We start from the raw sequence: 144,179 nt of genomic DNA, 5'->3' as shown, positions 1-144,179 counted from the left end.
AGCCAACACCTACCTTGGCTGCCTTTTCTTCCAGTTCTCTGCTGCCAGTGACTGGAACAAACTGCAAAAATCACTGAAGCTGGAGACTTTCCTCACTGACTATTAACATCAGCTATCTGAGCAGCTAACCAATCGCTGCAGCTGTACATAGTCCAGCTGTAAATACCCCACCCAATCTACCTACTTCATCCCCCCGTATCTGCTCATCTATCTCATCTATCACTCCAGTGTTAATCTGCTAAATTGTAATTACTTCACAACTATGGCCTATTTATTGCCTTACCCCCTCACGCCATTTGCACACACTGTATATAGACTTTATTTTTTTTCTATTGTGTTATTGACTGTACGCATGTTTTTTCCATGTGTAACTCTGTGTTGTTGTTTGTGTCGCACTGCTTTGCTTTATCTTGGCCAGGTCGCAGTTGTAAATGAGAACTTGTTCTCAACTAGTTTACCTGGTTGAATAAAGGTGATATAAAAAAAATGTCCCTCCTACCATTTCATTCACTCTTCCAACTGTCCATCAACTCCTGGCTGAACCCTATGTCATAGCCACTAAGAACGCATATGCCTGGAATTGTTACAACGTAACGCAGCAGAACAGAGTGGTTTTGTTGCTGTAGCACATTCAGATATCGATTTATATGAGATGAAAGGAGAGTTTCTAATGAGTTCAGGAAGCCAAGCCAGAGCTCTGTGAGACATTCACAGCGATGGGGGCAGATGTTTTGATCAAGAGAGACCTTTTGAAAATATGCACATTTTCTCTAACACTAAATATACAAATATGTATTTGACAGTTATAAGGAAGGTGAAATCTTATAGTCATTTTATAATTTGATTATACTACATTTAGAAAGCACATAAGTCATTTCCAGCCTTATTCATACTGTTCTGCTGAATAGGAAATACATCATTTAAGATATTTCATATTTTTATATTTGTAACATATTCATACTGTGTACTTGAGATTGTCCCCAAAAATGACTACACCTCAGAAATGTGTAACTATTCTTACCAGAAAGGTGAGATTTGAACCTTTCTTGGAGTATGCAGTGTTACCAGTTATTGTTTATGGCCCTCTCATGATAAATAATAACTTTGGGGGATTATGTAGATTACATATTCAATTATATTTAGTTACATTTAAGAGTTAACATTAATCAAATGCCGTTGTCCAATGATGTGTGCTGTGTCTTTTCTTCACTGTGATTTAAAAAAAATACTAAATATGCTTAACAACAACATAGACTAAAGTAGAGCGAGAGCAGATGGTTGGGTCCATCCAGGTTTATGAGTAAGTCAGCTCTTTTTTGAACTTTGTGCTCATAGGTGTCGATGCTACACTGCAGAGCGGGACCTTTTCCTACGAGTCACCTCACCATGGGAATATAACCACTGAGATATTAATGGCTGCCCTTGTGGAGCAGGCCACCTCAGCATAATGCCCACCAGGCATCGCAAATGCCACACCCTTCAAAGTCTCACTCTTTAATGGCCACCTACAGTAGGCAACATTGTAGCTTCATAGACACAACCTCCAACGGCACTGCCTTTTTACATATTCTTGTGTGAGTTTAAAAACAGCTTCTAATGTTATGGCTTCAGTGAATATGAAACTGGGAAGTTCTATTCACACTTAAAAAAGTCACTGCAAGTTGCCTTCTCCGAACAAGACAAACTCAATGTCTGTGTCAGCTATAGACACACGAATATGCATCTCCATTAATATCCTACAGGGTTGGGGAAATTACATTTCACCGAGACAGTCAATTCAGAAAGTAAACCAAGAAGAAATGCGTAATTGTAATTACAGTGTACTTCCTGAATTGACTGGAATTAAAATGGTATTGACCCCAACCTAGCCCGAAGGCTGGCAGATGGCGATATTGAGTTGTTTTATCTTACCGGCCAAAAGGAGTCCATGCAGCCGGTTATACACTCGTATCGCCCAGTGGACCGGTTCGTACATAAAACATTCTCCACTCAGGCTGCCAAGGCATCAATTTCCTCCTTGACTCGATTTAATAGTGAGAAGGCACAAAAAAAATGGGAAAATATGAATATTTTTTTTATGAAACACCATTTTCCACCACCATTCCAGTGACTAAATGCTAGTCCAGGACGTTTTTGCATATCACATTCAGCCAATCAGGATGCAGCAGTCGGTTGTTTACCCTTTGTCTGAATGCTGTACACAATGTCCAGAAGTAGCATTATTCACTGTTTCCTAAAGAAACCATTAAATCACGTTAAGGAAGAAATCAACACCTTCGTAGCCTGAATGGAGACTGTGCGAACCGGTCCACGGGGAGACAAGTCTATAGCCGACTGCATGGTTTCCCTTTGGACGGTATAATGAAATGACTCAATATCGCCATCTGCCAGCCTTTGGACTAACCCCAACCCTGATATCCTAGTATTGACAAGTCACAAATATTTCTTATTTGGTTGCATAGGTCACCAAGTGAACATCTTACTCTGAAGAGTAGAAGTAAATATATATATATATATAAAAAACAGACTGAAGTGCAAACATTGTTACGAAACACATACTAGAAAATAGTAAAATAGTAAAACAATTCCCTATTCGGACACACTCACAGAGCAGAGAGAGTGTGAAAGACAAGACAACATCTTGTGTCATCTATCTTCCTTAAATACGAAAACTGCGACAAAGTGGATGGAGAAATTATGATAAATGATAAGATATTTACCTGTAATTATCTTTTTTCACCTCACTCTGTTTTATTCTCACAAGGGTTGGCTTAAATAGAAACAAATTAAATGACATGTTTTCATTGAAATAAAGTTCATTGAAGGCCATGTTATGATGAAACGATAATGGACATCTGATAGGTCAATATCAATAACTCTTTCAAGGAGACAAATCACCAAAGGGGTCTTTTTTGCAAATGTTGTATCTCATTTACATGTTTAAGAAACCCCATCTAGAAATCACAGTCTGCTCTAGTGCCTGTTTATAAACACAGGGGCATCATTTATTTTACTGCCTCATTTGAATATGATGAATGCCGCAGCCGTTTACGTTTTCAAAACAACCAAATGATTGCGACTCTGAAGACTTGGATACAATGAATGACTCTATTCATTGTCTCAGTTTTAGTTTTCAGTGAAGGTTACATTTAAGTAACTGGGGATTTACATACATTATTATTTCTTTATTGATCCCATCCACACAGTCAAATGGAACTATATGCAATAATAAGTATTGGAATTTGGGGATTCAAACTATGTAGTTAATTTATGGTCTAACACAAAAAGAATGTCACTGTCATTGTGTGGTCATTTGGAGATATGGATCCGCTCTGGGGTGACAATGGACTTTGTGAGACGTGTTTCGCTATGAGCTGTCCCCAGGACAGGGGAGATGGCTGGAAGACGAGTGAGAGGTGTTTCGCTATGAGCTGTCCCCAGGACAGGGGAGATGGCTGGAAGACGAGTGAGAGGTGTTTCGCTATGAGCTGTCCCCAGGACAGGGGAGATGGCTGGAAGACGAGTGAGAGGTGTTTCGCTATGAGCTGTCCTCAGGACAGGGGAGATGGCTGGAAGACGAGTGAGAGGTGTTTCGCTATGAGCTGTCCACAGGACAGGGGAGATGGCTGGAAGACGAGTGAGAGGTGTTTCGCTATGAGCTGTCCCCAGGACAGGGGAGATGGCTGGAAGACGAGTGAGAGGTGTTTCGCTATGAGCTGTCCCCAGGACAGGGGAGATGGCTGGAAGACGAGTGAGAGGTGTTTCGCTATGAGCTGTCCCCAGGACAGGGGAGATGGCTGGAAGACGAGTGAGAGGTGTTTCGCTATGAGCTGTCCCCAGGACAGGGGAGATGGCTGGAAGACGAGTGAGAGGTGTTTCGCTATGAGCTGTTCCCAGGACAGGGGAGATGGCTGGAAGACGAGTGAGAGGTGTTTCGCTATGAGCTGTCCACAGGACAGGGGAGATGTCTGGAAGACGAGTGAGAGGTGTTTCGCTATGAGCTGTCCCCAGGACAGGGGAGATGGCTGGAAGACGAGTGAGAGGTGCTATCTGACACAACCAACGTTCCCTTCAATGCAACCAGAGACATGATAGCATTAGCTAATAATGTGCACAGCCCATTCAATTTCAACACAGACAGACACCCACATAAACAGGCAGGCCAGCCTCACACACTAACTAGATAATAATAAACACAACCATTTATAACCATGCATTTCCAGAGCAAACGATTCAAGAATGAAGCCTATAAACCATGGATCTAAATCCAATTCCATACAGTGAGTTCTGTTTGACACCATTGCAGAGTGGAGCGAGTGATCAAAACGTGTGCGTCACAGACGTTGGGCACTGTGCTATTCAATACTGAAGAGAACTACTGCAGCAACAGGTACGGCAGTGTGAATGGACACTAAACACTCCTTGGGTTTTATCACACGGAGGCAGGCTCGCCAACACCCCATGACTAAATAGAGATGAGCAGAGCAAAGGGTAAAAAGATGACACTGTCCAAAAAACATTTGCAGAGACGATATTGAACACTGTTGTCGAGGTTACTATTTATCTCATGCCAGCCAAGTTGGCACGCACATCTGGTGCCGGGTACTTAGTGCAATTATTTATGATTTCCTCCAAGATTTAAAAGCTCTTCGCCCGGCCTTGTAATGCAGTAACTGATTGCGCTGCTAATGTAATTAAGGAGAGATTATGATGTCCACGTGGCACACCAGATGGTGGCATTCACAGCGATGGGGGAAGGCACAACTGGCACACCACTGCACGAGGGCAGTGAGGCGCAGTCAGTCGGAGCAGGCCAGACTCCCCACCAGACGGGAGTAAGAGTCTGAGTGTGTGTGTGTGTATGTTTTGTGTGTGTGTGGTGTAGGGAGATGAAGTATAAGGTGATGGTGAATCATAAGTGAGGCACCCAGTATGTCCCCTAAGGGTTTTGTTGAGTTTGACAACTTTGCAATGGGATGAGAACACAGCCAGTGTGGATTGAGTTGGTCAAGAGATATCATGACAATGATATTAGAGTTGATCTAATCCCCAATGGAAACATCATCTGAAAAATGTACTCACAGTGAAAGTCTTCTGTCAGACCTCAACATGTAACCAAACAAAATACTACTCGGCCTCCAAAACATGTAATTGGTGAATTTCATTCATCTTCTATTGTACCTCTGAATAGCTACTGTGAACAACCACATTACTGATGAGACATGTTAGTGTACTGGTAAGAGGTATACTTTCATTTTATGCATTTTAGTGCCAAGAAAACAGATGGCGCCAAAAGAGATTTAAGCGCATTTGGCAAAGGCAATGGAGGAGAATGAAAGCATGGGAGATTTGTTATTCAGGGCAACACAGGGATAGCCCACACAAACCTTTACACTATCAGAAAAGCAAGGATATTATACAATACAGCAAACAGTTAAGTGCAATTCCGGATTCTTTGGGGGCACTAAGGGTGGTCTTCTTTAAACATATTATTATAAGCTATTCAAGAGACATGGGGGTTCTTTATGGACAGACTAAAGATGGGGAAATGTAATTATATTTGATATGAGACCTGCAGATTTCAACACATCAGTCAGTAATGGGTTCAAACGGGTGATGAGGGCATTGGGGCACTGTAGATTTCCCAGGTCAAAATAGGGATATTATTACCCTCCATGGTAACAAAGGAATCTCCATCTTTAAAGTCCCCAGACTAGTGCCACCAAATTAGAAAACACAGCAGATGACCTTTACACACAAGGAGGAAAAGCAGTGAAACTATGAGGGCGGTTTAACAAAGGACATACTTTTGGCTTTGCCATTTTTTTTCACTGACCAATTACAGTTCACAGAGTAGTACTTCATAACCATTTAGCGATTTAGCTGATTTAGAGAGATAGCTATCAATAGTGGTGATATCTTAATGCGAAGGCATTGTTGATCACTCAATCCCAGCTACTGCCAAAATGGGGACCAAGAGGGACAGTTTGATTTGGCAATGAAATTATATTTAGCATGGACCAGCGGAATAGTAGTGCCTTAAATAAAGATCATGAACAAAGGGGCCTGGGTTTAACCCCCGCCTCATGCCATCTGTAAGGCTCTGCATACTTTCTATTTGTGCACTGCTCCCCCACAGAATCAGCCATAGCCATTATTCATCTTATCCCACAATCCTCAGCGTGTGACATGGCGCACACCAAAAACACAGTAACAGCTGATGGCTTTCACAGTTAGCTTGTGTTGCTGATATCTTCAGACTTTCGCACTGAGCATTTCATCACCTTTCCCATAACTAGACCATCACTTTAACAGGTGCACCTCTCTCCCTTAGACTGCAAATGCATGTTTTCTCTAATACCTGAGATTTTATTTGAGAAAATTAGTCTGGCTGCAAAATCTAGCTGAAATGAGAATGCCTGTTTCTTGGGGGTTGTCGAAGCTTCCTGGTGTGAGATTGGTTGGGAAAAGCTGACAGAACAATGCTGGCATAAAGCTGTACATAACGTATAAGGACAGGGATATGTGTGTGATCATTGGTGTGATCTAGCTAGCACAATCATTTAGAATTCTCTGTCAGCTTCCCGTATTTGGGACATAGAGAGAGGAGGACAAAAGGGTTTACTTGTCTGGGAGCTGAACCGGTGTATGTTGTCTGACATGTGTATCTTGGGGCTTTTTAGTGCTGGTGTTCTGCCAACCTGACACAGTCATGCTCAGTCTCAACGACGACTGCCATTACTCTCTCAGTGACGCACTCTGCTCCTGTGAGCTATTGGCATTGACTCATTGTCAGTTTGTCATGAATAATGATGAGCATAAGAGGTCTCATTACCTTACTATGTTCATTAAATCTTGTTTAGTTCCTGTGTGCTTGATCTCATTGTGCGTTATTAACTCAAATAGGATGTTCGGTCTGTAACAGATGCTTTTACCGTATTTCTTGCTCACAACCACATTGCTCTCTGTACAGTTCTTAACTTAACTTGTTCCTAGAAATGACAGGCCTGAATCAATCAGTGTTATGGCCCTGTGTGCACGCCATTACAATATGCTGATAGATGTATTCTTATACCACTCAATTGGCTGCAACACAATTTGTTCCATCTCACTGTGTTCCAGTATGGCTGTTTCAACTTCTATCGTTAAGGTTTCATCGTAGAAAGTGCTTGGGTGGGATTACAGCCTGTTTATTTCTATGCTTGACTTGGCTGAATGGTTTTCATCATATGAATGGTGAAACGGGATCAATGTGGCCATAAGAATAAATTAAAACCTGTTAACTCTGCCCAAAGCACAAATACAGTACATGACAGGAAGACACTAGAGACCACTGGAGAAGCAGGAAATCATTAGGCCTAAACCTTGACAAGAAAATATTAACATAGAGCACACCCCCAATTATGTGCAGGCCCTATTTGATGTAATTATTATCCACAACACGATGGGAATGGGGAACAGAATCTCTGAATTTTGACTTAAGGTAGGCCTACAACAATTCTAGGATTCTTACCTGCTTACATGCTGTTTCGACAAGCTTTTCTACTTAGATAGTTAAAAATTCTGGAATATGTTATTCCATCATCATCAGATGAATGCCTGAAATGGGTATTCCCAAGGTCCTTCCAAAAGCATGGGACAAGATTATGTGTGGTAAGGTTAGATCGACCTATAGAGACAGGCCAAGCCTATAAACTACAACAGGGATGGGCAACTTTGATGGAGGTGGGGCCACAAAAAAAACTGAACTCATCATGAGGGCCTGCAATTGCTTGCGGGTCTACGTTACAGAGTTCATTTCGTTCAATTCTACACATTTTTCCATGAGGCGTAGAGAAAATGTTGCAGTTTTAAAGCAAGTTTGCTTCAACTCTACATGTTTTGCCATGATTACTAAATTGAGATAGCTGGTCGCTAGACTAACCAATCCCAAAAAATCATAGCTGACATGGGCTAATTGAGTGACTATCAGTGACTGACATATAGAAAACCCCTTCTGATACACAACCAGGCTACCAGTTGCCCATGCCCGACCTGCACTGACTAAACTGATTGCAAATGGCTATTGCAGGTGGGATTGTGACACCAAACCATACTGTCAACTCACGAAACAAGTCCGATTCTAACATGTCAATGAGACTAGACTAGACTAGACTAGACTAGACTAGACTAGACTAGACTAGACTAGACTAGACTAGACTAGACTAGACTAGACTAGTGAATGGCTTTGCTAGATGCCTGCATACATTATCAATGGAAAATTGGCACACAACTTTGAGTTATGTAGTTGAGGAAATTTGAGTTACGTAGTGAGGCAAAAAAGTTGAACCGTCTCTGGTTGTAGTTAATTATTTCTTAACCATGATAAGAACATTGACACTGGCTTCTGTAGTAAAAGACACAAGCAGCACCCTCTAAGGATCCACAGCAGGACGACGTTTAAAACAATTGACCAAGGTAAGGATTACAGGCCTACCTGTCTAGCACCATGTGACCCTCTCTGTCCTATTCCATACGGCAGGAACACTTTACATTTGTTTTCCAGGCGGTCAAATTCTGTGGTAAGAATCCCAGTTGCTGGCTGGTCCATTCTTGAAAATTGACACACGCTTGAGAAATCTGTAAATCGCCATCCATCTGGGTAATCATGCTCTGCAAATGGAAATTAGTATGTTTGAAAGGAATATTACTCACCGATAATAGGCTACGTAGAATACACGGATAATGAATCCTATAGTTGATCTATCAGATTTGTCTTACTTTTTAAAAACTCTGCATTGCTGGTTTAGGGCTCATAAGGAAGCATTTCACGTTAAGGTCAACACCTGTTGTATTCGGCGCTGGGACAAATAAAATATGATTTGATTTGATGAATATAATGTTGCTCTCATAAAATGTCTTTAAGCACGTTGGAGACGTTGGCAAAAAAAATTGTGTCTACACATGTGAAAACAGCGCACTTCTATGATCTGTGGGTATAAAGATAAAACGTTTTTAAAAATGCTTCTCTGTGACAACACAGGGTAGAATTGAAAGTCAATAAACAGTGATTTCCAAAACCTGTAATGAGTCTCTAGGGGGGGCTCTTTTCTAGCTCCCCACGCAACCGCAAATATCACAGTGTTTGAAAATCACGGTTTTAAAATGTTACAAATTTTGATGACGTCATCAGGTTGAACTTTTTAACTGTATCATTCTTTCTACAAAATGTAGAAATGTCGGGACAACTTCAGCATTTTAGCTAAGCCTCTAAATTGAATGCACTTCACCTAACCTTTGTCATTTTAGATCCCCGAACCTTTCACTTAAATTATCCTAACGTTTGTTGTTAACTCACCTAACCACCAATGTAAATTCTCCCCATAATTCCCCTTTGTTGTTAGGATGCAACAAACAACCGGTCACTCAGAGGAAGACATAACACTATACATCCTCCAAACTTTTGGCAAATTCAACCACAGACCATGTACTTGTTTCTTTTTCTCCAATATGGCAATTCAGAGGGAATACGCATTTACATAATGTAATCTACGTTTTAGAGCCATTTTAGAGTAACAGAAAAGAGGAAACGGTCGGTGGTTGTATTTAACGAAAGATTCATAAAATAATATGGATTTCATCAAACATAGATAAGCCTGACTTTACACGGGACAAACATACTGTCGGTACATGGTAAGGGTTTAAGATTTTACAGCGACTCGATGTAGTCACAGCTCCAGTCTGCCCACACTCATCGCTACGCAACTCCCTTGTACTTGTATATGGAGAGTTTAGATTTTCTCAGCTAGCCCTAGTTCTAACCCAGACCGTCTCCATCACACAAGAGCATTTCTCAGCTAGCCCTAGTTCTAACCCAGACCGTCTCCATCACACAAGAGCATTTCTCAGCTAGCCCTAGTTCTAACCCAGACCGTCTCCATCACACAAGAGCATTTCTCAGCTAGCCCTAGTTCTAACCCAGACCGTCTCCATCACACAAGAGCATTTCTCAGCTAGCCCTAGTTCTAACCCAGACCGTCTCCATCACACAAGAGCATTTCTCAGCTAGCCCTAGTTCTAACCCAGACCGTCTCCATCACACAAGAGCATTTCTCAGCTAGCCCTAGTTCTAACCCAGACCGTCTCCATCACACAAGAGCATTTCTCAGCTAGCCCTAGTTCTAACCCAGACCGTCTCCATCACACAAGTCTCCATCACACAAGTACATTTGCATGTGGCAATTTGATGGGATGCAGTATTGAATTTTCTCTATTGTTTACAGTTTTGTTGGTGGCCGACTCTTTGATATGTGCACATTTTACAGAGTGTGGCTTAATGGCAGTTTGCCTCCAACTACTACACTGCAGTTAGGAAAAGCTAGAATGATTAGTCCACAAATTAACATTCTCCCTCCCTAAACTAATTTGCTATCCTGGATCTCTTTCATGAATAAGAACATCCAACTAACATTTCTTAAATAAATAGCTATTCCTGTATTAAATCTACCAAATTCAATAGACTTAATTACAATAAATTCAGTAAACATTTAGATGGAATGCAGTATCTGTGTCACTTACCCCACAAGGATGCTTTAAACATAATTTAATAAAATGGCAAAGGAACCTCTGCACAGCCACTTAACCTTGTAAAAGCCTTGCATACACATTACGCTATAGCTTCTTTAGACAGGAATAGATAACAATTGATCTGGATTTTCTTGCAAATATGTGATCACTCCATCTAAGCTGTTATTGGGTGACTTCACTGGGTCACCCTTAATTGCTTTTTGTCATGCTGGTCTCACTAGTCATTCGATGCAAAGCTCAGAGGCCACTTTTTCTTTTGGATCCCCAGAAACTGACAGAAGTCAATATTGGGCGACAGTTACCATTCTGGCCAAGATGAACATCTTTATGGGTTTAGTCGTGATGTAGTATGCTTTACTCCAAAATATATGAGCTGTTCTATTGCTCAAAATCTTCTGTCCAGAAAGTACAGCATTAGACTACATGCAGCCCTATGGGAAAGATCCACATAAGAGAGAGAAAAAGTGTTTTTGAAATAGTTCAATACATGGAAATTAAGATTATTGACTCAGAAGCTAAGATTCTAATCCTCTTCCCCCAGATGTTCACGTATGTTGAAAAGGTCTTTTGTGAGGGAGTGAAGGCACTATTACTTCTATTACTACTATCCCAGTAAGGCTCTGAAGTAAACTTTGCTCTCTTTCCAAGGGTCCAGCATGATGCCTGAGGTACAGGAACTGTTTGAGGCTCTCCCAGAGCCCATCACCGGAGTTGTTGTGGTGGCATGCCGAAGCAAGGCACCTGCTGAATACACTGTTGTGGGTAACTTCTCAGAGATTTTTTCATCATTCACTCTTTTGGACTGAGGATACATTATTAAATAAAAGCATATAGCTTATCATGGAATATAAATGGATTTGACCATACTTCGCTCAACATTTTCCACTTACTTTGAATTCTACCTCATTTGTAGGCAAATCAATTACATTATGCATATGTTGTGAAGCAGATGCAGTATGATTTATGCATTATGATTTATGTATAAATTCAATATTTTTTGTAATCAGTGATTAATCAAAACCATGCAGGTCTTTATTAATATTACATTTTTGGGGAACTCAGTCTTACTGCTTTGAGTTAGAATAGTAGAATACACAAGGTGCCATTTTAACATTTGGTTGTGCAACAGCAATTTGTCTCTTGTTATGTCAGTCACTGACAGTCCCTCAATTAGCCTATGTAAGCTAAACATTTTTAGATTGGTAAATTAATCTAGCCAGCTATCTAAACTGGTTGTAATCATGGTGGAATTACCGACCGGGCATGCAGGGCACGTGCCCAGGGGACCTGAACTCCAGGGGGTCCCCATTGATTTTGTTAGTTAAAAAAATAGATATATTTCACTTTTATTTAACCAGGTAGGCTAGTTGAGAACAAGTTCTCATTTGCAACTGCGACCTGGCCAAGATAAAGCAAAGCAGTGCGACACAAACAACAACACAGAGTTACACATGGAATAAACAAACATACAGTCAATAACACAATAGAAAAGTCTATATACAGTGTGTGCAAATTGGGTAAGATAAGGGAGGTAAGGCAATAAATAGGCTATAGTGGCAAAATAATTACAATTTAGCAATTAAACACTGGAGTGATAGATGTGCAGAAGATGAATGTGTAAGTAGAGATGCTAGGGTGCAAAGGAGAAGAAAAAAAACAGTATGGGGATGAGGTAGTTGGATTGGCTATTTACAGATGGGCTATGTACAGGTGCAGTGATCTGTCTGCTCTGACAACTGGTGCTTAAAATTAGAGAGGGAGATATGAGTCTCCAGCTTCAGTGATCTTTGCAATTCGTTCCAGTCATTGGCAGCAGAGAACTGGAAGGAAAGGTGGCCAAAGGAGGAATTGGCTTTGGGGGTGACCAGTGAAATATACCTGCTGGAGCACGTGCTATGGGTGGGTGTTGCTATGGTGACCAGTGAGCTTAGATAAGACAGGGATTTACCTAGCAAAGACTTATAGATGACCTGGAGCCAGTGGGTTTGGCGACGAATATGAAGTGAGGATCAGCCAACGAGAGCATATATGTCGCGGTGGTGGGTAGTATATGGGGTTTTGGTGATAAAACGGATGGCACTGTGATAGACTGCATCCAATTTGCTGAGTAGAGTGTTGGAGGCTGGTTTGTAAATGACATCGCCGAAGTCAAGGATCGGTAGGATAGTCAGTTTTACGAGGGTATGTTTGGCAGCATGAGTGAAGGATTTTTTGTTGTGAAATTGGAAGCCCATTCTAGATTTAATTTTGGATTGGAGATGCTTAATGTGAGTCTGGAAGGAGAGTATACAATCTAACCAGACACCTAGGTATTTGTAGTTGTCCACATATTCTAATTCAGAACCGTCCAGAGTAGTGATGCTGGACGGGCAGGAAGGTGCGGGCAGCTATCGGGTGAAGAGCATGCATTTAGTTTTACTTGCATTTAAGAGCAGTTGGAGGCCATGGAAGGAGAGTTGTATGGTATTGAAGCCCTTCTGGAGGTTAGTTAACACAGTGTCCAAAGAAGGCCAGATGTAAATAGAATGGTGTCGTCTGCGTAGCTGTGGATCAGGGAATCACCAGTAGCAAGAACGACATCATTGATGGATACAGAGAAAATAGTCAGCTTGAGAATTGAACCCTGTTGCACCCCCATAGAGACTGTCAGAGGTCCGGACAACAGGCCCTCCGATTTGGCACACTGAACTCTGTCTGAGAAGTAGTTGGTGAACCAGGTGAACCAGTCATTTGAGAAACCAAGTCTGCAGATAAGAATGCGGTGATTGACAGAGTCGAAAGCCTTGGCCAGGTCGATGAATACAGCTGCACAGTATTGTCTCTTATTAATGGCGGTTATGATATCGTTTAGGACCTTGAGCGTGGCTGAGGTGCACCCATGACCAGCTCGGATACCAGATTGCATAGCGGTGAAGGTACGGTGGGATTCGAAATGGTCGTTGATCTATTTGTTAACTTGGCTTCCGAAGTCCTTAGAAAGGCAGGGTAGGATGGATATAGGTCTTTAACAGTTTGAGTCTAGAGTGTCTCCCTCTTTGAAGAGGGGGATGACCGCAGCAGCTTTCCAATCTTTGTGGATCTCAGACGATATGAAAGAGAGGTGAACAGGCTAGTAATAGGGGTTGCAACAATTAAGGCAGATATTTTTAGAAAGAGAGGGTCCAGATTTTGCAGCTCTTTCAGAACAAATGGGGAGGCTTGGGCAAGTTGCTGAGGGGGTTGCAGGGCTGTTGACCGGGGTAGGGGTAGACAGGTGGAAAGCATGGCCAGCCGTAGAAAAATTATTGTTGAAATTCTCAATTATCGTGGATTTATTGGTGGTGACAGTATTTCCTAGCCTCAGTGCAGTGGGCAGCTGGGAGGAGGTGCTCTTATTCTCCATGGACTTTACAGTGTCCCAGAACTTTTTGGAGTTTGTGCTACAGGATGCACATTTCTGTTTGAAAAAGCTAGCCTTTGCTTTCCTAACTGCCTGTGTATATTAGTTCCTAACTTCCCTGAAAAGTTGCATATCGTAGGGGCTATTCCATGCTAATGCAGTACGCCAAAAACGTGTTTTTGTGCTGGTCAAGGGCAGTCAGGTCTGGAGTGAACCAAGGGTTATATCTGTTCCTGGTTCTACATTTTTTGAATGGGGCATGTTTATTTAATATGGCGAGGAAAGCACTTTTAAAGATTAACCAGGCAGCCTCTACTGACAGAATGAGATCAATATCCTTCCAGGATACCCGGGCCAGGTTGATTAGAAAGTGTTTTCGGGAGCGTTTGACCATGATAATTAGTCATTCTCACTCCGATATCATATTAACATGGCATTAGGCATGACAAAATATATAGAATTGATGGAAATTAGCTTAAGAACTGCTAAAACTTGCCAATGTAAAAAATTGCTTTGAAACAGTAAAACTTTCTCTGCGTCCCATGGCAAAATGTATAGAATTGCAGGAAATTAACTCAAATGTTTTTCTCTCCGCCGTCAACAGGGCGGCCACTTAAATGTTTTTCTCTCCACCGTCAAGAGGGCGGCCACTCAAATGTTTTTCTCTCCACCGTTAAGAGGGCGGCCACTCAAATGTTTTTCTCTAAACCGTTAAGAGGGCGACCACTCAAATGTTTTTCTCTAAACCGTTAAGAGGGCGACCACTTAAATGTTTTTCTCTCCACCGTTAAGAGGGCGGCCACTTAAATGTTTTTCTCTCCACCGTTAAGAGGGCGGCCACTCAAATGTTTTTCTCTAAACCGTTAAGAGGGCGGCCACTTAAATGTTTTTCTCTCCACCGTTAAGAGGGCGGCCACTTAAATGTTTTTCTCTCCACCGTTAAGAGGGCGGCCACTTAAATGTTTTTCTCTAAACCGTTAAGAGGGCGGCCACTTAAATGTTTTTCTCTCCACCGTTAAGAGGGCGGCCACTTAAATGTTTTTCTCTAAACCGTTAAGAGGGCGGCCACTTAAATGTTTTTCTCTCCACCGTTAAGAGGGCGGCCACTTAAATGTTTTTCTCTCCACCGTTAAGAGGGCGGCCACTTAAATGTTTTTCTCTAAACCGTTAAGAGGGCGGCCACTTAAATGTTTTTCTCTCCACCGTTAAGAGGGCGGCCACTTAAATGTTTTTCTCTCCACCGTTAAGAGGGCGGCCACTTAAATGTTTTTCTCTAAACCGTTAAGAGGGCGGCCACTTAAATGTTTTTCTCTCCACCGTTAAGAGGGCGGCCACTTAAATGTTTTTCTCTAAACCGTTAAGAGGGTGGCCACTTAAATGTTTTTCTCTAAACCGTTAAGAGGGCGGCCACTTAAATGTTTTTCTCTAAACCGTTAAGAGGGCGGCCACTTAAATGTTTTTCTCTCCACCGTTAAGAGGGCGGCCACTTAAATGTTTTTCTCTAAACCGTTAAGAGGGCGGCCACTTAAATGTTTTTCTCTCCACCGTTAAGAGGGCGGCCACTTAAATGTTTTTCTCTCCACCGTTAAGAGGGCGGCCACTTAAATGTTTTTCTCTCCACCGTTAAGAGGGCGGCCACTTAAATGTTTTTCTCTCCACCGTTAAGAGGGCGGCCACTTAAATGTTTTTCTCTCCACCGTTAAGAGGGCGGCCACTTAAATGTTTTTCTCTAAACCGTTAAGAGGGCGGCCACTTAAATGTTTTTCTCTCCACCGTTAAGAGGGCGGCCACTTAAATGTTTTTCTCTAAACCGTTAAGAGGGCGGCCACTTAAATGTTTTTCTCTCCACCGTTAAGAGGGCGGCCACTCAAATGTTTTTCTCTCCACCGTTAAGAGGGCGGCCACTTAAATGTTTTTCTCTCCACCGTTAAGAGGGCGGCCACTCAAATGTTTTTCTCTCCACCGTTAAGAGGGCGGCCACTTAAATGTTTTTCTCTCCACCGTTAAGAGGGCGGCCACTCAAATGTTTTTCTCTCCACCGTTAAGAGGGCGACCACTCAAATGTTTTTCTCTCCACCGTTAAGAGGGCGGCCACTCAAATGTTTTTTCTCTCCACCGTTAAGAGGGCGGCCACTCAAATGTTTTGCCACCTCTTAGGGCCCCCAAAAGGCCAGGGAAGGCCACGGAACCATGTTCTTAATAACATTGTTGTATTGTTGTGGATTCTACAATATTGCCTGTAGAGGGTAGCCATGAAGCACTTGGGCATGTACTTGGCTAGCACTTGTGAGTAGTGTTAATTTTTCTGTGAGAGGAATTGAATAACTAACTAATTCATGCAGTTTACTTTGATGATGGAGATGATTACTGCAGGCTTATTTGTTGCCATTAGTCCTTCAGCCGTACCAGAGGCTATGGTTTAACAACCCTTGGTGGATGCCCCCCACAGTTCTGGCACTGTGTCCCCATGTTTGTTGAACACTCTCACAGTAAAGAGGGGTTGCCGGCTGTTTGGCACCCCAGCGAGTTTGAACAATCTGGTTGTGAGAGAGAGGAAAGTGGGACAGCGATATCACTGGCCCGTGGGAGCCATGTTTGTATTTGTGAAAGAGTGAGAAGTGAGAGAGCTAGAGAGAGAGATGGAGAGAGGAATGTGTTTTGTGAATTTAACAAAGCACAAAGCAAACACAGTGATATAGCCTGAAGTGGGCTCAAGGGCAGATCTCTGTTCCTTTTCTTTCTCTACCCTCTCTCTTTTCTTCTTCCTTCCTCTCATCCCCTTCTCTCTCTTCCTGCCCCACCCCACACAGCCCAACTGTTGTAATCTCTGGTGGGTGTTGGTGGGTTGGCATTGTGACTGTGCTTTGCATACTGGCATTGGGACTCCATGCAAGCCACATGACAGTGAATGAGAATGAGACTTCCTGCTTGGTTTCTTCAGTAAGACAGATCCCTATGTTGTTACAGAAGGGAGTGGAGGTGTCTGCTTACGTCAATGTTTAGTCATGTTCTTTTACTGTGCATGTTACATTCTAGGCCGACTTTTGTTGTTTCCTTTTTCTGAATCCATCTTCAACGATGACTGCTTTTAAGAAATACATTTTATGCCGTAGATCAATGAGCTGATGAACTCTTTTGCTCTCCACTACGGTGCACTCACATCTCTGAACTTGAACAGGTTGTTCCTACGCAAGAGAGCAGGCCCAGATCAAACACTGTTCCACAGGAATCAGGAACATTGCTCAAGCTGCAGCAGCCGCCCCACATCAAACAGCTTAAGCAGGCAGTGACACAGACACTTAGGGCCGCAAAGGGAAGCTGTGTGTAATTCAAATTTGCCTGAGCCTATAACATGCTACCCTCATGAACACATTAACATACGTTTATTTGAAGGCGTGTGGTGCTAGCCTGAGATCTGAGCCCACTGTAATTGGCTAGGGCCTCCACTGAATGGGTTTAACAACCTCAGATGGGTACGGTTAATCGTTTAATCAAATATTCGAACGGACATTAGTATTTGATAACTTGAGTGAGTTTTCTTTTTATAAAAAATGTTTGGGTCTATATTAAGAATCAAAAAGCTTTGTCCAAATGTAATTTAAATGATCCTTGTGACATTGTCACCTTCAGGGATATATCATGACATTTGATATTCTTAATTTAATAAAACAACAACTTTTGAATGTAGTTTTTGGAACACTTTATTGAGCAGTCTGTCCGCTGTTTATCTCTGCCATGTGCATTTGCGTCATTTTGATTGGTCAAGAAAGTCAAGAGTGCTTTCTTTAATGTATTTGGACTATCCGGATATCCTAAAATGTCATTTGAATATGAAAATCATTTCAAATGTCCATCCCTAGTAGCAGTAGCCTTTCATCTGCTTCTTAGTGCTCTCTCTCTCATTATAACCTCAATGATGTTCTCTGTCTTTTGAGATCTGTCATAGGAAATACCAGTACTCCCAATAGACTTACCTATTCCATGACAGTTTTGAATCATTTTCATTTGTACAGATTTTGGGAATCGGCAGTTGGATATATCTGTTAATCAGCCGACTTGATATGTGTACATGAACATCTAAATGACAAGATCAGATTTCAAAGATTGATTTAAAGTCAGATCCTGTGATTCATCTGATCTTCAGAATTTTCGTGCAGCGGAAACACTTCCAGCAATGATCTCTGTTGGAAAATGGGAGCCACATTACAGTAGATAGTAAAAAGAAAATAGAGAGTAAGTCCACCAAAACTTTACCCCTTTACCTCTCCCTCTGCGGCTCTGCGGGTGGCAATTCACATTCTGGGCGCGTCGCCCCCTGCTGCCGGAGCTGTGGCAGGATGACGCCTGAGGTGCCTCCTAGGAGCGCTGTGCCCTCGTTACTCCCTTGCTTGACTTTGGGTTTCACACAGCCAGCCCTTTGTTTACGCTGACAGGATGCACTGGCTACTGACCTGGAAAAAGTGGCCAAGACGGGTTGTCTTGTAAGGAGGTGGGGGCTTCTGGTGATGTATGGGCTCCTCATGGGACTGCGCCCGCTTGAGATGCCTGCATCTCTCTCTTTTTCTCTCTCTCTGCCTCTCACTTTCTCTCTTTCTTTTTCTATTTTTTTTTCTCTCTCTCTCTCTCTCTCTCTCTCTCTCTCTCTCTCTCTCTCTCTCTCTCTCTCTCTCTCTCTCTCTCTCTCTCTCTCTCTCTCTCCTCCCTCTAGTCACTGGTGGTTTTGCATAAGTCTCTCCCTGCCATGTTTTCCACAGCCAATTGCTAGGGTCATTCATCATTATTGTCAGGATGGTAATTTGTGTGGGTGGGGGCAGAGATCCAGAACTTCTTTGTTTGAATGAACCTCATTAAATTGAATCGTCTTTGTAAAGGATCCTCTCTGAGAATAAGTCTGGCAGTCATTTTGGTGATTTACCGACGATGGCCAATGTAACATGACGTTTCAGCCAAGCTTGTTTGCTGGTAGCTATGGAGAAATGTCTGACTCACTCATGTGAGGGAAGTCTTGGCTTTATCATTGTTGAGTGCATGCACACTTATAGATATGCTGCCCACACTGTCCTTCATATCCTTTTCTATGATGTGCCTGGGCTCTTGTGCATTATGTTGCCATATTCAGGCACTTATTTTATTTTTCCTCCAAATAATATCTTCCCATCCCCATCAGGATATTTTAGGAGCACAGTGAACTTTGGTTTTTCTTATTAGAGCAGATCTTTGTCAGGTTTTATTTAATCAGCCCCATTCCAGGGGATGATCTTTTCAGCCACCTATTTGGAGGCTAAGGCTCCATCTTTACCCACACAGGGCACTAATGAGATGGAGCGCTGGAGCAGGCGACCGTTAATTAAGGGAAGTATGCAAGAGAAGAGGCAAAAAGCAACACGCTCACACCGTACATACATTAACTTTATCCCACCTCATGCATGTTCTTCTCTCCTTGTTGTTTTTTTCTTCCTTTTTTTCACCTAGGTTGCACAAACAACAGATGGTTCCGACGCCGACCTGTGGAAGGACGGCTTATTCAAATCCAAGGTCACCCGCTACCTCTGTTTCACCAGAGATAATGTAAGTGGAAATGTAAACTTCTCAATTTCCCTCGGCATCATGCAATAACACCTCATCCCTAACACCTTTTTTGGCACTGGTTTGCTTGATTTGCCCTCTCTAGCGTTCTCCTGTGCAGCACTTTGATAATTGAGAAGTGCCATGATGTTCCATGAATTTTAAAAGTCTGTTTTTGTTGTTGTATGAATGTAAATACCAATATGAACTTTTGATTATATGATTGCATGTATATAATTGATGTGTGATATCTTGGTGGGCTCCCAGGGTTATATCGTTGATGTTCTTGTGTCCTCCAGAGAGGGAGATTTATGATTATTCATAGTATTTCAATGAGGTTTTATTCTTTATTCTATACTTTTTCCAATGAACCTTGTCCCTGCAGAGAATCTGGATACCTCCCAGTGATTCTTCAAAGATGATGCACACATCAAAAATGTTGTTCCCTTTATAATAAATGACACTTCAAAAGGGTTGGAAATGGGGCCCCTATTTAAAATAACAGTAAAAACGTTTCTGTTAATTGAGCTCTCTTTGAACGTTCTCTACATATCAATTGGTAGGCAAATTTGCATGGTCTTTTTTTACACTTCAAATTTGAGAATAGAGAACACCAATTATCCTGCTCTAAAGCCTACAGTAGATTTGATCAATTACCATGAAATAAAAAGTATTCACCCCCCCCTTGGATTTTTCTTCACCTTTCTTGCATTACAAAGTGGGATTGAAATGTGTTTAATTCTTTCTTTTTTTCATCATTGATCTACACAAAATACTCCATAATGTCAAAGCTAAAAATGTTATTCTGCAAATATTTACAAATGAATACAAATGAAATAAGTAAAACATAGTTGTTGCATAAGAATTCACCGCCTTTGTTCGAGCCTAAATTAGTTCAGGAGTAACATGTTGCTTAACAAATCACGTAATTAGTTACATGGACTCACTCTGTGTGAAATAACAGGGCTTGACATGATTTTTCAATGATTAACCCTTCAAGTATTGAATTTCAGGCACAGATTAAACTACAAAGACTGGGGAGCTTTCCGAAAGCCACCCGAAGAAAGGCGGTGATTGGTAGATAGGTAACAAATCAGACATTACATATCACTTTAAGCATGGTCAAGTTAATAACTATGCTGTGGATGACCTCCCAGACACATCAAAGATACAGTCATCCTTCTGAATTGAGCTGCAGGACAGGAAGGTGATTTTAAAACAGCTACAGAGTTCAATGGCTGTGAAGGGAGAAAACTGAGGATGAATCAACAACATTGTAGTTACTCCACAATAGTGACCTAAATTACAAATTGAAAAGAACAATATAATATACAGAAAAAAAGGCACTGAAATTATACTGCAAGAAAACATGGCAAAGGAATAAACTTGTTGGCCTAAATGTGAAGCTTTGTTGGGGGCAAATCCAACACAACACGTCACTGAGTACTACTCTCCATATTTTCAAGCATGATGTTGGCTGCATCATGCTATGGGTATGCTTGACTTTGGCAAAGACTGGGAAGTTTTTCAGGATAAAAATAAATGGGATGGAGCTAAATACAGGCAACATACTAGAGGAAAACCTTCTTCAGTCTGCTTTACAACAGACCCTGGGAGAGGAATTTAACACTCCAGCAGGACAATAACCTAAAGGCCAAATCTACACTGGAGTTGCTTACCAAGAAGACAATGTTCCCGAGTGAGCAAGTTACAGCTTTGACTTAAATCTGCTTGAAATTATATGGCAAGACTTGAAAATGGCTGTCTAGCCCATGATCCCCAACACCTTGGCAGAGCGTTAAGAATTTGAAAAGTAAAATGGGCAAATATTGCGCAATACAGGTGTGCAAATCTTTTAGAGAGAGAAGACTCAACGCACTAATTGCTGCCAAAGGTGTTTCCAACGTTAACTCAGGAGGGTGAATGCTTATCTAATCAAGGCATATTAGTTACATAAAATGTAACCGTGTTTAACTATGCTTACTATGCTAGAATTTTTAAAACTTAAACATAAAGAATTTGAACAAATTCAGATAAATATATGACATGGGTTTACTCCATTCATCTGACTCATCAAGTTAATGGTCCTGGGACCTATACAGAACATGTACATACTTCAGCCCAAAAGACTGATAATATGTCAACAGGATTGTAATGATTAGACTGACATTTCAACCTTTGTTCCTTCCACAGTTTCTGTCAGTGTCTCAGTTTACAGCCTTGCGGTTGGAGTTAGAGGAGGTCACAAAATCAGTTGAATGAATGCCCCATTGAACAGTCCTCGACTCCACCCTTAGAACATTTTATACTGTCAAACTCACACTTTTCTTTAATAAAACTATGATTTTTACCTCATGCCCACATTTGTAGACATAATAGCATTTTTGCAAGCAATGAATTATTTCTCTGTGTTCACTCTGACATATCCTTGTGACAAGTCAATAATGTGTGGTTGGACACTACTACTAATTCTGAAAATAGTTCCATTAGAATCCTTGTGAGAGTGGTTGAAGCCAGCTCGTGTAAATGCACCTCTTAACGGCTGCCTGCCTACCTGCCTGCCTGCCTGCCCTGCCTGGCTGCCTGGGACGGAGCTCAGTCTAGTCCACAGCTTAGTATGTGTCACACAAATAGCCTTGCCCGTGTTCCTGTGTATTATCTTAAAATGTATGTCCACACTGTTTTAAAGACTTTGGCACAAATAAAACATGACAGAGCCATCAACAAAGGCTATTTTGTCTGCCAGTCAATGTAGCCCCCTCAGTATCTGTCGTGGACAAAAACAGATTCTGCAAAATTAGCCACCGAATTGCGTTGGAAGGAAGTAAATACTTAGTGATTTATACTCTAGGTTGGAGGTAGATGGCCCTTTTGTCAGGTCCTGATGGGGAAAAAAACAGCTGAAGAGAGGGTTTCATGCATAGTAATAACATTCATCCATATTCCACCCTAAGTCAGAATGAAAACAATCAGTACAACATTTCTCTAACGGTGGTGACTGCTGGGCAACAGTGGCAGTGGAATCCAGATTTTCGGACGGGCCAAGTAACGACTCGGTCACCCCCCTCTCCACTGCCACTGTGTATGATTGCAATTTACTATGGCGAAAAATTGAAATATAATGACTGGAGGCTGGGAGGCTGAGTAGAGTCATGCTTGAAAATGTCAACTAAACAGTCCCTGATTGTTTTTAACCAAATTCTGATGAACAGGCAATCCGGCCTGCCTCACATACAACCCCGCTGTTTCCCTCCAAGGGTTGAGAATGATTGCAAGTTCACAGATGCATTCTCATTTTTAAGAGAAGCTATTACGGAGTAATTACTTTCACCAACGTGTCAACTCCTCTCTTTAGAGACTTCCCAAGCTTTTAGGAAATCATTGATTCAGTTGTCTTTGTAATTTCTTTTCAGACCATTACAAAAATGGAATAACCCTTACACTTTTGTAATAAGAAGTGGTTCTTACAATCTATTACATCTGAAACGTGCATATGTCATTTTGAATGTTTTCCTGTACATTAGAGCCAGTCGTCCGATGTGCTCCTTGACATGAGGTTGATTGATTTGAAGGACGCTCTACCAGAGGGCTTCATACCCATCCAAGAAACAATAGACACCAGTAAGTAAGCATTTCCCCCTAAACCACAACCGTACCTCTGAAGGTTTTTCGGGCCCCTCACTAGCTTTGACTTTGCTTTAATCAGCCTCTGCGGAAGTCCTCTGGGGCAGCTTAGCTTTGAGATAGTGAATGTTTTATGGGTGCAGGTTAGCTTAATTTATGATAGTCTGTGGGAATAAAAGAAACATTTTGCCCTCGAGGTACACGGGAAGAGAATCATGAGTCATTGTTTATCTCAGCTGGAGCTGTGCTTTTCTTTATGAGGGGCTTATTTATTTATGTATTTATTTGGGGAGAGGACGAGTGGATGGGGGTTATCTAATATTAATGAAATGCATTCCCCAATGCTTTAGTGCTCTTTGAGTGCTATGTATTCCCCCTCACTATCCAGGCCTTGAAAATGTAATAATATTGTGGTGTGGTGAGTGAGGACAGATGTTTATTCTTTTTTATTATCATCACATTTACTCTACACTTTCTATCGGTGGTTGGAAATAAATGGAGGAGGCACAGAAGTAATATGGGCACGCATGGTTATGTTTTCTAGCTGGAATGAACAACAGAAAGAGCATGTGTTGTTGGGCTATGGTTTAATGTAATGTTTTACTACTTTATGTGAATCCATGTTTAGTGTATACATCTAATGCGATGTATGGAACGTTATCCTGCACATCCAGTAGAACAAAATACATTCATATTTGGCAGCATATATTGTGGCTACTGTAGGGATTAGCATTTTGTCTTTCGGTTTCCAGTTATCATTATTGGATTTTGTCAGTGCTTAGCAGTATTCTGTGTGTTTATAGTTCATATCATTATTTTATGCATAGCCGTGACCAAGATATGCATTTGGCCTCTTGTTCATGATCCCTAATATGGTCTGTCTCTCTCCTTGTCCGTCAGAGGAGCCTGCCTTGAGGAAGAAGAGGCTGTGTGTTAGGCTCGGCCTACGCCTAGCCACAGAGACTGCTGTGTGTGACATCCAGATCCAGGGGAAGTCCAAGCACACCTGTCCACACTACACGTGTATTGGGTGAGTGGACGGACCTGTAAAAGCAGAAGGAATGTCGTACTTAACACCTGACACTCATGGCATTGTGTTTTGACATGCAGCTCTGTGGCAACGTGCGCAGTAGGTTTTCATTGATTTTGCATAGTCTCCAATGAGCAGGATCCCTATTTCCCTTCTCAAAACATACTTTGCCTGCAGCCTGCTAGAGGCACCTGCCTGGACATAAACAGTGCGCAGTCTGTCAGTAGTACCTCATTTCACCACAGGTATGCAAGAGAAACGAAGGGCTCACTCAGTCTTCTGCTCTGATCACCCACATGTCTGCTGTTTTATCAATCATATATGAGATGTACCCTCATCAATTATGTCATTGAATTTGAATAATGGATTTGGTCTTGGAATCTTTTTGGAATGTCCCTGTGACCGTGTTGCTCATGAATTTAAGAGTTTAATTTCCCATTTGACTGGTGTGTGACTCTTGTTTCTGCAGAGAGCTAAACAATATGGACATTTTGTATCGAATGGGAAATGTCCATCCATCCACCAAAACCGCTATCTACAACTCAATGCCCAACACCACAAGGTACATACCAAGTTCCTAATGATACTTTTATAACCAAGCATTAACACCCTCTCTCTAAACTTTTAGTTCAAAAGGACCATGCCATTGTTTTGTGTTTTTAGTATTTGTCCCAAGTTCAGATTTGTCCGTTTTGTGTTCCTTTAGGTATGTTTGTGATCAGTCAATACCTCTTGAGTGATGTAGATTATTACACACAAGTAATTGACAGTTCATACTCATACAGTACATGTCCTGATAGCTGTGCCTGGTCAGAGAAAGCAGTGAAGGAGCACTGGAGAGAAAGGGAAACTAGACAGGATCCCCTGAATGGGAACATAAGTTCAACGAGGGCCGAACTCCTGCTTTTTGGTCTCTGTCTCAAGTTGGAGAGCCGGGTCGCTCTCTTACTGTGGTGACATTAGTGCTGTTGTACTGTGCAGACAAAGGGGAAGAAACGTAGCCTGGAGAGAGAAAGAGAGAAACAGCTGCTGAGGAAGGGAGGGGAAGAAAGAGGAAGGTAGTGCAGAGAGCTCCACCATGCCATACTGTTGCTGTACCGTACCCCCATCCTCAGCTGCTCTGTCTACTCTGCCTGGGGCCCACAGAGAAGGAGCAGGCCTTTGTACTGTGGCCAGATCCAACAGCCTAATTATTTATCACAATGAAGTACTTGGGATTTCCAGAGCAAATTGTAAGTAAACAATCAAGATTCCTTTTGAATGGCGGTGGGGAGGGGGGCATGGCAGGGGTATCGATGGGCTCGCCGGCTTGGAGTGCTGCTCCTGGAATGTTCGAGGCTCAATGTGGAGAGCAGTATGAAGACTACTCCACTCCACAGCAGAGGTCAGAGTGAAGGTGGCCAGACTGATGGAGTGATATTCAAAGGTGAGACTGTTCATATGGCTACTGGTGATGAGAGAAAGCTGTTTGATTTAAAGGTATGAAGTGTGCAAACTATGATTTGAGAGGCGAGACGCACAAATCAGAGTTGTGTGAATCGCGAATATTTGGGGGGCAGATAGTTAATAATGTTTGATGTCTCGAAACGATGGAGAAAGCCTAGGCCGTGTACCCTCTCAACTGTTACCAGTAATCCTTAGCTCTTTTGAAGCCCACTTTCAAGTCGCTGGGGCGTTGGGGGTAAGAATAAATTGCACCTCGAAGCAACAAACCCCGTCCTGATGCCTGCTGAGATCACAGGCTCATGTTTTTGTATTAACATTTACAAATTCATGCCACATCCTGAGAGCCTTCCCTTTCCTCCCCTTTAGTTCATTTCCATCCACAATGCACAGACACATAGGAGCAAGATGATGTACTGAATAAGAAACTCTCGCCAGCCAAAGTAGACAATGCCATTTTATGAAGTGAATATTGCCGGCATGTTCTTTGTTGGCTGCTCCAGACCCCTCATTATAGACAGATGAACAACCAACGCATGGAGAGGCCACACTTTCATTATACTGAGTACCTTGTGCTACAATACATTGCAATATTTCTGGAGTGTTTATGAGCCATCCCACTGGGCACAGATGTCAATTCAACGTCTATTCCATGTTAGATCGACGTAACGTCATTGAAATGACGTGTTAACAACTTTGATTTCACTGTAAGGTCTACACCTGTTGTATTCGACGTGTGTGGCTAACATCATGTGCTTTTATTCAACCAGTGTGTGCTCAGTGTCATATGAGCTATGTTTGGTTCAATCAGCCAAAATAAGTATGTCCATGTTTTCGAACTACTCAGGCAGTTAGTATCTGGTAACTGTCATTTCTGAAAACGTGTTTGCATCACTTGACCTCTTCCCTCATCCATGTTCAGCGTCTGAGAATTCCCTCCTGTACACTGTGCCGTCTTGGGGCTATCTATAACAACTTTATGGCCTTTTGAGAACGGCACCCCTTAAATGTAAGTGCCTTTCACAGTCAGTGGAAAATATGTTTTAAACGCAGTCAATATTGTGTCATTTTTTATGACCCTTGTCATTTTGAATGCTGGTGATCCCTTACAAATGTTAGGTTGCCCCAGGCAATGTGAGCTTGTTAGAGTTGTGCTCTGACTTAAACCACTAAGCCACTTAAACTTTTGTCAGCATTTAAAGCTGTCAGCATCTAGGTTAAAGTTACTGTACTTTGGTACTGAATTCTGAGTGGTTTTCCTCCATTTTCATTTGATTTGTACAACCAATTTATTTGTTTAGAAGAGTAAAATTGTATGACCATCCCCTGCACATGGTTGGCCTCCACTTCGGTGAGTGCCATAATAGCATCCAAGAACAAGCAGACAGGCCTTGTTTTGAATAACCTGAGCCTTTAGCTAAACTGAAGAGAGCTGTTATGTACTTTTTCTGATCAGTTTTGTCTGGAACATCCTTACTTGCTGCCATGTCCCGTTTTAAATGATTGCTTTGGCCTGGTGTCAACCACTTCAGCTTTCTTTCCATCTTGAGAGAGGCCAGTCAGCCACTTCCTGACTCCCTTATGTGGAAAAGCTGTGCCGTCCTGTCAGGCTTTTAATGCATCCACTACAGCAGCCCCCTCTCCTTTCATCTACGCTGCTCCTTTCCAACGCTGCTATTTGTTCTCCTGATAAATCTGTCATTGCTAAGGCTGATATCTGACCTCTAGATGGACTGGTGGCATAAATTAGCCTTGTGCTAATATTGCAATGTCTTTTTTTCCCTGCATAATCAAGTTTTTTTTTTTTTACATTTCTTGTGGAATAATAGCCTGATGTACTGTATACCTGGACACTTTTTAAATCAAATGGCCCAACGATAAAAATGTTAAGGCCAATCATCTTTTCCACACCGTAACATGACCATAGTTGTATGATTTGCGGTTTAAAACATTATTCATAAGGTAACTGTCTGACGGGGGTCAGGAAATATAATTGAATGCCACGATTGACATGCATGCAGTCTCCTCTAGCTTTTATATTGTCCTTTCCTCTGCTTTTGACACTTTCCACAGTGTCCCAGCTGCTATGCGGTGGCATTGTACCTGTCCCCATTCCTCGCTGCCTAACCAGCACTGTACCTGATTCTTGAGGGAGGCCATCTGTGAGTGTGCTGTTTTGACAGAGCCCCCAGCCATAACGCCACAGTCAAACTTACTGAAATCACTCTTTTTCTTTACTTTGTGGAATCCTAAAAAAGTTGGCAAATGTATATCTCAAATCAAGCAAATGGATGCAGAACGGTGCCACAAACGAGAGAATCATCAAGTGAAATCTGATGCGCTCTGTGTGCTCAGAGATTTTCCCGTGAATTCATGCAGCTATTCTTTCCAGCACCTGACACAAACCTTAAAGGAAGATAATGATGGGTGAGAAAGCAGCCCCTGCAAAGCAGGACTGTCTGCATATTGAGGAAGGTGTGGATATGTTGTCATGGAAGAGGCTGGATGAGTGTCAAAACAAGCGCTCCCAACTCCCTCTATGGCAGCTCAGGCTCTTCACTGATATGATTTTTTTATCCTTGTCTTGCCTCTCTGCAGACTACTACTTGTCTGTCCACTGTCTAACAGATGTTCTCCTCTTCTTTTCAGATAGACAGCTTCATTTTCTTTTACCTCATTTCTATCTCACCGACCACCCCGAACAAATACATAAAACCATAAATTGATATTAGGATTTAGACAGCTAATTGATCTTATCAAGCAATCAGCAGTACTCTAGTTTTACTTAGAACATTTTGACTTGAAGATGTGAGCCAGCTCAAAGTGGATCAGGTTGTTATTTATGCTTATGGCTTTTATGCATATGTGTTTGTGATTACCTTCCGCGTCGATTTCATTGGGCCAATGGGCTTCTGAGTGAAGTTGTAATTGTTTAAATCTGTCAGGCTATGTTCCCAGTTTTAGAGTAATTTAATGAGGAATTACATTCTAATTAAATATTAAAATTGGGAACAAGTGTCAATATGGCTCTCGTTGCCTAGAATGATGATTCATTGTAGTCAAAACTCCAGTGGCCAACATAATCTGAGCCCAACTGCTACCGTTGATAGCATAGCAAGACACTTGCCATGTTTTTTTTTAAAGAATTAGACTTGATTTGCCACATGGTACCCTATATCCAGTACACCCAAATCATGCCCAGAAAGCCCACAATGTGGAATAAGACAGTTCTTTGTGGTTTAAGTTTAATATGAAAATGGAAACTATTAGACCCCTTACTTTATACTATAACAAGGAGATGCACTTTATGTGAGCCAAAAAAAGTCATTCAATTACAGTTCTTCGTTAGATTTTATGTTTGCTGATCATTTCATTGGTCCATGAAGGTTTGTTGGTGTGGGAGGTTCAACCATGCTCTATTCTAAGGCAATGTCTAATCTTCCCTTGATTTCATTTGGCGGCAACCCATCATTTCATTATAAAGTGCTTTGTTTTTGTACCAGGAAAGATGCAATATTGAGTACAATAGTTTTCAAAGGCCAGCTAAACATATCTCCATTTTGACCTTATCAAATTGGTGATATTTGAGCAAATGGATGTTTCAAAGTAGGTCTTCTCTGAATGCTTTATTTACATTTGTGTTTCTCAATGGATCGGTTCATTGTTCTATGCAATATCATGAACCAAACCGCTCAAGCGCATTTCTTCAAAAGAGCATCTAAACAATCTCCCTTCAGTTTATCAGTGTTTGTGAAATGTCTCACTGCTTGGAGAGGCATGTCCCTTCCCTTTTCAGCATTGGAGTCAACCTTTGCAAGGTAAGGGAAGTCTTCATTAAATGTGGCAATCGGTTCCACAAGATTGATGCCAACCTTTTAAAAATTCACCATTGGCCTGGATTTAAGATGGCCAAATGCTGATGTAAATGAACAGGGGAAAAGTTGACCCTATCATGGCAAATAAATCTGAGTTGCAAGCCTTAGCTCATAAATACCACAACCTGTCAGGGAGTTTGTTTTATTGTTTTTGATAGAAATTATAGCATTTATTAATCTAATCAAAAGAGAGAGAAATGTAGAATGGCCACAACTCATGCAGTGTTGCCATCAGAATATGCGGATGGGCAGATATGTCGCTAGTCTTTTGGACATTTCTTTTTTAGCCCCCTAAAGATGATTTGTCCTAACTGCAAATGGGCAAATACATGTAAACATACACACAATACACAACTACGGTATTTGAGTTATTTGTTTGAATCCTTGTGACCCTGGCTGCGGGTATTTAAAGTTCCCATATTACATGAACACCTTGCTCAGCATTACCCTACATTTGGACACACTGTAGCCTATCACTATATCAGAGTTCTGGAGGAACTCATTTTAACTTCAATACATGTTCAAAGTCACATTATGCAGCTCTCTTGAAGCTGAGAAATCATTTGCGCTTGCTGTGGATTTATCGATCAGTGGGGCTTAGTCACAGAGGGTGTAATTCATGATAGCTTGATTGATGAGGATTGCAATCTTACATGGTTTGTTAGCTCCAACTGCCCATGAAGTGCATTGCATGCTGTTTATTTTGTAATGCAAGCCTGTAGTATGGTAAAACAGACTTCCCTTGAGTCATATCATTTATATTCCTTTAGCACTAACCAGGCCCTAATCCCAGACCCAAACCATTAAATACCTACTAAAGCCCCTTGGGAAGCTCACGTACAGGTTGGCTTTTATTTAGTCTCCATATCCAGACCCTTTTCTGTCAGGTGTTTCTCGTCCTGATCAACGCGCTGTCTGACTTGAAGAGGGTGGGGGTGTCGTCATGGGGATGATGGGGTTGGAATCGGAAGATCCTGCCCCAGTGAACCCCTTTTCCTCCCGACACTGAATCCACGCCTTGGCGTTCTTCTCCAGATCTCAGAGAACATGTCACCTTCAATGTTGTGGTACACTTGTCTGACGTGACATGGTGCTTTGTCTCCTCCAGGCAAATACCTGCAGCGCTCCCCACCAGCCCCTACAGGAGGAGCACAAGCAGGCCTGACTCAGAGAGCTCCAGTCTCTATACCATATCAGGTAAACTGTATCTTTACTGCACCAAACTCAACTACACATAGGGAGTCTCACTGTGTGTGATATGGATTGTGCAAATTATACAGTATGGTAAGGCGTCTTGCAAATCATCTGAACTGTATTCTAAATCAATTTAGCTCTCTCACTGTGCCCCAACCTGACCCCCAGTGAGCTGACTTCAATTCCTATCACTTCTATTCATTGCAGAATCAAGGTTTTTTAATATTTCTAGCCATATGTTGTTATAAAAGTGTTTAATCTCCACCAACGTGTAGATTGCTCCTTTGGTAATTGATCTATGCACACATTTCATGTCTTTTATCACAGACGTGTAAAGAGCTGTGCTTATCTGTAAGAATGAACACTGCTTCCCAGAGGAGCTCAGCTTTACACTCAAGAGAACGTTTAACAGCTGTCAAATATGATTCATCACATGCCACGCTCACATTTACCCGCAGTTTTCTGCTGTAGGAGAAATGCAAACTGAATGCTCTTTTAGTAATAATAGAGTGGAAAGTGGAATGAAATTGATCTGGACTGGAACTTAGTTTAAACTTGGATTAGTCTATGGAGTCAGAACTTGCTGAAACACCGTAGTGTGGGATGGTGCTTCTCCAGATGAGTGTGGAGAGTAGAGCAGGCAGGTTTTATCCAGCTGGAGAGAGACACCATGTGGTGAGGATTCCTCTTGTTCCACAGTGGCGAGATAGCGGGGCTGTGGCATGCACTTATCATCCCAGTTATCCCTGTCACACACTGACCGTGTCCTTACAAGTTTTTGAAGACAGTCAAGTCTACCAGTCCACTATTATATGATCTCACACAAAGTTCATAACATATAATTACTGATTTAGGGATCATTTTTGTTCTATGTTATTTAGAATGATAACGTTACTGTTTGTATTACCTAACTGCAGTACCTGCTTCCTACATTGGTCTGGTCTGTGGCCTTCCGTGTGTTATACGTCTGTTAGGACAGTATTTGAGTGACAATAAGAACCATAGCGATTCAGTACACTGCCAGCAATCATCGTTTATCAATAGAGGCTGTGCTCTATAATCATATGAATGTCGTTGGTATCTGCTCTTTTATCACCATGTCACAAACCCTCCAGCCCTGCTCTCTCTTTGAATCACTTTGTGGGGTTTGAAGAGAGGAGTTCATCTTCCCAGTCATACTGTACAAAGACTTTCTCTTTCAGCTTCATTTGTCTTGAAAAGAGAGCCTTCCAGCCACACATTTAGATTGTGAGAGGCAGTATCTTTCCTCCTTCGTTAACAGTGTGACGACCTGCAGACCAAGTGTGGGGTCGGAGCAGACGACAGGTTTGTGTTAATTGTGAGCTGCGCGGTGTGTGTGGTGTGTTGACAGCTGGCCAGGTTCACGTTGGTCTAAAACCATGTGCGCTCTGTCAGGGTTGTACAGGCGCCTTCTTTAGGATTGATGAATTGCCTGCTTTCTTGATTAAACCCTCCGTCACTTCCCAACAAAACAAAAACCCAACACAAAAAAAAAGAATGAGATGGGAGGAGAGGCAACATGTCTGGGAAATCTGTCATCTTCAGTCACTTTATGTGGAGATGTGATGTGCAGGCGCTTTGACATTTATAACCAGATTATTAAAAACTAATTCATATAGATTTTTCAAGCTTCTCTCACTTGACAGTTCAAGCTCATTTTGACAGAGATGAAGTTTTCACAACAGCCCCAACCTTTTGTTTATTTCACCTGTATCTCTTTGATCCAAGGCAAGTTTCTTTGCCAATTATATCCTATACTTTTGACAGGGGACCAAGTTATTCCTGGTGCCTGTAATTATAATGAAATGTGCATTTATAAAATGTATTGGATTGTAACAAAATGCATCTTCAAAGGTATTTAGCCTTCAAACTCAACTCTGGACCTCGAAGCCAGTTCCACTGCATTTTGTTTCATTGTTCCCCTCTAATCAGGGACTGATTTAGACCTGGGACACCTGGTGTGTGCAATTAATTATCAGGTAGAACAGAAAACCAGCAGGCCCCGGACCTCGTAGTGTAAGAGTTGAATACCCCTGGTATATAGTATTCTATTAATTTACATAATTAGAAGTACTGTTTTCTTTCCCTTTACTTCACTATTTAGCATAAAAAGATGGTGTTTTGAATGGAGTTCATATACTATTTGCTTTATTGTGTATCCATTGAACAGCATGTCATATTTAGCAGACATCCTAGTGATAAAAAGTCATACATTAACATATCTATTGCATTAATCAAAAAATCCTGACATTGGCCCAGATATAACGTAATATGGAGTGCAATTATTTCCCAATCCATTAAAAGAAGTTCAATTAACAGACGGGAGACAGTTCATCCATTGGAAGAGAAAAAAAAGGGAAGATTCAAAATTAACTTGGGTTTGCAAAATACCATGGCAGAAGGATGACAATGATTTTTGATTTTCCGGAACGATATTAGAATCCTTATTAAACTTTGTGCATCTGGAAAATGCATTGGGGCTTTCCAATTAAAGCGCCACTTTACGCTGTTTAATAATACCCTCATAATATTTTAGCTTATGAAATGACAGGTGAGTTGGTGTATGAATAAAACATAAAGCCCCATAATAAGAGACAGAAAAAAAGGAGACAGTTGTTGGGGGGCTTTTAAATGCTCGACGTAATTTGCATATATTAATCTCCTCTTTTCAGCCTTATCAAGCATTCCACTGTATTTGAAGTTAAAATAGTCGTGACAGGCAGGGGTCTACGCTTAGTTTTTCCAAGGATTTATTACTTGTATAATTCCGGATCTTTAATAAGCCAATATGACTGATCCTATGGGTTTTGTGGAATTCAGTTAATTGTTCCAGATGGTGCTCACTGATTATACAAAATTACTTTCTTTCTCCTCTTTTTCTCCAACTACACCATTTTTTTGATTGACTAACATTGAGAAAAAAGATTATTTTTGGCCCAGCACTTTCATTAAGAGGCTTCTCATAAGGTTTCAAACAAAAGTTCCATCTTATCTCTCTCTGTGGTGCTGGGCTTGCAGGCTAGCCTCTGCAGAGGGAGGAGTTCAGCTCTGCTAATCTCCAACTGTAATCTCAACACACTATGATGTATCTCCACAGCCTCTGCACCAGTGTGGTTATATTTTATAATAACAACGTTCTTTAGGCTGAGGGATTAAAAAACAACCTCCGCCTAGTGACACAAATGTCATCGGCATGTTTTTATTATTCAATGGCCTTGTGGCACCTCTGGTGGGTCATTAAAACACGAACCAGAGTGGTGTTTTCCTCTCCTGTAAGGCATCCATCCAAAGGATCCTGGATCAAGTAAATTGAGCCAAATGAATCTTGCATGGATATTTAATGGGGGGAGGTATTGGGCAGATTTACTGCTGTGTTTTAATTTAGATGGTACAAGATTTAAAGTATGCAATTCCTGTACGATAAAACAATTCTAAATGTCTGAAACAAAGCCAAAGGGTTCGGCTTGCATCAAGGCATGAAAAACTGTGAACTTTCTTCTCTAAAAACCCATTAATGATTTATTCTTATGGTCAGTGTGGAGAGAGAAGCAAGAGAGTGCTTAAGCATGCTTACGCATAGAGTGAACATCCCCAAAAGATGGTGATCATTTTACCATTTTGGTTATCAGTATCTTGAATATTACAAATATTTTATTCTGTCAACACATTTTACCTAGATAGTTAATACAAATGGTTTCTGTTTTGATAATCTGCTAATTTCAAAAGGCCATAAATTGAAGCATATTGAAATATATTTACAAACAAAATATATGAATGCAATCTTTCAGAACCCCATTAATAAGTGACTTTGAATAGCTTTGCATTTGCAGACCAGACTGGACTCACATCCCTCATTGCTCTCTATTCTTCCCTGGAATAAAAGCAGGGCTCCATTATTCCCAGTGGCCAGACATGGAGACCATCAATGGATGGCCTGTCACAGCTCCCTCATTCCCTCCATGTACAGCAGGGTTTGTTATCACACATCTAATTAGAACTTGATAAAAAATATTTCCCCCAAATCCAGTCATTAAATATAGTTTAAGGAGATTTATGGACAAATATGCCTTAAAGATCTTTTAATGGCTCTGCTGACTTGTTAAGTTTGTAATTAATGATCTCATAATACATACCGTAGTGTGATGTAAAAAGCACATTGAGATTCTGGAAATGAAGTAGTTTTGGAAAAGGGCATCTGGGGCTCCCAGAAGCTATATTAAATAGTTCTGCTCAGACTGGTTCTCTAAGAGGACCTATGAAGTATGCTTTAGAAATGTTAAAACAATCGCCCTTTTTATAAAGATGGAGTCATTATGTTTGTGAGCATAGCAAAGAGCCTGATTAAGAAATTGTTCCCATATGATTGGATGAAAATCAGTAAGTCTCTTTTTAGGTGAACCATACACTCACTTATTGTAACATTTCAACTGAATCAATTGTTTTGTCTCTCCAACTTGAAACACTATAGGCCTACACACCCACATACAGTTTACTGACCTACAGTCTTAGAAAAAAGGGTTATATAAAAAGGGATCTTCAGCTGTCCCCATAAGAGAACCATTTTTGGTTCCAGGTAGAACTCTTTTTTTGGTTCCAGGTAGAACTCTTTTTGGTTCCAGGTAGAACCCTTTTTGGTTCTTTTTGGTTCCGGGTATAATCATTTTGAGTTCCATATGGATCCCTCTGTGGAAAAGGATTCTACATGGAACCAAAAGGGGTTCTTCAAAGGGTTCTCCTATGGGGCCAGCTGTAGAATGCTTTTAGGTTCTAGACAGCACCTTTTTTCTAAGGGTGTACACGTTGATGTGTACAAACATGCCTCAATGTGTCAACCTATCCGAAAGGCCTTAACTAATAACCGTTGCCTGTTTCACCAGGAGAGTAATGGTGTGTTTATTAGCATAATTAATGACAAATGGCGTCGCGGCATTGGTGGATTGGTTTAGGCGGATGATGAATTGGTTGAGGCCCAGCTTAGTGGCTGCCAATGAAGCCTCTCTGGCTGTCATCCCTCCTGCTTCCGCCCTGGCACAGCTCATTACTCACCATGTGAGGTGCCACTTTACATTGCCTGGTACTGTGAGCATCGAAAACTTAATAACGCCACCCACAACCTCGCAGGACTTGCTGCTCTGTCCACAGTCCAGAGGGCAAGGAGCTCAGAGAGTGCTAGGAACTGGGGGGAGCAGGGCAGCATGGGGACCATCCCTTACCATAGTGTACAGCTGCTTTGATCACAACGGATCACACGTTACTCTCTGATCCTCTTCAGAAGGCACATGGCCATGTGACACTCTCACCAGTATTCTGGAGTGTTCCTAGTTAGTTTTTTTGGGCTCACCACATCCCTTGCATCATTACAGGTTAGTTTGCCCACAGAACCGCTAATTAAGAGGGGATTTGTGTAATTGTGCCTTCTGCTGTGTCCCATCCTGCGCATGCAATTTACTGTCAGCCCTCTGCCAGATTTAACACTTGTCCAGAGAGGCGTACCCCATTCATACACAGATTCTGCTACACATTTACCAGCAACCACAGCTGGGGCTCAATGTTGGTGTCACTGTTAAGTCTTTAAAGACAATGTACTGCTTATCAAGTTCTGATGTTTATTCAATTCCCAGACTTGTGCTAAGTGATCATCGTGGTTAGCCTACATTGGAGTTTTGAAACTTTGAAAGGGATGTTTGACAATGTTTACTTTGCAATTACAGAGCACAATACAAATAGCATAATCTTTCTTTAACTAGGCAAGTCAGTTAAGAAGAAATTCTTAGCACAATATGTAGCACAATACAAATAGCATGTAGCACAATGCAAATAGCATGTAGCACAATACAAATAGCATGTAGCACAATGCAAATAGCATGTAGCACAATGCAAATAGCATGTAGCACAATACAAATAGCATGTAGCACAATACAAATAGCATGTAGCACAATACAAATAGCATGTAGCACAATACAAATAGCATGTAGCACAATACAAATAGCATTTTACAAATAGAATGTGCAACCAGATAAGTTCTCTATGCATGATTGATCATTATGCTATTGTAGGTGTCTGTTGTATCATCATATGCATTTAATGCCAATAACAGAGAGACAAAAATATGGGCCCTCAAATAGAAGAAATGATGTGAAATTAGACTGTGGAGCTCCAAATATCCACTGTTGTGCCGTACTCCACTGTTGTGCCTACTCACTGTAGGTGTGCCCACTTTCTGGAAGACTGATGGACCATCGCCCGACTGGGACTGCCTCCTGGCTCCCAACCCAGAACTGGATTTCAAGGGCTGCTTGTCACACAGATGGAAAAAATAACTCTACTCCCTCCTTGCTAAATACTCCTCCGCTTTCCCTCCTCTCTTTCTCTGTGTAAACCTGGGTGTTTAGCAGCCCCACTACTGCCCCTGAGGAATCTACAGAGACACCCATATAATCCACCGGTACAAATGATTAGCTGCACTGAGAATCATGCCCTCCAAGATATCTGGGACTAGTAGTGTGTATAAAAACCATTTAAATCACTCTTTTCAGTATAGGTGTTGGCATTTTACAATTGTCTCCATTTCATAAATATTGTTTTGGTATCTATTTTTGGTGACTGCATCAATCTAACTAGGGTTACCGTGCTACATTAGTAAGTGTATAGAGCCCAATGTCCAAAATGAACCTGTTGTAAAATATATCCTGAATATCATATGAATAACGTCTCAATTGTAATGCTTGTGAAAAAGGATATGAATAAAGATAATATATTCAGTTGTCAGCCCCAGCAACCCTTTTTTCATTTGCTGTAGTCATTAAAAGTAACACTTTTTTGCTTTTCTATGGGACGTTTTCAGAATCTTCATAGGTCCCCCCCCCCCCAAAACTCCCATTCTGTCTGGAGAAATTTTAAAAAAGATAGGGGGAAAGAATGGAAATCATAGAGCCACAGTCATTAAAAGAATCTGAAAATAGCAACGCGCGATCATCTGTTCTCATAGCACGGGTCAGGAGCTCTGACACCTCCTGTCAGGGTAGGGGGCAATTTGTATTCTCTCTCATTAGGCAATTTGACTAATGACCTGCCGCGGCTGCAGAGCTACTGAGGGACCCTGTGCCTCGTGCCCTCTCTCCTACAGCAGCCTGAGAAAACAGCCTCTATTGGAATGGCACAGATGGTATGCCCGGGCGACAAAATAAACTACAATCTGTCTCAGAGATGCTGTCAGGACTGGCGACTATTTCTCATGTCAGTGTCTAGTCGGGGTGAGGGCTGTGAATGGGCAGGAGAGGTCCTCCTCTTCTTGATCTATGTGGATCCAAACTCCGTTTACCTTAAATGAGGCAGATACACTGGAAAGGAACCAAGAATAAAGTATTTGGAGTTGGACACTGGTGTGGTTGTGCACAAAGTTTCTATTGTAAAAAAATATATATATAGTAGATGCATCAATCCTCAAGGCGCAATAAACAGTTAATATCATGTCTTTACAGTAAAGTGCTTAGATGGAAACTGGAAACTCCCGTAATAACTTTTCAAAACTGAGTCTGTGATAGATTTTGGCCAACGGGAACTGTTCAGTCTGGTTCTTTTTTTTTATCTTCTGATTTCTCATACTCGGCTCCCACTGTCCCCTCACTGTATCTCAGTAGAAGTGCCACAGTCTTAGTCACAGTAACCCAAACATTACTGATTCATATGGCCACTTTAAAAATAGATAGGCATGTAAGACTGTATAGTAAATAGAGTAAATATTCAGTACTTTCCCAGCTGATCCTGGAGTCAGTTTGGTTCACCTGAGTAATTATAGTAGACACAGATCAGTGCAGGTATGTTGAATTAGTGAAGCATGAAAGAAAAGTTATTTAACATTCTTTAATGGTTAATTAAGAGTTGTGGTTCAGGTAATGGGAGGTATGTTCGATCACCCACACAGTCCTCAATCAGTCAGTGTCTGAGCATAACCCTGTATAAGTGTGTGTGTGTGTGTGTGTGTGTGTGTGTGTGTGTGTGTGTGTGTGTGTGTGTGTGTGTGTGTGTGTGTGTGTGTGTGTGTGTGTGTGTGTGTGTGTGTGTGTGTGTGTGCGTGCGTGCGTGCGTGCGTGCGTGCGTGCGTGCGTGCGTGCCTGCCTGCCTGTGCCTGTGCGTGCGTGCGTGTCTGTGTGTGTGTGCGTGTCTGTGTGCGTTATAGTCCTGTGTACGGGTCATAGCGGGACTGAAGCTGTAGTCCACAGTGACAGCGCGTCCAACTACAGAGCTGTGAGGGATTGGTGCTCTGCGCAGCAGACGAGGGAGCCCATCCCGTCCTGAAACAGCCATTCGTCTGCACCCAGGGGCTGGAGATGACAATGCAGCCATTCCTCATCTCACCTGATAGAGCCATTAATAAGCCAGTGATCCACTCTGGGCCTGTGCTGACTCCGTTCTTTACACTACCATCAGTCAGGCCACAGGGCCCTTACTCGCTAACACCACCATCATCATCATTGTTGTTATCGTCATGATCACCATCATAACCATCATCATATTCATTAGGGAGTCATAATTAGAGCACATGTATGGACTCTGATTTGATAGAAAATGTCATCATACCAAATACACAATCACTCTACAACGCGCACATTTTTACTACACCATTTACACACATAGATTGAACCACATGACCAATGGTCAAATATTTGTTTTCCTTACACAAATTGCTGGAACTCGATTCATTGCTCAGACAGACTCTAGCCCTGGCCATTTGAGTAGGTAGTGAATGCTTTAGACTGGGAGTGTTTCAACCAGGAGATTGGACTAACATTAATTCAGCACTTTCCACTACTGTATGTACGTGTGCCTGGTAAAGTAGCAATTTCTCGCCCAGTAAAGTCGTCTCCAAGTTTCTCCGTTGGTCTGGGTGTGAGATGGACCCTCCAGTATGGATGGTGGGGGGATACTAAGTGAGATCTGATTTCAAATGTAATCCTTGAACAACAAAGAAGCACCCCAGCCTTCAGCTCTAGATTAATCTGTCTGTTACACACAGATCCATCAACAGGGTGCAATCTGCACTTCCCATTGCTGGGTATTGATTCTAATATATTCCCCCGCCCGCCTACCTCTTTGCTCCCGGTGACACAGTAGCACATGTTTATTCACTTGTTTTTATGGGCTTAAACAAGCCATCATATCCACCCAATCACCCAGCCCTGCTGCTGCAGATAGCCCTTCAGCTAGCACTGCTGCTAAATAGTCCTCCTCTGAGCGGGTTGAAGCACACATGCCAGGGCTGGCTTTCTGAATGGCTTTAGGGTGATGGTAAATGGAGGCCAAAGGCTATTCTCTCATCCGCCCTAACTCATAGTGTAGATTTACAGTAGTGGTTTGTAATGGTGATGGTGGGTTTTAGGTAGGGGTGATATTCAATGTATTTCCCTCAGAGCTCTGTAGTCATTACATTATGTGAGGTAGATTACAAAGACCTCATTGTAGCAGTAAAAATCACATTTATGGGTGGAAAGTACAGTATAATGGATCCCTACTGTTGAGGTACACAAAAAGGCAGTCATAAGTGTCAGAATGAAGGAATGTTCAAATGTCATTGTTTGAAATACTGTTATTAAGTTATATTCTCCACAGACTAATATCAGATCCAAAACAGTGACTCATGAAAAGCATTTGGTTACATTTATTTCTGAGTTCCTTTTCCTGTGCCAGCAGGCTGATGGACTATGGGTAAAATAACACCAGTTGGAAGGTTGGCCTCTTGATATTTGTGGCCCTTCAGAGAGAAAGAGAGAGAGAGAGAGAGAGAGAGGGGAGCTAGAAGTTGTGTGCTTCGTGATTTGGTGTAGCCGAGCAGCGGCAGTTAGTCACCACCTCTCGTCTGGAAAGGAACGAGAGCCTTTGTGTCCCCTGTCACCCTGCGTTAATTTGGGCCCTAATGTATTTTATAAACAAAGGGCTGCTCTCTAGCCTGACAGTAGTGACACTCTGATTCCTTTGCAGGCTGTGTACAGTATGGGGTTGCACCATTAATAATCAACTGGCAGCCATCACACCATTTTAACCATGATCATTATGATAAAGGGCATACACTTAATTACAGGCCTGCTTAATTATAGCTCTGTTGAAGCTCGTTTGTTTGGTCAAATGCTAATTACACTACCACGCTCTTGGCAAGTCCTCATTTCAATCCACTTTTTCCCTGCCAAACACTGTGGCGTATTTTCATGCAAATCAGTATCCGGTGAATGTTTTGTCTCACTTCTTTCCCCTTTTTCTTTGCGAGTGTCTTTGTTTTGGAGTGGAACATCTCTCTGACAAGACAGAATCAGGAATAATCAAGAGTAATTAAAGAGGTGTCGGGCTGGTGAGGGTTTTGCGGGAAGGAGGGAAGGGGGTGGGTGGAGGTACTCAAGTACAGTGGAGAATAAAAAACCTTTCATCTTCAAGCTATTGAGGAAGGGTTGGGTGGGAGGGAGGTTGAGGGAGGCTGGTCTTCAATTCTTTCTTTTTTTTACACTTAGCCAGGATGAGATACTCAGTATGAAGATTATGGAATGATTGGTTTTGTATGAAATGTATGAAACGTGTTGTCGTGTTTTTATTCTTTAATGTTTCCACTCAGCATTTTATTTTCTCTTTTCAGCAATGGATGATGTGCCCTTCACAATCTCTGAGAAATTTCCAAGAACCCCTGAAGAAGTGAGTGTTTACACAAAGCTTTTGAATTGTGCCAACTAAAAAGCCTTTTTCTTTTCATCGCCTCTAATTTGTTCAATTGTGAGGTACAAAGTACTCTCTACACGTAGCTTTTATCCATCCACTTTTCAATTGAGGACATACTGTATGTAGCCTGTATTCTTCCTTCTCCAGGATCTGATCCCCAGTCAGTTCTACACAGCTTCCTGCACTCTCCTCTCTTCTCTTCCAGTGTAGACTGAGTGATGAATGCATGCAGCCAGAGAGAGCTGGCTCAATGCAGTCCATTTGGCTGGCTGGCGGCGGCTGTCACTATATCACCTTTTGTATTGAAACAGAGAGGGAGAGGATTAAAGATTTTAAGCATGCTTACTTAGCCATGTGCCTAACGCCGTGTTTCTTGTTTTCTTCTCTCTCTGCTTTTGATTTCAGATGCAGCGAGTCAATTTAATGGGCATTACGATCAAATCCTTGGCAGAGATCGAGGAGGAAGTGAGTAGGGGCTGCAACGCTCGGCTGCCACTGACACCGTTGGCCCAGAATGCAAAGCAAACATTCTTGGGGGTTGTAATTAAGTGTCTGAGACGGGCAAGGCCCTTTTGGCTCCACTAAACCCAGATTGAATTAAAGCCCGCCCAGACTGGGCCTGGTCAGCCACTCTCTCTGAGAACTGACTATTCTCACTTTGTCCTGCACAAAAACCCTCTGGATTCCATTTGGTGTTCTTTTCTTTTTTTGGTGGTCTTCTCACTATTGAAACTGATTGCCAGTATGATGCACATACTGCATGTGTTTGGTTTCAATTAGCCTTACTTGATCTTTCTTACCCAATGAGACAGCCAGCATACAGACAGTAGAGATACACGTTCATGCAGAGTAAATGAAAAGAATACAGACAGTGTATTATTACAGAGCAACTAGCTACCCTACAGGCATTCCTGGTAAGAAATAAAATGAGAAAAGTGTGTGTGTGTGTGTGTGTGTGTGTGTGTGTGTGTGTGTGTGTGTGTGTGTGTGTGTGTGTGTGTGTGTGTGTGTGTGTGTGTGTGTGTGTGTGTGTGTGTGTGTGTGTGTGTGTGTGTGTGTGTGTGTGTGTGTGTGTGTGTGTGTGTGTGTGTGTGTGTGTGTGTGTGTGCATGCATATGTTCTTGTGCTTGTGTGAGTGTGCATATGTGTGTGTTCTCACACAGTTATTGTGTGTGCATGAAGGAGAGTGAACCCCTCCCCCTCTCTCTCATTAGCACGATATCTGGGTATCAGAACTGCCAGGAAGTGACAGACCACTGTAAAAGAACAGGTGCTGTTGGGTTTGAGATGTGTTACAGAGCAAACACTCCCTCATCAAACTGGGTGTCTGTTCTGCTCCCTGGCTCTGTATACTGTCACATAGTATAGAAATCACACAGTCGCCATCTTGTCATCTGGTCTCTGAGAATGGAGCTCATTGTCATTGTCAGCTCAGGTACTAATATCGTGTGTGTGTGTGTGTGTGTGTGTGTGTGTGTGTGTGTGTGTGTGTGTGTGTGTGAGTGTGTGTGTGTGTGTGTGTGTGTGTGTGTGTGTGTGTGTGTGTGTGTGTGTGTGTGTGTGTGTGTGTGTGTGTGTGTGTGTGTGTGTGTGTGTGTGTCTGTGTGTGTGTGTGTGTGTGTGTGTGTGTGTGTGTGTGTGTGTGTGTGTGTGTGTGTGTGTGTGTGTGTGTGTGTGTGTGTGTGTGTGTGTGTGTGTGTGTGGCCACTGCGGTCTGCTGATGGAGACAGCCTGGCAGCTCGTCCCGTAGGCTAGCTCTCCTCTCCTCTCAGTTAGTGTGATTAGCAGCAGGACACATGGCGAGCTGAGCCGTGGAGGGGAAGGGAAGAGCGCTAGGAATCATTAATTACCGCAGCGGTAGCTGGAACTGATGAAGTAAATGTGAGATAGTGTAACACGCAGGATTTAGTGAAGTGGACGACAGCACAAGATTAATGGTGGGGCCAGGCTGATGGGGATGAAGTCACAGCTTAGCTTGATAATTAGTTTCCAAGAGGAAACATCCCTCACCATTGTGTTATTTTTACTTCTCTCCTCTCGCATTATTATCCCACTACAATATCTCTAGAGATGGGAAATTAATATCGTATTTTAGTTTGATATTACACATGTCAAATATATATTCAGGGCTTTTGGAGTGCTTCTTTTTTTATAAAAAATAAAGAATAATTTAATTTTAGGCTCTAAAATGTAGATACTGGTTTTCTGTTCTAGTTTGAAGGTTGAAGCCAAAATATGTAGTCACTGAGCACCCCCTAGTTACTACATAGTAACACATCTCATATATGTACAGATATTTACAGTTATCAAAACCTAAGCAGTATTTGTAATATGCACTAGATCTTTTTTTCAGTGTATCAAATCCAATACCACTATGAATAAATAGTGCAGTATTTAGTGCAGCCTTTAAAATATGCAGTCACACAAACAGGCCGTTCTTGTTCATGGTGAGTGGTGTTCAGTTGTCCAGCAGAGGTCACTGTCAGAGTTCATTTTCTCTCTTCAGGGCGAAGAAAGATTATTATTGTAAAGGACATTCTAACTGACTGATACATTTAAAAGACATACATAAAAGAGAGGTGGTATTTGACATGTGCACGTGTAATTGAGGAAAAACTGTTGTAATCATATACAGTGTTACAGATAAGAACGTTTCCTAGCAGGCATCACTTAAGCCATACTTGCTTCCAGCAATTAGGCATTCTTTTCATTTCCCAAATGATTCGCAAAACTTGTGGAGATTATAATTGCTTTTATCCACGCATATCTAATTTGTATCTTTTTAAGTGTTAATTAGTAAGCGATTTGAGCTGACGTCTTTATGTACTTTGCACTGCTAGAAAATGTTTGTTTTTGGCGGCTGGCTAATGATTTTCAGAGTTAGCTTGTGAGAGTGTGTCTGTTAGTGTGGATATCTTTTCATATGTGTGTTTGAAATTGACAGACATTTTCATTTGCACCTATGGACGTGTGTGTGTTTCAGCAGTAAACTGTGTGTGTGACTGGGTGCATGTAGTGTGTAAGAGACAGAGAGAGAAGGAGAGAAGAGAGAGGAGAGAAAAGAGAGGGAGAGCTCCAAATAGAGGTGGAATTAATGAAGACAACATGTCACATATTTTTAGCAGTGGAGCAGGGACAGGAAATGAAGCTCTGTTCATCTGGGTGATTGCCGCCCATGTTCTTGTGTGTCACTGTCCTGTCAGCCCGCGTGTAAAAGTGGCAGACAGTGATACATGCTCTCCCTGATAACACCCCATTCCCCCATCCATCATCCACACACAGGCTCACACTTACATATATTTGTTTATTTATTTTGCCAGGTGTCGTGGCTGAATTTCATTATAACTAACCGTCTTGTGGCATGTGACTCGTAACTTATAGTTTCCTGAAAGACAGAGGGGTGTTGGTTGGAGATCCCCAATAAATCCATTGTGCTTATTTGGGATCTTTGAGTATAGATATAAAAACGCATTTGATGATCTCGCAGCATCACCTAGTGCAGTGGTTCAGTATTGCAGATCAGAGTGTATTGAAGTGATGAGTTGGTATGTGCTTGCTTTTTTTTAGTAAAATTGCAATAGTAAAAGTTGATACGTGGTACTACTCTTTCAACAATGACTTGAAATATATTTTGACCACAACATCACAATTGATTACTGGAGGGTTTTTTTCTCCAAATATATTCTAAACTGATTTGAATTGCTCTCCTTCATTGCAATGTATTTTTTATATTTGTTTGTGACCAAAGGATATATTATTTTATCCACTGAGAAAGCCAAGAAGAACTGTGCATTAGATGCATGTATCTGGGAGATGGATGGTGGGAAGAAAATTCATAAGCACTGTGATTTTAGAAACGTATTATACATTCTCAATTCATTCCACAAGGGGACAGTATTTGCACACATTTCTCCTTTCAGCTTTCTTCATACTCAAACCCATACCCGGCTTGTAATCTTGAAGGGATAATGATCTGCTACTGAAAGAGCTACTTGTACAAACCTCAATGCTGTTGGTGAAGAAGTGTTTTCATATACAAACCGTTTGTACAGGATATACTGTATTTTAAATCCCTTTCTACTTCTATCCTGTGGCAGTATGAGTACAACTTCAGCACGGAGCACAGCATCGGCACTTCCCTGCCTCTCAGGCCCACCCAGAGCCAGTACTGAGAGAACTTATTGAGTGAGGAACGCTCTAGAGGAACAGGGACAGAGAAAAAGACTACAGCACCTTCACGAATGGTCTCTCATTCCACAACAACGAAACACTTACTGGAATGATGTCTCTGATGTCCAGTTTAGAGTCCACATTCACAGTGGTCCCTCATATCAGAAGTCAACAGGTTTCTAATCTATCTCAAATTAACGGCTAACAGAAATCTCACAAACAGGATGTGAAGTTAGTAACATACAATTCCAAGTATCATAATATTGGAGGTAACTATTCTAAATGTTGTTAAATGTGCATTTGTAATCTCTCCATAGCTCTGTATGTTTCAGAGTTATGGTCAAATGTTTGTATTTGTTATCAATACAATACTGTGCAAACTCCGCTTAACGCACATTTAATTGTTTGTGCTCACTTATTGCTTGCGTGATAAGAGCCACAGTAACCAAACGACCTCATATGTTGCAAAGCTATCAGCAAATGTATTTTTAATTCTGTAGCACATCTCCAAATAGGTTGATACCTTTTCATGTTGAGTTAGTACAGGGTTTCCCAAAACTCTGTCCAGGGGACCCCAAGGGGTGCACGTTTTGGTTTTTACCGTAGGACTACACAGCTGATTCAAATAATCAACTAATCATCAAGCTTTGATCATTTTAATGAGTTGTGTAGTGTTAGTGTTTCCCAGCACGTTTTGGTTTTTACCCTAAGGGGTCCTGGGAAACACTAAGTTTAGTACAATCAAATAGGCTATACACATGTTAAATTGATATGATTGTTGAATTGTTTTAAATCTATTGTTATTGCGTATATTATTATATTATTCAGTTATGTAGTGTATAAGAATGAATAAACACCTTATAAATCTCATGACCACTGAATCTCATGTCTCAGAGTAACATGTAGGTTTGAGGCTGTGTAGCAGTGACTGAAACTTCAGAGAATACATGGGCGGCTGCCTCACTGCTCTGCTCTGCTCCCACTGACAGACAGACAGATCCAGTCAAGTAGTCAGTTCTCCTTGAAGGTGTATGAGGAACACTTGTTTCAGCAAGCACACACATCCATCACAGAGTCAGTTCATCATGAGCACTTTGCAGTAAGAATGAGCAAAGCTTCATGACATCAGAGCTACCATTTCAGAGCCCATAACATGTTCTGTCTCTTTACATTAATGTAATTTAACAACTACTGAAATGTGTCATTCTGTAGAAATTGAGATATCAGAATCTATTTGCTAATCTCTGCAGATTTAATTAGTTTCTTAAATTACATGAATCTAATGACTTGCTTCTTTAATTAGACTTGCTTGTTACCTTTATGAATTTATGATTTCTGTGTAAGCAGTGTTAATATAATTTCTACCTAAACTCCTAATGGATTTGAGTATTCCCAGGTGTTTAGCGGTGTGTGCAACAGATGACAATCCTCTGTGTTGTGGCTGTCTGTCTCCTGTTCGGCGGTTTGAACCTGACCAATAGAGGTGACTCAGGAACACTCTGCTGAGAACCGTTGTTACATCTTGTGGTTGTTGTTGTTCATGAAGGTGACACCCGTCACCCCCACATCAGTGAAGCCCTAAAGTACACTGACAGCCCGAGACAGAACCTTCACGCACCTCCCCAATGAACTACACACAACTCCACTTCATGCACACTCATATGTTTTACTCCAGAAGTAAGCAGGGGGGTAACGCCACCACATTGCTCTCTTCCCAGTTTGAGATGCTCTCTATACAGTTTGGGAGAAGGCAGGATGAGCACTGTTATGTGACAATGGAGCAGCGGTAATGATAAGGGTATGTGCTCCCTTATAAAGGTTTGCTATAAGCCTGCCACGGTATCTGTTGTATCATACCCTGGTCAGCATTAAACCCATTTGAACCTGATCCATCAGGTTAAAACCCAGATGTTGGCAAACAACATGACTGTGGACACGTGACTGTGGACTTTTTTCTTGACACCTTTAAAAGAAGCCGATTGTTCTCTAATTGTTCATGGATGGAAAGGTAATAATTGTAACATAGATCCAAGCAGACCAGAATAGAAACACAGCAGGTCATATGTGATATGTCCTGCTGAATTTGTGCCCTTAGACTGTGGTTGCCCATGTCACTTGGGCAATTTTGTGGGGGCGTATTGCTGGTGAGTTGGGGAGTGTGGCTGGCCTAGCCCAGCAGATTGCCTCAGAATGGGCCCTCCATCAGAACCACAGCTCCTTCAAAAGCCATGCCCAGCGCCCTTTAAAAAAGCTGCCTCATATGGTTTTACTTTTCGCTCGGCTCCACTTTATCATATTGAAAAATAATAATGATATGCAGAAACCACACTGTAAAATCAAAAAGGAATAGGCCTTCATTTTGTCCCTGTTTTGTGTAAACTCATGCTGTAATTAAAAGGGTAGAGGCTTGCACATGTGTCTTTAGTGGAGAGGTTTTGGGTTGTTGTGTATTTAAGCACATTTAAGCATATATTGTGGAGCTATTTCAAGGCATCTCTTTGTAACTCCCCTGCTATGCCTGTCACTGCTATATACCACAGTTGTCATGGTGATATCTTCTTTTCAGCTACAATACATGTGAGATTTGACTGATTAAACTAAACTCTGGATCAGCACTTCAAAGCTCCGCCCTCTGAGAGTCAGGCCAGATGCACCATAGTCATTTTTAACCTCACACCCAAGACTTTGGCACGGAACAGTGTGTAAGCTAGTAGACAGAGGAGGATCTGCCAGTTGGAAATTGGAAAAGGAAGTCTGTATTTATGAGGTGGTTTGAGGGGCTGTGTTAAGACTGGCTTAGCCTCTCGCTCTACCTCTGACAAGCCTGCTTCCCCTGTGCTGCGGTGACCAGGGAGAGGGAAGTCAAGAGAGTGACGGTGTGAGGCTTGTCAGGGGCGATCAGCCCTATAGAACCAGTGCAGGCAGGCAGGTAGCTAGGCATTCAGGTCTCCTGTGATACAGCAGCCCATTGATAAACTCCACCTCCAATGTGAACAGAAGCATAGGGAGCCATTAATCCCAGAGCTGTTTTTATATTTGATGTGCTGCAGAGAATATGTCCGTCCCACTGGAGGGACATGTAGCAACGGCATACACACAACTTCCACCAAAACACCACAAATCTGATTATAGCAACGGCACACACAAACACCCAACACACCCATCCTACACTCACAGACAAAAGAGTACGGTTAGGGTACAGTATTGTTCCCAGGTGTACAAAAAGATCAAAATACACAGGGGTGCCTTCAGGGGTACACATAAAATCTCACATGGTACTGTTCGGTACCTTTTAGGGTATATGTGCGGATAATATAGTACAATGGTACATTTATGTACCCAATATTTTGAATATAAAGGTACAATCATCACACGCTCTTAAAAACCACAACCATTTTTCCTATTTTGTTGCCTTACAACCTGGAATGAAAATATATATATTTTTGGAGGGGGGGGGGGTGTTTCATTCGATTTACACAACATGCCTACCACTTTGAAAATGATAAATATTTTTTATTGTGAAACAAACACGAAATAAGACAAAAAAATTAAAACTTGAGCATGCCTAACTATTCACCCCCCCCCCCAAAGTCAATACTTTGGGGAGTCACCTTTTGCATATATTACAGCTGCAAGTCTGTTTTATAAGCTTGGCACATCTAGCCACTGGGATTTTTGCCCATTCTTCAAGGCAAACTGCTCCAGCTCCTTCAAGTCAGATGTTTTCCGCTGGTGTACAGCAATCTTTAAGTCATACCACAGATTCTCAATTGGATTGAGGTCTGGGCTTTGACTAGGCCCTTCCAAGACATTTAAATGCTTTCCCTTAAACCACTCGAGTGTTGCTTTAGCAGTATGCTTAGGGTTATTGTCCTGCTGGAAGGTGAACCTACGTCTCAGCCTCAAATCTTGGGAAGACTGAAACAGGTTTCCCTCAAGAATTTCCCTGTATTTAGTGCCACCCATCATTCCTTCAATTCTGACCAGTTTCTCAGTCCCTGCCGATGATAAACATCCCCACATTATGATGCTGCCACCACCATGCTTCACTGTGGGGATGGTGTTATCCAGGTGATGGGAGGTGTTGGGTTTGAGCCAGACATAGCATTTTTCTTGATGACCAAAAAGCTAAATTATTGTCTCATCTGACCAGAGTACCTTCTTCCATATGTTTGAGGAGTCTCCCACACGCCATTTGGTGCTTATTTTTTTCCTTAACCAATGGCTTTTTCTCTGTCCACTCTTCTGTAAAGCCCAAGTCTGTGGAGTGTACGGCTTAAAGTGGTCCTATGGACACATACTCCAATCTCCGCTGTGGAGCTTTGCACAGGTTATCTTTGGTCTCTTTGTTGCCTCTCTGATTAATGCCCTCCTTGACTGTTCCATGAGTTTTGGTTGGCGGCCCTCTTTTAGCAGGTTTGTTGTGGTGCTATATTCTTTCCATTGTTAATAATGGATTTAATGGTGCTCTGTGGGATGTTCAAAGTTCCGTCTTTTTTTATACCCCAATCTTGATCTGTACTTATCCACAACTTTGTCCCTGACCTGTTTGTCGAACTCCTTGGTCTTCATGGTTCCGCTTGCTTGGTGGTACACCTTGCTTAGCGGTGTTACAGACTCTGGGGCCTTTCAGAACAAGTGTATATATACTGAGATCATGTGACACTTAGATTGCACACAGGTGGACTTTATTTAACTAATTATGTGACTTCTGAAGGTAATTGGTTGCACCAGATCTTATTTAGGGGCTTCACAGCAAAGGGGGTGAATACATACGCACGCACCTCTTTTCAGTCTTTTTTTTCACTTCTCCAATTTGGACTATTTTATGTATGTCCATTACATGAAATCCAAATAAAAATATATTGAAATTACAGGTTGTAATGCAACAAAACAGGAAAAAGGCCAAGGGGGGTGAATACTTTGCAAGGCACTGTATATTTCCCACCATGCTCTATTGCTGGTTGATTTTTAGAATTGTTTGTTTCAATATGTGTGTTTTTGCCTGCACATTGATTGGTTGATTGATCTTATGCCACACAAAGATAAATAACATATTTCTAAACTAATCCAATCTGTTAGTAGTTGGATTTATTGCACCCTTTACTGAGGTGGTTGTTCCCGTTTAGATGGATTATACAATTTCCCTACATTGGCAATCATTCTAAATGCAGGTTGTTTGCACTGGTGTAAATCACTTAATAAAAAATACTTGAAAGTACTACTTAAGTAGTCTTTAGGGGTATCTTTACTTTACTATTTATATTTTTGAAAACTTTTACTTTCCTATAGAAAAGTATGTACTTTTTACTCTGAAACCCAAATGTACTCATTACATTTTGAATGCTTAGCATGACAGGAAAATGGTCTAATTCACACACTTATCAAGATAACATCCCTGGTCATCCCAAACTGCCTCTGATCTGGCGGACTCACTAAACACATTCTTAATTTGTAAATGATGTCTGAATGTTGGAGCGCACCCCTGGTTATCCAGAAATAAAAATAAAATGGTTGTCGTAATATATGGAATTTGAAATTATTTATACTTTTACTTTTGATACTTAAGTATATTTAAAACCAAATACTTTTATGATTTTACTCAAGTAGTATTTTACTCAGTGAGTTTCACTTTTACTTGAGTCATTTTCTATTAACGTATCTTTACTTTTAATCAAGGTTGACAATTAGTAGCTTTTTCCACCACTGGTTGACTGTGATTAAAAGTTTACATTTTTGGATATCCTAACTATGGCTGGATTCCAACAGGAATTACATATCACTTTGCAAGCCAGCATAATGTATCCTGCAAGCCAGAGGTTTCAGGCCATTGTGTAGGGGTAAAATTAGGCTGTCAAAATATAGCCTTATGATATACAGTATGTAATGAATTGTGATAAATAATTTCATATCAATGATCAAACATTCACGTAGACACTCACTTGGTGAAGGATACAGGACTGAGAGCTATTAAATGCAACAACCATCTCTCTGTCACTAGCAAACAAAGTCATGGGTGGTACTGGTTACTCTAAAATTCACCTGAAAGGCTCCCTGGGAAAATATGCAAATAAGGTTTCATTACGCAACAGTGTTAAAACAACACCCAAAAACGTTTTATAGGTACATTTTTGCCACTTTAAAGGAACAAAGAGCATTGTCACTGTTATGGTACCCTAAAAATGTTTTTTATATTTATTTTCCAAAGGTACACTTTTGTACCTGTACTATCTTGTCCCCTAAGGCTAGATATGAATAAACAAGAAGTTTAGCTTTGTTTTTTTTATCATACTGTAGCTTTACACGTGTTCTATGAACTACTATGTTAGGTTAACAACACAGATATTATCTATAAATGTTTTCTGCTTTACCTGCAGCCACACTTTGACACTGTAGTTTATTTTAATGGCCTTAGAGCTGTGTACCTGGATAGGGCCATCCATGGGTGAGGGAGGTGGTATTGCACTAACTGGTACTTTAGGACTGGTTGAAGTCGACCTTGAGGCCTCTAGTCTCTTTGTTGTTTTGTGAGTGTCGTCAGGTAGTGGAATGTTCCACTGAGCCTTTTAGAGGGGAGCTTGAACGTGTGGTCCTCCCTGCACCTCTACCTTAACAAGCCCCAACAGGACTCAGGGGGAGAGGGATATCAAAACCATCTTGGCCAAGTGCAGTGAGTGCTGTGGTGCAATGAGTGATCTCACAGAGGAGAGCAGGGCCTATCCTCGACCCCCACAGCTCTCCTCACTTCTCTGCCACGGCATCTGGGCCGTGTGAGCCACATTATTGTAATTGAGCAAGGATGTAGCTGGGTGTGATGTGATCTCTCTCTCTCTCTCATATTTCTCCATATGTGAGATGACCAGTCAGTCTTTTTTTCCCTCCTGGGGGAGTAGGTCTACAACACAAAGTGCCTGTAACACAGAGATCAATTAACTCCTTTCAAGTGAGATCAAAGGGCCAATGTGCTGTGTCCAGACCTCAGCAGAACCTGCAGCCTCATTAAGCCCTTGTGATTGGACGCATGAAGGGAGTTTGCTGCCATGTGTCTCATATGTGTGAGTTAGTCATAAACAAGGGTGATCTGATTGCCTAGGACAGATGTTTGCAAACAAACCAACTTGGCAATGACATTTTTTATATTTCAGATTACTTATATTTTTTGTCCAATTTTGCTCTGTCCGCAAATACCAGAATAGGCAAAATTCAGCAACCTTACTTGGGTATGAGTTAACAGAATATTAACTTTCAAAAGTTAGATTTTCACTGGACAGTTACTATCGCTACTAGCCCTTTCCTGCAGTCGAATTACCAAAGTGCCCTCTAGTGGCCACATGGGTGGAATGGTATTCATATTTTTTTTATGTCATAATTAATAAACACATAATCATTTTTTACGCCAAAAATGTGGTGTTTCTATAGCAAATGGTTTTGTTTTATTTTAGTCTCCTGTGATGTATTTAAAGTGTAATATTTGGATGCAAACTCAAAACGTAATACATTTCAACTCTATGTCATGGTACAGGTATTTTGTTTCTTTAAGCCCATGTGTCTGATGTGTATACTTTTGTTTCAAAGTAGATTTGTTTAAGACTACCAAGAAACACTGTGTGACCCTGATTTAACCCACTGCACTAAAAATAATGCCACCACATTGTATAACAAACAGGAAGGGGATGGATGGGTGGTAGAGCTGGAGGTGGTGTGATACAACAAGCTGATCGTCCATGGGCAGGGCCGTGCACAGAATTAATATCTCGAAATTCACAAAATTCAAAATGCCCCCGTAGCGATAACATTGTTGAGCATGGGTTTATTTATTGCTGCAACAACATACTCACTGATCATCACAAAATAAAATCTAAAATGTCAATGTACAATTCCCTACTGAAGATGCAGCTACTCCTCTCTATGGACCCGATTCCGACGTGGGGAATTATGCCATTCTTACTCACGCCTTTTCTACGCACTTTTCAGTATTATGGGATTATAACGATGACAGACCTACTTGAGTTTGTATTTTGAATTTTGTGGTGGCAGGTTGAGATCTGTGGTTGCAAGTACGACTGTATCATGATGTATGAAAAATGTAACATGTTACTTGACATTTGAATTAATTTTAATTATTTTTTTAAAGAATGATTACAAATCCATTTACAAGTATGAATGATTCTGCTGTGAATAAAAAATACACTTGCCGTTTTTAAATCTACACACACTCGGAGTTCTGTCACTGTTGTCACCTTAAAAAGAGATTTGTAAGCTTGTACAAAGTTATGTATGTTTGTAGAAAGAGATTTCCAAGTAGAAATCTGATTTGCGCTCTGTGGGCAGGACATTTTACTCCTGACCAATCAGTTCCCCAAAACCACAACCGTCGAACCATTGACTGGATTGTTCCTTGAATCAAATCTCAGGAAGTAGCTCCCCACATGAGCAAGATAGGATGAGGTAAATGAAAAGAAAACAATGTCCTTGAAAGTAATTGTCTCTTATCTGTATTCATCAATTTTTTTGTGTGTGAAAAGGCATGACAGTAGTTTGCTCATCATGTGAAACATAATGGTACATTTCAGACGAACTCCAGACCAGTCAGTGCATTGACAGCCGCTATTGCGTTAGCTAACTGGCCTCTGACATTCATCCTAGCTTTACTATCAACTAGCTAGCTTTATCAGGCAGCTTTAGATGTGAGGGGAAAATGAATATATGTGACCCGATTCAGGAAACTGGCCGTATGTCGAAAGTCACTACTTCACAGGAGAGCCCGTTTGAACGTCTGCATTAAAAAAAAATCTAAATGCGCTTTTTGGCAGAAATGCCTTCTCGAACAGGTAAACTTTAATGTGCCTTAATAACAAACTTTTATGCCATCTGTAAATACGAATGAAGCTGTTCATTTACGAGCCTAGTTGGTTTAGCCAAAGAAAAAGTCAGGAACCTTCCCGCTAGCCATGATTGGCTGAGATAATGAGTGGGCTGAACATGCCAAGAGATGAGTTTCAGATTGGTCTGCAGTGTAGCATCTTGTGTCTCAACCTTCACTTCCTGATCACAGGCCACACCAAGTTTGCTCCCGACTGGTGTTTCAGCCTCATCAAGCAGCGCTTCAGAAAGACCAGAGTGAACACTTTGTCTTAGATTGCTGGTGCTGTGAAGGACAGCACTGTGACAGGGGTTAACATCCCACAGCTGGTTAGTACCTTTCCACATCTGGATGTGGCTGGGGGTTATAGCATTTCTTTCACATGATCCATCAATTGAGACAAATGTGTCTCAGTAAGCGTCATCTAATATTTATTAAATATTTTTATCTGGACACTTTCTGTTTACCTGGAATTGCTCCTTATTGTAGGCTGCTAACACTTTTAGTCTTAATCTTTACTACACTACTCACTGTTTAGCACATTATCTCACATGTGAATCCTTAAAGAGATGGGTGGGGCTGGCTTAAGATGGTGTGAACAATGCTGAATGGGTGTAGACAAAGGAGAGCTCTCCAGTAGGTGCCAAAACATTAAAAGGCCCTTTTTTCAAAAGTGAGTTTCCAAGTTTATCAACTTTCAAAGCAGAATTACTTTCTCATTGTTCCTCAAAAATGCAGTGTGTGATATAACATTTTGTAGCTCGGAGTCTCTATTTTATCCAATGTAAAAAATAAAAGTTTTTTTTTTTTTGCTACATAACACCGATTTGGGCCGATCAGTCACATATTTGCTAGTTAGTTCACCACCTGATTGATGAAGTTGGTTATAAATGTCATGGACTAGCTAGCTAACTCTCACCATCGTCACTGCTGTGTAGCTCATGTTAGCTAGGTTTCTAGAAAAAAATATAGACATATTTGAAGCTATTTTAAAGACTTCTTACTGACTTTTGAAAACTTGTCAAACTACTTCGTTCCACTGTTTATTGATTAATTGGTGACTGAAAAAGTTGTCAAGAAAAATGCCCCTCCAAATTTCACTGCAAATAGGCTGGTTGGGTATCATTTGGCTGATGTGAACATTTACATGAGTGTTTAATTAGCCTTGTTAGCCAAGTTACTGACTGACTAGTATTATTGTTGTTCAGGTTTTTGTTGTATTTCAGGTGGTGAGCGAGTAAGATTACTAGAAAGGAGCATGCTGCCAGACCACCAAAGGACCCTAGAGGTATCACAGTCAATGTTTAAGAACTGTATTTGAATTGCCAGTTTATATCAGTGACACTAACAAAATGGTTTGATCGTTCAGCAACGTGCAGTAAATGCTAACATGGCTTTGGTGGTGAAACGTACATAATGTATTTTTTGTACTGTATGCTGTAACACATCTGATACAAGCTGCCTGCCTGAATACTGGGGCCTTCAGTGGTTCTTTCCCTTTGATTACAGCAAGAGTCTCCTTATCTCTATCTCATAGCCATTTAACATGTACTGTATGTAACCACTCAAATTCATGGAAAATGCTGCAAATACAAGAACTGACTTATATTTACTTGTCCCTGGCTGTGTTTAGACAGGCAGCCCAATTCTGACCTTTTTTCCACTAATTGATCGTTTGACCAATCACATCAGATCTTTTCACATCTGATTGATCAGAAGACCAATTACAGCAAAAACAACCTTACTTTGGCCTCCTATCTAAACGCAGCCTATTTGTCCTATTCTTAAGTCTTGTCTGGGATATATATTTCAGTTGGCACACCTGTGTGATGTCCTTTATACATAAAACATTTTTTGCAACCTGGATATGAGACTTAAACCTTTTTGAATTATACGCTCTAAGTGTTGTCTTGATGGATAAAGTCTGCATGTTGTCAGATGTTTAGGTTACCATAGTAGTTCGTAAAAATGAGAACAGGCTAAGAAACAGTCATTGTTTTGTAACCTATAAACAAATTAACGAGTAGTTTATACAAAACTTCATTGCATTTGGTGGTCATCCCCCAAATTTGAAGCCATGATAGTTGCATCCTTCCTCAAGGAACTGTTTATAGCTTACAACATGGTGGCAGGTTTCTTGATGTTCTGCTCTAGAGTTCCATGGCCCCGTAGACTCACCTGGGAACAGAGGGATGGAAGCGTTAGTTTTTATAAAGGTCTGGGAGACTTTTAGTGGGAGGAGAGTACATGTGTTTTGGAGTGAGTACAGTAAATCCAACCAGTGGCCCTGGATAATATGATAAGTGTCATCACACAGACGGACAACCATAGTGAAGAAGGTTTACATGGTGCATCAAGTATATTACCCCCAGCGGAGCTTACTTCTCTGGAGAGATCACAGGTAGTTGATCTGAAGGCTCTGGAGGTCCTTGGAATATTCTGTCTCTAGCACCTGTAGAGAGATGGATAGAGGTACGGAATGCTCTTGCAAGAGAGTTAACATGTATATCTTGATTATTGAGGACTATAAGGGTGCCTTCCAATCAGTCAAATGGATGAGTAAAAGGGGCAGGGGGTTTCAAGTTGTATCTTCATGTCTGTAACTTCACTCTCACTACTAAGATCTCACCCCTGACCTCCCATTGGCCCAAAACTCTCTAATCAGTCTCTCGGACAAGGAGTTACTCCAGGAGTAGACAAGTGTATGTGGGCGTAGGGCTTCTCACTCTGCATATGAGTGGAATATTAGCTATATATACAGTATATAAACAATATGCATGATTTAATGACATGGAGTGCTCCATGTTCCTGGTGGTAGCAGGCCTCAAACTGGATGCAGGGAAATGTTCTGCCTTGTATTATGATTCTATACATCTTCACCAGGCTCGAGGAAATCATATGACAAACCTACATAGATTAACAAAATAAAATGGTAACTGTATTTGGTCAATTGAAGTCATGACAGCCATAGGTTCTTTACACAGAAGTGTTTTTTGTTCCAGCACTTCACTAACGCCTCATTCAACCAATTGTGGTTAAAATCTAACAAAAACGAGCAGAACGTGGGAATAAATGAACCTCACTGCTCAAATTTCAGTGCCGGTTCAAGTTACTGAGAACACCAACTACCTTTAATGTGTCATCATTTTTGTAAACAGTTTTGCATATTCATAAGCTTGATCAAGTTTACCAGTTTACTTTTATCTAGCTAATATTTTTGCAGTGAAATTGAGAGGGGCATTTTTCTAGCCAACTTTTTCAGTCACCAATTAATCAGTAAACAGGCAGTGGAATGAAGTAGTTAGACAAGTGTTCAAAAGTCAGTTACTAGTCTTATTTACTAGAAACCTAGCTAACATTAGCTACACTTTAGTGATGATGGTGGGAGTTAGCTAGCTTTTCCCAGCAGTTTCAATGGCATTTATACTCAGCTTCATCAATCAGATGGTTAATTAAATAGCAAATATATGCGTTTTCCTTGCATCTAAAGCTGCCTGATAAAGCTAGCCAGTTGATGGTGAAACTAGGATGATGTCAGACGCCAGCTAGCTAATGCAATAGCTGGTCTGGAGTTTGTCTGAAATGTACCATTATATTCTAAATGATAAACAAAGTACTGTCATGCCTTTTCACACACAAAAAAATGTATGAATACAAATAAATAGACTATTGATTTCAAGTAGATTTTTTTTTGTTTATTTTACCTCCTCTCTTGCTAAAAAAAACTTTAAACAACTATTTTTTTTTTATCCTCTCTTGCTCATGTGGGTAGCTACTTCCTGACATTTGATTGATGGAACAGTCCACCCAATGGTTAGGTGGTTGTGGTTTTGACAGAAGGAATTGATTGGTCAAGAGTACAAGTTGCTGCCCCCAGCACGCAACCACATTTTGATTTGCAAATCTCTTTCGATTTTCAAATCCCTTTCAAAAAAATGTACAAAACTTGGTAACAGTTTAAGAATATCTTGGTAATGTATCAACAGTGACAGAACTCGGAGTGTACACAGATTCAAAATCTGCAAGTGTTATTTTGATTCACAGTAGACTCGTAAATGAACTTGTAATAATTCTGAAAATAAATTATACTGGCAAATCTTATTGAATGTATTCAAATATCAAAATGCAAGTTTGCAAACGTTAAATCTTTCACAATTCATGATACAAGCTTGCAAAATGAAATGACACATTTGCGTATCGTGCTTACAACCACGAATCTCAATGTGCGACCACAAAATTCAAAATACAAACCCACATAGGTCTGTCATCATTAGAATCCCATACGGTAGTTGGTATTCAGATTCATTTTAGGAAGGTGCATAACGGCTTTGCATAAAATACATGTCATTCAGCTGCTGAAGTCCCACCCACATGCTGGCCAACATATGTGGTTTATGGTATACCTTTTAGTTAGGCTTTTGTTGACAGACTATTGACTGGTTCAGCAGAATAATAAGGATCAATGAAAGAAAGCCATCTAAATATATGCAAATTCATTTCTGTTTTAGCACCAATTAGTAGATGTAAATATACTCTGATTTTGAAGATTATTTAGGTTTAGGAAAGTGAATCATAAAAAAACAGGGTTGGAGAGCCTTTACATATGAAAGAAAGAAAATGGTGGTTTGATTCATTCAGAAAATTGCCAAACTCAGTTTTTTAACCCATGCAAATGTTGGAAGATTAGTGTACATATAATTATAATAGGGAGAATAGTGTACAACAGTAGGCTGTACCCTCGTCTATTGCCTGCGCTAACCATGGAAATGTGTGATGACACAGCCAAGTATTGCACCATGGGTCAAGTTCAAACTGTTATGGCTTAGTCTGCTCTGCTTCGTAACGATTTAATGAGCCAACATGTCTTTTTTTTACATTATCAAATGTTACTAAAGATCCTTAGGAATAACCACATGGCCATAACAGAGAAAACATAGGAAGCATAGGAAGCACATTTCACAGGAGCTCCTCAAGAGGAAGCTGACGATGGTAAGAAAAGTACAAAAAGAAGCCAGAGCTCCCACCTCAGATGTTGAATACACGGAACATGCCAATCAATTCTTCTAAGTTTGTGTTCACGGCCGACACATCTCTAGTGTGCTACGTGACAAAGAAATGCAAAAATGTGGTACTCATGAGTACGCTGCACAGAGATGAGAGAATCTGTGACCAGAAACATCCAAAAACAGAAACCATAATGGATTACAATGCCACAGAAGGAGGGATGGACAATTTAGATAAGCTGGTGACTTGCTACAGGTGCAAAAGAAGAACCCTACGCTGGCCACTTGTGATATTCTTCAACATCTTGGACATCTCAGCATACAACGCGTTTGTCATCTGGATGGCGTTGAACCCAGATTGGAACAGAGGGATGCTCCAGAGGAGACAGCTCTTTCTCGAGGAGCTGGGCAAGGCATTAGTAATAGCTCAAATACAGAGGAGGCAACACATACGGACTCTTGGAAGAATTGTCCAAATGGGGACTAAAAGAGATCCTAATCAAATAAAATGAAATAAAATCCCAAGAACCCCAGCGTCTGCAGCCATTGTGAGGAGGATTCAGGAGGAGGATGCTGGTGGCCCAGCCGCCCGTCCCACAGAACCAAGAAATCCAATACCGGAAGTGAGTGTGAGTGATGTTGTTTGCATCTGTGTGTCTGACTCTCCTACCTTGGCCTGTTGTATGTATGTATATGTATGTATGTATGTATGTATGTATGTATGTATGTATGTATGTATGTATGTATGTATGTATGTATGTATGTATGTATGTATGTATGTATGTATGTATGTATGTATGTATGTATGTATGTATGTATGTATGTATGTATGTATGTATGTATGTATGTATGTATGTATGTATGTGTGTGTGTGTGTGTGTGTGTGTGTGTGTGTGTGTGTGTGTGTGTGTGTGTGTGTGTGTGTGTGTGTGTGTGTGTGTGTGTGTGTGTGTGTGTGTGTGTGTGTGTGTGTGTGTGTGTGTGTGTGTGTGTGTGTGTGTGTGTGTGTGTGTGTGTGTGTGTGTGTGTGTGAGTGAGTGAGAGTGAGTGAGTGAGTGAGTGAGTGAGTGAGTGAGTGAGTGAGTGAGTGAGTGAGTGAGTGAGTGAGTGAGTGAGTGAGTGAGTGAGTGAGTGAGTAGACCGTGTGTAGACCGGCCTTAATTTATGTTCAATAGGGCTCATTTATCATTTCCATAAATACTGTATGTAAGATTTGTCCTTCCAATTTGTTCAGTTCAAAGCAATTAACATCAATAGTGATGAAAACCTTGTTTCATTTATATTTGTTCAAGATAAACATGACTTATTCCACCCATGTCTTGATTATAATTGATTTTTGTTAACAAAAATCACATTTCATTAAATAAAACAATATTTATTGATAACTGTGATCTAGCAATGGTAAATGGCAAATATGAACCATGTATGCTGTCTATATTGCTTGTGATTGACATAAGTCAACATCTGCGTATTAAGTATTTTTTATGTAAACTGTTATGGCTGTATTGTTTTAAAAACCCAATCAATATGAATAACAAAAATGTGAATAACAAAAACATGAACATCACACAAATTCAGAACATGCATAAAGAGAAAAGTGCATGAAAAGGGATGAAACGTTCCATGTATGCATGTTTAACTCAGGTTGGAACTGGGCCCTATGTCTTACTGCCTGTCTGCTGCTTGTGCCAACCAGACCGGATATTGATGATGATGTAGGCTAAATCAAGTGTTAATCAAATGTCATGCTGCTGTGGCAGTACGGTACTGTTGATATTTAAACTAGGTCGCTAGCTTCACACACACTCGACCTGTGACTGCATCTCATGCATGTATGGATACCAGGCACATTCAATCTTTGTACAGGGCAGACTGGGTAAAAAAGGATGAGCTCCATACAGGGCAGATCAAAAGGTTTCAACCAATGGGTGGTCGAACTTGATGACATCACGGTGACTTACGGGCATTGCGTTCCAAAAGCAATGACAAAAAAAAAATGTATACAAAAACTAATTTGGGTGGAAATTGTACCACCACCCAAGAAGGGCATTTTGGAGACTAGAAGGGAAAATGGGCATGTGCTCTGCACAGGTAGAGCCCTATCTGTGCACGTGCCTGGCCATGAGGAGAGAGGAGAGACTTACTCCACAGACAGGTGCAGTGACCCTGTACACCCCTGGAGGTGCCACATGCATTTTATTGGACATTTATGGTTGGCCAGCTTTTTTTTAACACAGCCACCTGGATGCAATAAAGGGTCAGCTCTGAGCTCCGGTTGCCCATGGGATTACCCAGCAACTCCCGTGGGACGCTTGCCCAGTTAAGATGTTTATTAAGCTGAAAGTGGTCCGGAGGGAAAACAGAAAGGTATTGAGAGATTTGGGCTAGCAGTTTTCTTGTTAGTTGTAGCGCTCCACAGAGGATTGGTTTATTTCCCCTGCTGAACCCAGAAGGAGGATGTAACAGGGTCAGTTCATAGGGCATGAGTTTGCCAAAGTGGTAACTAGGCACATGAACTCCAGGAAGGAAATTCCTGCAGACCAGCGAGGTCCCTTTCTAACAATGACCCTTTTAGTTACTCCCACATTACTGAGGAACACCATACAGAGCTGACCGGTGGCATGTTAGGTGAACATTCTTTAATTGTTGACAATCTTTTTTTGTGACTTTCAAAAAAAAAGCTAAATGGTGCCAAATGTATTTTAAGAACATGTTACATTTAGAATCATTAAAACAGTATTAGCAGGAAACCTTGTCCTGTACTGTATGTCTACACAGTAGATGATTGTTTTTCTAGTGACCTTCATGGGTACCACTAGACCACTAGTTCAAAGCCCTGGTCCTCAGCCCCAGGTGGGGTGCTCTGATAACTTAATTTAACCTGTTAGCTCTCCTTTAAGGGGCTGAAAACACCCACTAATATATTCATTAGACTTTATGGTTCTCTGCTCTGGCTTTCTCATCTTGACAAAAGCCAGAGAGCTTTTTCCTCTCTCTCTCTCTCTCTCTCTCTCTCTCTCTCTCTCTCTCTCTCTCTCTCTCTCTCTCTCTCTCTCTCTCTCTCTCTCTCTCTCTCTCTCTCTCTCTCTCTCTCTCTCTCTATCTCTCTCTCTCAGTCAGACGTTCCAAGTATTTCTTAGTTTCTGGAAGGGATATACTGAAGTTGTGGTCAGCACATAAGGAGCAGCACGTTGTGATGGAAAGGGTTTTTAGATTACTCTGCCTAATGTTTAGGACAGATTGGAAATGTTTGCTTGTGACAGACGCTGTCTAAATCTTCACTACCAGATCCACCCAGCTGAAAAACATCTGGTGGATTTCTACCTTTTCTCTGAAGTGCAGACTTGTAATGACACACACACACACACACACACTTCCCCAAGAACACTGTGGTACACCTATGGACTGCACAAGAAAATTGACATTTACCTAAAGTAATGAACTTGATTCTATAAATAAAAATATTTGTCTAAATACCTTTCGAACTGTGGCCCCTAAGCCATTGCACAGCGGTTGTGACCGTAACATAGCCAACACACATATACTAATGGTTTCTGACTTACTTTGCATGCATGAATAACTGCAATAAGTGAAGAAATCATGCCTTTGGTTTCATGCCAGTTTTTTCCAAGTATCTCTGTAATGGATTCTCCATAGTGTGGTGTTCATCATGATTATACATCTTTCTGGAATCCTAAAGCTAACATGACATTATGACATAGCTTGGGGTATTTAGATCCATTCAGAATGTCTTTCAGGGCTCTAGCCACAAGGTCTGTAGGAACATGGAGAATGTATGTGTCCCACATGAGTAAAAGCTGTGTACGCCTGCTGTAAATGGCACATATCCCAAGATCATGCGTGGAACTTCCTGCCGCCTTGCTTTCTGTCAGGGATACCTTATTGTCCTGGAGACAAATCATATGAACAACATAACAATCCAACAAAAATCATTGTGAATCGCGGCAGAATTGAGAGACATTTGCCATCACCAGAGCAGCAAAGCAGGCAAAGCAACTAGATCCATATTGCTGCATCTGTTACACTCACATCTTATATAATTATCAAGAAAGATACTCTCGCTGACCATTTTCGTGAGCAAATGGAACTTGTACGCGAGTAAACGGAGGAACGTGCATGTTCTCTATTGTTTCAGCTGAGTAGTCTCTGCTCTGGTCTTTCTATCATCTCCCACTCACAAACACAACTCCCCTGTCTGTCTATTTGGCCTATTAACTTATCCAGATGTGGCTTGGTTTTCTATGTACTGTTCTACAGCCCTGTTCCGCAATTACCTCAGTTGCCTAATGTTTCTTAGTCACAGCAATATCCATATGCCAGATGGATCATACCAACCTTTAACTATGGTCACCACCAGTCGGGTAGTGTCACGGATAGATGCTGAGTGACTGACACAGATTTGGTATTAATGGGGTTTTGATCATGCAGAATTCTGCCGTACTTTGATTGTTTTCAATGTGTTTAAGGTGTTTGACATGTTTCTGGCTGTACATTTTGCGTGTGCTTTGTGAAACTTTGCTGTAACGGGAGGGAAAGGAGAACCACCCTTCATTGGCAACCCAGTACTCTTTACTTGGTTCTACATTTGTTTGTTAGTGTTTGCATATGATGTGCCCGTCTGGAATCAATTCATTTCTGAATGACAGATAGAGTTTTTTTATTCTTATTCTCAAGAAATATTGCTCAGATTATATGACTCACTCATTATATGTGCAACATGACATCACTGTTCACAGTAACTGTGTGTAACAGTTTGACATGCTCAGTTATTGTAGATAACATGCATTCAAGATTTTGACATTACGCATCTGCTACCATATAAACTGTTAGATAATCTGTTGCCATATTCAATTAGAAGTAGTTCTGGAGCTGAAACAGTATCTGAGATTTTCCGTGTTTGTGAATGAACCACAAGTTGAGTCACATAGTGTTCGACTGTCCAGCAGGGGGCATCACTGTAGTTCTGTTATACTCTAGAGAGCCGTTGTGCTTCAGATGGGGGGTTTCTCTCATACAGGGTGTAGACTGGTACTGTGAAAATGATCATGTCAACACTGTTGTTGTGTTGTTCTTTTGTTGTTGTTGATGTATGATAACGTATGTTTGTCTTTATTGATGTCGCCAGTATACTTACAGCACTCTGTTCCTTATTTATGTGTATATGTAAGAGCTGTGAACGCTACCTGTTTGTTCAGAGAGGGGTTACCACTGTATTTTAAAATGATAATGTCACTTTGAGATTCCTGCATGATATACATATAATATGCACTCATATTTCACCATTTTAACTCATTTTCATGGTGTTTTTAAGGCTCATCGTTTCACTGTCCTATATTTTGTTTACTATATTATGTTTAAGTTTGATTGAGCTAAATCAAGGATATCTGTAGTTTGGGATGTTAGTGTATCAAAGAGGGCATGATTGAGTTGCACGATAAATGATTCTGATGGTCTATTCCCCAGGTGTGGCCTTCAGAAGTCAAGAGGTGAGAGTTGTTCTGTGTACCTCAGCCTATGCTTGTAAGCGGCTACTTAAACTAGCGTAAGTCATATCTTGTGTGGGGCAAACAAGACCGCTAGAGAGGTTTGATCCTTGCCTTTAAAGAAGCATCATGGAGAACCAAAGGTTTTGAGGAACATATATTATTCATTACAAGATCAAAGTGAGTTAAACCACCAATGTCCTCAGCCACTGCAATTTACTGTATGTCTCTGGTGTAATCTTTCAGTCAGAAATGGGCTTTTTCACTAAGATCTCCAGACTAAATAATCTGTCCATTTTTATGAAAGGGAAGTTTGTTTTGCATTCCTGTATTTCTGTATCATTTTGTAGCCATTCAATATTTTGGAATAATATTTATTTGCCATTAATATCATCCGATCTGATGTATTTCATGTCTGGTTAGTGTTTTGTAGAATATAAGACCCTTGTAAAAAGCTGTACAATGTTTTCCACAATGTTTCATCTCTAAGTGCTTATTTCTATTATTATGTTGATTATTGTTGGATATGTTGAAAGCCAGCCTACCAATTACACAGATGTACCAATTGTAACTCAAATTCACCCGTTTGCCCTACAATTTATTCATCCCCAAAATACTGTAATATCATAGTTTGTACCTCATGCACACTATTGAAATAGAACAGCTTGTATACTAGAGAGTGTAAACTATGTGTGCATACAAAAGTCATGTTCTACTACTGTGAGTGAACGAACACATTTGACACATTTTGACACCTTGGTATTTTGATGCATAATCAATATAGTATTCAAAATCAGGTATTGGGTTGGCTGTTATTGTAGTTCATCAATCCCTATGCAAACGCATTATTTTACTTATATTTTGCATGTTCCATTTTAGTGTAAGCAAACGTGTTCCCAAGCTATTCACAAAAGCTTTAAGTCACTTTGAAAATGGTATCATTCATTTCTCTATGCTATAGCCTTCTAGTAACCTGGTAATCATGTTTATGCTGGTAATTACAGTCAAACTAATGCTGGATGAATATTACAATATTAAAAATGTAAAGACTCTCATAGACTTTTTGGTAAGAGTTTGCATTAAAGTAAATTGCAATATAGTTCCCATGTTAAGTTAAGTGTATTCAAATACCCGTGAAATACATAACAATCAAATTAATGTCTACTTGGCAATATTACACCACAATTTGAGGTTTTCATTATTATTAATAATAACAATAATAATAAGAAGAAGAAGAATGGTAACAATAATAGTGCAAAGATAACAGCAATTAACAGTAAATCAACGTCAATACAACGAATTTCTGCTGTAATACAACTAGTTATCGCAACATGTTCGAGATACCTCATTATGATGGCGGTAAAGATATAAAGTGGTCTTTGAGTTGTCTTATAAATCCATAATCTGTCTTTGATATCGTTGTTATAACCTGTGTTTAATTCCTTATCGGTCTGTTATAGTAGGTTTGGCGATTATATAACAAGTAACACAAGGTTCTCAGAGCCGATAATGAAATAGGTCTTGACCTGACCCCTCACATCTCTCTCGGTGATCTCACACAAACACAGTCTTTGCCCCGAGCTCTCACCGTATGGAAGGTAAAAACGTGAAGAATGAAGAATAAATCACATTTGATTGTCATATAAATGTTGAATTTAATTTACTTTCAAACGAAACGTCGGTCTTAATGAGACTCTCCGATAAAATAAAGGTGAAATAATAAATACAAATAAACAAATGACTTCAACGAATTTATTTGCTTTTTAAATTTTTGCCTTTTGATTTTTGTTTGTTTTACTACATTATTGTCTACTTTACCGTAGGAAAAACGCAATAACAATTGATAAAATAATATATTAACCTGGGTGACAAAGTAGCCTACATTCAGTTGCAGAATATCGTTTTTCTTACGCGCACGACTAAAAAAATGACTCGCATGGGCCTATTTAGACATCTCTGTAAATTAACAATACGAAGTTTATTCTTCGGCTACTTGTTTCGTTTTTTTATGTCTTGTATGGCCTGTTGCCTATTTCAAATCTAAATAAAGGCGATGTCGTTGTTGCCATATAGGCCAGCAACGAATTTAACTTGAGCTTTCATGCATTGCATTTAAACAATAACCTCTTACCTTTTCGGTGGATGCAATGGAAATGGGTTGTTTTACTGAAAACAGATTCTCATAACCTTCTTAGCATACTTATTGGGACCTTTTCCCAGGGTGCACATGCAACACACCTGCTGCGTGAAGTTTCTTCCATAGTTTAGGGGGAGGCGTTCTCATGTAGAGACCCATTAAACGCCGCGGGCAAAAACATAGCATTTGGTTTATTATTGGCAAATGCGATTGGTGTCCGACTGCCAGTAGTTTGTATTAATTATAATCCCTTTTGAATGTTCTTGTCGACATGACATAATGGTAGAGAGTAGTATTCTGTTTCAACCCTTTGAATAGTTAGTCCAATATACGGACGACATTTACCAAGTGGAAAATGAGAGGAGGTTGATATTGTACAAACACATCACAGATGTGTCATGCAGGGCTTTTCTAGTGCAGCGTTACATCCGTAGCAGGTTTAGGCAACCATCCTTAGTCAGGCAGGTCAATCCCATAGAAATACGGTTCATGAAGCCTACTACGCTACGTTGTCTATCTATTATAGATATATTATTCTATTGTACTCGAATTATCTATTTCTCAATATACATTTTTCTGAATCCTCTGACATACAGTATAAAGGCTTAGTAAATAGAATACATTAGTATCTGTTGAGGCAGTAGTTTTGCATATAAACAAATATATTTCCCCAATCAAATCCGGGCCAATTGCTATCCAGAATATGTCTAAATTGTCGACGCATGAAGCATTGTAGTCAACACAATTCTTCCAACAGACCGAGTCCTTAGCAGTTCTTCTTCTGAACGCCAGAGGGCATCGTAAACAAATCATGGACCAGTTCTATGGCTTTGAACGTTGCAAAGTGGGCTAGTTCACCATATTGTCCACAAAGGATATCAAGAACACATATGGATACGGTAGGCCTAACCTAAAACTAAGATTTTAAAAATGTTATATGATCATTTATTGTCATTTTTTTATTTAGAATTGTGCTTTCCTGTTATTTTATATAGTAATATACCCGGCTATTTTGAATGTCTTAACTGCGATTGTAAATGTATTCTTATTCATATTATTATTGTTATTATTGTTTTGGTTGTTTTGTATTTGATGTGGCTGCAAATTCTTAGTGTAAAGTGCTGTTATTCGCAATCTAATTTGAGTTACAATATTTCTGGCATCTTCGACATATTTCTTATGCATTATTTATGTATCAACTCAGCAGCAACATGTAACAATATTGCTCAGAGTCGCCTATGGACTAAATGCAGTAAACAATTAGCACCTGATTTAGATCCATTAAGCTATTTAAACAACGGGGGAAAAATGCAGCAGTTTCATTTAGTTCGCTGACAAGTAGGTTTGAGATTGATTGAGTATTTATTTGACTACCAGGACATTTAGGATATCCTTTGGATTTAGACGCGCTGCGATAAATAATAGCCGATTCGAGTAATTAACTTAAGCAGAGGCCGTCTCTTCCAACCCACCTCCTGCCCAATGCAGTGCTTGATCAAACTGAGACCAGAATCACATTAGAACCGTAAATCTGAGTTCTCTCCATACCCAAAACTATGGGCTAAGGAATGCTCATAACCATGAAGGTGTGCATATTGCAAGATCTTCTAGGCCTGTAATTAGTGGTGTATTGGCCTACTGTAGAGATAGAGAGGGATGAGGTATACGAGGTAGGGTATCTCAGAGTGACTGCCCGAAGTGTCCCAAATGCCTCCAATGTAGTGAATCCCTGGAGTACAACAAAAGGGACGACATAACGAATTATGTACAGCACCCTGTAATTTCAGCTACCGGCGACTCGCATTCCTCACCTTTGCCGACATCTTAAAACACAAAACCCGCATTGGAAAGCTAAAATATTTTACATATAGGACAAACATTATGTTATATAGGCTAGGCCTACATAGTGGAAACTCGTTGCATTTAATTTAATTTAATTTAATGGTTTAACATGGTTTATTTTCTTTACATGTATATCATTGTTTGAAATTGGGAATCATTTAGAATTGAGGAATGTGCCTCTTTTTTTCCGTTGGGGATAGTATATTCGATTCCAAGGCTTGCTTTTCTGAGCCATCCTGTCATGAATAAATCGGTGTGCATCTCAGTCACAACTGAGGACACCTGCGATTGATAAAAACAGATGAAAGGAACAGCCCTCTGCTGAATTATAATGATGGCCTGTGTCCGGCACAGAACAGCATAATTGTGTCAGTATGAATAATTAGTATAACTACACTTATTTGTTTTTGCTAAATGTTGTGATTGCAATGCATAATTGTTCAGTATAATTTTACACTACACCACAATAACAACATTTTCGGGTTGCCCACAACCAACAAGAAAAGGATATCCAACTGCATCTAATAACTAGGCTAATGCAAATGAGGTGTACAGGCAAACAGGTCGCATTTCATAATGTATTAGGCAACAGTGTTATTAACAATTTCACATAAACCTATATTGTTAAAATTATAGCTCTAAATGAATGAATGAACGACATAACAAAAAGGTTCCTTCCTGTTTTTAAAATACAAATGGATATAGGCTACTGCTTAAAAAGTCAGTATAGGCTACGGCATCTACGCTGCACGCTGCTCAGTTATCGCCACCCCATCGCCAGGTGCGTCGGCGGTAGAGGGGTCACTAGGTTCAAGTCTTTGTAGTGGACACAATGCCACAAAGCATGTGCACTTCGAACGCGTGATGGTCCAATACTTGATTTCAAAGCATTTACTAACCTATATGAAGACAAGAAGAAGGAGAAGAAGAAGGAGGAGAAGAAGGAGAAGGAGGAGGAGAAAAAAAGAAGCATCATCCTCACCAACACCAACAAAATCAACAACAATAGGCCTACTGGGCTACTTCTACTATGTAGTAATAGTAATAATAATAATAATAATAATAACAAAAATAAGCATTAGCAGCATCATCATCATTATCATCATCAAAACAATAATAATGCATTATAATCTTAACAATAGTTTACTTTTAGCTAAATAAAAATATCTTGCAAATGGTCGTAGCAAGTTACTTGATATACCTTTAGTTTACTATGTACAGTATTTGAGTTGTCTATTTTATCATTGTTGTACACTGACTGTACTTTTTTCTCTCTCTCACCATAATGTCTACAGCTTTGTTCAAAGTGATAGCCGAAACTCAGTTCAACTCTTTAGAGCGCACCAAAAGTGAGCACCAATAGCATCCCAATGTCAGTAAATAGTCCAAAAAAAAGTGACGTGACCACGGAGGGGTGGGAGGAGGATCTATTGGCTTCAATCTTGGTCTGAGACTGTTCAAGCTGCAGGGATCCGACCGAGGGGCATAGTATTTGAAGAGTTACCATTGGAACATTTCACTCATATTTCTTGGAGTTACAATTGTTGTTGTTTTTGTTGTTTTAGAAGCAAATGCTTGAGCGGATACGTCCCTCCTCCGTAGCCTTCTCTTCTGGCCACGCTCGGGTGCAAACAAGAAGGTAGCCGAACGGTATTCAGTCCAAATTAACAGGTGACTGCTCAAAATAGTGTTTGTCAAATTTATTGCCGCTTCTTACGATTCTGTGACATCTGAAGATTCTGCTTAGGAGAGCCCCACAAAAAGTGGAGCCGGTCTTAACATTGGGACGCCTTTTTTCATTTAACATTTTTAAGTTAGCGATCTGGGAACACACATTGTTTGTGTATGTGTGTGTGCGAGTAGTCTCAGCAAATATTGTGGGCTTTAGCTAGGATTTGAAGCGAAAACAAGTCTGACAGTACATTGTTATGGATATTGCAACAGGTCCCAAGTCACTAGAACGCTGTTTCTCGAAGAGAAACCATTCCAAGTACCCAAGGATGTTAGACGGTATAAAGATTGAAGATAATCCCCATCGTCAAGCTACCCTTGGAGTCATGCTTGGTAAGTCCTGCTTAGTTTAATTTGCATCCATAGTATTAAAAGAGCCGGAGAGTGCAGATAAAACACACAATACGAGACCTTTGATGAACACACCATTGCTGCAATTGTATGTCCGCAGCTATGCAGACTATATCCCCTCATGACCCGTAGGCCTCCTACCTTAATTAACATTTGATATATTTTACAATTTTCTTTAGATGTCATTTTAAATATGAATGTATTGTATTCTTAGCAACAAATAACACAAATGACTGATCACTGTGTTCACGATCTATGTATTACTCTGGCACAATAGCCTGTTTCATTCATTTGTGAAATTATTACTACGTCAAATCATTTGATGAAAGTTACTGTAATTGATTGCTACTTGTTAGGACATAGACTATCACATTCAACAAATATTTTCACCGCCAGCTGGCCTCATTCCTGATTTTAGTGGTTTTGGTATAGATATTAAAACACATTCACTAAGCACTCCAGGTCTATATTTCGATGATCATTGTAGTTATTAGACTAGGCCCTACAACCTGGTCTTGTAGTGTGAGAAGGACTAGTTGTGTTTTCTATTTTATAGTTACATGTTTATGACATGTTTATAATCTATTACTTCATATTTAATATCTAAACTGAACATTTAAATTGTAAACAAAGAAATACAAAAATAGAGCTAGTATGAATATTATTGTTGAATTTTTAACTTATTTTGCATCCATTTTAGGGACAGAATACCATCACCGATCTGTATGTGAAGGATGCCAGCGTCCAATATCTGACCGGTTTCTGATGAGAGTCAACGATTCCTCATGGCACGAGGAGTGTTTGCAGTGCGCTGTGTGTCAACAACCTCTCACTACCAGTTGTTACTTCCGGGATAGGAAACTGTACTGCAAACATGACTACCAACAGTAAGGACAATAATACTTATATATGTTGTGTTACGCGCAAGGATATATCACCAAGTAGGCCTTGGCTAGGCCTAGCCTACAACCAATTGGGAATCATGATAATTCTGGTTTAGTGTGTGTCCAACCATTTCAGAATTACAGCAGAATAACCCACTTTGATTTAATTTAAGTCTTCAGGCCTACACTGTTAGCTGATGTGTCCAATTTTCCAATAATTTCACTCTTCACGTGGTCGAATGCGGTCCTCTTGCGCAAGCAAAGATACGCGCTTCGGTTAGGCCTACTTGCCAGTTGCCTGGACTTATATCGCTCTTTAGAAAACATGGGCAACATTTACGCCCATCATAGACTTATAATTGAAAAAAATAAGCTTTTCAATATTTTCTTTATTTTTATTATATGGCGTGTGATAACAGGTAGGCCTACAGGCAGCCAGTTTCAATTCACGTTAGTGTTCATCGTAATTATTTTCTAACGTTGATGTAGGTAGCCTATGCAGTGTCCACCACTTGGTCGACATGATAGTCAGTCACAGAACAGTTGCTTTTTAGTGGCACTTTATTATCTGCAATTTCGTTTATATTTTATATTGTTATGACGTGAATCTCTTGCGGCAAGTGTTTAATTTGTCGTTGGATTGGAGACGGATGGTAGTCACTGCAGCGTTCAGTGGAGCATTTAGCCTAACCTTGTTCATAGTAGTAGGACGGAAAGATTCATGTCTAAACCTCAACCATTCAATATCGGAGCGCATTTTTTTCTTGATGCAAATGTTTTAGACAATTATAGGTCTAAATGCAGCGTAGGCCTTTGTCTCGTTTCAAGACAAACAACAACCCAAACATGTAGACCCACCCATTTCAATAGTTTATTGATATTATTTCTTTATTAATCCCATGTCATTGTAATAATTACACACATTCACAGAGAGAGAGAGAGAGAATATAAAAAAGAACTAGGAGATACAAGCCTTTTTGCGAATATAGTGGGCCTATATACGAAAATGCTCTATTTAGTTCTGTTCCTTTATTACATTATAGGAATAATAGGTTATCATTCGACCATTTTAAATAACAAAAACGGCCTGCGAAAAGCAACAATGGCATGCGTAAATGTTCTCCATACACTCTGAGAACTAAAAATATTATTATTATGATTATGATTATCATTATCATTATGATGATGATGATGATTATTATTATTATTACTACTACTAATATTCATAATTATCATTATGACCTTTAAAACTTTTACTTTGGACACGTTTAATTAGACTAGTTAGACTAATTAAACGTCAATGGAAATGTATAGTAAAACTATTTTAAAAAATACATTTAAAAATGTAGTTTTTTTCTTCTATAACTAACAGCAAGAACATGGATGCAGTAATGATATTTTGTGGCAGATCACATGCGTGATATCGAAAACTTACCGTTGCGCGCATCCAATAAAGCCTTGACAATGGTGAAGCAAACTGACTGATGGCGTTTGCTGTTGTCTCGATGGGGGGCTAAAGTGTATTCTCCCTGCACAGTCTTTGTGTAGCATGTGGACTTAGGGGTGCCCTGTGTTCCCACTCATTGCATCAGTGCTCTTCATGCTTGTCACTCAATTTTAAACTTTTTGTGTCAGAGCTTTTTAACACTGCTACTTCAATCACTGGTACATTACAGCTCTCTGCTAGATACCCTGAATCAAACAATGAGCTACATCTATTGCCCCGCATCACTCTCATTGTCTGCTATTCATCCTGCTCTATCCAACATGACCTTAGGCAGTTAGTAGTAACAATGTGAATTTCATAGCAGCAGCTCCGGGATGCCATTGCCTGGGAGATGCAGCCAGGAAACAGTGACATAGACAAACAGTGCAGGCAGGCACGGAGAGGGATCCTGTTATTTGACCACCTTTCTCTCTGTGATGTTTGCGTATAGTGTGTGTGTGTGCATGTGTATGTGTGTGCGTGTGTGTGCGTATGTGTGTGTGCGTGTGTGTGTGAAATTGTGTATGAGGTCGGAACTGGCAGTAGTTTATTTTCACAATTGGAGTGCTGTTTTGGCCGTGAAGTGTTGTAACCGTTGTAATGCTGTGACCTTCCAGGGTATCCACAGCCTCTAAACAGTAACCTGCTGATTCCTGTCATGTACACCCATACTATTATCCATCATTACACCATCCAGCCTCCCTTTCTTCACCTTCCATCAGTCTCAGGTCAACAACTAGCAGGGGGGTCCCATGTGTACACAACACTATCTGTATTTATTTGTTTATTTCATTTGCGTTGATGGGATACTTAGAGGTGTAATTGGCACCTTTTTGACTTTTATGACACCAATTTAAGATGTGTTTGTCAGCCCACAAACTGCCATGAGCTGCAAGGCAGACTCCTTGCCATACAAAGGGAGAGGTGCCTAATTACATTCCTACAGCAAATGATGCATGCCCCATAATCATCTCTGGCTACTATAAATCAAGGGATTGGCAAATGTTCATTTTTACACATTTGGCACAATTTATAGCTTTATGTTCATACCAAGGAAGTGTATGATTTTGTGTCCCATTAAATTCTCCCTCCAACATAGTTTTACAAAACCTGGCTCAGAGTTAGGATGAATAATCTTAATATAGGATTAGGGTAGGATTTCATTCTTAAAATGTTCTCAAGGCTTTCTCCTGTTGATATATAAACAACTGGATTTAATTCAGTTTCAGAATGGTAGAGAATGTTGAAGTTGATTTTTTTGTCTCACAATTTACTAAATAGAAGATTTACACATTTGACAAATGCGCAGTTTATAAGAATTTCGAAATGTAGCTATTTCACTTTTTTTTATCAATACATTTTAATAGAATAAAATGGATATCATACAGAATATTAATGACATATTCCACTGGACCCAATCATTTTTTACATGTTTTTTAAATGTATTAATCACATGGAAAATGTAATGCAAAACTTTGTATATTTATATAATGTCATGTGACTTTTAAAATGTGTTATCTTACTCAATTCTCCATACATGATTGAGCTTGTATGCAAAGTACTTTAGACTAGGACAGGTGACAATGTAAAACCACTACTAACCAAAGTAAATAGGTATGGTTTGTTTGGTTGTCTGCTGGGTGGAAACTGTAACTGTAGAAACCATGAGGTGGTTGTTGGTCGGTCGGTCGGGGAGGGAGATGATGTGTGAGAAGTGGAGTGGAAATACACCATCCCCTTGAGAGCTTCTTCTGACCTGGTGTTGGGAGTTCAATTAGACATCATTAGAGGACACATGTATCTCCCCGAGAGGGGGTTTTCCCTAACCAAGCATCATGCTAGCAGATACCCATAAACTTCCAGTCTGCTAGCATGCTAGCAGATACTCATAGACTTACAGTCATTGCGCTACTTAGAAACTTCCAGTCTGCTAGCATGCTAGCAGATACTCAGAGACTTACAGTCATTGCGCTAGTTAAAAACTTCCTTCAAACGGCACGCAGAGAGAAAAATGGATACTGTGTCTACGAGTTAATCTGACTCTGAGGAAGTAGATAAATGGCCTCAGTTCCAAAATCTGAAGTATCCCTTTAAAGTATATTATTTCTGAAAATATATTGTTGCAAACTTTTTTATTGTGATGCTCAGACAAGTGCAGGTAGGTGGCAATAGATCTAGTGAAATATTTCCATTAGAATGCATTTTTTTGCAAAATAAATATTTCTGCTATCTATTGCAATATTTACCATTTCTAATCTATGTTGCTAACCACTTGATCCACTATTTGACTATATGTTGAAGCAGCAGTATTGCTCAAGTCACTATGCACATTATTATAACAAAACACTGAACACATGACACCAGAGCCCCTTACTATCAGCACTTGGACGAGCCCCTGGTGTGCTGATTGGTGCTTTTTAGGCCTGTTAGGCGTGTCCTCCTGTGAAATGTTGTTTTTTAATTAGCTGTGTTCAGGATGCGGGGTGGTGGATACATGCTGACAGCTAGGTTTCTACACTAGCTGCACTAGCTCACTCTGTGTTCCACTCACTGTAGTGCACGACACTCCTGTGTGCATTTGCTCTCGGTGTGAACAGGGATTCACGCAAAATGGTCAAGGTATTCTCATGCCGACTCCATCCCTGTGTACGGGGACATTCTGCAGTAGAGGACAAAGTTACTCTTACACATTGGCTATACTGTAGCTATGTCATCAAATCAAATCAAATCAAATTTATTTATATAGCCCTTCGTACATCAGCTGATATCTCAAAGTGCTGTACAGAAACCCAGCCACCATGTCATGGTGCTTTTGATGATATGATAAAGGACTAGCCAGGTCATAACCAGAGAGACGTATTTTGCGAGACGTAACGTTCTTTGTTCTCTAATTTTTTTCCAAAAGAACGAGAAAGGGGATGATGGAGTGGCTATGGCTAGCGCTGGAATAGAAGTAGAGGGCCCCTGCTTAAAGACAAATCTAACGTTAGTTGCCGTAAGCTGGATAATATTGCTTCAGCTTGCCTGGATTCTTAGTGCATGGCGCGGCAAGGAGCTGACTGGTCTAGCTGTGTTCCTCTGTAAGGAAGTATTGAGTTTTGTGTCAACATTGCCTGGCCTGTCCCAGCAGCATAATATGATGCAATCATCTGTCATCTCATGACGTACAAACCATTTCCCCCTACTCATCGTGACCTGTTAATGGTACTTTAGGGGGTATTTATTTGTAATGCCGTATACACTTCTTATTTACTTGGTGCATTTACCAATGGTTAACTGAGTTTGCAATTATAAGATGCTCTCGTCCACCCACATTAAATTATAAATATTTTATTCCCAACATCCAAACCATGGTAATATAGGCTTAGTTGTTCGTTTAATCACAGTGTGTGTTTGTGTGTGTGTGTGTGTCTTTGTGTCTTTTTGCATTTGTCCGTGTGTGCATGCTTGCGCAGTTGAAAAAGGACGAGCTAGCAAGATACTTTGGCAAGCCACAGAGGCTCAGCCATGTTAATGCCCATCACCACTTAAGAGGCCAGGCTGGTGGGTAGGGATGTGGGGCTACGCCTTGTGGCTTGTTGTGGGGGAGCTGTTGGCTTGAGGAGGAGTGGAGTCGGAATCGGTACTGGGAACTGCCTGGTGGGCTCACATTACTCAGAATGATAGCAAAGGGGGCAAAGCAACTCAAGCATGCAATTTGTTGGTAGCCACAACTTAACCTCAGCTCCTAAAGTTAGAGATCCAGTGTGGGAGTCAGTGGGACCTGTCAGTCAGACAGGAATGCTAATCAGCCATGAGTAAAGGATTGGGAACATAGGGATTTTCATCAGCATCTTCAACTCCTAAGGGGATCATTGGCAGAGGGTGACAACTATTTAAAAAATACTGAAAATGTTTTAATCCAATCTACAAATTAGACTGAAATAAAAAAGCAAAATCTGCAGTTATCCCTTTATATAGAGAGAAAGAGAGAGCGTTAGAGAGAAGATACAAGGAAAAGGGGACAGGGTTAATGGCACTAGTAGATGTGTCAATTTGTGAAAAAAATATTAGGATGGCTGTTTTTTTCATTGATTTGATTGATGTGAAAAAATGTGATCAATAATTAGAATGCTGTTTTTTTGCAATAATGTTTAGTGTTTGTACTGTATCTGCAGAACAACCAATCTGTCCATGCCTGTTCTACAAGCACCCCAGTCGAACCTGCATGTGGAATTGAGACAAGGCCTCTTCTGGCTCAGGATTTCAGAGCTGGCCCCCTGCACTCCGTAAATGTGATCACACTGGAATGTTTTTTCCAACACGTAGGCTTTTCACAGATACACAAGAAAGGGGTGGCATCAGGATGGTAAGTGCTGCAGTCCGACTGCTGTGTGCCCTTGGCGCACTCTCACACTAACGACACACATTCTACCACCACATGAGGATCTGTGCATAGCAGTATGTTTACCCTCAACCAGTGGATTTTTCTCCATCTCTCTATCTCTCTGTTTCTCTTTCTTCTGCCCCTTGTGCAGTATGTAATCATATTTTGTAGCAGTACATTCACTCAAACCTCACAAATCAGTACTGTTACCTACACTCACTGATTAAATGTATATGTCATACTCAGTAGGAATGTAATCATGTTGGCGCATTTCGTGACTTATTTGACATACATACATGTATGTGCTCTGACGTTGATAATGTTAGCACTTGTCATTAAACACACTTTAGTCAACAACAAAAATCTTTCTCTGCCACTCTTTTTGTTCATCTCTTAATGAGATTAGCTTACAAACACTGGTATTTCTGCCCAAGCTGACTGACAGAGATCTGTACTTTTATCATAGACTGTGACATTAAGCTGTGGAGTGCTTTGTCCTGGGTGGAGGCCCTGACGGAAACGGGGGCTCCTAATCCCTTTAGTTGTGTCAGGTCCGGAGAGGGGGGAGAATGCTGCAGAATAGGATGGGGCTGCATAATGCCACAGCCCCAACTTCCCCCTAAGCCCTCTTCCACAGCCAAGTGGGCATGAGACTGATCTTATGAGGCACACACACACCCTTAAACATCCATTATAATGTGTGTGTGTGTGTGTGTGTGCGCGCATGTACGTACAGTACATGCAAGTGTGTGTGCATACACCTGAGCACATGTACAGTATGTCTGTGTGTGTATGTGTGTGAGTGCATGGCTTGCTATAGCAGGAGGTTGGTGCAACCCAGAATGAGATTAATAAACCTGGCCAGTTCCCTGGTAGAACCCCAACATTGGCTTTTGTCTGCAGCTCCCTGGGTACTGTGGGGCTTAGACTCCTTTGTGTACCCTCTTACGGTAATCCATCTCCAGCAGAAGTCCCCTGGGGACACTTTATTTACTCATTCAACTGTTTGGAAGTCTGTTAGACTGCAGATCAGATGCACTGAAACAATCTGGTTACTTTAACCAGGCCTTCAGATTCCACCCAATCCTCTTTCCACTCCCGTCTCAGAGCTGATGTAGGCTACAGGTGGGAGGGTCACTGGCACTGCTCTGGCTCGTCTCCCTGGCTTACTGTCCTGTCTATCAGCACCCTCTGTCTCTCAGGCCAATGGCGCACAGAGGTGTTATGAATGCTAGCTGTAGAGTAGCCTCAAAGGTGTATACACTATGAATGTTTAGACAATTATAGAGTTACAGTTTTGGCCTGCAAATGAAAGTGTTGGTTGAAGTTCATTCTCTCCACAATCTTTTAGGGTATAGGTTAGATATGTAGTGCTGGGACAACTGAAGTAAGGGTTGTTTTCTGCACAGAGGAGACGGGTCTCAGACATATTTAGTACTTTTTGGCTCCCCTGCTCAATGGGCAATAATTCAGTAACAACAAGGACGGCAAGTGAGGTGTCACACTGTCAAAACGAACAGCTCAGTTTTATTGGAAACCAGGAGATGTATTGTGTTCTCTATTTATCAAAGGAGAGCCAGTGCCGTGGTTCTGGGGCTGAATCCTGAAGCCAGAAACAGCAGGCTGTCAGGAACTCTAAATATGCCGTTGGCCTATTCCCCTGGAGCAGGAGGGGAGAAAGGTTTAAGTAAACTGCAACGACGACATGTAGACCAGCGAAGGCTTCCTAAACCTCTCTGTTTGAGGATCACCGCTGATTGACCATCGCTGTCTTGGCAAGAAAAATAACCCTGCAGTGAAAACATTGCAGATTGGGTTTCGTTGTCTCTCCCAAACTTTCTGGTAAGCTACCCCAAAACCAGCTAAAATGATTTGTGCTCAGGGTCCGGTGACCCATGGAAGCTTCAAAAAGCTCCAAGGGGAAATATTTGTATGCTATAGATGAAGGATTTGGAGGAGTGGGAGAAAGGGGGAGGAGGGGGTGGTGAAGGGGTGTGGAGTGCAGATGACCAGTGTAAGACAATGCAGATGTGGAGGCTCTGTGGTACTGTGGTGATGACAGGGGAGAGTGTTCACTAGTCAACTGAGTGGCTGCCTGCCCTGCCCACCCTGGACTCTGCCCTGGAGACCTGGAGAAGACAGACGCCATGTTTGATGTGAAGGGAGGGGGGGACAAGCGAGAGAGAAATATATAATAGACCGAAAGAGAGGCGAGTGAGGGATAGGGAAGGAGAGAGATAAAGATGGAGGACGGAGCGATAAAGCAAGAAATATACACAGAAAACGAAGCAGGCAAAGCATGGGGAGGGAAAGATAGAAAGGTGGAGGAGGTAGAGCCAAATAAATAAAGAAAGAAAGAAGGAAGGAAAGAAAGAAAGAAAGAAAGAAAGAGGGAAAGATAGAAAGAAACAAAGAAAGAAAGAAAGAAAGAGAGCAAAATAGAAAGAGGAGAGAGAGAGGGAGAGAGAGGGAGAAAGAGAGAACTGGGATATAAGAGGCATTTCATCATCAGCGAGACGATGATACTGAGCGTCTGTAACCCCCCCCCCCCCTCCCCGCCTTCTCTCGCTGCTGGCTGGATCTTAATATTTCCCAGAAAACAGCCACAATACATCTTCCTGGGAAATTCCAGCACTCGTGAGCTGCAAAATGATCCTGCACCTTGGAGAGGACTGGATAAGGGGATGAAATATGGATGATTAACAGAATGAGATAGAACATTAATTCTGATATATTTTGTTTTGAAGTGTTAATGAAAATACATGTGTCTTCATGCTTTTGAAAGTGTGAAGAACATTGAATAGGAAAAACATATTTAGCTTATGAGACAGTGGATTGTACAGTGAATAGATATTTAGTCGTCATAAATGTAGCCGGTGGTAAGTAATGTAAAGACAGCGGCTCTAATGTGATTTTAACAAATCAGCATCCAGGAATAGACCCCCCCCCCCCCCCCCCCCCGTTGTATAAATTAAGATATTTGTGTCTCCATACTGTTGAAAGTGTGAAGAACATTGAATAGGAAACACATAATTAGGTAGTTGTATCAGAACTGTCACTATATGGATTCAGTAGTCTTATGTTTAGAATAGTGTGAATCTTATTCAATGGCTTCTGGATGACTTGATGTACTTACCATATGTCCTTTCACTTGCTCAGTTATTGCCATATCATCATTTTCAACGACCTTTACTGTACCCCCATCATCTCTTTTGATTTGGCTCTCTTTGGCCCTGTGGCTTTTTACATTAGTTTAATACCAGTGCCTTATTGAGATTGTTCATTTGAGTCAGTGAGGTGGAACCCCCACCCCCCAACCCCGATGGAAATACGTTGTGGTGGGATGCAAATCCAAACTCAGCAGTTTAAAAGGCAAACGTGTGGTCTATGGCAGCCCTATGGCAGCCCAATCTGTCTTGGGCCCCTGTGATTGTCGCTGCCTCCTCCTGAGAGCGGGCGGGTGAGCGGGCCCAGCCCCCTGGGGTGGGCGTCTGTCTGATGTCAGTCCTGCAGGCCTGCCGCTGGGTTCTGCCTCTGCCCCTGCCGGCACAAGTGTCAGGCATCCTACCCCTACACCCCGAGGCCGGAGTCCTGCTCTGAAACCCAAGCCTCAGTCTAGCGTTGTGATCCCAGCTGGAGAGACAGCACTGGCTCTGACCGGGGCCCTATCTTGCACAGTGTGGAACTGGGGTCACGAGTTGCCTCTCTCCCTCTGCTCAGTCTACTCTACACCACTGCAGTGCACACTGGGACTGGAGAGTCCTCTGCTCTATTCAAACTGGTGATATAAGACTTGTTATTGGCAGACTCAAACACAACAGACAGATGGGAAGTAGTCAGTTTGTATCTACAGTAAATTGAAAGCAGCTACAGTATACCCAACTGTATTTGTTTGAAATGTGTCAGATATTTCACAGATGCTGTTTGAATGTAGTTTTTTTTTAAATGAAACATTTAGGTTGGGGGGAGGTAGTTGTAAGCATGACTACAATGTGACTATTTGTGTGTGTGTGTATACTATGTTCATATCTGTGTTTGTGTAGTACATACAGTGAGTGAATGAATGTTTAAGTCTGTGTTTGAAGTGGATCTGTCCCACAGCCAGGCATTGGACACGGTGTTGGCAGATGACACAGTCTGTGGTTTCTCCTCCCGGTTACGCGGCTCTGGAGGCAGTAAGCGGTGCGTGCCACCCAAACCACAGCCCCCCTCCATCAGCAGCAAGCTGGCCCTCTCCCTGCTGTCCCTTCCTGGCCTGTGGATGAGTGCTACATCCTGGCTTTCAGCACAGGGGTTAGCTGGGGATTCGCCTACGGTGGAGGTGTAGTATCAGGCCCTGTCTGTCAGCTCCTCGTTCCCCTTCCGCTCACCCCTCTGCAAGGCCAGCCTGCAGTGGCACAACACACACACCCCTCCGGAAGACCGAGTGACTCAGATTTCTTACATGAAAACGAAAGGATTGCCCTCAGAATAGACATATTCATGGCCATGCCAGTGAAAAGAGGCTGTTTAAAACCGTTAAGTGCTCTGGTGTTGTGTTTTCAAACAGACCGAGAAGGCTTTGACACACACACACACACACACACACACACACACACACACACACACACACACACACACACACACACACACACACACACACACACACACACACACACACACACACACACACACACACACACACACACACACACACACACACACACACACACAACATCTGTATCCCACATGCTCAGAGACATGCTTACACATGTTGTAGGATTTGTGACCATAATCAGATTAATTGGTCCATCTTTCCTTGGAAACATAACATCTCCACATGAAGGCCTCTTTTAGCTTTCAGCTGGAAGCCAGTTACACTAACCAGAACCCATGCACCGGCTGAAGGGGCACTCGGGTCAGAGCATGCCCTCTGACATGTCAGCTCCAATGGAATAGATACTACAGAGATCTCTCGAAGACTCTACCGAGAGATACCATTTGACACACTCCACTGATATTTTATAAATGTTATTAAATATTAGATCTCTCTTTATAACCAATGAATGAATGAAGTTGTCTTTGTAAATTGGCACACTCCATGTCCCTCTCTTTCAGAGACAGAAGTTTTAAAAAATACTGTTGGCCTTGCAAAAGAAAAGTACCTTAGCTTGAAGTATGTTTCTAATCCTTATTAACATTCTCCAAAGTCATGCATGAAATATAGGCCTGGTGCCTGCCACGCTAAGCAACATAGGTTTTTCTATTTCTCCACAACTATTTCTCAGGAGAGTGATCATCTACACACACGCTGCTGTTCATGACTTTATTACAGGTTTTAAATTCACCTCAACTCTGACATGGAAATTATACAGAGGAAGGAAAAGTATAACAGTTATTTCTCCTCCTCTCTTTCCTGTTCTAAATGATCCTGCATTGGATTACTAATAGTAGTGTAGCTGATGTAGTTGAAGTTAAGAGATGATATGCTTTTCTTACCATTCATTATTATTTAGATTTGATCGGTAATCACAAGGCGACTGCAGAGCGTATGCTAACCGCTTTGGTCTTTCTTGTCCCCTTCCCAAATGTGCACAGTAAAGACTGTACATTATATGTGTTTCAAAGGTTTCCTCTCGTAAATCACATGTATTAATGCACATGTGACCGAGCGTTGACATAGCATTCAGTATTGAGCTTTTGTAGTTACATCGATAACTGCTTGCTGATATCACTAATAGACGTGGTTTTAAATTCTCAATCTGGCCCTCATACCATCACGGTAACCTGATCATCCCCAGTTTACAATTGGCTCAATCATCCCCCCTCCTCTCCCCTGTAACTATTCCACAGGTCATTGCTGTAAATGAGAATGTGTTCTCAGTCAACTTATCTGGTAAAATAAGGGTTAAATAAATACAAATGCATTGGCATAGGGATTGTCATTATTATAAGTGTGTTGTCTGATGGAGTAATTGTCATGTCAGGGTTCTTAATAGTGCGGTGATGTTGCTTAGGGTTAGATGATGGTCTTGTTTAGATAGTGTACATGCAGACATCCCAGAGAGGTTCTCCCTCCCTCCCTCCCTCCCTCCCTCCCTCCCTCCCCCTCCCTCCCTCCCTCCCTCCCTCCCTCCCTCCCTCCCTCCCTCCCTCCCTCCCTCCCTCCCTCCCTCCCTCCCTCCCCCTCCCTCCCTCCCATATCCTGGCACTAATAAACTCACACACACACCACATATATACTCTCCCCACCCCCTCAAAGAATACACACATGGAGTCATGCAGCAAATCTGGGTCCAGGGGAGGCGTGTGGTTTTGGAGCCAGTGAGGGAGTCATGTACCGCCGTCCCACAGAGAGATGGCAGGAAGATAAGAGAGAGAGAGAGAGAGAGAGAGGAGGAAGGACCCTCTACAGAAAAACATCCCACTATGACCTAACCTGGGAGAAGAGATGGGGGCGGATCACTGCCTGGACAGATTTGCTGCATTGGCAGATGATGCAGATGGCCAACGTTATAATATGCATCTTGTTTAGTAAATACTCAATTGACCAGATATGTCACATCTATTGATTATTATCAATGTGGAATTTGAATCTGAATCCACAGTAGAAATAGAAGCAGAGTCAGAGCTGTAATGTATGGTAAGAGCAAATAATTTTTAGGGATTTTCTAACCAACAACAAAAAAATAGAGCGAGAGAAAGCGACAGACTCTTGGCAGAGTCATTCTCTGCAGTTATAACTTTGAAAACTGCTTAGAATTTGCAATATTTGATGAGAGAGTTGTGGGGTGCTAGAAACAGCGAGTGGTTTCTGGAAGCGCCGCGTACACACAGATCAGCAACATTAAAAGAGATTTACACCCTAAGTCCTGAAAACAGTTTGCTTTTGCTCAGTTGCTTCTCTTTTCCAGATATTTCAGGGAAGTAATAAACTGCTCTGACAAGGATTTGAGTGGCTCTGAAACATCCCTCATGGGCAGTAGTTCTCCATTTCTGTTGCCTTGTTTGAGTTTTTTACCCTTCTTCTTGTACAATATTAGACTATTGTTATTTGAGTGACTTTCAGGACTTACACTCTTGAATTTGGTTGCCTTGTTAAACAATTACCCGAAGACACAGCTTAAATTGAACTCTTACAGGAAAACATTTTCAAACTAAGTTAGGAGTGCTGGTTGGCTCCATAGTAGCCTCATACAAACTCTGTTTTTCTTGATGGTTTAGTTCTTTTGAAGCTGGCTCCTCGGTCCAGAACGTAGACCTGCACAGTGTAAGATGTCATACTCCCACTGTGCTGACCAACATGCTCTATGGGCCCTGATGTGCCCATAACATTTAATGGCGCCTTGGCAACTCCTAAAGGAAACTCTTACTTTGCCTTGCAATCACGTTTCGTTCCCCTTTTTCTGGTTGTATTTATTTTTTATTTACTATAATTATTCCTTTGCGTCTTTGATATACACGGGCATGAACACATGGTTGAAAGAGGAAGAAATATGCATTATCTGCTGATTGTTATGATTATTGATGGGATAAATAAACCAAAACGAAAGGGAACATTTGTCTTGAGTAAGGCACGGTGACCTGCTTACTGTGCCCTCGGGCTGAATGTTTGTAGTCTTGCTGGGAAAGAGAGGCACATCACAGAGTGTTCCTCTGGAGCTGTCTGCCTGGGCATGTGACAGGGGCTGGGAGGGCAGAGGAGGGCAGAGAGTAGGAGGAGAGGCAATATCATGCCATGGCACGTGTCTCAGTGTAGGATAAAGAAACTTGTGGACCTCTAACAGGTTGAGAAGTCCAAGCCTGGTTGCGATTGCCTCTGATAAACAATTCCTGTGGTCTCCTCTCTATGCTCTCTCTCTGCAAATCTACTGGGAGCTCTTTTGCTTCTAATGTTGTGTGCTGTGTGTGCTTTGTTGTGGTGGTCTTTGTGTATGTGTGTGTGTGTGTGTGTGTGTGTGTGTGTGTGTGTGTGTGTGTGTGTGTGTGTGTGTGTGTGTGTGTGTGTGTGTGTGTGTGTGTGTGTGTGTGTGTGTGTGTGTGTGTGTGTGTGTGTGTGTGTGTGCGTGTGCGTGTGCGTGTGCGTGTTTGAGTTGTGTATAATATTATGTATAATAGTAGATGAGCTCTATTAGCCTGCGGATGTTTTCTATATTCAGGATTAACAGACAGTGTTGTAGTATCGATAGAATTACTATGGTAGTATGGAGGTCAAAATTACAAGTCAGGGTCAGAACCGACTTTTACGATAATGTGTCTGTCGGCAGTATCAAAGCAGTCTTAGTAACATTCTTCTGAACAAAAGTCATGTCTAAACTGCCCCTTTGAATCTGTAGAGATGCCTCACGGCAGAGGGCGTTAGTTAGGTTGGTTGTGGGTTATTGAGCAATGCCTTTCAAAGCCTCAGATGGAGTTCTTTTCCTGAGATTGGGTGTAGCTGGCATTTTGGCTGCGAGAGAAGCCAGGTACAGTATCTTTGCAGCACAGATAAAGCTTCAGTCATCTCCCTGTGAATAGCAATAATGTCACGATGAGAGAACATTTCACAAGATCCACAACCTCACCACAACAGCAACGTCTGTACAACATTGTCTTCAGAAATGCAATAACTGAAAGAAGTCCTTGAATGTCCTTTATCCACCAGTGTAATGTAATAATCCCAAGACACTTCAACAGGAGAGCTGGTTGTACGATACATTCTTGTGCCTTGTGACTTTCTCGGTTTCTGGACTTCCGTGCAGATGCCTGGCATCAAACCTCATGGTACTAAAAGTGTCGTGAGAAGGTAAGTGTTTACGGTGGAGATCCATAAGGTTAGAGGGATCAAAGCCCTGTTGAACGGACATTAGGCAAGGAAACAGGAACAAATAAACAAAATGGCCTTATTTTTGTCATGCATGGTTAATCATGCTATCAGATTTACGACTCATCCCACGGTGAGAAACCATGCCGGGGAGAGGCCAATTTCTTTATTATATTATTCTTTATTGCTGTGAAAAAATACAGAAAATTAAAACCAGACCACGCAAGGATAAGAACAATAGCAGTTAAAAGTAGGGAGAGGAGAAACCTCCCAGAAACATTTGATAGTTCACACCACAGACATACAGTATGTTTTGTTTATGGCTCTTTATTGTATTGCTCTGTAATATGATTTTTTTTCTCTTTCGAGGACCGAAGCAGAACACTTATTGGATGAAGCTCTTCTTTGACAGCTTTTTCATTCTCAATGCATCTCTGGGTTTGTGAGGAAACGTTGAGCAGCACACGGTGTGAATAAAGCATTTTAACGTCAGACAAGAGCCTTGTGTATGTATGACTCGGCTCTGTTACTCAGCCGTCTTCTGGTGTTTGTCGGCTAGGGAAGCCTAATTGATCTGACTGTTTTAGGCTTCTCTGTTTACCGATGTTTTTATTGCTGAAATCTAGCTGAGCTTGAAGCTATTGGCCCAAATGGTATTTACTACGACTAAACCTCTGCCTAAAAAACAGTTTGGAATAACATCATCATTTGTTGGGGGTGTTGTTTCCGCCTTGTGGTCAAAATGATAAATGATAGTTTCAGACCTGATGTATGGTTTACGTCAGTGGGAGAAAAAGTTAGATGTATTTTTGTGAAAATGGTACAGAGTGAGGACAGTAGGTGAATAACGTCTTATGTGTTTCGCACATTCTGACGGACAGCTTTGTATTGGAATGCATCCTTTGTTTCAGGGCTTGGAGCAATGTCTTAGCTGTACCGTGTGTGTGTGCCTGCGCGTCTGGTGTTTGAGGGAAGATGACAGTGTTCATAGTCAGGCCTGTGTTAGGAGCAGTGTAGCCTACCACCCAGGTATCTGGAGCTTGTGCAGGTCTAAGTGGGACTTATTACTTGGGAGATGAATGTGGAGATAAGCCGGATCCTACTCTAGGAGATATATGAGGTGTCTGTACACTGCAAGAAGGTGCACCTGATGAGGAAATGAATGGTGCTAGGGTACAAGTGCAACCCCTGCCCCTCTCTCCTCAACCCACACTGCAGCACAATATATCATTCTCTAGCTTACAGAGAAACGGTAGCTTATACTAGCATCTTGAAATTGTCCCTGGCCATTGCTTGCTGTTTGGGGTTTTAGGCTGGGTGTCTGTACATCTCTTTGAGATATCAGCTAATGTAAGAAGGGCTTTATAAATACATTTGATTTGATTAGATTGTATGCAGAAATACAGTCCCATCAATAAGATCTGGTTTTACAGTATGAACCAGTCGTTTCTCCTTCTCTGGTTTGTGGGGAAAACATTCCTGGTTCGCTGGTGTGTTAACTGACAGCCTCAGGGCCTACACAAGTCTACCTCCTCATTTTAATGTTTCCTCTCACTCTTCTCTATCTCTCTCTTTCTATCAAACAAACATCTGCCCTTTTTATTTATTAGACAATCCCTCATCTGCAAAAGATGATGAAGAAGACATATTACAGCTCTTCAGGCAGATTGCTGCTATTGCACTTAGATTCATGGAAAGTAGAGTGCTTTCTTAGGCTCTTGAACACATTTGAGCTTTAAAATAGAAAATATGTACATGTTAAAAGTATCTGCTCATTGACCAGCTGCCAAGACGTATTTATAAAAATCGGACAGGATCACTTTAATCTTGCATATTAAAGGTAGACTCAGCGAAATTGGGGCGGCAGGTAGCCTAGTGGTTAGAGTGTTGGATCGAATCCCCGAGCTGACAAGGTAAAAATCTGTCACTGCCCCTGAACAAGGCAGTTAACCCACTGTTCCTAGGCTGTCATTGAAAATAAGAATGTGTTCTTAACTGACTTGCCTAGTTAAATAAAGGTTAATAAAATGTTGCCATGTACCGCAGATATTGAGATGAGTGAGATGTGAGACTTTGCTGTCGCACACAGTATCCGCGTGTTCGCTTCATGCTGTAGCCAGGTCACCAAAACAGTGGCGAAGTTGAGCCTCACGATTCAACGCTCTTAGTTGTTGCGTTAATTGCTCCACTATGCTATTTAGTATCTACGTCATGCAGCTGACTATCTTTAACAGTAACAACAAAACAAAGACATGTTCATTACTGTACAGATAATATTGACTTATCCCATATTAACCATATCAGACTGAATGGTTACATAACACACTGTACTCATCTGTGTTGATATTTGATAATATTGACTTGATGATATTTTCAACAATGATCTTTCTGAACAATGTAGCATTAGTGTGGATTAGTCTGTTTTATTCCATTTGTATAATGAGGACGTTTTTGTGGACTAATCACACGTCAGTGTCTGATGGTCATCTGATGTGGTAAATGTTCATCAGTTGTTCATCAGTTGTTCTAATTAAAGTGAGAGCTTCTGGTTTGACCCCCACACACAGAGAGAGTTTCCTAGGCGGCAGGCATGAGCGCACCAGCTGTTCTGGACGACTTTGTGATCTTGCTCTCCTTAGCCGATGTGAGTAAGACCATTAAACAGGTTAACATTCTCAAGGCCGCGAAGCCAGACGGATTACCAGGACGTGTACTCAGAGCATGCGCCGACCAGCTGGCAAGTGTCTTCACTGACATTTTCAACCTCTCCCTGACCTAGTCTGTAATACCTACATGTTTCAAGCAAATCACCGTAGTCCCTGTGCCCAAGAACACCAAGGTAACCGGTCTAAATGAGAATCGCCCCACAGCACTCACATCTGTAGCCATGAAATGCTTTGAAAGGCTGGCTCATATCAACACCATCACCCAGACACCCTGGACCAACTCCAATTCGCATACCGCCCCAACAGATCCACAGATGATACAATTTATATTGCATTCCACACTGCCCACTCCCATCTGGACAAGAGGAACACCTACATGAGAATGCTGTTCATTGACTGCAGTTAATTGACTACTGCTCAGCGTTCAACACCATAGTGCCCTCCAAGCTCATCACTAAGCTCAGGACCCTGGGACTGAACACCTCCCTCTGGAACTGGATCCTGGTCTTCCTGACGAACAGCCCCCAGGTGGTGAGGGTAGGCAACAACACGTCCTCCACGTAACCATCAACACGGAGCCCCTCCTGTATTTGTATTTATTATGGATCCCCATTAGCTGTTGCGAAGGCAGCAGCTACTTTTCATGGGGTCCAGCAAAATGAAGGCTTTGGGTGAACATGCAGTCTGCATAGTCGCGCACAATACCAACACCACCATTGAGTTTTCTGACCACACGACAGTGGTAGGCCTAATCACAGACGAGGATGAGACAGCCTATAGGGAGGAGGTCAGAAACCTGGCAGTGTGGTGCCAGTGTAGCAGCCTCTCTCTCAATGTCAGCCATACAAAGAAGATGATCGTGGACTAAAGGAAACAGAGGGCCGAGCACGCCCCTATCCACATCGATAGGGCTGTAAGTGGAGCGGGTTGAGAGCTTCCAGTTCCTCGGTGTCCACATCACTAAGGATTTATCATGGTCCACACACACCAACACAGTCATGCACTAATAAGACGGAAATGATTCTGCATGAGTCCTCAGATCCTCAAAAAGTTCTACACTTGCACAGCTAAGAGCATCTTGACTGGCTGCATCACCGCTTGGTTTGGCAACTGCTTGGCATCCGACCGCAAGGCGCTACAGAGGGTAGTGCGTATGGCCCAGTATATCACTGGGGCCGAGCTCCCTGCCATCCAGGACCTCTATACCAAGCAGTGTCAGAGGAATGCCCCCAAGTCACAGCCACTAAGTCATAGACTGTTCTCTCTGCTATCACACAGCAAGAAGTACCGATGCACCAAATCTGGAACCAACAGGACCCTGAACAACTTTAACCCCCAAGACTGCTAAGTTGTGAACCCAATAGCTACCCAGACTATCAGCATTGGCCCTTTGTGCACTAACTCTTTTAACTCATCACATGTGCTGCTGCTACTGTTTATTATCTATCCTGTTGCCTCGTAACTTTACCCTTACCTACAGTTGGAGTTGTAAGTTTCCAAACACTTAGGTTGGAGTCATTAAAACTAGTTTTTCAACCACTCCACAAATGTCTTGTTAACAAACTATAGTTTTGGCAAGTTGGTAAGGACATCTACTTTGTGCATGATACAAGTAATTTTCCAACAATTGTTTACAGACAGATTATTTCACTTATAATTCACTGTATCACAATTCCAGTGAGTCAGAAGTTTGTATACACTAAGTTGACAGTGCCTTTAAACAGCTTGGAAAATTCCCAAAAATTATGTCATGGCTTTAGAAGCTTCTGGTAGGCTAATTGACATAATTTGAGTCAATTGAAGGTGCACCTGTGGAAGTATTTCAAGGCCTACCTTCAAACTCAGTGCCTCTTCGCTTGACATCATGGGATAATCAAAAGGTATCAGCCAAGACATTAGGTAACAAATTATAGACCTCCACAAGTCTGGTTCATCCTTGGGAGAAATTTCCAAATGTCTGAATGTACCACGTTCATCTGTACAAACAAAAGTACACAAGTATAAACACCATGGGACCACGTAGCACCATGGGACTATGCAGCAGTCATACCGCTCAGGAAGGAGACGCGTTCTGTCTCCTAGAGATGAATGTACTTTGGTGCGAAAAGTGCAAATCAATCCCAGAACCACAGCAAAGAACCTTGTGCTGGAGGAAACAGGTACAAAAACATCTATATCCACAATAAAACAAGTCCTATATTGACATAACCTGAAAGGCCGCCCAGCAAGGTAGAAGCCACTGCTCCAAAACCGCCATTAAAAGCCGGACTACGGTTTGCAACTGCACATGGGGACAAAGATCGTACCTTTTTGGAGAAATTTCCTCTGGTCTGATGAAACAAAAATAGAACTGTTTGGCCATAATGACCATCGTTATGTTTGGATTAAAAAGGGGGAAGCTTGCAAGCCGAAGAACACCATCCCAACCGCGAAGCACGTGGGTGGCAGCATCATGTTGTGGGGGTGTTTTGCTGCAGGAGGGACTGGTGCACTTCACAAAATAGATGGCATCGTGAGGCAGGAAAATTATGTGGATATATTGAAGCAACATCTCAAGACATAAGTGAGGAAGTTAAAGCTTGCTCGCAAATGGGTCTTCCAAATGGACAACGACACCAATCATACTTCCAAAGGACAACAAAGTCAAGGTATTGGAGTGGCTATCACAAAGCCCATACCTCAATCCCATAGAACATTTGTGAGCAGAACTTAAAAAGCGTGTACGAGCAAGGAGGTCTGACTCAGTTACACCAGCTCTGTCAGGAGGAATGGGCCAAAATTCACCAAACTTTTTGTGCTTGTGGAAGGCTACCCAAAACGTTTGACCCAAGTTAAACAATTTAATGGCAATGGTAAAAAATACTAATTGAGTGTATGTAAACTTCTGACCCACTGGGAATGTGATGAAAGAAATAAAAGCTGAAATAAATCATTCTCTCTACTATTATTCTGACATTTCACATTCTAAAAATAAAGTGGTGATCCAACCAACCTAATACAGGGAATTCTTATTCGGATTAAATGTCAGGAATTGTGAAAAAATGAGTTTAAATGTATTTGGCTAAGGTGTATGTGAAATTCCGACTTCAACTGTATATCTACCTCAATTTCTCAATACTAGTACCCCATGTATATACCCAGGTTATCGTTACTCATTGTGTATTTATTCCTCCTGTTATTTTTCTATGATTTATCTTTTTTTTCTCCTGCATTGTTGGGAGGGGAATGTAAGTAAGCATTTCACTGTTGGTCTACACCTGTTGTTTACAAAGTACGTGACAAATAACATTTGATTTTGATTTGATGATTGTCACTCAGCTCTGGTGGTTTTTTAATCATTTGATCTGAGCTGGGGACCTCTCCTGAGACCCGAGCGACGTTTAGCAGTCTGTGGCTCAGGACCTCAGGGCTTGTCTAAGCCGTGCCCATATCTGAGCTGCCGTTATTAGCTCTGCTCTCGAGAGCGTGCGCCTCATCTCTCCCCCGAGAGCGAGAGCGGCTGAGAAATGAAGAGCGTGGAGCAGAGCTCAGCGGTGGAGGGGCAGCCCGACATGTAACAGTAATTACTCCACCGATATTCCTCACACAATAACGGTGTCATCAGTCATTTGCATAACCCCGCTCCATTCACCCGGGCAGATGAATGCATATGATCTTGTCATGGGCCTCAGGAGTTTATATTATTTATGGATATATGTTTTTCTCTCCTTTATGCAGCTAGTACTAGAAATGCAGAGGCTATGATGAAACAGATGCTGGATTGTGGTTTGGTTACCAGGGCAACACAATCTATTTTGTGTTTTACTGTATTGGCCCCTGATACTGTAATGAAATAAAATGGTCTTTGCCCATGGCCTTTGGTCTTTCTGCTGACACAATGGCATTTTTGAACAGTATGATGTGGGTGGGATCAGATTTGTGGGGTTTCTCTGAAACACTTTGTCTTTTGATAGGACATCTTGACAGAGAAAGTTAGTTGTGATGCCACAGGTGGGTGGATGTCTGTGTGTGTGACACACTCTCCATCTCTATAGATGAAGACTGAGGGGGGGACACTGGATGCCACACGGCTTCGCCCTCAGCCATCAGTTAATGGTCATTGGTCATAGGCTGTCTCCTCTTTATTTATTTTGCTCTCCTGCCCCGTCCTCCCAGCCTGGTCTCCCGCTGGAGTAGGGCCCTCAGGCACCGCATCATTTATTGCTGTCAGGAGCCAAGGGGGGGTGGGGGGGGTAGGGGGGGGGCGGCTGGGGAAGATGTGCTGCAGAGGGTGAGAAGCCATTGATGGGGATGGGAGAAGCAGGAGTTCCAGTCAAATCTCAGCTGTTGAATATTTAATGATGCCTGGAGTGTTTATTTAGTTAGCCTGTCGATTTTTACTGCTCTGTCAATAGCAGATCCAATATAGCAGCTACCATGTAGCAGCGTGCTGATGATCTTTAGTGTCTCGCCTCCCAGGAGAGGCCCGGCGCTAAACGCAATTATGGATTTTCTTCCACCGCAATGTGTTTGATATTTTTACTGATCTAATTTGCAATCTGGTAGTTTATTGTTTGGCATTTTAGTGGCGCTCAAGTGGCGAGGCAAATTTGATTTCCTCTCATAATTCTTTATAACATCATTAATGCTGTTAATGATTTAGCACATTGGCACAGATCTTAAATAAAGCCAGAGAATCCAACCGTAGATGAATACATTCCTCTTTTTATTGTCTCTACCCCATTTTCATTTTACTGATTTCGGTTCTAATGAAAAATAATCTTGGTGGTTCAATGTTTATGTGAAATATGAAATTCTAATAGGATTTGAATGGTGGCTCCCGTTGCTCGGCTAGAAGCATGTATTGTACATTCAATAACATGTATAGAGCTTTTTTGGGGAAAACAGGGTGGAATCAAAACTGAATTTCTCTCCCGAACATTGTTGACCACATTCTCAGAGACAAATGAGGGCTATTCTCATGACAACCACAAATGGTGTTGAGGCAAAATAATCTATCTGATTGTTTTAGAGGGCTGCACTGTGGTCCTGGGTGTTTTTGCAGCAGAGCTAATGCTGTTAGCATGTAGCTCTGTGAGTGATGTGTTAGTTAGAAGTCCAACATTAGAGCTAGCTAATGATGTTAGCATTTAGCTCTGTGCGAGTGATGTGTTAGTCAGATGCCCAGCAGTAGTGTTAATGTTGTTAGCATGTAGCCCATGAGAGGGAGGTGATCGGTTAGCCGATGATGGATGAGTGTCGTGTCACCAAGGTCTGCTTCCTCACTCGAGGAGCTGTCAACTTCTTAAGTGGACGAGCACAATTAGTGCTGAAATCAGAGCCCACCTAATCTGATGGTATGCTCAACACACAAAAGAAAAAAAATAGCCCTACCAACCAGTGATGAATGAGTAGTGGTTACTTTAAACAGAGCAGTCAAAGGAAGAAGGAACTGATACTCATCTTTCCGCCTCATTTTAAACCATTCAATATGCCTGCAAATGCAAGTGGTACTTGTCATGGACTCTCTCGTGGTCTCTTAGATAAGAAAGTGGGGACATTCGGTGGCTCAGTACATAGGACTCCTATTATACTTTCTGGCCAGCTATGTCTTAAATGCTTGGTTGTTTATAATCTGTTGGAGTTTGAATAGTTTGACTCCAGCCCGAGGATCTAGACATAAGGTTACCATGGCTCATCCATATAGAATGTATGGCATGAGAGGAGAGTGATGTGGGTGTCATAGAGAGCAGACAGCAGCATACCACCAGTGGGTTGACTAGCAGGACACACACACACACCCACACACACCCACACGCACACACACACACACTCCCCATATTCACCCCCAACATTGTTTCCAAAACAAACATTTGATATATCAAAGGCAGACCGCGCCCTGTCAAAGACAAACCCCACCCATTCACATTAGTGCAACTTAACCTGCTCTCACCTGACTGACTGACTGACGTACTTCTCAGCCACATAGCTAGCCAGATTAGATAGCTATAATTGGGAGCTATGTGTGACTTTTCTTTAACACCACCCGATAGGAGTTTAGGCTCACTGAACCTATGACCTAAGGCTTGTATAGGCCACATTGAACAAGGACTGTACTATGGATGCTATGATATGACAGGCTAACAAAATGCTACAATTTCACTGTAATATAAGAACAACAGAAACGTGTGAAATAGAAAGTGAAACAACGAATACCTTACATTGAATTGTAATCCGAGTTCTCTCCCCATATTAAATTATCTATACTTAGTTATTATTCACGTTTCCGATGTTGCTTTTGTCAGAGTATATCCAAAGATTCATTTGGGGAGATGATCTGATCAAAATGTCAAAGGTTTATTTGTTCGAGCAGATTTGGACCAGAGGGCCTCAACCATGAAATGTATAGGTAATAGCTTGGAGTTGCATGGAGTGCGATAATTAACAGATCCACAGCTACCTCAGAGAATTCTCGGATTTATTCACCGATACTGTTGAAATACTCTAAAGATCCCCCACCCTTTTTTACACTTGGAGCTCCCTGACATATTTCTGTGTCCATTAGCTATACATTATTTAAATATTATAATCCCATTGAGTATGCTTTTGATTCATATGAAGTACCCGCCATCTCAATATGATGCTCTTCATTAGAGCACGCTACTCTCTATAAAACAGTGAACACATTCCAACAATTGCTACTGGTTAAACCCTAGCCTGGAAATGACTCCCCTTATTGTGTTGAGGCATTCCTGGAGAAAAGACAAAGTCCTCTCTAAGTCCTCTCTAATTGAACATTCTCATTAAATCATTGTGAACGTTCAATGCTCTCATCTCATGTTGATTGTGGTTTTGTAAGAAACTCCAGTGGAGAATGCCGAGTCCCTCTCAGCCAAACCTGAGCAAAGAAAAACTTGCTCCGGTCTGAGAGATGAGCAATGTTTATCCTCCAGTCTTTCCTCCTCTGAGAAAAAAAAGCCTGATTATTTTATCAGACGAGAAGGGGGAGAGAGCTAGAAGGAGAGGAGGAATTCACTTGGAGAGGAGAATGTCATCCCACCATAATAGTTTATGATTCATCCCTGCACCTTCAACTAAATAATCAGAGATGACAATTAGAGCAAGCCATGGGAGTAGGAATCAAAGGGCTGAGATTCCTCTTGGCAGAGGCAGCCCTGTCTGAGTGTGCTCACAGCAAACTCAATCCAGATGTCACGACCCGTGCCGCCATAGGCCTAGGCTGCTGCCAGAGCCACACAACAGGGCCTTTCTGCCATCCACCGATCCAATCTCTCAGCCTCTGCGCTGCAAACATGACAAGAGACCCTCTTGGAGAGAGCTGGGTACGGGGGCCCTTCTCCAAATGAAAGAATTCCATCTAGACCCCCTCACAAAGCCAAGGGCTGCAAAGTATCAGTTTTGCACATGCTGTGATTTATCTAACCCTTGGTTTGTGTCTGTATCCGTCCCCTCCCTTCCTCACTGCTAGGTCTCTCTCTTCTCCCTCCCCTCTCTCTCTTCTCTCTCCCCTCTCTGCCTCTTTCTCTCACAACTTACATATGGGAGATCAGTGAAAGGATTTGAGGAGTGTGGGATACAATACATTTATATTTAAATATCCATAATTATCTATATTCAATTGTATGCTGACATCTATTGTGCTATAAAACACATTGTCTTATATTTAAGTTATTTCACCCAATAGATAGCTGGGAATTTGATATTCCTTTTGATTTTATAAGGGTTGGGGCGGGGGTTGGGGTGGGGGTGGGTGGGGGGCTCTTGTCTCTCAGCACAGTGGCAGCATCAATGGGCCAATACAGGAAAGAAAAGGCCAATAAAGCGCTATTGATGTGTTTAACAAATTAGCCGTGATGACGGCAGGTGTGATTGTGGGCATGGCAGTGGGGTCAGCTCATCATATGGCCGTTAACAGACACGATATTGCTCTGCAGCCTGATCTCTCCATTCCCACACAATGGCATTAGGGGCACCCCAGGGAAATAAAAGAGTCCCTTTCCCCTATCCCCAGTGCTCTTCAAATTAACTCCCCAGAAGGTTAATCTCCCCGATTCATAATTATTCAAGCCCCTTCCCTCCATCCACCCTCAACCCCTCTCTCTCCCTGCTACTTCTCCTGAGTGGCACTTGCCTTTTTTTTGTGGGAAACCCCAGGAATTAGATTAGCTAAGCCTGACCTGTGAACATGTAGCCAGATGAAGGTTTGGGATTCAGCTTGATCTCTGCCTGTCTAGCTGTCTTTCTATCTAATCGTGCTGTCTATCTCTCTCATAGCATGTTATTGCTTGTGTGAAACTCCCTATGGATGAGGCATTTTCTGCCTCACCTTTGCTGTAATTGCCTAGGTGTGTGGCTCTTCGAGAGAAGGCCATGGTCATAGATCTCATGGATATCTTTATGATGACAAGAGATGTTATCTGCCGCTGGTGCTTTAGATGTGAGGAGTGAGAGATGACTGTCTCAATGCCTCAGTCCCTTTGTTCCTTCGGCATGTATCAGCGTCACAGACAGAGCCGTAGTACAGGCAACTGACTGACTGCATGGCTTGAGCATAATGTTACTCAAAAATGGAAAAGGATCAATTCACAGTCCACAAAAGGGATTATTTTAATGCCAATGCATTGTGGTTTTACATTTAAAGAAAGGTTTAAAGTCCTTTATCTGTATTTGAGATGTAATATATGATTTTTGTTGGCTGGCTCCGAGTAGGGTTATCATTTCTTCCTCAAATCCCCCATCTTAAAAGGAATTCTTCTGGTGGTCAGAAATAATGCACTGTACTGTTCTTAAAAGCAGCTGCATTTCAAATGTCATGCACAATGATTATTTATGGTTTTCAAGGATTTTTCCATTTTGGAGCCATAATGCATTTCTTTCATGCGATACTGTATGGATAATCCAGTAGAGGAGAATACCAGAACATTATGATTTGCTAATAATTGATAACATAAGAGACAAACATATTTATCGACTATGTATACCAGGGGTTGCCAACAGGCACCCGTGGGCCAAAACCGGACCACGAGTGATTTATTTGGTTTTGGTCAAAAAAGACTGTACAATCACCAGTTATTCAGCTAAAATGTTAAAATTAGGAAATATGTTCCCAAGTATTCAACACAAATAAAAAAAGAGACATTTGATCAATCGTATCTCAATGTAATCAAGGTACATTATATATACAAAAGTATATAGACACCCCTTCAAATGAGTGGATTCGGCTATTTCAGCCACACCCGTTGCTGACAGGTGTATAAAATAGAGCACACTGCCATGCAATCTCCATAAACAAACACTGGCAGTAGAATGGCCTTACTGAAGAGTTCAGTGACTTTCAACTTGGCACAGTCATAGGATGTTACCTTTCCAACAAGTCAGTTGCCAAATTTCTGCCCTGCTAGAGCTGCCCCGGTCAACTGTAAGTGCTGTTATTGTGAAGTGGAAACGTCTAGGAGCAACAACGGCTGAGCCGCAAAGTGGTAGGCCACACAAGCTCACAGAATGGGACCGCCAAGTTCAGAAGCGTGTAAAAATACATTTACAAAAATAAATAGTATGTTCTCAGTTGCAACACTCACTACCGAGTTCCAAACTGCCTCTGGATGCAACGTCAGCACAACAACTGTTCTTTGGGAGCTTCATGAAATGGGTTTCCATGGCCGAGCAGCCACACACAAGCCTTAGATCACTATGCGCAATGCCAAGCGTCGACTGGAGTGGTGTAAACTCGCCGCCATTGGACTCTGGAGCGTAGTAGAAACATGGAGTGATGAATCACGTTTCACCATCTGGCAGTCCTGACGGACGAATATGGGTTTGGCAGATGCCGGGTGAATGCTACCTGCCCAAATGCGTAGTGCCAACAGTAAAGTTTGGTGGAGGAGGAATACTGGTCTGGGGCTGTTTATCATGGTTCGGGCTAGGCCACTTAGTTCCAGTGAAGGAAAATCTTAACGTTACAGCATACAATGACATTCTAGACAATTCTGTGCTTCCAACTTTGTGGCAATAGTTTGGGGAAGGCCCTTTCCTGTTTCAGCATGAAGTGAGGTCCATACAGAAATGGATTGGTGTGGAAGAACTTGACTGGCCTGCACAGAGCCCTGACCTCAACCCCATCGAATACCTTTGGAATGAATTGGAACGCCGACTGCAAGCCAGGCCTAATCGCCCAACATCCGTGCCTGACCTCACTAATGCTCTTGTGGCTAAATGGAAGCATGTCCCCTCAGTAATGTTCTAACATATTCTTCCCAGAAGAGTGGAGGCTGTTATAGCAGCAAAGGGGGAACCAACTCCATATTAATGCCCATGATTTTGGAATGAGATGTTTGAGGAGCAGTTGTCCACATACCTTTGGTCATCTAGTGTATGAAATTATTGTTAATTTCAAATATAATCCATTATTGGGCTTAATTGTGGTCAATTATCCACTTCAATCCACTTCAAAAATCATCTCGCGGTTTAACCTAGTTGACTACCCCTGATGTATACGAATTGAAATGTACTGCAATTATTCTGCCAGTAGAATCAGTTTTAACTGTATTTTATCTTCTGCAACTTATTCCTGACCTGTAATTACACAGAGACATTATGTGAGATGTAGGAAATACATGTTGTGGTGCTCAATCAGTGTAAATCTACATTGGGCAGGTAGGTACTTCTCATTTCCACCTCTGAAGCAGTGGAGCTGCGTGGGTCTGAAGTCAATTGGGTTTCTCCAGAGGCCTCAGTAATGTAATGAGGGACTGGTCTGAGTCTGACTGAGGGTTGGGCTCCTTCTCTTCTCCACAATCACATAATTAATCTCCTGCTTCTACAATGTACAGGAAGGGAAAAAGAGCTCACCGTCGCCATCTCAGATACGTTTGTATTTGGTGCATGATAGTGAAGTGTTCTGGGGGTTCTGCCTCCCTTTTTTTCAAATGGTTTATAAACTGATGCCTTCATGGCCTACAGAGGGTTAGTTACAAAACAACCATGTCCCTTTGGGGCCTATTAAGAGACAGAAGAACACACACACACTTCTCAACCAGGTACCCTAATGATATGTCGGCAGTTTAGATAATGACTGGGAGTGAGATAAACTGAAGTGTGTATTACAGGTAATTGGATCTGTAATGTGCTATCCCTCTTTAAGCATCAATGGGCTGTGTATTGTTGCTCTTGTTCCCCAAGCTTACCAGAGGGAGCACGAGATGGACTGTCAATGATAAGTATGTCTCTAAGTCTTGTTTTAATGCGGGCTGATTCCCTCAACCAGGAAGCTTAGACATCAACATAACCCACAGCAAATCAAAGCTGGCTTTAGCTAAATAACTCCAGAAAAAAAACCCTGACTTGTATAAACACCAGGCCCTATATTGGGGTGGGAGGGCATGTTCTGCAGTGGCTGAACCCATCGTTTGTTCTCAGCTCTATTTTTCTTTGTGTTTTTTTTTCTTTTTTGTTCGGCTCTCGCATGCATGGTCAATTAGTGATAGGTTGACACATACCTGGGGCTGTCAGAATGATGGACTTGAGGAGGCTGTTCAGAGAGGCGGAATAGTGAAAGGTAGCAGTCACAATAAGAGGTGTCAGGCAGGCCTGTGTGGAAAGGCATGAGGACCCGTGGATGGGTAACATTTCAGAGGCATGGTGGAGCCTCAGGGCCCTGCAGCTCGGCTCTCCCTGGCCGTTAAAGAGATTAGCTGGCAGTGTTAGACCAGGCCCAGGTCCACCCAGAGGGCCAGAGGAGAGAGATATACACAAGCCCATTACTGTGGAGCTGAGGGCCCAACACAAGCTTCATTAATAATCTGATGATGAATCACTACCTTAATTAACACTTTATAGCTACTGCTTGATGCCCAGCCGTCTTCTCTCTTTTGACTTCTTACAGGTACAACACTTCCTTTGCATTCTTTATTGTTGATAGAGGAACTGGTAAAAGAGATGCCGATAGTATGCACAAAATGTATGATGCCATATTTAAACAGATGGATGGAGCAGTTGGCATGTAAAGAGAAAAATATCTAGAATGCATTATACCCATTTTAATTTTACTCATGCGCACTGTGGTCTTTTATTTTGAAAAAACATCATTTTCGGGGTTTTGTTTTAGATATTTTCATCAGTTTCACCACAAAGTTGTTTTTTGTATGTGACTACACGCAGGGTCACATTTCTTAAGGTCTTAATTAAATAAGGGACAGGCTAATTAAATCAAATTCATTACCACCCCATCCTGCTTGGTGCTCTAGAAATCAAGCAGTTCTATTGGATATAAGGTTAGTCTCTTCCTCATCCATCATGCCCTAACTAACCAATTTACAGGCCAGCCTTTTTCATGCAGTATTATTACCTTGTCATAAACAGTTACCTTTAAAATATTTGAATCAAGCCGTTATAGCAGGAGCTTGTATCACATTAGTTTGTTCTACTGTGTCAGCCTCTCTCTGCCTAAGATAAAATACACTCCAAATAATCCTATTACCAATGCTGGGCAGAGACAGTGTAAACGACCGCTAGTTAAAGCTGTCTGATAATTCCCTAGAATTAAGACATATTGTATAATCTCCCACATAAAGGCTTTTTAAATTGGAATATGGTGCTATTTCACCAAACAACAATGTACTTGCACCTTTTTTGTGACAAATACCAGGGGCACAACTTTCACTGGGGACAGGAGGCACATATTCTGAAATTGCATTTTTGTCCCCCCCCCCCGGTTTTATCATTGGAATGTGATACAAAACAAGGAAACGGTGTGCTTTAGGACCATGCGGACGACTCTGAGCGGTCAGGTGGGCTGTTTGGAGTGTTTATCCGACTGGATAAAAAAATACAAATAATTATGTCCCCCCCCACTTCTAAAACCAAAGTTGCACCCCTGGCAAAGTCTGGTGGATGTCTGTGCTACATCTACATTATCACGGTTCGTCTAACCTGTCAATCAATGAATGCTGGTAAAAAATATATATATTTGGCCTGTGTGGACTGACAGTTCTGACCACATTAGACACACACTCCCAACGTTGTCACAGTCTGCAGCTGCGTGTTTCAAATCACGCTGTGGCCATTGTCTGAGGAACACAAAAGTGACCAAAATGTTTACTCCCAGGTCAGCTGAACTGTCTCAATGTTTGTCTCTCATTGCAAAACCGGAGGTTCTACCATCTATGAACCTTTGAGGCTAACATTACTATTTATTTGTTTGGGACCGTGGTGGCCACAATATGGTCACAGTATGTTGTGGATATGAGAATGGAGGAGCCTGATATTTATAAGTGTGCACAATACGGCCAGCAGCCCTCAAAATCCCATTCAGTGATGAAAGCGTACTCAGAAGCACATGGGGCTTGTCTTACTCTCTATGCTGGAAAGTGAATTAGTGAGTGCCACTCTGGAGATACTGATATAAATGGGAAAAGAGCAATGATTTGTTAGCTGTGTATATTACAGCCCATGGTTCAGGGAGAGAGTGGGGGGGTCATCACTCAGTGTTTACTCACAGTAAATTGAGTTGAAATAATGGTGTTTCTCTGAGGCAAGACAATGGCCCAGGCTGCGGGCCATGGGATCAGGCCATGGCAGAGCTGGGCCAGGGCACTTCAAATGAAAGGCTGGGCCTGGGGCCATGGTGACACCAGTCGTGAAACAGACACCCCTCTGACAGGCACCTGGGAATGACAGCGGGCGAGGAGAGGGGAGGTAGGGGGATGGGGGTGACGAGGCCTCAGGGCTTTGTCATTCGCGTATAGAGGTAGGAGGTTGAAAGGAGGGTGACTGCCCTGAGGATAGGCGAGCTACAGGCCCTAGTGGGGCAGAGAGCCTCACACCCCCTCACCCCCCTGGGACTGCAGCCCCGGCTGGTGGGACGCGTCCTCCTGTTAGTCCCTCAGCACATCCCCATAACCTCTAGCTGTATCTGTGGTTCACCACTCCATCCTGCTTGGTGCCTACATTCATACTGCATGAGTCGATATTTGTGTACATTTCCTCTTGTGTGTTTCAGATGCTTTTCAGTGGCTTTAAGCTCTGCCTCTTCCCCTTCGCGTGTCATTCTGTAACATAAAGTGCTGCAACTGCATTATCCAAACAGCTGTTTTTTGTCGGCAGGGTCAGAGAATGGGCTGCTCCCAGGCGCAATGAGGGGCAGCACGCGTTTAAAGGGAGTGTAAAATTGGCTGGTGAATACAGGGCTCACCGAGGTTGTCAGTGCAGGAGGAGGCGTTGTCACTTTCTGAAGAGAAATAGAGATTCATGTCATTCATTTGTATAAGGACTGGTGTTTGGTAGACAAGAACCTCATTGTAGACATCTACGTGCACTGGACATACAGCTGGCACAACGTCACATGCCCTAGAGAGGTTAGTTCTCTGTTAACCAGGATTCATCCTCTTACCCCACAGCTGATGGCACTTGCATGTTTGGAAGAAGTGTTTAGTAAAAAGTGGTGCTAAGGTGTCTTTGCCCTTAAAAAAACACGTCTGACTACACGTGTCAATCCCTTAGTGGCCAGTCAGCGGGGTAGTGTGCAGTCAGGAGCCACGGTTTAACCAGCGAGGTGAGTTGGGTGTCAGTGCTGGTAGGGAATGTGGGGAGTCAGAGTGTGGGTTGGGTTGTGGGGAGATGGGACGTGCTCTACCATGCTTTGCCATTCCTCTCTGTGCCTCGAAGGCTCCACGTGGAAAAAATGGAATTTTGTCAAACCTGTTCTCTTCCAGCTGGAGTGATTCACACAAACACTCAGCCAACTGCTTGAAAGAGAGCCGTGTGTGTTTGTGTGTGTGGGAAAGATAGAGGGCAATGCAGACAGACAACCTCTTTGCCAGATCTCTGGAGGCAAAATACATGCTTGAATACATGAACAGAATAGCCTCACGGTAACATTAGATGGTAACATGTAGGGTGGAAAAAACCCTGTCAAGATGAAACACACATAAATACCTCCAATTCAGATACACAACACAAGTATCAGCAAGTAAGGAAAATCTCAGACAATTCATTTATTGTTCTTTTGGGGTGTTATTTGTCTCTTGCACAATGTCTAGACGTTACGGTATGTTCTTCTCACCTCTGTGATGCCGAGACATTGCTCTTCATGGTTTTCTCTCTGCAGTGGAGAACATTTTATGTTCTTTATGCCGTTGTTATAGAAATAGCTGGGCTCTCTTCGCCCAGTAAATATAATCATTCCCATTTCACAAAGGGAAAATACTACTGCTCAGGTGCTCTGGCATCTTCAAGATGGAAGGTTTAAAACACAGAACAGACCACAAATTGTTGTATATGTTATTTTAGGCAATATTGCAAACATTGTATTTGAATCTTTCTTCAGGATACTGTAAAGCAGCAGAAATGTTAAGGCTCACTATCTGTGAACAAGGAATTAATTGCTAACCCGCTCATTGCCTGCACTTTGCAGTAACTTACCTCTTAATGAATGTTTGCAGACCTTTCCAAATGACTTTATGATTGCCCTCTAGTTTGATGATTCCATCTCAGGGAAAATGCTGTATATTCGTCTCTGATTGTCATCCCTTATTACATAACGGTATCAAATCAAAACCATTAGCATTTGAAAATAACCCAATACCTGAAAGTGATGTTTCAGTGCAGGATCTTCTTCCATCGTTTTACTTTGCAGTGGTACCAGACCAGTTCTGTGACTGTGTCCCTGTGTGTGAAAACAAAACCGAGTCATGTCCATGTTACTGTTGTACTATCATACCATAACTGACCTCGTTATGGCATTGCCGGTCCATGCGTCATGCTGTGTCTTTGCCAGAATTTCCTGAATGCTTCAGCCAGTCAGTTTCCCGCCAGAGAAATCCTGGGCCGTCGTTGTAGCTGATCTTATCCTCTGCAGTCTCAGGCTCTCTTTCTTTAAAAGCTCGCCAACTCCCTGTCAGTAGCATATGGGTGACAATTCTTAGCCAACAAAATGGAGAACACCTGATTTCAGCATTTATATGCACATATGTTCCATCTACTTTAGAAAACAGACCGTACGTCACAATGCCATTTTCAGTAAATTAGATGTTTTGTGTGAATGCTTCACTTAATGAATACACACTTTTTGTTTCACGTCAATCTTCCTCAATTGGCTCCTCTCCCACACAAAACATAGACAATACAGTGATAATCAGGCACTGAGAAGCTTTGTGATCTCACAATGAACCTTTTTATTTTCCTCGGCCAAAGATACTTGATATTTATAGGTGGTCTGTAAGCAGAATAGTGGAGTAGATTATTCTTTTTTTGTGAAACAGCAGGTTTTTGGTTAGCTCTGTAGTGTGTTCGCCGCCCCTCTGTCTGTCTGACACATTCCAACACTGCCCCCTCTCCAAGGCTCTTAGATACCAGTTGGCTTCTATGGCTACGGCAATACATTCATGCCAGCCCTTCTCACTGAAAGACATATTTGTTTGGCTAGTGTAACTATGTCACACAAAAAGCTTTTTAGCATAACACCTGCTAATCTTGGATTTATTCCTTTGAAGGGACCTGCAGATCAGAAATTCTAATATATTATTTGCATGCTAATCTGAGTGTTAATCCCTAACCTTTGGGTCCTGAAACATCCTGTCATTGAAAAAGATTGTTTGTTTTTCTTTGGCTTTTTCTCTTATCCTCTCCCACTCTCTTTCATTTGTTCCCTCTATCGTTTTCCATTATCTGTGGCTTCATCTTGTAAAGCTGGTGCCCTTTCCAATGCATACATTTCTGATTTTGAGATCCCTGTCAAGAAAAAACCTTTGTGATCTTTTCTTGTTGTTGAGAGAACCAGAGTTCACAGAGGTCCCCCAGTGAGAGTTCTCCCTAAAAGATGCAGCAGCGGGATTTAAAATAAACCTCCTCCTCTCCCGCGCGTCCCAGACATCTCCCTGGTTAATGTGTGTTGTGCTGTGCTCCTTACCTTGAAAATGTATTTTAATAAAGAACACTGCCTCAGTCTCCTGGCTGTGGAGAGGATGTTGTGGTGTCCTCACGCTGAGACCCTCCAGGACATTATCACACACATCTCATGTTATAGCTCCTGCCAATGCTGCCATGGCAACATGCTTTCCCACAAAACAATCTTTAACCAGGTCTTTTTAAGAGCATTACTAGAGTCTGGTTAAATTGCCTACCTTGCTTGCACTCTAGGAATATCGTTGCCAAAACCTTTTCGGATTTAAGAGCACACGTTTTTAAGGGAGTCTTTTGGAAATTTGTCAAAGTATGTGATTATGAAATGATATACATCTGATACAGTATCTTTAGATTAGAGGTCATTTTACAGCCTAAATAGTATTTTAGACTCAGAGTCAACTAGGGGAGTCAGATGAGCAGCTGTTGACTGTGCCTTGCCGTTTCACAGCTAGGTGCCAACTTCCAGTATATCTATTAAATGTGTATTTGTATACTTAGCCAGACAGGAACATGATGATTGGGGGATCTTCTTTAAAAGACTCTTGAGGATTATTGAACTATATTTAGAATTTATGTGATAGTTCTGCTGGAAATGTCCACTTTTGGAGTTGATTCCTTATGGTCAGTGCTTTTCTGTTATGAAGATCATAGGCAGGGATGATCAAAAGTGATCTCCATCTCCATCAATCGGAGCAGTCTGAGTTAAGAGGTTTACGTCACTCAGAAAGACAGGGAACCAGTGGAGAGGGTGAAAAAGCAGGAACACAAACAGACGAGTCCGGCTCTCATGGACAATGGCTAAACCCCGGCAGTCTCAGATTCTTCTCTCCAGACTGATTTTAGGCTTAGCCAGAATCTCTGTTGAATAAATAAAGCCCCTCATCCAACTATCCACCATCACAATAATCACCACATCATTGCTCATAATTAAAACCTGGGCAAACACTTGTCTTCACACCAATATCCTAAGGATAGGAGGAAGCGGAGGGGGAAAACACACATGGGATTTTCTTCCAGATTGTCTGCCTCTCCCTCTCTACCTATTAATCCAGTATCTTTTTAGCCATGGTAAACTCCACGAGATGGACAGGGCTTGGTTTGGGGTAGAGGGGGGCAGGCCCCATTGGCCTCTGCACGGAGCTGTGGAATTTTTCATTAGCTGGGTCACAAGTGGCACCAAAGCCGTCTTAATATTGTGTTCGCCCACAGATCAGGAGCGGAGAAAAGAAGGCAAAACGTGAGGTTTTCCAGCAGACCCTGCCTTTGCATATTTGCAGACCTCCGCTTTAGAGCACCTCATATTACTGTTTGTTTTATTTCTTCGTCCAGGACCTTCTGGGGTCAATAGTAATTATAAAGCCCTCCACTCCAAATGTTGTTTTTTAACCATTTCAGCACATAATGTGAAAACAGATTTTCCATATATATTTCCCCCAAGAAATTCCCAAAATATAATTCTAGTTTTTAGTAATTAGCACCCATTTATTCAATAAAGTTAAACAGCCATAGTTTTTTGTGTCTAACTTTTCTTCCTAGATTGATGTTCGATAGGGGATCAGGTCATTCATCATCAGAGACCTCCAAATTTACTTAAAGAAAAAACTGGAACATTAGCCATTACCCTTGGTTTATTTTATGTACTGTGCTTTCACAGTACAGCCTCTCCATGTTTGAAGGATGATGTCAGCCCTCAGATGCACTAGCTGGTAATGAGCACACAGACTCAGAGCCTCCTCTGCCCTAACTGCACTAACCTGGGCTGAGTACAGCAAGCCTCAGGTCCACTGTTGTGAAAAGCAGACCGTAGATGTGGGCAGTTACAGGCAGCAGTATACTCTACAACATCTGATAGCTATTACTACCAGTGTAGCTAGCCATCCCCAGCTCCCCCTCTCTAAAGGAGCAATCACCCAGGATGCCTCATTGAGTGGGCCAAGCCCTTAATGGGGGGTCTGCTACACCTCACCTAGATTCGCTTGGAAGGGGCAGACAGACAGAGGACCTGCGATAGAGTTATTAAAAATATAAAATGGGTGCGGAGGAATTTACAGTGGCTTTAAATGGAAGCTGTCCCCAGCCCTCCCTCTGTTCTCGGCGGGCTCTCATTTGCAGAGCATGTGCTGTAAAGATGTCACATCTCCAGCAGGGCGGCCGGGGAGATGGGCCATACAAACAGCTTCAGTTACTGTCGGCCGGACTGACTGGGGGGAGTGAGAAGAAGCAGATCACAATTAATACCAGCCTTGTAATTCACAGCCTTCTGCCTCATTTGTAGACAAATAAATTCAGCTGTTTTGAATCGAAGATAAAAGTCCTGTTTAGAGACAGTTACGTTGATGTAATGGAATGAAAACCTATAGACAGTCTATTGATTATTACCTTGAATATTATGCTATTAGTTAGTAAATGTATTCAAAAATTCATTTGTTCCTTGTACTGTTGGACTACTAAATGCAACGTAAATTGTATCGGCATATGTACTTAACCATCTATTTTAACAGTGCAGTTGGGGCAGCGGTCAGTTCTGAGTTAATGTACAGTGTCCCCATATGTTTTTAGTGTATGCAGTATGATGGACTGACTGGTTTAAATATGTGTGATGTGAGAATGTATGTGTATTTGATATTTTTAATGTAAGATGATGCCAAAGAAAAATGTCCATCCAGGATGGACAATAAAGTTTTATTCTATTCTAGATGCACTAATCAGGAAGTTAGTCTATCCTATGTATCGTAAACTCGCTCATTTCAGTGATTTCCTTTATAACCCACCAGGGTTGGGGAGTTACATGTGTAAGGGATTACAAAACAATTGGAACTGTAATCCTTTACTTAACCAGCAAAAATATTGTAATCAGATTACAGATACTTTGGAAAAACTAGATGAAGACTTTGAGGATTACTTTTAAATTCAGAAAAGATGTTTGCGGAAAAAAAATCTTTGACACTACTCTGTTTTCTCAATGACATTCAAATCAGCATTGAAAAAAAGGCTGTATTCCACCTGAGCGAGTCTGACCACTGTGATGACACACCAAATGTGTTTGATGGATCGCGGGAAAAGAGCACGAATTAAGCTTTTGTAGGCGACCGTACAAGCTATGTCTTACAATGGTGCGACTGCTGTCGGCATCCAAAGATTATCCAACTTGAATAAACGCTTGGAGGTCAGGATGACAGCAGTCTACGGCAATACAGATATCACTTATTATTGATATCTACATAGCACATTGATGTGAATCACACTGCTGCTCTCTCATTTAGCTATTTGAGCCTTACGGATTGTGGTTGTTGTGGATTGCTGTTCACAAATCTAAATGTGTATTTGAACCAAATAATAGTTGAATTCAAGAAGTTTAAGTTGCCTATCAATCATTGTTTTTGAAACCAGTGGACAGCCAGTGAAAAATGCGCTCTTGCAACAGCTGCACAGTGCTGATCCCAGCCTATGGAACAACAGCTGCACAGTGCTGATCCCAGCCTATGGAACAACAGCTGCACAGTGCTGATCCCAGCCTATGGAATAACAGCTGCACAGTGCTGATCCCAGCCTATGGAATAACAGCTGCACAGTGCTGATCCCAGCCTATGGAACAACAGCTGCACAGTGCTGATCCCAGCCTATGGAATAACAGCTGCACAGTGCTGATCCCAGCCTATGGAACAACAGCTGCACAGTGCTGATCCCAGCCTATGGAACAACAGCTGCACAGTGCTGATCCCAGCCTATGGAATAACAGCTGCACAGTGCTGATCCCAGCCTATGGAATAACAGCTGCACAGTGCTGATCCCAGCCTATGGAACAACAGCTGCACAGTGCTGATCCCAGCCTATGGAATAACAGCTGCACAGTGCTGATCCCAGCCTATGGAACAACAGCTGCACAGTGCTGATCCCAGCCTATGGAACAACAGCTGCACAGTGCTGATCCCAGCCTATGGAACAACAGCTGCACAGTGCTGATCCCAGCCTATGGAACAACAGCTGCACAGTGCTGATCCCAGCCTATGGAATAACAGCTGCACAGTGCTGATCCCAGCCTATGGAACAACAGCTGCACAGTGCTGATCCCAGCCTATGGAATAACAGCTGCACAGTGCTGATCCCAGCCTATGGAACAACAGCTGCACAGTGCTGATCCCAGCCTATGGAATAACAGCTGCACAGTGCTGATCCCAGCCTATGGAACAACAGCTGCACAGTGCTGATCCCAGCCTATGGAACAACAGCTGCACAGTGCTGATCCCAGCCTATGGAACAACAGCTGCACAGTGCTGATCCCAGCCTATGGAACAACAGCTGCACAGTGCTGATCCCAGCCTATGTAATAACAGTTTTTTAAATTTTATTGCTCAATCTAATTCATGCTGATATTTTTTTTAAATCCATAGGCCTAATGGACACATGCTCAAACTCACACACTTTTGATAGACAATCTGTAGTTGCTACATCCATTTTTGTACTAGTAAATTATATATATTAATGTAAAGATATTATTTTATTTTATTATTATATATAGTAACAAGTGATGGGTTAGAAGAGGCCTACATAACCAACCCATAAAGTACAATTTTACATCCATATATGTCCAGCTATGTAAACTTTAACATTGATTGATCCAGCAAGCAATATATACATTTTTGTATTCTTCTAATGACTCTTAAGGGGAAAGTAATCTAAAAGTAACTCTATGTAATCAGATTACGTTACTGAGTTTGGATAATCCAAAATTTGCGTTACTGATTACCATTTTGGACAGGTAACTAGTAACTGTAACGGATAACATTTAGAAAGTAACCTACCCAACCCTGTACCCCACTCTATAATGCAAAGTGAGTGATGACACTGTCTGTGTGGAAGCAGGGCTTGAATGTGATGTTGCATTGAGTGTCCATCCACAGAAACTACAGCTGTCCAAACAGCACTTGTGTACCTGGCTGCCTGCTCGCCCGCTTAGTTGTGTACTCAGCCTCTTCTGCTGGCCAGCGGTCTCACTGTCCTTTCACATTTCAACATGAGCTTTTCTTTCACTGTGTGCTTGAAGCACAACTCTTTCCCTAACATGCAGAGAAAGTTACCTCTCTGTCTTGACTACAGAGTGACAAAGACAGAGCTTAACTGTGTGGTGTAATTTGCATCTATTATAAACTCATGAGAAAGATGGTGATGATGTCACACAAGCAGGCCTTTAAGCTCAACATCAACCCTATGGGACTTCATAGCACAGACACGGAGCACTGGCTGTAAGAAATCACAAAGAACGTCAGTCTTAAGTGCACAACAACTTGATCAATGCTTGGAGGCATGTAGGTGTTGCTTCTAGCTCTGTGTTCTGATTGCCGGTGCCGCAGAATGTCTGGTAAATGATAGACAGAGCCTTATGATAGGCAGCAGCAACACCCTGGTTGATGTCTGGCCTTTTCCTATACGTTTGATGAGGCTTCCCCAGTGACAGGTCCTTTTATCCTCCCACAGCTGACTGTCAGGTTGTGCCCACAGGGTTTACAGCATCTGGTGAACCTGGAAGACCAACATGCTGCAGTAGACATATTGCAATTTTAAAGGAACAAACACCTGCCATAGAAGTTCATGCATTTTGCCAACTAAAGCGATGTGTAGATATTTGATATTGATACTGAATGACATAACACAACTTGTTTCACCTTGTTTAATCTCTAGACTAGTGTGGGAAAAACACAATTATTGGCATGTGATCATTTGAATGTGACTAAAAGCTGAGGTTTGCTGTGTGTAGTTGTGTAATACAGTGATATTGCCCAATCTAACATGACTAGCCGGCTGGCTGTCTGTGTGGCCAGAGGCTTGCCTGAAGAAATCTTTCAGCATTCCAGTACATAGGAGATCATGTAGTCATAGAAACAGTGTGTTCATCTGAGCCAGACCGGCAGTGGGGGTCAAGTGATGAGAATAACACCTCTGTGACTCACTATGTAACTAATGTTTACAACATAGTGATATCCAAAAACTATGCCATATGTTTTCATTGGCATTTTGGGTCAGGTGCACATGCGCTCATAGCTTCCTTTCAGCAAGGCATCTTACAAATGCCAGCCTCACTAGATAGTATATGTGCCCATGTGTGAGAGAAGTGATGGAGACGGCACCTTTGAGCCGTTAGTAGTGTGTACATTTTCCTCTAATGGGTTACTTTTACCTGCTGAGAGTTTAATTAAAAAACAAAGCGGCTCCATTTGAAGTCCATTACTATGCTAATGTTTTGTTAGCGGGGAAGGGGGTGATTAAGCAGGTTTTAGGGCTGACTGGAGCTGGCCCTGGGGACTAGAAGGATGGCACTTCTTATTTGGCTTCATTACTTTCTACACGTGTCTAAACACACCAACCTAAGATCCATGCTGAGACCATACTGCCATGGAGCCATATCCTTTAGGATTATTAAAAGTAATGGTGCTCTAGATTACCATTTTGTTATGCTCTAGTTTTGAAATGTAATTGAGTGTAAATTAACAAGTTTAGTGTTGTTTTAGTTATGATGACAGTCCATACTCTCGCATGTCAAGTCCCTCTCTATGCTGTGTGTTTTACAACTGTGGTTATCACTGTAAGCAATTAGACAAAGTAGGGTTATTGTTGAGGCTGCTATATTTAGAACACGTGCCTCTGTGGTCTAAAGTGCTGTCTAGTAGCCAACACAATTGTACATAACAAAGTCATTTTCTAAATGTTAAGGATCGCCATCTATGCACAAAGGAACATCTGGGCATCAAATGTTTTTGTGCGTAACATACATCCACATCCAGTAAAGCTGTTCAACTCTATATCTAATATTCATGCTGTTACTCTTCAGTCTTCCTTGGAACAGAGTTACCATGTTTTTAACAGGAGCTGCTGTTTATCAGTATCCTTGGCCTCTGGCCTCTCCCTCCACCCCTCTTTCCCTCCACCCCTCTTTCCCTCCACCCCTCTATCCTCTGGTCTTTCCCTCCACCCCTCTCTCCGCTGGTCTCTCCTTCCACCCTTCTCTTCTCTGGTCTCTCCCTCCACTCCTCTCTCTTCTGGTCTCTCTCTCCACCCCTCTTTCCTCTGGTCTTTCCCTCCACCCCTCTCTCCTCTGGTCACTGCCTCCACCCTTCTCCTTGGTTTCCAGGAGACAGGCAACTTGGGCTCTTGTTGGACTGCGGTGGAGATGGATGGCTGGAGAGAAAGGTCAAGCCAGAGATGTAGCCTGTAAATCAATGAGCTTCCAGCCATGCGGTGTTGACCGATTGCTCCACAGGTCCTCAGTCTGCATTCAGTGTCCGGAGACCTTCCTGTGGCTGTGACCCTGTTCCATACACCTCATCCCTCACGTCTGGGTGATTGACATGGCCAGCCTTACAGGCCCACCCGCTTCCTAGTGAAACAAGGAGGGCCATCTTCAAAGTGATTGTTTACAGCTGTTCCGTGGGTTAATCCTGATCCTCTCTTTCTTTTGAAGGGGATGCGAGGACATAATAGCCTGGGCTATTCTCCCACTAAATTGTTATGCTATTTCTCTGGTTGTTTAATAGCAAAAGGGGAGTAGGTGAGACGAGACCATGTGTTGCTAAATGTACCATGATTATCAAGCCACAAACTCCTCCATTCCTCTTTCTCATCCTCCGGGCTCCTCTTTTATCCCTTTCTCTCGGCCTGATCCTTATCACTGTGGCAGAAGCATTGAAAGTAATGTCTTTAGTGGGAAATCATTGGCAACATGTGGTGAAAGCTTAAGATGTTGTCACACTTTAAGTTGCTTCTAATCTGTTCAAAGGGAAAGTGCATACTTCTGCAGTGGGCCTTAGCAGGAGAAAGAAAGAAGAGGAACAGGGAGGTGAAAACACACGACTCCAAAGGCTGAGGCTTCTCAGCTGCACTGAGCTTATCCTTTGACCAGACCAGGGATATATTTTTGTTGTTGTTAAATATCTCTATCTGAGGAAGCTTTTCAAACAGTTGAGTATTTTCCATCGTAAAGTACTTTGAGGGTGCATAGCTGAATTCGCCATAGGTGCATGCAGAGTAAAGATGAAATGCTGCTGTTCCATTTACTGTTTTACATTGCTTTTAGCAAGGTGAGAGTATAGGTTCTTGTGAATCTCAGTACAGCTAGCTAGAATGTGAGCATGGCAGAAAAGGAGAGAGAGAGAGAGAGAGAGAGAGAGAGAGAGAGAGAGAGAGAGAGAGAGAGAGAGAGAGAGAGAGAGAGAGAGAGAGAGAGAGAGAGAGAGAGAGAGAGAGAGAGAGAGAGAGAGAGAGAGAGAGAGAGAGAATGAGAAAGAGAGAAAATAAGAAGCAAAGATATTGAGTGCTAAGAGATGGAAAGATGGGAGGATGAATGATTCCCCTGGGAGCCATCTTAAAAGTTATCTGCTGAGATTATCTCTTATTCTACTGATGAGGTCCAATGCTGAGAACGCCTGGGTAAATATTGGCACTTTGCTGCTTGAAACGTGGTCATTGATCCACACTAGAGGATCTTATGGGCTGATCTGTGCGCTCAGGTGTGGGAGGAGAGAAACGCAGATCCTGACTGCAAACGAAAGCAGGGACAGAGGATCCTGCTGGCTGGTGGTCCTCTTTGTGGTCCGTGCTCTATCTCCGTCCTCAGTAAATGTACAACAGCACAGCTGCTGAGCACACAACAAACAACAGACTTCTTAACGCAGGCTTCAATAGACGGGTCACTATGGGCAGCAGCAGAAACTAATGCATTCTTTTTTCGCTGGTTCATTTTGGGCAGATTCTGATTTCAAATGGCATTTTGAGTCTTTGAGACAGTTTGTCATTTTTGAGTGAAATGAGTCGAGTTGTAAAAGGATATTGACAAACCATGCTAGCCCAGCACTACACCAACGGCTGCATCTTATCCCTCTTGCCCCATTAGCTTTTACAAAGAGCTTAGCCTACACTTCAAACTGCAGACCCTGTTCATCTTAGGGCTGGAGTCAGCATGACCTTGATAGTTGATGTGTTTATTATAGTATTTTACAGATCAGCGTGATCATCATCATCTGTGTCTTTCCCCTGTCTCCCGTGGGCATGTTCTCCCCACCGCCTGGGCCTCTATCTGCTAATCAGGTAATGGTATGGAGGTTGAATAGCGTGCCTCCCTCTGGTTGTCCTTCACTGCTCACACACTGGTGTTGTTTTAAAGAGCATTCTTTAGGAGCTGAACTTGGAAAGGTATTAAAGTGGGATTAGGCTCCTCCACAATCCAGTGCTTGTGTCATTCAGGGAGCTGTGTTCTCCTTTCTGCACCGCAACCCCCCCCCCCCCCCCCTCTGTTTGATTGTAGCTAGCCGCGGGAGTCGGAGTGACTGGGCCTTTCAAAGGAGAAGGGTTAAATCCCTAGTCCAGTGCTCCCTGCTAATTCCCCTTGTTCCTTAGAGAAGGATTTACTTCTGCTGCCAGCTTCTGAAAGGCCCTCTCTGCCCATCCGAAAAGTCGCCGTTGCCTTCCTGTGGAGGTGTGGTTGCCATAGAAGGGGCGTCATGCATGGATATTCCATCTGAACCCCACTGAGAATGGGGTACAGGGGCCGACAACAGGCTAGAAGTCTGGATTAGACCAGAGGACAAAGCAGGACAGGAAGATTCCAGAAGGGACAAATAGGAATTACAGCACCAAAAATAATGCAAAGTGACAGAGGGGAAATAGAAAAATAATGGCTTACAAGATTAGAATCGTAGAGGAAAAGAAAGAAAGAAAAGAAGGGCCTGAATAAGAATGTTTTTATCTGGGTGAGAAGATTTGAGAGAGCGGTTGAAGGTGAATGTGGAATCTGGGACATATCAAAACCATACTAACAAGTCATTTCCTCTGCCTTTCTCTTCTCAGACGCCAATCATTAGCTGAACATTAGAGCTGGACCTCTGGGCTGGTCACCACACATTCATCCCCTCATGTCCCTCAATCCCAGCATGCAACAGTTAGACAGTCCTTCTCTCTAAAGTTATGAATTATTATTCATCTATCTTGTGAATATTTTGATTTGTTTAAACAGCGATAGCCAACATTCCATGCAACTGTAAGGTTGATCCACGAGGACTTTATGTTTTACTCCTACACTTTTGCGGTAGATATTGGATTACAGATGTAGGACCTTAATTTGTTCACTCTTTTGTTGCTGAGAATTTTCCTGCATAGCAGGAAATGCAAACTTTTAGTGTATTCAAGGTTTAAGTTTGTAATTTCCACTTTAAAATTTAAGACTTGATTTGCCCTAATGAAAAATATATCAACCCCTACAAAAAAAATGCCATTAATTATAATCCACATAATAATTCACATTTCCTGTTAATGCAGGATTATTTTCCTGCTGTAGCAAACTGGTTCAAATTAAGATCCTACATCTGTATGTATGTCCCTGCGATTATCGTTTGACACAGCTTGAATATTTAATGTGTAATTGCTTGCTGCCCATGTAATGCAGGGCTGCCTTGCAAAAGATACTTTGGTCTCAGTGGGACTCTGCCTAAACAAAGGTTAAATTAATATTAGGTTATGTTTAAGATTATATGAATTACACATTTAGTTGGATCACAGTAATTTCATCGTTGAGCAGATAAGCATCATGCTGTAGGTCTGCAGGTTGCTTTCACAAGAAGTCAGCTTGTTTGCAAAATGTGCAAAAATATATTTTTTAAGCGATTATCCTCTAAGTTTTTCCATAGTATAATAATGATCTTCTTAATGTATTGTAATAATTGAAAGATTAAAGCATGCGTGTGCCAATTCTGATATCTCTGTTGTTTTGCCATTATAGTGAGAAAACAGTCTGATTTGTAGTAAATGGCCGCTCAAAGATGGAGCTGATATGAGATGTAGAGACTAGAAACAGCAACCAAACGGGTCTCTTGTTTCAACCATGTAAGCAGCTGCTCTACTGAACTGTGTGGCAGACACAAACTCCCTATCAGTTCTCAATCAGCACCTACAATAATATTAGCATGACAAAACCTTCCTTGGGGTTCTCTCCCCTCATATTTAAACATATTCATCACTATCGCTCATCCCTGTCCTGAAACAGCAGATGATGTCAATTGCTGCTCTCTCTCTCTTTCTCTATTCCCTCCCTCTCGCTCTCTCCCTTGCACAATGAAGTAGATGTTCACCACAAATAGATAGGCGGCTGCCAGCTGTCCTCCAGACCAACGAAAACAAAGAGCATGCTAATAAAACCAGCTTCACGGCTGGACAAGATCAACCACACTCTCTGCCTCCTTGCCCAGTTAATGATTCTCCTTCTGAACGACAGCAAATGAATTAAAACTCTCCCAGCCACCAATAAAAGAATACAAAAAGTTTGACATCTTCCTGAAAATATATTATGGAAGATGGAGGTGTTAATGTAGCCGCGCACCATTGAGGCTGGTTTAGGATGGCCAGATGAGATTTAAAACAGTGTGATGAGTAGGAGGAGATTAATCAGATATAGTGGGTGTAGAAAAGTATGACGACACAGTGGGCATGTTCCAGTTCCTAGTCGTTACTCAAAACAGACCATGCTGACAACCTGCAAAGAATCAGATGCTAATCTGACAGAGAAACAGTGATTATGATAAACAAGTAAAAAGAGAAAAAATGACATTTACTGTGCTGATTCTAATTGAGCGTCATAACTGACTGAACCCAGTGTCGGTCAGCTGTCTGAGGCTAAGAGGCATTTAGGTGCCCATGACCCAGCTCTGTTGGAGTGGCGTGGGGATAGGGGGACACTAGTCACATACACACATGAACTCCAGTCAAAGGGACCACTCACTGGTACTGGCTGCCCACAGGATCAGCCACAGCGGCCTGCCACCCTCAAACCCTGTTAATCAAAAGCCCATGATGACAGGTCAAGCTCGGGAGACTAAGTTGACCCCCCTTGATTCTGTGATCAGATTGTGTTATTAATGTAACGTACGTTTTTTATTCATCTGATTAGTAATGGTGCCTTTTCTCTCACCTTCCATAGATTGTTTTCCGCCAAGTGCAGTGGATGCCTGGAGAAGATCGCCCCCACAGAGTTTGTGATGCGTGCTCTGGAGTGTGTATACCACCTCAACTGCTTCTCCTGCTGTGTGTGTGACCGGCAGCTGAGGAAAGGGGATGAATTTGTCTTGAAGGAGGGCCAGCTGCTGTGTAAGAGTGACTATGAGAAGGAGAAGGACCTCCTCAGTTCTGTCAGCCCGGACGACTCCGACTCAGGTAAGACCAAATCCTATCGCAGTCAGTACAGTACAATACAGTACACGCAGAAACAGAAGAACACACACTCAGAAAAGTATGAAAACGTATTCTGGGTGAGACCCACAGTTTTGAGTGATTTTATTCAGTCATTCATTAATTATATTCTATGTACAATGGATATTATGGGCAGGAAGCAAAAATGTATTGGGCTAGGAAGTGGAAACAGGGAAGACAAAAAGGTATTGGGCTAGGAAGTGGAAACAGGGAACACAAAAAGATATTGGGCTAGGAAGTGGAAACAGGGAACACAAAAATGTATTGGGCTAGGAAGTGGAAACAGGGAACACAAAAAATGAATTGGGCTAGTTAAGTGCAAACAGGGAACACAAAAATGTATTGGGCTAGGAAGTGGAAACAGGGAACACAAAAAGGTATTGGGCTAGGAAGTGGAAACAGGGAACACAAAAAATGTATTGGGCTAGGAAGTGGAAACAGGAAACACAAAAAGGTATTGGGCTAGGAAGTGGAAACAGGGAACACAAAAAGGTATTGGGCTAGGAAGTGGAAACAGGAAACACAAAAAGGTATTGGGCTAGGAAGTGTAAACAGGAAACACAAAAAGGTATTGGGCTAGGAAGTGTAAACAGGGAACACAAAAAGGTATTGGGCTAGGAAGTGGAAACAGGGAACACAAAAAATGAATTGGGCTAGTTAAGTGGAAACAGGGAACACAAAAATGTATTGGGCTAGGAAGTGGAAACAGGGAACACAAAAAGGTATTGGGCTAGGAAGTGGAAACAGGGAACACAAACAATGTATTGGGCTAGGAAGTGGAAACAGGGAAGACAAAAAATGTATTGGGCTAGGAAGTGGAAACAGGGAACACAAAAAGGTATTGGGCTAGGAAGTGGAAACAGGAAGACAAAAAATGATATTGGGCTAGGAAGTGGAAACAGGGAACACAAAAAGGTATTGGGCTAGGAAGTGGAAACAGGGAACACAAAAAGGTATTGGGCTAGGAAGTGGAAACAGGGAAGACAAAAAGGTATTGGGCTAGGAAGTGGAAACAGGGAACACAAAAAATGTATTGGGCTAGTTAAGTGGAAACAGGGAACACAAAACTGTATTGGGCTAGGAAGTGGAAACAGGGAACACAAAAAGGTATTGGGCTAGGAAGTGGAAACAGGGCACACAAAAAGTTATTGGGCTAGGAAGTGGAAACAGGGGAGACAAAAATGTATTGGACTAGGAAGTGGAAACAGGACGGACAAAAAATGTATTGGGCTAGGAAGTGGAAACAGGGAACACAAAAAGGTATTGGGCTAGGAAGTGGAAACAGGGAACACAAAAAGGTATTGGGCTAGGAAGTGGAAACAGGGAACATAAAAAGGTATTGGGCTAGGATGTGGAAACAGGGAACACAAAAAGGTATTGGGCTAGGAAGTGGAAACAGGGCGGACAAAAAATGTATTGGGCTAGGAAGTGGAAACAGGGAACACAAAAAGGTATTGGGCTAGGAAGTGGAAACAGGGAAGACAAGAAGGTATTGGGCTAGGAAGTGGAAACAGGGAAGACAAAAAGGTATTGGGCTAGGAAGTGGAAACAGGGAAGACAAAAAGGTATTGGGCTAGGAAGTGGAAACAGGGAAGACAAAAATGTATTGGGCTAGGAAGTGGAAACAGGGAAGACAAAAAGGTATTGGGCTTGGAAGTGGAAACAGGGAAGACAAAAAGGTATTGGGCTAGGAAGTGGAAACAGGGAAGACAAAAAGGTATTGGGCTAGGAAGTGGAAACAGGGAGGACAAAAAGGCACTGTATTAATGGCTTGTTGGGCCCTTGTGCCGGCGGCTCTTTTGCTGGAAATAATTAAATCGGTGTATCATGATGACTGACGGGAGGATTTAGGGCCTTTGGACAGAGGGCCGAGCGGAGCTCCTCTTATCTTCTCCTCTGTACCCCTCGCCTCCACACAATGAGGCATCTCGCCAAGCCTCACTGTTCAGACTCATCTGGCTCTCATTTAAACATGCACACAAAGGCAGAGAATTTGTCAAACACATCTGTCTGTGTCAACTTTTGTCAACTTAAAGGAATATTTATTTTACTTCCACGCTTCGTTTTGTCCTAGTGGAGCACATGGGCATTCTTTTGGAGTGTCTCCAAATTCAAGATTTTACATGAACAGAGGTTAACCTCGGCATATACAGAAAATAAAATATAGAAATCAACTGGTGAAATACAGTTTAGCATACTACACCACACTATTTACAGTAGAGAATCAGAACCAGATGACAGCCGACAGAACGTAACCATCATGTATGCATCTCCAAGCCATCACAGGAAGCCCACATCATTTGTTGCTTTAATTGAAAGTGCTGCTGTTTCTGAGAATACTGCTTTTCACTCACCCAGGCCTTGAATGTTGTAGTGAATGCATTAGGGATACATGATTTAACATTGGATTTGATCATTATCTTTGTAAACTCATGACGTTTAGCATTTTAAGTACGACTATCTTTATATTATGTACACTGACATTGCTTGTTAGATTAATGATCTAATGTCCATCACACTATGTGATGATAAAAGATGGCACATTATGTGTGCCAATAGACAGACACCAAGATCCCTTTATGGATACATGCAATTACAATAGACAATAACAAAACCCATCAGCTTTCCACCTTTTGGTAAGAAATGTCTTAGAACCTTTTCCAATTGTATTCTTTATGCATAGCATCTTTTTAGTATTTTTGTCTGTTGGGACCCAGTGTACATTTTACTATTATTTTCAGGTTCTGAAATCTATATTTGATATTTCCTCTGATATTTTGAGTTCATTTCCCATATGTGGTCATGCTGCCTTTCCATGTTGTGGTGGATCCGCTATGTAGGATTCTTACCAAAGATTTATTTGGTGTAAAACAGCCAAGGCTGAGTGTAATTAATTACCAATGACATAATGTCAAATCCAATGACAAATGGGCATATAACATTGTGCTTTTCTGGTAAGTCCTCTGAAAGTCTAATCGTGCACGTGGCCTATTCGTTTTGTAATAAATTCATAAGAAACTATTAAATCCACGTGTCTCCTTTCATTATGGATACACTCGTGGAGTCGGAATCTCTTGGAATTGGAAAGAACATTTATTTATCAGAAGACTTTCTGAGAAGGTGTCAGCTCAAACCCATACTGATATTGGTGAAAAATGGTATCTCCATGCAGAGAAAAGCGACGATGGGGATCTGGGTATCAAGCAGGAGAAAGGCACCGGAGGCCAGGGCAAGGGCGATGATGGGAAGGACCCCAGAAGGCCCAAGCGACCCCGCACCATTCTGAACACTCAACAGAGACGAGCCTTCAAAGCCTCCTTCGAGGTGTCCTCCAAACCCTGCAGAAAGGTGAGACCTTCTCCTCTCCTCCACATGACCTAGTCACTACCAAAGCAGCTCTATTTTCACCAGACAGACAGAGTTAATCCCACTGTCTGCCTACTGAACACTCAACGGAGGTGAAAACTAACACTTTGTTTAACCTCTAGCACGAAGGTTGGCTAGCTGCAGTTTGAGCACAAAAGTAGCTATGAGGAACAAGTGTATTTAGGCTACAGAGAATGACCTGAAATAATGACCTACATTGGGAAAACTACTGTCAATGTCTGCACTTGCTACAGTATACACACAGTATGAACTGAAAGCTGGCTTTTGTGAGAAGAGAAGCAACAAAATCAATCTTTTAAGCTTACTTTGAGTTGTTTTTGTAGTATACGGTAGATGCAAATCCAATACTAATACTTCATAATATCCCCACAGACAGACTGACATGTGGAGAATTGGAGGAATGCCATGAGGCCTACAGTAGTTTTACAAATAAAATTCTCAAATTTGAAAAATCTCCAGCACCTCGGAGCTGTGCTTTGAAGTGGCTAGCAACACTCTGGTCTGTGTTAACTGAGGTAGAGGGTAACGCAGCCCATCTGCCCTGCGCCAAATGACATTCTGAAAGAGAGGAACTGCATCCATAGTGGAGGCCCTAAAAGCATCCACTGCACCCGCTCCAAAGCCTTGAAGAGGCAGTAACCAATAGGTCCAAAAAGACTGCCACAATCTGTAGTTAGGTGTTTGTTTTCTTGTGGGATGTTGAAATGCATTTGTGTTGACTTGTTAAAGGTAAGGGAGACCCTAGCTGCTGAGACAGGCCTCAGTGTTCGTGTGGTGCAGGTGTGGTTTCAAAACCAGAGAGCCAAGGTGAGAGCACAACCACCAGAAAGGCACTGTTTGTGATAATTATGTTATTTGTTACTAATCAAGAGACCAATGTAGTAATAGCAATGCAGTACACATAGATTGGCAGGAGTGTTCAAACATTACAGTATTGGAGCTAACTAGTTCAGTTGGTAGAGCATGGCGCTTGTAACGCCAGGGTAGTGGGTTCGATTCCCGGGACCACCCATACGTAGAATGTATGCACACATGACTGTAAGTCGCTTTGGATAAAAGTGTCTGCTAAATGGCATATATATTATTATTATAGATATTAACAATAAATGTAACTATTTTGTTGCATTCCATTTAACTCTGTGAAGTTAAAGTGCAATGCATTCAAATCTACCTCAGTCATACGTTGGATGTCTACATCCACCTCCTTTTTTGATATTATCTTAAAAAGCCTTTGATAACAAAGTACAGTCAGATACGTGTTCCTATAGTTCACTCAGGGGTGAGCAACAAGAAGCATTGTTTTCAAATGAAAAACAGCACGTTAGTTTGGGGAGTTACTTAAAACTGTCTTCTTTTTCTTTTTAGATGAAGAAGATGGCAAGGAGACAGCAACAGCAACAAGAACAACAGAATTCTCAAAGGCTTGGCCAAGGTACAGTATACAGTCTACAGTTTGGGCTGAAGAGAGCCAATAACCACTGCCCCAGAATCATTTTCAATAGCCTTTCGGTAGTTTAAAAACAGATGTTACTGCTTCCGTATTACCATGGCTTTAGACAATTATTTTGCATTTGACATGGTGTTAAGAATTGTGATCTGGGATTATCACATAACATAAATACAAATGCTGATTCAGCCAGCTAAACGTGCAGCATGGCACTTCAATGAGAAACACAGAGGCAGGATAATCACATACTGTATACCACAGCTCTGTGTGACCACTCCAAAAGATGGCATTAATTGAGGCAAGATGCCAACCCTTGGAGTAGAACGGACGTAATGGCTTCTTCTCGTGTGTGACCTCCCACGCATTAGCCCTAGTTTCCACTGGTGTGTGTGGGGGGGTGGGGGGGGGGGGGGGTGGAGGAGGCTAGCTAGCGTCTGTGGCTCCAGTCAGGCGTGATACATGGGAGACCATGTCAGCTGTGTGTGTGTGGGTTGGGAGATTTACAAATGAAAACCTGTTAATCAGTCTTGTATATAAAATGACCCATCCTGTGTGAGAACTGTAGTCCCCATGCTGTAGCCAGGTCAAACACTCACGTTCCCGTTCAGAAACTCCACTCCTGCAATGATGTCATACAAACTGTTTGTCAGGGTTAGAGCCATACCAACAAGGGTTCAGAGGCAATCTTCTCAGAATTCAAGACAAATGCCTTGGCACTGTACCACACCGTGAGGAAGAATCACTAGTAAAATGTTCACAAATCATATTATATTTGGAATTTTAGATACAATGGTAGTAATGATATGATTCCAGGCACAGACGAAAGCTTAATTGAAAAACACACATCCACTATGGAGAAAGGATTTGGTTTCACAATCTTGTAAGAAAAAACAAGATATATAACAGTGAGGAGGAAGAATCTACACAAAGTATACACAAGACAGAAGATACACGATTTAAGAGATGTTGCACACAGTACATAAATATAGCTGTACAAGCTAAAGCAGCTACCTGGAAATCCCAAGGCTTACATTGACATTTTATTACTCAACAGCTCTAGAATATTTTGTCAAACTCTGTAGGGAAAGGCATTCAGTATGCCCTGAAATGCTGTTGCCCAAAAGTGCATATTGTGAATACTGGATAGGATAGTATGTGAGGAGATATATGTATTTTAGATAACAAATAACAAAATTTACTGAGTACAGTTAACTTAAACAAGAAAGCATTACAGCAGACATATGTGATGGAAACTTCTGGAACCCCAAATAAATGAATGACAGACATCTTTTCACAAGGGCTCACCACTGTAAAGGAAAGTGCAGGGTGGTGGGCTCCAGTCTCAAACCCACAAGGGCTGTGTGTGCGTCCCACTCACCACTGAGTGAGTCAAGAGCTGCCTTCTTCAAGGGAATGCTGGGAGAATCTCCCTTGGCCACAGCAGAGCAGAGAGGGTTTCCATGGAGACAGTGCTCATGGTCTAGTTTCTGTATTAGATTTAGAGTTGATGATTCTCCTCCCAGGAACACAAGAGTCTTCATGTAAAGTCTTTCTCCACGTGATTGGCTGTGTTTCAGAGGTGATGTCCAATCGGATGGAGGGCATGATGAACTCCTTCACGCCACTGGCCCCGCCCCAGCAGCAACTGGTTGCCATGGATCAGAACGGCTACAGTACAGACCCCTTCCAGCAGGGCCTCACTCCCCCACAGATGCCCGGAGACCACATGAACCCATATGGTGAGCAGCCACCCCCCTACCCCCCTGCTCAACCTTACATGCTCCCCAGTGTGGGACATGTGTTCAGGCCACAGAGCCCTGGCTTAGGCTGCTCGCACAAAGTACAAGCAGCCCCCTTCCACATGAGATGACACAAACATACTCACAGGCCACTGGTTTATTTTGAAGTTCATTTCAAAATCAATCCAACATGTTTTCTACTCCCCCTCCCCCTCCCGCCCCACAATCACTCAATACGTTCTCTCTGTCTGTGTATGGGGTTTAGTGGCATGCAATGCTATGCTATCTGACAGTTTGCATTGCGGACTATGTGAGGAGCTTTTAGATAATCCAAATGGCTTGCGGTAAATTATAATCAAAACAATGGTGAGAATGATGAGTGAAGTAATGTACCACGATGCGAAATAACCATTGTATGTGACAATCACAGGGATTTTGATTAGTTTTTTTCATTTATCCTTTATTTAACTAGGTAAGTCAGTTAAGAACAAATTCTTATTTACAATGACGGCCTACCAAAAGGCAAAAGGCCTCCTGCGGGGACGGGGGTTGGGATTTTAAAAAATAATATATATATATAGGACAAAAACACACATCATGACAAGAGAGACAACACAACACTACGTAAAGAGAGACCTAAGATAACAATATAGCATGGCAGCAATACATGACAACACAGGGATGCAAACGCAAACAAAACACAAATGTTTAAATAAAACTTGATTCAGTTATTTTATTATTCCGTTTAATTTACATATACGGGTTGAAACTGGTAGAAGACAATTTTGAGCAGTGTCTCCAACCCCATAAAGATCGTTTACTAAACGTAATATCATTTCTGAATGCCTCCATTTTGTGTCTTGCAGTTGCAACACCCAAAGTCCCAGTCTCATCACACTTCTTCTGTTTTTATGGGATAAATAGAGGGAAGGATGATATTGCCAAAACATTAAAAGATATGTCTCTTCATCACTCTATCCCTATCTTTTGTAACAGTGTCATTAAAATGTGTGCAATAAAGTTAACAATTCCCACAAGAAAAATAATAGGAAGAGAAATTATGAGATACGTAAACATTTGCTATTATTGAGCTCTTTTGGATAGATGCCTCTTGTTGACATGTTCCTCTCAGATCTATAGTAACTGTCCCAGAGAGGGACAATGCTTTCAGAGAGCTATTGTCAAAACACTTTTCAGAATGGTAATGGAATGTAATACCAATCATTCAAAGTGGGCATCAAGACTAACAATTATAACTTTGCAAGACAGTCATAAATATATCAGATTTATTATCAGTGCAATTGGAAGTTGCAGTTTGCTTTTATTCAATGCCCCGTGTATAGTATTTTCTTTGACTGTAAATGATTATATTGTTGCAACTATTTTTTCTCTTTCTCTCCTTTATAGGTAATGATTCAATTTTCCATGACATAGACAGCGACACATCTTTAACCAGCCTCAGTGACTGCTTCATGGCATCTTCAGAAATGAACATGCAAGCACGTGTGGGACCCATTGACCGACTCTATTCCATGCAGAACTCTTACTTTGCATCATGAAAGAATCACATACAGAAATTATATTATGTAATATAGCAGATCATCCACAAACTCTGCTTCTCGCCTTCCTCAACTGCCTCACATCAAGGAGTTTCCACACTGCTATGGACAAGACAGAAGAAACGACCTGTTCCAATGACTCCTGGATCATGTGCAGACGATGAACTCAAATAGAGAAAAATAGTTTCTCAACAGTGGAGATTCCCTGGGAAAAAACAACAATTTTCTTCTTTTTTCTAGAGATTATTGGTAACATATTTGTATATTACTGCCAGAAAAGTTGCACACCTTTCTTTGTCAACAAAAAGAAAATCAACCGATTTTAAAAATGCAAACCAAATACTACAGGCCCACCAGTTATCATAATGCATGACTTCATAGTTAATCGTATGGCCATAAAACTGAAAAACCCAGAAAAAAAAACTGTGAGTTGTTGAGATGTGTCCACTTTATAATGCATTCAGCATTAGCATTTTGATCACATTGATAGTTTTAGCCCTAAAGAGAAGATATTGTGTTCATAGTAAATAGACAGTGTCTTCACAAGAGACAATGTGGGTATGTGTGTGTGTATTTGAGTAAGAGTGTGTGAGAGATATAAACATTCAGAAAAATAAAGATGCATTGTGGTGTCCGTTTGGTGTAAATACTTTCCCAAGCAGATTGGTTGTGCATGTTAAAATGGAAAACATTCTATTTATTTAACTATAACATGCTCTTGAAGGTACTTATGAAAAGCTTTATTTAAACAGGAGAACATATTGTTATGTAATTAGTGAGTACATGATTATCACAATTCATTTGTATGCCATTTAATTATGAACCATAACCCTTTTTTCAGACTGGCTGTAAATGAGCAAAATTGTGCTATTTATTTCATACAGACTTGAGACCATGTCAAATGTCAATTTTCAATTGTTAAGAAATTGCTAAATTACCAAAGTCGATTGGTTCATTGAATAAACAATATTTCTTCTCCTGATGATAGCTTAATTCATGCTACACTGAAACACATTTGTACTAAAAAGACTGAACCTCATAATAGCAATTGCATCATTTTGTGACCCAGAAGGAATTGTAACATGTATTTTCATGGTACAGAAGTTGTTAAAGAGATGGAACGCAAGGTTTGTAGTTTTTTGGATTAAACTGTGTGAATGGATGAAATTTACAACCATGTTCATTTATGATTTGAGAGAGAGAGAGCGAGAGAGAGAGAGAGAGAGAGAGAAAGAGAGAAAGGGAGAGATTAGTAGTTTGGGTCACAGAGAAAGAGAGCAGGATCATTTACCATGGCTTGAGTAGGCTCCAGACACCCACCCTTAATTGCTAATAACCCATCCGCAACCGCCCGACGATGTGTGATAAAGTGAAAATCTGAGGTCTGCACCCGACCCTTACCCACAAATATAGAAAATGTGCTGTACAGTTCACTTTTTTTCTCTTGAACATTTATTGAACAAGGACGGTTTTCTTCAACATTTCCAAATGTATTTATTGAATATTTAGGATCTACATTCGCTTTTTCTGCCCAAGTTCCCAAAAGCATTTGGAGATTGGCATGTACTTGGCATGCATACAGTTAGGACCTAAAGCTTAAGCTCTAATGCCTAATACAAATAATGAAGGAAAAACCTCTGTATAGCATATATATATGAATTGCACAATAATTATACATTTATGGAGGTTTTTTCCCCTTATCTTTATTCAACCTGCCCACCACGCACCCACCCTTCATCCACACAACATTTCATGATCCTAAACCCGCCCGCCCTACGGATATAACCGCAGTGAGTACGGGTTGAGTCAACCCGTGTATCACTACCAGACACCCCCCCCCCCCAGTACAGCCTGGAGGGGATGTAGCACGCAGCTAGGAAGGCAGTGGCTGCTTGAATGTAGTCTAGCTACCACCTGTGTGCTCCTTCATCTACCTGACAGCTCCTCAATGCGGTCAGACAAGCTGACACTTCCCCCAGATCCCAGCCTGGCCACCTGCCTGCTGCCTACAGTCTCTTCTAATCATGAGGGGTTATCTGAGCTCTAGTTAATCAATTCAAAATCAAATCAAAATGTATTGGTGGCGGACACAGTATAGCTGATGTTATAGTGGGAGCAGCAAAATGCTTAGGTTACTAGCTCCTAACAATGCAGTAAAATGTCAAACGAGCACACAAATAAGCAATAAAAAAAAACGAAATTAAGAAATGTCGGAGCTAATTAAATTAACAACCCGAATATCACAAGAAATCTAAATGCAACCTATACGTATATACTCTACACCAGATTAATTTACATAAGATATACTAGGTAATGTACAGTACAGTAGAACAGAAAATACAGTATTAGAATGAGGCATTACTAGAATACAGTGTTTAAGTTAACATTACAAAACCTCATGGCAAAATGTATAGAATTGCAGGAAATTAACTTCCAGACCAGAGTCCGGAATATAAATATTCAGTACCAGTCAAAAGTTTGGACACACGTGCTCATTCAAGGGTTTTTATTTATTATTTATTGTATACCACCACTACCTTGTCACAACACAACTGATTGGCTCAAACACATTAAGAAGGAAAGGAATTCCACAAATGAACTTTTAACAAGGCACACCTGTTAATTGAAATGCGTTCCAGGTGACTACCTCGTGAAGATGGTTGAGAGAATGCTAAGAGCGTGTATCCATGACATAGGTGAATCCAGGTGAAAGCAATGATTCCTTATTAATGTCAACTGTTAAATCCACTGCAATCGGTGTAGATGAAGCAGAGGAGAAAGGTTGAAGAAGGATTTTTAAGCCTTGAGACAATTGAGACATGGATTGTGTATGTGTGCCATTCAGAAGGTGAATGGGCAAGACAAAATATTTAAATGTCTTTGGACAGGGTATGGTAGTAGGTGCCAGGTGCACTGGTTTGAGTGTGTCAAGAACTGCAAAATTGCTGGGTTTTTCTCAATCAACAGTTTCCCTTGTGTATCAAGAATGTTCTACCACCCAAAGGACATCCAGCCAACTTGACACAACTGTGGGAAGCATTGGAGTCAAAATGGGCCAGCTTCCCTGTAGAATGCTTTCGCCACCTTCTAGAGTCCATGTCCCAACGAATTGAGGCTGTTCTGAGGGCAAAAAGGGGTTCAACTAAAAATTGGAAAGGTGTACAGTGCACTCACTTTACATATAATGTGGGCAAAACAGTATGTACGCATTATTAAAGTGATCAGTGATCAGATACTCTATGTATACATAGGTCAGCAGTCTCTAAGGTGCATGGTAGAGTACCGGGTGGTAGTCGGCTAGTAACAGTGTCTGAGGTTTAGGGCAGGGTACTGGGCGGAGGCCGGCTAGTGATGACTGTTTAACAGTCTGATGGCCTGGAGATGGAAGCTGTTTATCAGTCTCTCAGTCCCCAGCTTTGATGCACCTGTACTGTCTCTACCTTCTAGATCAGTGGTTCCAAAACTTTTTATAGTCCCGTAAAACATTCAACCTCCAGCTGCGTACCCCCTCTAGCACCAGGGTCAGCGCGCTCTCAAATGTTGTTTTTTGCCATCATTGTAAGCCTTCCACACACACACACACACACACACACACACACACACACACACACACACACACACACACACACACACACACACACACACACACACACACACACACACACACACACACACACACACACACACACACACACACACACACACACACACACACACACACACACACACTATACGATACATTTATTAAACATAAGAATGAGTGTGAGTTTTTGTCACAACCCAGCTCGTGGGAAGTGACAAAGAGCTTTTATAGGTCCAGAGCACAAATAATAACATAATAATAATCAATAATTTTGCTCTTTATTTAGCCATCTTACAGATGACATTTTATTGGTTCATCAAAAATTGTGAATAACTCACCACAGGTTAATGAGAAGGGTGTGCTTGAAAGGATGCACATAACTCTGCAATGTTGGGTTGTATTGGAGAGATTCACAGTCTTAAATCATTTTCCACACACAGTCTATGCCTGTATTTAGTTTCATTCAAGTGAGGGCTGAGAATCCACTCTCACATAGGTACGTGGTTGCAAAGGGCGTGAGTGTCTTAACAGGAGGATTTGCCAAGGCAGGATACTCTGAGCACAACCCAATACAGAAATCTCAGCAGTGGCTTCTGATTAAATTCAATTTTCACGGAACCACTTGCAATTTCGATGAGGCTCTCTTGTTCAGATATCGGTAAGTGGACTGGAGGCAGGGCATGAACGGGATAACAAATCAAGTTATTTGTGTCATCCGTTTCGGGAAAGTACCTGCGTAATTGTGCACCCAACTCACTCAGGTGTTTCACTATATCACATTTGACATTGTCTGTAAGCTTGAGTTCATTTGCACACAAAAAATCATCCAATGATGGAAAGACCTGTGTGTTGTCCTTGTTAATGCAGAGAGAGAAGAGCTCCAACTTCTTAATCATAGCCTCAATTTTGTCCCAAACATTGAATATTGTTGCCTAGAGCCCCTGTAATCCTAGATTCAGATCATTCAGGCGAGAAAAAAACATCACCCAGATAGGCCAGTCGTGTGAGAAACTCAGCATCATCCAAGCGGTCAGACAAGTGAAAATGATGGTCAGTAAAGAAAACTTTAAGCTCGTCTCTCAATTTAAAAAAATGTACCAATACTTTGCCCCTTGATAATCAGCGCACTTTTGTATGTTGTAAAAGAGTTACATGGTCTCTGCCCATATCATTGCATAGTGCAGAAAATACATGAGAGTTCTGGGGCCCTGCTGTAACAAAGTTAACCATTTTCACGGTAGTGTCCAAAATGTCTTTCAAGCTGTCAGACATTCCTTTGGCAGCAAGAGCCTCTTAGTGTATGCTGCAGTGTACCCAAGTGGCGTTGGGAGCAACTTCTTGCACGCACGCTACTACTCCAAAATGTCTCCTTGTCATGGCTTTTGCGCCATCAGTACAGATACCAACACATCTTGACCACCAAAGTCCATTTGAAGGCACAAAGCTGTCCCGTACTTTAAAAATTGTCCTGGTTTCCAGTGGTTTGCAAAAGAGGATGTTTTCCTTAATTGACCCTCCATAAATGTAACAGACATATACCAGGACCTATGCTAAGTCCCACCACATCTGTTGACACATCCTGCTGTAACGCATATAATTTACTGGCTTGTATGCGAAGCAGTAATTGTTTCAAAACATCTCCTGCCATGTCACTGATGCGTCGTGAAACAGTGTTGTTTGATGAAGGCTACCCAAAATGTTTGACGCAAGTTAAAGGCAATGCTACCAAATACTAATTGAGTGTATGTAAACTTCTGACCCACTGGGAATGTGATGAAAGAAATAAAAACATTTCACATTCTAAAAATAAAGTAGTGATCCTAACTGACCTAAGACAGGGATTCTTTACTAGGATTAAATGTCAGGAATTACGAAAAACTGAGTTGAAATGTATTTGGCTAAAGTGTAATTAAACTTCCGACTTCCACTCTATAACACACTCTGGCTGAGGAAAGGCACTACTCCCAATATAAGTGAACACCAAAATAATGTAGTTCTCATCATATTTGCGCCTCTTCGACGGTTCAACATCCCTGTCTGTTGTCCGGCGCAGTAGCTCTTCGGCTGCATCAAATTCACAACTGTCAGTGTCCATGCTAGCTGGGCTAACAACAAATGTAGAATTCCTGATGCTAGCATTGTATGTGCTCGTGGAAGCAGAACAACTTGTGTCAACGACAGGTGCAGGTGTAGTACTACTGGTAGTAGCAGTACCACCAGTAGAGCTGGTACGTGGCTCTATAGACGCGTTCCTTACTTTTTTAAAACCATTTATCAATTTTCGGGCAAACGGGATAGGCAGCAGCTATGTTTGGCTACATACGGACCATTAGTGGAATATCCGCAAAAGAGTAACGGTTAATGTTATTAGATGTTAATTATTTGACTAGGCTACCTGTATTTGACAGACGCGTACCCCAGTTTGAGCATACATGTTCTAGATGATAATGGGGTGAACTGGAGAGACTTACGGTTGCGTGTGGTGCAGTTGCTGTACCGGCGGTGATACAGCCCGATAGAATGCTCTTCATGCAGAAAGTATGTGAGGGTCTTAGGGGCCAAGACATATTTCTTTAGCCTCCTGAGGTTCAATAGGTGCTGTTGCGCCTTATTCACCATGCTCTCGGTGTGAAGGGACCATTTCAGGTCCTCAGTGATGTACACTCTGAGGAACGTGAAGGTTTTGACCCTCTCCAATGACGGCCCTGTCGATGTGGATGGGGGCATGCTCTCTTTGCTGTCTCTTGTAGTCCATGATCAGCTCCTTTGTTTTGTTGACGTTGAGGAAGATATTATTTTCCTGGCACCACTCCGACAGGGCTCTTACCTCCCTGTAGTCTGTCTTGTCATTGTTTTGTAAGCAGGTCTACCACTGTTGTGTTATCAGCAAACTTGATGAATGAGTATGAGATGTGCGTGTCCATGCAGTCATGGGTGAACATGGAGTACAGGAGGGGTCTGATCACACAACCCTGTGGGGCCCCCGTATTGAGGATCCGCGTGGTGGAGGTGGTGTTGCCTACGTTCACCACCTGGGGTCGGCCCATCAGGAAGTCTAAGACCCAGTTGCACAGGAAGGGGTTCAGACCCAGGTCCCTGACCGTAGTGAGCTTAGATGGCACTTTGGTGTTGAAGGCTGAGCTGTAGTCGATGAACAGCATTTTTACATAGGTAATAACATACTCTATGCACTTCCCAATGAAGCCATTCACAGAGTCAGTGTGAACATTGATACCATTTCCTGAGGTGACCTAAAACATTTCCCAGCCTGTGTGATCAAAACAGTCTTGAAGCATAAATTCCAATTGGTCAAACCAAAGTTCAACAGTCCTTACCACGGGTGCTTCCTGCGTAAGTTTCAGCCTATGAGTTGTTAATCATGAGACATACCCTCCACCTCTGTTTTTCTGGAGAATCTTTTCTTCCTGTCTGTGCAACGGACTGGGACAATATACTGTATCCAGAAAGAGCCATGATTCCTTAAAACAGAGTATGTTACAGTCCCTGATGTCTCTCTGAAAGGAGATTCTCACCCTGAGTTTGTCTACTTTATGGTACAGGGACAGAACTTTAGCAAGTAATATATTTGGAAGCGGTGGATGATTTGCTCACCTCCTGATCCTGACTAGAATGCCACTTCTCTTCTCCGGTGTTGACGTTTTTGTGGATAAATGGGGCTGATACAGAGGATTCAAACAAAGGATCCAGGTTTGGGAAGTCAAATTACTGGTCAAATTTCTGGTGATTGACTGCCGATCTAATGTCCAAAAGTAATTTTTGGACTGTAGGTAATAATACTAGACATTTTCTGAGCAAATAGGTTTTTAGATAAAAACAGGTTTTTAGATATTATATCAAATTTATTAAAAAGAAAAAACAGAAACACCGTATTTACATAAGTATTCAGACCCTTTGCTATGAGACTCGAAATTGAGTTCAGGAGCATCCTTTTTCCATTGACCATCCTTGAGATGTTTCTACAACTTGATTGGAGACATAAGCCACTCCTCAGTAAAAGGCACATGACAGCCCGCTTGGAGTTTGCCCAAAGGCACCTAAAGAGTCTCAGACCATGAGAAACAAGATTCTCTAGCCTGATGAAACCAATATTGAACTCTTTGGCCTGAATGCCAAGCGTCACGTCTGGAGGAAATCTGGCACCATCCCTACGGTTAAGCATGGTGATAGGAGCATCATGCTGTGGGGATGTTTTTCAGCGGCAGGAACTGGGAGACTAGTCAGGATCAAGGGAAAGATGAACGGGGCAAAGTACAGAGAGATGCTTGATGAAAACCTGCTCCAGAGCGCTTAGGATCTCAGACTGGGGTGATGGTTCACCTTCCAACAAACAGGACAACAACCCTAAGCACACAGCCAATACAACAGAGGAGTTGCTTCAGGACAAGTCTCTGAATGTCCTTGAGTGGCCCAGCCAGAGCCTGGACTTGAACCTGATCAAACATCTCTGGAGAGACCTGAAACTAGCTGTGCAGCTACTCTCCCCATACAACCTGACAGTGCTTGTGAAAATCAGCAGAGAAGAATGGGAAAAACTCTCCAAATAAAGGTGTGCCAGGCTTGTAAAGTCATACCAAAGAAGAATCAAGGCTGTAATTGCTGTCAAAGGTGCTTCAACAAAGTACTGAGTAAAGGTTCTGAATACTTATGTAAATGTGATATTTCATATTTTTGCCTTGTCATTATGGCATATTGTGTGTAGATTTATGAGGAAAAAAATCTAGTAAATTTATTTTAGAGTAAGGCTGTAACATAAAAACATGTGGAAAAAGTCAAGGGGTCGGAATCATTTCTGAATGCACTGTACAGTATGTGTATGTATATTCGTTAATCTTTTAGCTGCTGTAATCGGGATTTTAACTTGGATTGTTTTGTATCATCATTGGGTAGTAGCTGCCCTTTCATTTTTTTGCTGTGTGTTATCGTGTGTGCTTCATGCACAACATACATGAGAGAGGGAGTGAGTGAGTTTCTGCACAGGTAATAAATTCATGTTGAAATCCACTGCCTTGATGGTGACGACCGACGCTTAGAGGGCGTGTGGTGTTCGTGAGGTGCTGAATGCCAGCTCTCTCTGGTAGAGTAGTATATCTTTTCCTTATCAACCCAAAATATCTGCTGTCACAGGTGTTGGAAGGTATGGCCGTTCGTCATCCCCTGTCACTCTGGCATTATTCCTCCTCTCCCTTAAGGAGCATTGCTGACATCACCAATTTAGCTCAAACACCTCAGTGGTTGACCTGTCTTCAGATGCAAATGGAGGGGAAATGTCTTCCACCCGTATCAGCTTCTTAACCTCTACGTAACTTATCGCCTCTGGCTGAATTCCTGTCATTTCTCCACTGCAACACTCTTAGAAACAGCCTATTGCAGTTCTCCATTTCTACTGTACAATGTAGATTACAGCTAACATCCCCGCAATATACAGTAAGCTCCAAAAGTATTGGGACAGTGACACATTTTTTGCTGTTTTGGATCTGTACTCCTGAGGGGTATTCCATAAAGCCGGATTAGTGATTTAGCAAGATCTGTCAAAATGTTCCGCCTCAGAAAGAGATCCTGAAAGCAAGAAATCATAACAACGAATTGCTCTGAAGCAAACCTGCAACCTACTAGGTTCATGTGATCTCCACTTCAATCAGTGTAGATGAGGGGGAAAAGACATGTTAAAATAATAATTTTTAAAGCCTTGAGACAATAGAGACATGGGTTGTGTATGTGTGCCATTCAGAAGGTGAATGGGCAAGACAAAATATTTAAGGGCCTTATGTTACGAATCCCATTTGTCCCGACAGTCTAGGGGAGATGGTAGCGAGACCGTAACATAAATTGCATGAGTTATAATAGTGACAAAGTAAAAGTGAGAACGAAATAACCACGACAACTGAAATCTACCGTCAAACTCAGGGTTTATTAGTAAACACACGGTAATGGGGGGAGGGGAAGGGGGGGCTGAGCTGGAACTAGGAAAGAAAATAACCCAAAATCCCCTAAGCTAGAAGGAGAGAAAATAACACAGGACACACACACACACACACACACACACACACACACACACACACACACACACACACACACACACACACACACACACACACACACACACACACACACACACACACACACACACACACACACACACACACACACAGGATACCTGTATCCGTAACCCTTTGAACAGGATATGTAGTAGGTAGTCAAATAAACCAATTTGCGCTTCACTTAGCCTAATAACTTAAACGAGAAGCAGCCGTTCTGGAACCAAGAAATCCTGGACTCTCTCATCTGGTTAAGACAAGCCGGATATGTTCAGGAAATCCTGAATTTGTTAAACCATCTTTCTGGAATACCCCTCTGCAGTTTGGATTTGAAATGATACAAGTGCAGATTGTCAGCTTTAATTTGAGGGTATTTTCATCCATATCGGGTGAACAGTTTAGAAATGAGTTGTGTATTTGGTCCCATATTCCTAGCACGCAATGACTACATCAAGATTGTGACTTTACAAATGTATTGGACGCATTTGCTGTTCGTTCTGGTTGTGTTTCAGATTATTTTGGGCACAATATAAATGAATGGTAAATAATGTATTGTGTCATTTCGGATGAACTTTTATTGTAAATAAGAATAGAATATGTTTCTGAACACGTCTACACCATGATTACAGATAATCCTGAATGAACAATGATGAGTGAGAAAGTTAGAGGCATAAATATAATATCCCCAAGACATGCTAACCCCTCACCATTACAATGTGGGAGTTTGATATTTATGGCTCTGTAATTTTCTCACTCATTGGGACAGTGGGACAGTTCCCACAGTGATGTCCAGGGATTTCCTATGATCTTCTATATAGAAGAACCCTTTACCTTTTAACGACACAGAACACTGTTCTAGCTCAGTCCCCATTAGTCACACAGGCTAATGGTTGGTATCAGCGGATGCGGAAGAAATAGACAAATCCAAACACAGAATGTATAAAAGGAGTCAGAAGCATTACATCACGCCAGCGTGATTGTGGGACTCAAAGTGTTAACTAAGACTCAGGACTCAAGAGTCCTCTCTGTACAGCGGTGAGGGGATATGTCCAGTGAATACATTTACATTTACATTACATTTAAGTCATTTAGCAGAATAGGCTAATGACTATTCTCAGGAAGCAGGTTGAGGTGATTGGCTCATTGGGCTGAGTCATGTGTGAGGACTACAGAGTAAAAGCCACAGCAAACAGGTATAACACAATAGTTGAATGTACAGTAAACACCCAGAGAGCTGGCACACCCACAGTGGGTTTGCATTTCAAGGAGAGCCTAGATTGGTCAGGACCTCACCTAGTGGAGATCAGGCCAGGTGAACCCACGGTGTAGGGTTCTGAGGACAACTGAAAGCCCTGTCACCAGCAAACACAGGCCATAGTAGCATGCTGTGGTATTGTAGTGTGCAGAGTTGTCATCATATTTACCCTTTATGTGTTTCCCTTTTTGTTTTTTTTGTCTTAGTAGTCAACACAATTACATGTATCTTCTAATCTAAACCTTTTCGCTCTAGGACACCTCTAGATCTACATTATGTACTGGCTGTTTTATACCTTTTATGAAGGTCATTTCGCGAGCCAATGCTAACTGGCATTAGCGCAATGACTGGAAGTCTATTGGTATCTACTAGCATGCACGTAAATAAGTCTATGGGCAATGTTCCGTCAAAAATGTTCCCCCAAATTTCAGGTCTGCTGAGCGCAAACTTGAATGTGGTGAAAATTCTGTGCAACTTCCAGCATGTGTTTACTGTGAACACTGAGGCTGTACCCGCTTTAAGTTAGTTTTAACAGTGGTAAAGTAGGCTACGGTGTCTATTTGATCATAATCTAGGCCTACCAGAGCGGCCTAATATCAAAAACAATGGAGAAAATGCATCACATAACATTTTAACATGGACATAGCTGTTCTATCAGTCAGCCTACAGTAGCAGCCAATGTGTGGTGCTCAACGTAGGCCTACATTCCATGAGACATGCAGGGCTTGACATTAACCTGTTTATCCACTTGTCCTTCAGACAAGGAGGTGACTGAAAATGTTGTTGTGTTGTTTGATGCAAGAAACCACTTTACAAAACAAAATGTGTCATTATTCCCATACCATTATTATAGAGAATCAGACAAACTATGCTACCCTCTGCCTATTGGCTACTTATCTTCAAGCCTGTCTCAAAACACAAAACTGCGCCTTGAAGACAAAAAAAAGCTCTTTACCTGACTCGCTTTTCAAAGATGTCTAGAAATGCACACTTTTTGTACCCTTGTAGGAAGCAATCACTCGCACATTACTGACTACAAACGATCTATAACTGAGCTAATAATTCACTAACTAGCAAAGGATTTGAACACATGTACAAATGTGAACACGTCGCTACATGTAGCTTTCGATTTGATCTCAGTACCAAGACATCCACTGCTGATACTGTGAAAACAGTCCAGTTTAAAGTGAATGGCACAGATCCATATATGGCAATGATCTATTTGCATATAGGCCTACTGCAGCTCTGATTGGTTATGGTGCTCCCGTCTGTGTAGAGTACGTACCTGAGTCGTGCATGTCAATGCAATACAATTATAACTCCGCTGCATTATGCCTTACAACAAAATCTCTTGTATAGTTAGTTTTGCATACTAAGTCTTGCATAGTTTGTTTTGTTTTGGTATGTTGCATAGAAAGTGGCTAATACTGCCTGCCGCTGATTCGATCACAATTCCCACAGTACAAAGAAAAGTTGATAGTGTTAACTAACGAGGAAAACTCTAGAAAGTTGAGTGAAGTTCAATCTCATGCTTCTCAGCTTAGAGGGAACATGCTAGTAGATTCTTGTAGATACCCATAGCATGCTAGTAGATACCCATAGACTCCCAGTCATTGTGCTAACGCTAGTTAGCAGTGGTTGGCGAAACTACCTCTAATTTACGTCATACTGGAACCGGAGACATAAAAATGGTATCCACAAGTTAATCTGACTCTGTGGAAGTTGATAAAGGGCCTCATTGCTAAAATCCCGAAGTGCCCATTTAAGCTTTCCAAATTATAATTTCTTATTCCATCACTGTGCCTTCCCATCCTGTCATTTCAAAGCACAAACCCCTTATTGTCATTAAACACATGAGGTTCTACCCTACCTCCTCATCATCAATGCAAACCTTGAAATTGTATTTTCTCAAATTAGAGCAGAACTAATCAAACCGAAACAGGGCAGGCAGCGGGTGAATGCTAGCTTGTATCACTACCTGCTAGGAGATTCAGCTAGCCCAGAGAAGACCCTGAGAGAGATTAGTGGGGTGGCCTAGTCAAGAAAACCGCACTCCTGAAACATGAGCTGACCTCTACCACTCGCACACACACCCACACACACTTTGACACACACATTTCCACTTTGCTAACCGTTGGCCTCTGTAGACTTTTCACACATTTTCTCCTCTGCCGCTCTGGCACCACATAGGAAATTAGCCCATCAACAATATTTTCATTAGATTACCAAAATCCCACACTTCCACCTGAGAGACAGTTGTTGGCCTGTAATCCATTTTTTTCTCCTAGCTGTTTTCTTTATATTCCGCCCTAAGAAAAAGCATGTGTATGGTCCTGTTTGTTTATCCAAAGTATCAAATTAATGTCTAGATATATTCTCAGCAGCAGGCCTCTTAATAACACAGCATGAAGGGAGACAATCGATAGTACTGTGTCAGTTTGTGACCTTATAACCCATCCTCTCTCCATCACTTAAACCAGAAGAGGCCCATCATTCATTCATCTACTGTAACAGATGACTGGGTTTGCTATGAATATACCACAATACATTATTTTTTATCTGACTATTGTTTTCATTCCACAGCATATCTTAACACAATAACGTCCTTTAAGGGATATATTTTATCACCATTATTTCCCAAACGTACAATTATAATTGACCGAAACCACATTTCCCTCAGCCCAATTAATTACAGGCTAGGACAAAAACATTCAGGTCTCCGTGGGCTCACCACTGTCTGGTTCTCCCTGCTCTTAGCACAATCTTATGAGTTCAACGCTAGTCCAACTGGGGATTAGAGGAACTTCTCTCTATTTTTGTTGGGCACTTTTCATTGTGTGTGGTTAACTGTTAGTGAGAGTGTTGGTAACCAATGTCTGTCTGACTGACATTTTCATCAAGCCAGTCATTTTTTAAAATCTTGAAGTGAGCACACAACTGAGGCTGACTGACTGTGCTGTGGCTGTGACCAAATAGAGAGGTCACAGCCTGCCATCCAGCCAGGTATTGCCCCCCCAGAGACGCTTTGGGTTCAGGCTGTCAATCAAAAACACCACACTATTCCACAGATACTGGCTGGCCAACTCTGTGTCCTGCTGAGAATGAAATGGAGTGGGATTCACCTCTCCATGCCTGGATTTGCAGACATAGCCTTGGATCGTCTCGGTAATCCTCCCACACTATTGGACACCATCTGTTTTGCTTTTCATTTTTCAGCATTATTAGTGCTTATTGTTAAACGGCAGAGGAATGCAGTCTGACTGTTTGAAGTCTGAGGACGATGGTGAGACCAGGGGCATTGGATGAGGTAGTGATGCCCTCCAGGGCTAACACAAGCCAGCTCCCCTAACCTCCTGGCGACCCACCTTTAATGCGGCCCTACAATACTTAAACACATAAAACAAAACGATTTTTGGACTTTGTCCATGGGCCAGAGGAACAAATTTGACATATTTGTCCACTTTGGGGTTGCAAAGTCTAATGATGATTTTCATTAATTAAGGTCCATGTCCATGTTGGTATGATAACCACTTATCGGAGGTAGATAAATGTGGGTATCAGTGCATGATATGTGATGACCCCTATGGGGTTAGTTGGACAGGATTTGACGGAATGAAATTAAATGTTGTACTGTCAGGGAACAATCTTCTCATACTAAGGCAATCAATATATTATTAAATTCATATTACAACACAAACTAAGGTGTAAAACAATTGGATTGATAATAACATGTCTATGGGCCCACCTTGGAGTTCATAGGTCATACATGTATGCATTTTGGAGTACATTGTGACAGAATTGGCAGTACTGCGATGTGGTCACTGAACAAAGAGACCCATTAGTTGTTCTGCTAAATTGATCCCAAAATGTGCCAAAAACACTTTTTGGTCAGTATTTGCATCTCTTATTTCTATTTTTTATTTTTAAACAATAAATCAATGTACAGTGGGGAAAAAAGTATTTAGTCAGCCACCAATTGTGCAAATTCTCCCACTTAAAAAGATGAGAGAGGCCTGTAATTTTCATCATAGGTACACTTCAACTATGACAGACAAAATGAGAAGAAAAAAATTAAGAAAATCACATTGTAGGATTTTAAATGAATTTTTTTGCAAATTATGGTGGAAAATAAGTATTTGGTCACCTACAAACAAGCAAGATTTCTGGCTCTCAAAGACCTGTAACTTCTTCTTTAAGAGGCTCCTCTGTCCTCCACTCGTTACCTGTATTAATGGCACCTGTTTGAACTTGTTATCAGTATCAGTATAAAAGACAATATTTACACAAATAAATGCAGTTGACAGTGAGAAGACGGTCCTTTTTTTGCTGAGTTTATATGGTGTCTAGTTTCACTATTTATGGTAAAAATGGTATATTGTAGTATATGGCCTCCTGAAATATATATTGGTTAGTGGCTGCAGAGGGTTGTTGAGAGCATCAGCAATAGTCCAATTGCTAAAACGCTGTCTTTTTCTAATCACCCATTGCATAATTTCAATTAAGGGCTCAATTCAATAAATGACACAGATTGAGTGATAGAAATGTAAAGGTTATTTCCGATTTAGCTGACATATGCAGCATTTCCAGTGAATGCAGTCCCTGCTATAACACGGGAACATTGCCTTTAAATTGCAATCATGCTGCATAACTCAAGGCGAGAGCCAGATGCAGACACAGGAGCAATTGGTTGGAGTCTTAGATGTTTAATAATCCAAAAAGAATTAGGCAAGAGAATGGTCGTGTACAGGCAAAACCAGACCAGAGTCCAGAAGGTACAAAGTGGCAGGCAGGCTCGAGGTCAAGGCAGGCAGAATGGTCAGGCAGGCGGGTATAGTCCAGAAACTGGCAAGGGTCAAAACCGGGAGGACTAGACAAAGAAGAAATAGCAAAAGCAGGAGAACTGTAAAAAACGCTGGTTGACTTGGACATACAAGACGAAATGGCACAGAGAGACAGGAAACACAGGGATAAATACACTGGGGAAAACAAGCGACACCTGGAGGTGGTGGAGACAATTACAAGGACAGCTGAAACAGATCAGGGTGTGACAATTCTAAAATGGTCAGGGATAGAAGAGCTTATAATCACCAATGTTCCTTTTTGGAGATAATTTATGTTTACCTAAATCTTTGTGTTAACTTGATGGGACAACTCAACAAATGACAAGAGCACACCTTTCATCTTAGCATGCTGAGTGTTGTTATACAACAGACTACTATAGGTGGTAATCATAAAATCAATATGCCACCAGATCTGGATCTCTTGGACATGTATTATTTCCCAGTATGCTATTTGTAACATTTTGTAACATTTTTGTTTCAATGATGAGTCAGTCTATGTAAATCATTAGATCTGATGGCAAAAATGAACCACATCCCCTGGTTTTTAAGATGAGATCATTTTCAATGAGCATGTGAACATTCCAACTTGCATCAAAAATGATTTCATTGCATAGACTCCTATCAGGTATGACGGTAAGATCCAGATGCAGACCACATTGAATAAACAATCATTTAATAATCCAACAGGGGCAGGCAATAGACAGGTCAAGGCAGGCAGGGGTCAGTAAACCAGAGGTGGGGCAACAGTACTGAGCTGCAGGCAGGCTCAGGATCAGGGTAAGGCCGCGGTCGGAAATCCAGAGGGGAGGCAAGGTACAGGTCGTCAGGCAGACTCAGGAGCAGGCAGAGTGGTCAGGCAGGCAGGCTGGGAGCCAGGACAGGCAAGGGTCAAAACCAGGAGGGAGAGAAAAGAGAGACTGGAAAAAGCAGGAGCTGAGACACAAAACGCTGTTTGACTTGAACAAACAAGACGAACTGGCAACAGATAAACAGAGAACACAGGTATAAATACACAGGGGATAATGGGGAAGATGGGCGACACCTGGAGGGGGGGGGCAATCACAAAGACAGGTGAAACAGATCAGGGTGTGACAGACTCCCATACTGCAAAATATATAAGGCAATATATATATATATATCCATTTGATCAGGGGCTTGTGGGGAACAATTTAATACCATCAAACCTTTACCATCCCAAAGTGGGACATTTTATGTCATACAAACTAGAACAATTTGTTGTCCAGGGACGTCAATAAGGAATAATAATGAGTCGAACAAGAGTTTTCCATTTGCTGCATCTAATTAAAATAGACATACAGACAGACAGTATTATGCTCCTATTATGAAACCTAAGAAAGTGTCTATTCAGTGTGGATAAAGAGGATTTTTAATTGGAAAACCTAATATCCTGCTTGTGGTCTTACTCTAATTAGGGTTTTGTTAGAACACTATGCAGTGGCAAAGTCATTTCTTGGATGCAGAGTAAATACATTTATTGATCTTTTACTATATTGTTTCATAACCATGAAATGCAATGTAAACTGATACCTGTGTGCTTACCATTATTAAATGACCTAATTTACCTCTTGGCAAATGCCCAGGACACTGACATTTACTGAGCTAACTTTTCAAATTCACCTGTGCTGTTATATTGGATTTGTGCATCACTCAAAACGGAATACAGAATTAAACCGGTCACTGCTTTTTCTCTCTAGATGAAATTGGTCTGAAGGCTTGAAAGGGAGTGTCTGCAGTGTCATATTACTCAGACAGTTTACAAACCAAGTCAAATAAAGAGCTGTATTTAACGGTTTTATCCGTCAGGTTCCCTCCCCCAAAAAATGGCTGCCTGCATGTCATGAAGAAACAGGATTATTTTATTTGTATAGCCTGTTAAAGCCTGATACTTTCTGCACGGTGATCCGATAACACTTGTATAGCTGAAACTAAATAGGATACAACTTGTCCAGCTTCACGCAGGGCAGGGAAGAGTTAGATGACT

The 144,179-nt window shown here is 41.7% G+C and overlaps 2 protein-coding genes across 4 annotated transcripts; both read left to right on the top strand.

Annotated features, from left to right (window-relative positions):
• Positions 1-8,267: 8,267 nt before the first annotated feature.
• Positions 8,268-46,438, top strand: LOC124036253 (multivesicular body subunit 12B-like). 2 transcript variants are annotated; one of them, XM_046350562.1, is made up of 10 exons: positions 8,275-8,457; positions 11,215-11,324; positions 19,418-19,513; positions 23,035-23,131; positions 24,035-24,164; positions 24,634-24,726; positions 30,591-30,679; positions 41,319-41,374; positions 41,804-41,863; positions 45,496-46,438. In XM_046350562.1, the coding sequence occupies exons 2-10, from the start codon at positions 11,223-11,225 to the stop codon at positions 45,568-45,570; spliced, it is 798 nt and encodes a 265-aa protein (XP_046206518.1). In that variant the 5' UTR covers positions 8,275-8,457; positions 11,215-11,222; the 3' UTR covers positions 45,571-46,438. The 2 variants fall into 2 exon arrangements, with proteins under 2 accessions (XP_046206519.1, XP_046206518.1); XM_046350563.1 differs by lacking the exon at positions 24,634-24,726 and having other exon boundaries at positions 8,268-8,457.
• A 23,938-nt stretch (positions 46,439-70,376) lies between these two features.
• On the top strand, positions 70,377-127,564 carry LOC124035194 (LIM/homeobox protein LMX-1.2-like). 2 transcript variants are annotated; one of them, XM_046348624.1, is made up of 9 exons: positions 70,377-70,588; positions 70,862-70,981; positions 71,700-71,886; positions 118,042-118,274; positions 121,483-121,658; positions 122,427-122,504; positions 123,063-123,129; positions 124,722-124,883; positions 126,291-127,564. In XM_046348624.1, the coding sequence occupies exons 2-9, from the start codon at positions 70,918-70,920 to the stop codon at positions 126,440-126,442; spliced, it is 1,119 nt and encodes a 372-aa protein (XP_046204580.1). In that variant the 5' UTR covers positions 70,377-70,588; positions 70,862-70,917; the 3' UTR covers positions 126,443-127,564. The 2 variants fall into 2 exon arrangements, with proteins under 2 accessions (XP_046204580.1, XP_046204579.1); XM_046348623.1 differs by having other exon boundaries at positions 70,377-70,981.
• The last annotated feature ends 16,615 nt before the right edge of the window (positions 127,565-144,179 follow it).

This window comes from Oncorhynchus gorbuscha, linkage group LG05 (assembly GCF_021184085.1).
Source record: "Oncorhynchus gorbuscha isolate QuinsamMale2020 ecotype Even-year linkage group LG05, OgorEven_v1.0, whole genome shotgun sequence".
Classification (NCBI taxonomy): Eukaryota; Metazoa; Chordata; class Actinopteri; order Salmoniformes; family Salmonidae; genus Oncorhynchus; species Oncorhynchus gorbuscha.
The sequence above is the reverse complement of the archived record's forward strand: the minus strand, read 5'-3'. Positions and strand labels throughout refer to the sequence as shown.

What these genes read in the sequence shown, in the direction of transcription:
- LOC124035194 (XM_046348623.1), top strand. Translation starts at nt 70,846, where the DNA reads ATGGATATTGCAACAGGTCCCAAGTCACTAGAACGCTGTTTCTCGAAG. An exon ending in TACCCTTGGAGTCATGCTTG is followed by an intron (nt 70,982 to 71,699) that starts GTAAGTCCTGCT and finishes CATCCATTTTAG; the next exon opens with GGACAGAATACCATCACCGA. An exon ending in CCTCCAAACCCTGCAGAAAG is followed by an intron (nt 121,659 to 122,426) that starts GTGAGACCTTCT and finishes GACTTGTTAAAG; the next exon opens with GTAAGGGAGACCCTAGCTGC.
- LOC124036253 (XM_046350562.1), top strand. Translation starts at nt 11,223, where the DNA reads ATGATGCCTGAGGTACAGGAACTGTTTGAGGCTCTCCCAGAGCCCATC. An exon ending in CCAAGAAACAATAGACACCA is followed by an intron (nt 23,132 to 24,034) that starts GTAAGTAAGCAT and finishes CTTGTCCGTCAG; the next exon opens with AGGAGCCTGCCTTGAGGAAG. An exon ending in TGGCAGAGATCGAGGAGGAA is followed by an intron (nt 41,864 to 45,495) that starts GTGAGTAGGGGC and finishes ATCCTGTGGCAG; the next exon opens with TATGAGTACAACTTCAGCAC.